At 44.5% G+C, this 144,179-nt stretch overlaps 1 protein-coding gene across 1 annotated transcript; it reads right to left on the bottom strand.

Annotated features, from left to right (window-relative positions):
* Positions 1-9,290: 9,290 nt before the first annotated feature.
* LOC149443054 (uncharacterized) lies at positions 9,291-73,310 on the bottom strand. Its single transcript, XM_089655980.1, has 4 exons — positions 73,262-73,310; positions 54,044-55,118; positions 24,709-25,765; positions 9,291-10,605 (listed from the first exon to the last, which is right to left on the bottom strand). Exons 1-4 carry the CDS (start codon positions 73,308-73,310, stop codon positions 9,703-9,705), a joined length of 3,084 nt encoding a protein of 1,027 aa, XP_089512106.1. The 3' UTR covers positions 9,291-9,702.
* Positions 73,311-144,179: the final 70,869 nt, after the last annotated feature.

Here is a 144,179-nt window from a genome sequence, read left to right on the forward strand (position 1 = left end):
CTAGTCAGTCTCCAGACCTTAATCCCATTGAAAAATCCGTGGAGGGAGCTGAAAGTTTGAGTTGCCAAACGTCAGCCACCAAACCTTAATGACTTGGAGAGGATCTGCCAAGAGGAGTGGGCCAAAATCCCTTCTGAGATGTGTGCGAACCTGGGGGCCAACTCCAGGATACATCTGACCTGATTGCCAACAAGGGATTGGCCACCAAGTACTAAGTCATGTTTTGTGAAGGGGATCAAATCCTTCTTTCCCTCATGAACATGCAGATCAGTCATCATTTGTTAGACGCATTTCTGCTGAATTTGTTGTTGTATTCTGTCTCTCAGTGTTACACCGAACATTCCATTGTTAGACCGATCATTTCTGTGTGAGGGGCGAACATTCCATTGTTAGACCGATCATTTCTGTGTGAGGGGCGAACATTCAACATCAGCCGGGGAGCAAATACACATTTCCTTCACTGTATATGCTAGAGATGGTCTGCACATAAATGGAAGGGGGTCTGCTGTGCTGGGGGAGGGGTTTATGGGAAGGCTGGAGGAGTATATAAACTAGGATGGAGGGGGGAGGGAGAATTCAGTTTTAACAGGGTAGACCGATCAGACAGGGGTCAGTACTTGTTGGTGTTACAACCAGTGGAATTGGTACCATTTGTATGAAAATAAAAAATACACAAAATCCGTGTGAACAAGGTGTCAGTGAATGAAGGAGGTGTCGGTGAATGTACAAAGGTGTAAGTGAATGGACAAGGTGTCGGTGAATGAACAAGGTGTCAATGAATGGACAAGGTGTCAGTGAATGAAAGTGTTTGTTCCCCAATGCCAGAAGTGTGCCCAGCACAATAGGTGAGTTGGAAGGTTTGGTGCATGAAGAGAACTAGGATTGAATTGGTATTGCTGAATCTTGGCTTCATTCCTCACATGACTAGGCCATTCATATTCCTGGCTAGGTTCTCTTTCGGAGAGACGGGGGAAATAGGAAAGGTGGTGGAGTCTTTCTCTATGTGAGAAGTGATCTCAGAGCGAGTGTGAAAGAGGATCTAGTTGATGGAGAGTGTGATGAGGCTGAAGGATTATGGGTGGAACTGCACATGGGGGGCGGTACTACAAAGGTCATCATTGGAGTTTGTTATAGGCCTCCCAGTGTTAATGAGGAGGTGGAGACTCAGCTCCTCGCACAGATGGAAAGGGCTGGGACAGTGATAATAATGGGGGATGGTAACGACCCGGAAAGTGACTGGAGTAATGGTACTGCGGGTGTAAACACAAAACAACCCCTCCTGCCCTCTATGGCCCAGAACAAGGGTGGATAGATGGACCCGGAACTTGAAGAACTTCCCCACCAAGGCATCAAAGGTTGTGCGGCTCTAAACAAGGCTGGGGAAGCCCCACCAATACTGTAAAGCGAAACAAAAAGCGCACCAACCTTGCGCATTACCTCAGTAAAATGTGATTTTATTGGATGTGAAAATATCCTCACAAACAGAGAAGTATAAGAAGCGTGTAAAGTCCTTAGTGAGACTTGACCAATCAGAGACCAGCCGAGTCTAAACACAAGGGAAGGTTCTCAGACTCAGGCTGACGCGTTTCGAAGGCAGTCCCTTCTTCATCAGAGCTGACTTGGCAATGACAGCCCTCTTCAATATATACCCTGGGACAGAGGTTGGACCCTCCCACTTGGGTTGGGCAGTCCCGGGAAAGGAGGCGGGACAAAGGTGACATCACAACATGCTCACACAAGCAACAATACATTACACATCAAGAGGTATAGTAAGAGACATTAGAAACATTCACCGGCATTAAAGCTGTAAGAAACGCAGGGCAGTGTAATATATACATGAGGAGGTCATATAGTCTGTGTATATATATATATCCCCATATAATAAATAATGACATATTGGGAATGCTGCATTGGGGTTCATGGGGATAATATTGTTGGATCAGCAGAATGTATAAAAAGTAAAAATGAATGAATTGAATCCATAATTCCTTTGGATAAAGCCTGCTGGTCCTCAATTGTTGGCTTCTTTCCATGGAGATAAATGTGAACACAAAGTAGGTATACACATACATTTCAATGGCAGCCAGAATGTCCTTGCTTTGTGTGGGCTGTCAGTGGGGTCATTGGGCAGATCTTTGTCTTTAGATGTATGGAGTATTCATGAGTAGTGTTACTATACTGGCAGCAGAGGGAGATCAAGTGCTGCCATTGCCAAATATAGCTTCTGGAGGTGAATTGGAATGCACGCCAAAAGGTGCGTGGCTGTGGGGGCGCATGTGCAATGAGGCGGTGGCACGCTGGAGTAGTCATGGAGATGGGCCTCCAATGGGCTGTCGCACATGCGCAGTGAGGCGACGGCACACTGGAGTAGTCATGGAGATGGGCCTCCGACGGGCTATCGCACATGCGCAGTGAGGAGGAAGCGCACTGGAGTAGTCATGGAGATGGGCCTCCGACGGGCTATCGCACATGCGCAGTGAGGCGACGGCACGCTGGAGTAGTCATGGAGATGGGCCTCCGACGGGCTATCACACATGCGCAGTGAGGCGGCGGCACGCTGGAGTACTCATGGAGATGGGCCTCCGACAGGCTATCGCACATGCGCAGTGAGGCGGCGGCACGCTGGAGTACTCATGGAGATGGGCCTCCGACGGGCTATCGCACATGCGCAGTGAGGCGACGGCACGCTGGAGTAGTCATGGAGATGGGCCTCCGACGGGCTATCGCACATGCGCAGTGAGGCGACGGCACGCTGGAGTAGTCATGGAGATGGGCCTCCGACGGGCTATCGCACATGCAAGCCAAAGTCAGCTTATCATTTACCTAGTGGAGCGCACTCCGGACATCCCGGAAGGATGGCTGTGAGATGTGTTCCAGCCGTGGCTGTAAAGTTGGACATCTCCCTACAACTTGGGACAATTAGCCTGCATGTGACCCCGCTGTCCCCATCTACAGCATCAAGTCTGGGGTGTTCTTCCATAAATGTCTCCACCTGTTTTCCAAACCAAGAGATCCTCCCCTAAATCTTGAGGTGTTGGTGGGATTGACCTGAACCTTTACATAGTTAACAGGGTAGATCCTTGATGAATTTGCATCTTGCATCACGCCTGTCCCAGACTTGTGTTCTACTCCTAGCGCTCTGGGTCACACTCCTTAGAAACAGACTATTAAATTCTCACAGGTCATTCCCTTGGAGAATGTCAACAGAAAGTCCTGCCATTACCCCAACTGAAGTAATTCCCTGTAGAATTCACCTCACAGGGATCAATGATGGTCAGGAAAGCACCTGTATCACAGAATCCAATGACTTTTTGTACATCTATGCAGACCTCCTGTAACAGCTGCTGCCTTATCTTGGGGTAAGTGGCTGGACTCCATAAACTCCTAGAAGGGCACCAGTTGTTGTTGGAAGCATCAATTCACTTTAAGATGGTGAAAGGCTCTTTCCTTCTGGCACCAGCACTACACTGGGATCAGGGCAGGTGTTTTGATTCCGGGGAGGGTGAAGTTCCTTGGGCATCTAGCCTGGAGATGCCTGGGTTGTCCACATCTGTAGCATGGGTGGTCCAAGGGTGACCAGAGGGCTGGGGTTGGAGTGGCATTTCTTCAGAAGCTTGGTACATATCCACATAGTGCACCAGCTTGGGAGAGGTGGACCTCAGAGTCTTTTTCTAACAGGGCAGCTGGCCTGGCAGTGACCGGTTTGTCCGCAGCCAAAGCAGAGTCTCTCTGTAGAGATAATGTTAGTGGATCAAATTATCCTCCCAGCACTTCAAGTGTGTCCCTAAGCCAACCGCTTCCATACCCCAAAGTGATGTCCTGCTGGAAAGAGCTTTAATAACCATGTGGACCTCAGATGAAAAGCCATCACATGGATACTTTTGTAGTTTTGCTGCTGAACTGGGACATGTACCTTGCAGAGGCATGTTGAGGCCTCTTGCTGGTACATGTTTGGAAGGGGCAGGGGTTGTAACAAAGGGCAGAAGTATTTTTTTGTGTTGTTTGTTGAAGCACAGACAGCATTGTGTCCTGTAGCTGGATAAAGCCAGATGGGCCGGCAGCAGGTTTGGATGCTTAAGGCTTGGCTGAACTCAAAGGACAATATAATAACCCTATGCTGGCAGAAAGGGTCAGACGTTTCTGAGTTTACTTCTGTGATGGACACACAGGACTGAGGGCTGCATGTCTTCCTAGAAAGAGGTTACCTGGTGCACAGAATTGCTGAGACAGATAGCTTCCTGGACACTGGGACTCTGCTCTACTCTCTGATCTTCTGGCAACTTCTGTCTGTGTGGTCTGGATACTGCAGGCAGGACACATAGCCTTCTGAGGACCCGTGATGTGCATATGAAGAACCTCTGCCCACTAGACCTCCTGTTCCCTGCCAAGCTGCCTGGACTTCTGTTGACTGGTGAGTCCCTGAACCTATGTTGTGTCTATTGCTGCTCATCCCTCATAGTGCCTGGACTCTGGACTAAGTGGATGCTGGATCTGATTGCTGCAGTTTGCCAGTCTGTACCCTTGATGTCCCATACCATGCTGCCCTGGTCTCTGCCCTGTGCTTGAAACACCCCACTTGTCTGTCCAGTTCCCTATACTGTGCTGACTTAGCCCCTTGTCTGTCCAAATCCCTGCCCTGTGCTGGACTCAACCACTTGTCTGTCCAGTTCCCTATACTGTGCTGACTTAGCCCCTTGTCTGCCCAGATCCCTGCCCTGTGCTGGACTCAACCACTTGTCTGCCCAGATCCCTGCCCTGTGCTGGACTCAACCACTTGTCTGCCCAGATTCCTGCCCTGTGCTGGACTCAACCACTTGTCTGCCCAGATCTCTGCCCTGTGCTGGACTCAACCACTTGTCTGCCCAGATCCCTGCCCTGTGCTGGACTCAACCACTTGTCTGCCCAGATCCCTGCCCTGTGCTGGACTCAACCACTTGTCTGCCCAGATCCCTGCCCTGTGCTGGACTCAACCACTTGTCTGCCCAGATCCCTGCCCTGTGCTGGACTCAACCACTTGTCTGCCCGGATCCCTGCCCTGTGCTGGACTCAACCACTTGTCTGCCCAGATCCCTGCTGTATCAGCTGGATTTGACCCTTGCTATATCCTACCCTGGTCCGCGTAGATCCCTGCCTAGTGTGCTGGACTTAACCACTGCTATGCTGTATTCACCCTGTGGGCTGGGTACATTCCCCTTGCCATACTGTCTGGTGGCCTGGTGTACTGGTTCTCCATTTTGCTTGGCCATCCTACATGGACTATCTATGTGGTATTACATTGCTACCTGGTGGACTATTTTGTTGTGCTGTGTCTTGTTATCCGTACTGTGTCCTCACATTCCCCAATACACTCCCGTATGTCAGGTTTTGTGTTTTCTGCTCTGTGTGCTCTCTCTCTGCACTTCTAGTTTATCACTAGTGATGGGCTGAACACCCCCCGGTTCAGTTCATGGTAGAACATTCGAACAGACCAAATGTTTGCAGCCAACATCGAACCTATGGGACTCAAACTTGAAAATTCAAAAGTGCCCATTTTGAAGGATTATATGCTAGGTGTTAGCAGTAAAATTGGTATGGGGACTCGGGTACTGCCCTGATGGACATGAATCAGTGGAAAAAAATTCTAATAGTACAGTTTTTAAAGGGGCAGTCATTTCTCATTGCTTAAAGTAAAAAAAAAATATTAATTTAAATATCATGCCTGGGAGTCCCTTGAACTACCTGCAAAGTTGCACATCTGTACAATGTATAGAACCTGCTGCAGCAGGACTGACACCGTAACCCTTCAGAGTTATTCTTGATGAGTGCAGGATTGGACCCGGCTCTAAAAATTCTAATTATATGTAATGCACATATCATACAGGTATAGAAAAATGTAGCCTTCAGTGTTGATGGTGCCTGAACACTGTGTCCCCTCACAGTTACTATTGCTGGGTGCAGTTATTGGCCCTGCAGTTGAGAACTGTTAAAAATTATCCAGGATTGATTCATGTTGATAAATGTCAGTTGGTCAGCGGAGTCTGTGGACAGACGCACTCTTATCCATCACAAAACCTCCATCAGCACTGAATGTCCATTCAGAAAGCACGCTGGATGCAGGACAGGCCAGTACCTCGATGGCATATTGAGCAAGTTCTGGCCAGTGATCCATCCTCAAGACCCAGTAACCCAGTGGATGCTCAGTTGGAAAGGTCTCCAAGTCTGTTCTTGCCCCTAGATAATAACAGTAGGGAGCCATTCTGAGCAGATATCATCTGAGGGATCATGTGAATCTGCTAAAGTTAAAGGCTTCCTGAAAGACCTGAAACAGATGACGTTTGTGAAACTTTTGCATTTCCTATTCGATTTTTCTAGCAAGCTGAAACCTTTGTCAGAGAGTCTTCAGAACAAGGAACATATGATCTGTCAGGTAAAAAACAAACTAGAACAAGCAGTTAAAACTCTTCAGAATCTTTCTGATGGGAAAGGAAAAAATGAACTTGAATTTCTTAGTAAGTTTACAGAAGATGGAAAACGACATGGACTGCAGCTGACCAACCTTCAAGCTGGTGACAGAATTTCAGTCTATAGGCCAATCTGTATTGGCCAAAGTAGAAAGAGATTTCATTTTGAGGCTTTCCTCGTTCTCCTCAGATATTGTACAATCTGTCCATATATTGAACAGCGTGTCTTGGCCAGACAAAGCTCACATCCCCAACTTTGGATGGACTGAGTTGCACAGAATTGCAAAACATGTTTTTGATAATCAGTTTGAAGACAAAATTGAGCTGTTAGAAGCAGAGTGGGCTGACCTCAAACTCTCCATTCAAAATGGACTCTTTTAATGAGACTCTGAAAAGACTGAATCAGCAGAAAGATTCAGCAACATACTCCCTCTGTTCAATTTCTGTGCCGTACTTCCCCAACAACCGCCTCATGTGAACGTGGCTATAGCTACCAAATCAGAATAAAGACGGTCTATCGCTCATCACTGACACGGGAGACTTTGGATGATCTTCTGATGATTGCTGTTAATGGACCACCACTAAAAGATTACAATCCACACACAGCCATTGGAGTGGTATTTTGTATCAGAAAGGGGACGTTACACAAGTCTTGGTCCTGCTGTACAATGAAAACCATAGCAAATCTTGATGTGAAAACAGGCTTCCTACTGCTTTTTGGCATCCAAAAAAATCATTTTTTGGTGTTTTATTTTCTTAATTGAATAGAATGCAATCTGCACACAGCCATTGAAGTGGTATTTTGTATCAGAAAAAGGGTATTACACAAGTCTTGGTCCTGCTGTACAACAAAAACCATAGCACATCTTGATGTGAAACTGGCTTCCTACTGCTTTTTGGCATCCTAAAAAAATCATTTTGTGGTGTGTTTTTTCTTCATGAAATAGATTGCAATCCACACACAGCCATTAAAGTGGTATTTTGCATCAGAAAAAGGGTATTACACAAGTCTTGGTCCTGCTGTACAACAAAAACCATAGCACATCTTGATGTGAAACTGGCTTCCTACTGCTTTTTGGCATCCAAAAAATTATTTTTTGTTTTATTTTCTTAATTGAATAGAATGCAATCCACACACAGCCATTGAAGTGGTATTTTGCATCAGAAAAAGAGTATTACACAAGTCTTGGTCCTGCTGTACAACACAAACCATGGCTGCTCTATGTTACAATGGTTACTATTGTTATGCCATGTTTTTTGGCATCTAAATAAGCACTTCTTTGTTTTTTCTTAATGCACTACCTCTCTAAGCTCTCTTTTAATAAGATGCTGGAGATAAAAAATGCAAAATGTTTACTATTGTTATTTATGTTTTTTGGCCATCAAAAGAGGCACTTTTTTCTTTTTTCTTAATGCCGCACTTCTCTAAGGTCTCTGCTGGAGATAAGAAATACAACATGTTTACAGTAATTATTATTCCATGTTTTTGGCATCAAAATAAGCACTTTATCTTATGCTATACTTCTGTAAACTAAACTTACATCCTTTAAAAGAGACTTTACTGCAGTTACTAAAGATGCAGGAGATAAACAAAAGAAATACAAAATGTTCACTGCAGGTTTAAAGCTGTAAAACTTGATGTTTTGATTGCACCCGATTGCTATTAAGCTATTGCTGTGATGTTTAAATTGACATAATAAAGTTATAATTGCAGTTTTTTTTATATTTTGGACTCTTTATTCTAAAGAAAAATGTAATTTCATAAGCTTTAAGGGGGTGTGGTTGGGGGCAGGGCTAGGGACAGCATTGGGGGATGGGCTGGGGGTGGGGTTGGAGGTGGACCTGGGCAAGGTTGGGTGGGGCAGCTGGTGGAGAGTAAGGATTGTGCCTGGCTAGTAGGTCTAGACTCAAAATGGTTTATCCGGATGTATACAGTATATATATGACAAGGTAGACTACTTCATGTAACATTACATCTTCATCTCAGATTGTAAGCGGATTGGATTGGCCTGTGTATGGGATTCCAGATCAAGTCATGGCAAGGTACACGTTGAGCGTTGAATATCTGGTTGTAGAGAGATCACGGGGGGATTTGTATATCTGTTGTCACATGTTGCTGAGTTACTGATTTCTTACACGACATTTCCAGACAGTTGGATGTAATTCATTAATATTTGGAAGTAATTGCTGGCTTGTATTTCTCCCCATTATTGTGGATTAGATCATTGTACTGTTATCTTGTATTGTTTATTATTTATCATCACCTATTATATTTCATCCCCATTTTGTACTGATTTATATTATTAATAAATATATATTTTTGCACATTATTGCGTTTTATTTCATCTTCCAATTATCACAAATACAGAACTGGGATGTCGGTTACTTTGTGAGAATTAGTAGGGAATCTCCTTCATTCCAGATCCCGCCTGTTTCCATGAATTGTATACGGATTATTTCCTCACAGATAAAGTTCTGACAATTTGTACCGTTCTGGTGTTTTTGATCCTCAGAAATGAGATCTGCCGTCATCAGACATGATGGATTTTCAGACATCTATCCCATAGTTTGTAGACTCTATAACTCTCCTACACACTGAATCATAGACACTGATTGGGGTTATTGTACCCAAGAAATGGCGCAGAATACACCTTTGTCTACATTTATAAGGAAAGATGATTTATTTGTAAAAACAAGAAACAAGCAAAAATGGTAAAAAGTGGTGTTTAATACCACCAAAATAAATATCTATTTGTGTGAAAAAATTACAAAAATATAATTTGGGTACAATGTTGCATGACTGTGTAATTGTCATTCAAAGTGTGAGAGCGCTGATAGATACCAGTCGGCCTGGGCAGGAAGGGGGGGAAGTGTCCGGTATACAGGAGGTAGAAATATTTATTTTTAAAACAAACCTCTAAGTGTTTGTGAAATCTCCCACCACAAAATGTACTCAGCCAATCACAGGTCAGGACTCCATTTTTATTCTTCTCCTGCCATCAATGGTCAACCCAGTCCCACACTTCATCCATGTCTTTGGTGACCTCTGATCTCCTTATGAACTGTTTCTTCCAAGATGAAGATCAGCCATGCAGTATATCTGAGGTGTATATCAGGGTGTGCTTCTTCCCCACGAGAGCTGGGATGTCCAGCAACATTCATCTAGAAGACATTTCCCGCACTCAAGGCACTAATACACCTCCAGGGTTGTGTGGGATCCCTGATGTACAGGAAGAAAGGACTTCAGTGAGGAACATTTCCCTCACTCAGGACAGGAAACTTGCTTCTCTCCCATGTGAGATCTTTGATGTTTATGAAGACTGGACTTCTGTGAAAAACATTTCCCGCACTCAGGACAGCAATACGGCTTCTCCCCTGTGTGAGATCGCAGGTGTGTGTAAAGATTGGAAGTCTTTGTAAAACATTTCCCACACTCAGGACAGGAATAAGGCTTCTCTCCTGTGTGAGATCTCTGATGTGTGTAAAGATGGGACTTCACTGAAAAACATTTCCCGCACTCAGGACAAGAATACGGCTTCTCTCCTGTGTGAGATCTCTGATGTCTGTAAAGATTAGACTTATGTGAAAAACATTTTCCACACTCAGGACAGGAATATGGCTTCTCCCCCGTGTGAGATCTCTGATGTGTGTAAAGACTGGGCTTCTCTGAAAAACATTTCCCACACACATGACAGGAATGTGGCTTCTCCCCCGTGTGAGATCTCTGATGTGTGTAAAGACTGGACTTCTGTGAAAAACTTTTCCCACACTCAGGACAGGAATACGGCTTATCTCCCGTGTGAGATCTCTGATGTGTGTAAAGACTGGACTTCTGTGAAAAACTTTTCCCACACTCAGGACAGGAATGCAGCTTTTCTCCTGTGTGAGATCTCTGATGTGTGTAAAGATGGGACTTCCTTGAAAAACATTTCCCGCACTCAGGACAGGAATACGGCTTCTTCCCCGTGTGAGTTCTCTGATGTGTGTAAAAACTGGACTTCTGTGAAAAACATTTCCCGCACTCAGGACAGGAATACGGCTTCTCTCCCGTGTGAGATCTCTGATGTGTGTAAAGAAGGGACTTCCTTGAAAAACATTTCCCACACTCAGGACAGGAATACGGCTTCTCCCCCGTGTGAGATCTCTGATGTCTGTAAAGATGGGACTTCCTTGAAAAACATTTCCCGCACTCAGGACAGGAATACGGCTTCTCCCCCGTGTGAGATCTTTTATGCACATTAAGTTTGGATTTAGAACAGAAACCCTTCCCACACTCAGTACAGGAGAACCTCTTCTCTGTTGGAAGGCCGGCCCGGTCCCGCACAGTTTGAGGTTCCCCAGGATACGAGGAATCCGATGGTCCATCTACACTGGGTGGTGCTGGATGGACATTGGAGGGAGCCGGGTTTTCTCCTGGACTATACTGTGTGATGTCCTCATCTTCTACTTTCCAGTCTGGAGACAAAGTGAGACAATCCTCGGAGGTTTTCCTCATCTCCCGGCCATGGACTAAAATACAAAGACAAAGAGGATTACTAGACAGGAGCTGATTGGTTCCCCCAAACCAGGACTCCGCCCACATCAGGCAGCTTGGTCTCTGAGGAGCTTACAATTCCACCCTCAAGGGAACTAGGAAATGGCTCCTCTGATCTCCTACCAGGTCATTTCTTTATTCATGGACCTTAGTCAGAGAGTGAGGAAACAACCAGAACTGTCTTTTATAGGAGGGACAGTGATGAGGGGATTATAGGACGAGGGTCCCCACCCCCTCTATCACTCATCATGACAGAGGCATGCCTGTGTTAGCAACATCACGGGAACATAAGCCCAGCAATCGTCTTTGCAGTCATGGATTTTCTCCTGTTGCCCCTTTACTACACTTTCCAGTTTGGAACATTTTTCTTGGTAGGCTATAGCGGCCTCCATGTTTGGGTCAGATTTTTCTGTGCTGGTCAGAGCTCAGGCTCAGAGACCAGTATTTATAGCAGAAGACCAACCAACAGGATAGGTATACAGGCAGGTCACCATGACAGATGACGTAGGCTCACCTGAGGTGCGGGGTCTAAGCACTAACCATTATCACCAGAGCTCCAGATGGTGGGGATGGGTTTTGCTGCATGTTAGTACCAGGTCACAGTAGTAGTAGTCAATAAACAAGCCAAGGGTCAGTAACAAGTGGTTCCAGGTCAGTAGTGAAGGTACAGAAGGTAGCAGGAGAGACAAGGGCAAGATATTGGATGGAGGAGGCACAATAATCTGCCAACCAGGAAGTGCAGAGAAATGGCTTAAATCAGGAAGTTCATGGGAGGAGCAAAGAGTTCAAGGTTCAGCAGAAAACAAAGCAATGGATTAAGCAAAGTGCCGTCCATTATATCAGGTAGCTCAGTGAGAAGAGTTACTACCACACACAGTAGAGGTCCTGGGTTCAAGTCTAGGCTCTGACAGGTGTCTACGTTGAGCAGAGGCAATGAATTAATATTTAGCTTCCAGCTGAACCCCAGAACCTCCATAAATCCAGTCTAGATACATAAATTGTGTCTGCAGCACAGAGAAGGAAGATTATCCGAGAGAAATCCAGGAATACAGGACGGGGAACACAGCTCAGGAAAGTGACCAGGGGATTACAGGCTGATATCACCCAGTCCCCGCCCTACTCTGGACCAATCAGTGAGCAGTATGGGTGGAGGAATGGATTTAGTGTTCATGACCCACCTGTGCTGATCTCTGTAGGAGTGTCCTCCTCTATAAATGTCCCCGTTATTCCATCCTCCTCCATAGACTGCTGATCATCCCTCACATACGCCTCTTCTTCTTCTGATTTCACCTCAACTTTTATATCTATCAGATCTTCACTCTAAATCAAGAGAATGAGAAATTTCACCAAATATATATAAATATAAGATTACATGAAAAATCCCCACATCATCTTTACAAGTCCATATTCTAGATGCTCAGTCCAACCAACCATGTAACAGTGAGGGATGGTAGAATCATCCTGTGGGGAATCCCAGGAATACAGAGGACGGGGACATCTCTCTGGTGGGTTCCTGGTATTAGGTGGCTCCATCATATCCTTGTGTCCTTTTGAAAACTCCTCCATCACTCCATACTCCTCATCCTCCTCTTTATACTCTTCTTTAACATCAATATTATCATCCCCGAGGATTCCACTCTGAAAGATATAATACAAATGACATCAATGGTAACAATGCAGATAATGTACAGATCCTAATGATACTATCAGTGATTGTTCCTCATCTACCTGATGATGGTGAGGGATGGTGTGACCTTCCTGTGTGGAATCCCGGGAATACAGAGGACGGGGACATCTCTCTGGTGGGTTCCCATGACTGGATCCATCTGTAGGAAACACACACACTGACTGAATCCATTGTTTCTATGTGTTTATCAGATGATGGGGGATCTAGGTGGATCCTCCGTACTGCTCTCTCCTTTACAATAAAGTCTCCTCTTACCCGGTGATGTGAGGGGCGGCTGATTGTCCATCATGACGTCCTTGTAGAGATCCTTGTGTCCTTCTAAATACTCCCACTCCTCCATGGAGAAATAGACAGTGACACCCTGACACCTTATAGGAACCTGACACACACAATGATACAGTCACCATCCAGACACATCCCTTGTCTGTTACTGGAGAATGTCCCAGAATTCCCGGCACCGCTCACCTCTCCTGTCAGCAGCTCCATCATCTTCTTGGTGACTTCTAGAATCTTCTGCATGTTGTGTCTCTCAGGGTTTAGGGAGTCACATGGAGGCACTGTGATGGTCATATGATCACCTGACTTCAGAAGAGGAAATCTCTGTATTGAGGAACCAATAGGAATATCATGTTAGGCTCCCAGAATCCTCCTCACCTCTCCGGTCAGGTCTGTGTGATGTCATGTGACCTCCCAGAATCCTCCTCACCTCTCCAGTCAGGTCTGTGTTTTATTAATAGAGATGAGAGTGTTGTCATGTGACCTCCCAGAATCCTCCTCACCTCTCTGGTCAGGTCTGTGTTTTATTAATAGAGATGAGTGATGTCATGTGACCTCCCAGAATCCTCCTCACCTCTCCGGTCAGCAGGTAGATGATCTCCAGGGTGAGGTTTAGTATCTTCTCAGTCATGTGACTCCGGTCCTCCTCCATCCTCATTGGTGCCATCATGTGATCTATACAGGTCTCCTTGTAGACGGATAACTTTGGGAAATGAAAGTAAGAATGATTTGGATGGTATTGGTCACACAATAATAGGATGTGGATGTGAGGGGGGAATAGGAGGGTTGCTGGACATTGAAGAACTACTCCCCCCATGGGAACACATTTAGTCAGGACTGTTTAGGGTTTACTAAATCTTCAAGGTCCCGGGACCCTCTTGACTTGCTGCATCAGAAATCCCCTTTTCTCTGTTGGGTTTGTTTGGTCTCTGAACTGGTTTTGATGAGTTTTAGATCTGCAGACAAGGAATGATAAATATGATCCTTCCTATGACCTGTTTCCTCTGAGGCAGTGCTGTGAGGTCAATGTCGGATCATCAAGATGTCCAGGAAGGGGAACTTGCTGATTTTTGGCTGGAGTTGCTTGATAATCAGGATAATTGGCAGAACTACGGCTGCAAGGCTCCAATCTCCGGCACCCTGCTGACAGGAGTGATGTCACTGTCACTCTCTTCAGTAAGAGAAGGGATTGGGTAGCAGGAGGATGCTACTAGTGGAGTAGAGAGCTGTGGGGGAGGAGTCTGTTCTCATCTCTTCTATGTGTGGGTAGGAGGAGGACAGCAGGGGGAAGGGTTTGATCTCTTAGTTGCCAAGTATTCTGAAATTTCCAGGACATTGTACAGAGGGGCAGTGGATTTTTGAGGTTCTGAATTCTAGTACCGGGCACTGCCAGATTCTGTGGTATGGGAAGGTATTGGACTGTCTGCCCATTAAGCATTAATGCTATGAAAACAGACCTCCCCAAGGACCAAGTGTCCTTCTTTGTTCTATTTTGTGTCTTGCAATATAATTCTTGACCAGTGAGATGGAGAGGTGAAGACTTCCTACACATGCTGGCAGGAGATCTTTAAGGAGGTCAGGAAAGTAAGTGAAGGTGGAGTGGGAGGACCATCAGAGACCAAGAGTTCCTATGAGTCTTCTCTTACCTCAGAGCCTTGCAGCCTGAATACCCCCTCAGAGGCCCCCACAGTCCTTCAGCCCCACTAACCTCTCAGAGTTGTTCAGCCCTATTACTTCCTAACAGGCTCCCAAAGTTCTTCAGCTACTCCTCCACCTCAGAGGTCCCAGAGTCCTTCAGATGCAGGAAACCCTCAGAGGATCCAGAGTTCTTTAGTCCCACTACCTCCTCAGAGACCCCTCAGCTCCTCTTCTTCCCTCAGTATTATCCTCCCCCTGACACCAATGATGGAACATATTCTTCATGGCCGGCTGGGGAATGTTTCCTTCCTCCTGAGCAGCAATGTAAGGGGCTCTATGCTCCATACTCCTGACCCCGGCACTCCATCATTGTGTTGGCTGCATAGTGTAATGATTGCCCATTGGCTGCCTGTGTAGTGTCATCATTGCCCTTTGTAGGCCATGTATGGTCAGGATGGTCCTTGTCTTGTCTATTTATTGTCAGTGCTGTTTGTTTAGAGGACCATATTACTAGAATTTATCTCCACAATGAGGAGAATGTTCCGGCCCCGGAAGTGGGGAATGTTCTGCCCCTGAAGGGGTTCATCTGGGTTCCCACACTATATATATGTGTATCATCATCTGCTGGAGATAAAAGACGTCACAGTGACTATGGAGGAAGAGGACGGACATGACTATGGAGGAAGAGGACGGACGTGACTATGGAGGAAGAGGACGGACGTGACTATGGAGGAAGAGAACGGATGTGACTATGGGGGAAGAGGACGGACGTGACTATGGGGGAAGAGGACGGACGTGACTATGGAGGAAGAGGACAGACATGACTATGGAGGAAGAGGACAGACATGACTATGGAGGAAGAGGACAGACATGACTATGGAGGAAGAGAACGGACGTGACTATGGAGGAAGAGGACGGATGTGACTATGGAGGAAGAGGACAGATGTGACTATGGAGGAAGAGGACGGATGTGACTATGGAGGAAGAGGACGGACATGATGGGGGTTACTGGGTGTAAATAGAAAATAATGTCTTATTACCTCCTCTGCTACCACTTCTGGTAACGTCTCTTCTCTACTTCAAAACCACTTGGAACTTCCTGCCTGACATCACTTCCTGTCTGTACCTGACATCACTTCCTGTCTGTCTTCCATAGAGACTTCCTGTCTGGGTAGAAGTGAGATCACCACCTTGAGGAGCTCAGAGGAACTGCAGCCCCGAGAAACATCTGTAAGGCTCTGTTCACATCTTTGCAGTTTGCTTTTCGCAGGTCATTTTGCATTTTTTATGTGTTTTTGATATGTTTGTAAGGGAGAATTTCACCAGCACACTGAGGATCACCAATATGGGTCCAAACGTTTTAATAAATGATCACATAGTTACAGCAAGGCAGCGTTTTGGAGTCTCACAGGACCCCTTCATCAGGCATGTGACGGAGGAGTCCTGCGAGTCTCCAAAATATTGCCTTGCTGTAACTATGTGATCGTTCATTAAAACTTTTGGCCCCATATTGGTGATCCTCGGTGTGCTGGTGACATTCTCCCTCGCTGATTCTGTTTGGTTCCAACCGAACCATTTTTAATGCGTTAACAATGCGTTTGGATTGTACACTTGCCTGTTGATACGTTTGTGATACCTTTGTGGTGCATTTTGTGTTTTGTTCAGTTTTTTTTTTCCAAAGTCGAATTTTTTTATTTGCTGGGCAGAATAAAAATGCACAACCATGCATTTCAGCAAATTCTCCATTGAACTCTGTTGTAGCAAAAATGCTTCATTTTGCTTTTTAAAAAGTCCCTGACCCTTTCCAAAAACACAGCAGCTCAAAAAAGCTTAGATGTGAATGTGTCCCATAGGAAACCATATTTAATGGACTGGAGTGCGTTTCTGAAAACAAAAAGTACTAAAAAATGCATTGGTGTGAACAGCCTGAATAATCACTCCTGTAAAATATCTGCCTTACACGGCTACCAGGGAAACTCAAATATAACACAAGATAAGGAAGAAAATATAATTCTAGCTCTTATGTAGCCAATGATTTAACAAAGATATTTTATTACATATAGAAAATACATTAAAACAGATTCCCTCTGAAATCAATCTTTTTGGGAAAGAAAATGTAAAATTATTCTTTAAAGCAGGGCTTGAAAAAGCCGCTCGCCCGCTCGCCAAATACGAAGGGAAATCCTTGTGTGGCGAGCACAGATGGAGCTCCAAGCCTCATTGTGAAGCCGAGTTCCGGTTTCCGACTTCTTCTTCAGCACCGCCATTACACTGGCAGCGCCACTGAGGGGACAGGTGCAGGAGATGTCTGCTCTCCTCCACTGAGAGGAGACACCTGCTCTCCACCACCACAGGGGACTTGAGGAGAGGTCCGCTCTCCCCCGCCATGGGGGACACGAGGAGAGGCCCGCTCTGCACTGCCTTGGGGGACACGAGGCCCACTCTCCACCACATTTGGGGACACGAGGCCCACTCTCCACCACGTTTGGGGACATGAGGCCCACTCTCCACCGCCTTAAGAGACACGAGGCCCGCTCTCCACCACCTTGGGGGACACAAGGCCCGCTCTACACCACCTTGGGGAACACGAGGCCCACTCTACACTGCCTTGGGGGACACGAGGCCCGCTCTCCACCGCCTTGGGGGACACAAGGCCCGCTCTACACCACCTTGGGGAACACGAGGCCCACTCTACACTGCCTTGGGGGACACAAGGCCTGCTCTACACCGACTTGGGGGACATGAGGCCCACTCTACACCACCTTGGGGGACATGAGGCCTGCTCTACACCGCCTTGGGGGACACGAGGAGAGGCCCGCTCTACACTGCCTTGGGGGACACGTGAAGGAGAGACCCGCCAACACTGCACATCACTACACCCACCAGCTTAAGGTAAATTACTTTAAATAAATTTACATCTTTTATAAGAGACTTTAGTTACTAAAGCTGCAAGAGATAAACAAAAAAATACAAAATGTTCACTGCAGGTTTAAAGCTGTAAAACTTGATATTTTGATTGCACCCGATTGCCATTAAGCTATTGCTGTGATATTTAAATTGACATAATAAAGCTATGTTATAATTGCAGTTTTTTATATTTTGGACTCTTTATTCTAAAGAAAAATGTAATTTAAGCTTTAAGGGGGTGTGGTTGGGGGCAGGGCTAGGAGCAGGGTTTGGGGACAGGCCAGAGGTGGGGTTGGAGGCAGACCTGGACAAGGTTGGGTGGGGCAACTGGTGGAGAGTAAGGTTTTTTCCTGGCTAGTAGGTCTAGACTCAAAATTTTAAGCCCTGCTTTAAAGTATAAAAATATATATCAATCCTCTCATAATGAAAATGTTAAACATAAAGTACAGGGATAGAACAATCCTCAGAAGGGAACATGTAGGATGACAGGAAAGGCTCCTGACTGGTGAGATCCTCCAAACATAATGATGACATCCATGAACTGGAGCGAGCTCGTTGGGGTGATAAAGCCAATCTGGAAACACTGTGTAGACGTTCTCCAAGAACTCAGCACACTCCAGGTGTGGAGAAAGTCTCCAGGTGGGTTTAGCCTGTCATTTATCATAGATACAAACACACTGTAACCAGGATGGATCACTCTGCCATTTGCTCTTTTTTTTAGTCTGCTGGCATAGCTGTGTCCAAATTCGATAGATCTGTACCTATGATCCGCTGTGCTTTATTTCTCCTCCCGAGACCGACACTTCCTATCCTCCACCCTACAGCCATCATACTACACTGCAGTGTGGATGGGAAGAATACTCTCCATGGTGCAATGATAGAAACTGACCAGAATTCCTGGACACCAAAACACCAATCATATGAATGTGGAACTCTTTGGCGTAATCCTCTTTGGACATACTGCAAAAAGTTCTGCAATGTCTTCTCTTCTCACCTTGGAACTCCTATCTGAAGATATCCACCTGTAAACTTGTACACAAAGGGCATTTACTCTGTCAAAGATCTGCTGAACAACACTTACATAAGAACGTTTCAGGATCCCAGCCTCACTTATTTTCTGGACCAGAAAGACTTCTACAAATTCCTCAGAATTAGACATATGCTACCTCACCTGCACTGGTGTGAGAACACTCAGCCCATGGGCCTCATAACACTCTTCAACAGCTCTACACCTTCCAGCTCCCATCTCTCTACCTTCTACCACCCACTCCAAAAACAAACTCATACAACCAAACTCCCAACGATGGGATTCTGAAGCTCTAATTCTCTATCTTTTAAAAAAAAAAAAACAATATTTTCTCATTTCTGTTATAAAAAATATCCAATTAAGTCAAATTTCATCATAAATTTAGGTCAAAATGTATTTTGCTATATGTCTTTGGTAAAAAAAAATCTCAATAACTGCATAATAATTTGTTTGTGTGAAAGTTATAGAACTACAAACTATGGGATAGATAATGGAATTTACACAGCTTTTACTTTCTGACTGCTCATCACATTTATTGAGGTGCTAAAATACCAGGACAGTACAAACACCCCCAAATGAGCCCTTTTCAGAAAGAAGACACCCTAAGCTATCTGCTGAGAGGCATGTTGAGTCCATGGAAGATTTTTTTTTTCCTTTTTTTTTCTCTTACACAAAATTGTCACTTAAGTGATATATTTCTCACACAAGCCATGGGTATATGTGGAATTACACCCCAAAATACATTCTGCTACTTCTACCAAGTATGGGGGTACCACATGTGAGACTTTTTGGGAGCCTAGCCACATACAGGAGTCTGAAATCCAATGACCACTTTGAAAGCCTTAAAGTGCACAACTTCCTCATTTCACTTCCTCACTACCTATCACAGTTTTGGAGGCCCTGAAATACCAGGATAGCGCCAACCCTGACCCCATATCTGGCACGCTTGCTGGGGAAAAATTGTTTGAATGCAAGGTGGCCATAAAAATTAATGAGGGATTCATCATCGCAGATTTTTTGCTGGGGAGTATAGACATCTGCACATTTTTGGTTGAGGTGATTTATGAAGGGCCTAATTTTGTGGAGTCAGTAAAATTCAGGGTCACCCCGAGGAGATGTCGTTGAAGTGCATAAAATGCAATATCTTCTCATATCTATGCCTGGCCATGGCAGCAGAGAACACGGCATATGATGAGTCGGGTCTGTGGACCAATACGACCGCAATTAATTTTTCTTAGTAATGCCCATGTTGAGGTTTAGGTCCAAAAAAACCTTAAATTGGGAAACCGTAATAGATTTCCATGCAAATAGTCTGGCAAGGTTTGAATTTGGGTTGGTGGCGATAAACTGTTGTGCATATAAATTGCTTTGATCCACAATTAATGCATACAGATCTGTGAAAAACAGCTCCAAAAAATCAAGGGGAGGAGTTAAATTTGCTGTTTCCACCTGAATTCCGGGTTGGGCAGTGAATGGGGGAAGTACGGGTGCTGCAGAATGTGTGGGCTGCCAATCAGGATTTGCAAGCACATCCGGAAGGACACTAGGAGCTCTATGGGCCTGTGTGCAAATTCTTGGTGGCTGCGAGACAATACTTGTGCTCACCACTGCACCAGCTTGTACTGCACTTATGGGACTCACCATGTCACCAAGTCATACTGCAGTGCTGGTATGTGAAAGACCAGGATGTACTAGGCTGCTGGTGATCGCCAGTTCACCAAAAGGTAGTGTGGCACTAGTACTGGCACTCTGCTGCATATGAGAGTAATCATGCAATTGTACCACCTCAGCAACCTGGGAATGGGGTCGGGTATGCCTGACCTTGGCAGGGACCTCTTCTCCATCGTCTGAGCTATCTGTCAGGGTGCCGCTGCTGTCTACAGGTTCATATTCTGATGTGGATTGTGTCAGGGAGGCTTCCCCTTCACTCTCACCTGACATGCTCAGAATTCTGTGGCCTCTTCACTAGTGTAGCTTTCGTTGGACATTTTGGCCACTAAATTTATAGGTACCTAGCGTGACTCCCGGGAAAATAGAGCACCTGGATGTCAGGTGAACCGCTACAAAAAAATTTATTTGCAAGTGCAAGCAGAGATCAGGTCTGATTCTGCAAACACTACGGTTTTGTGTGCAATGTATGAAGTGACAGTTACTGACACTGCACTTGCTGGGGGAGAATGGGGGTTAAGCATAGGGGATAAACGCAGGTACTGGCAGGTGCCGGGGCTGATCCCGCAAACGCTGCATTTTTGGGGACACTATACTATTGAGAATGCTGGTATAGTGCTGATCTGATCAAAGATATTGATCCATTCAGACACTATACTAGCAATGGAGGTTTATTGTGTATGAGTGTGTTCTTGGCAATCAAGGGGTTAAATGTGATGACTGGTGTAGTGACGGGCAATCTGACACTATCTGGGAGGGATGCTAACTGACACTAACGCTATGTGAAGTCGCTGGTGACACTAATACAGTGATCAGCAAAAAATCTGTACACTGTACTAATGACACTGGTGACAGGGCAGTGAAGGGGTTAACTGGGGGGGGATCAAGGGGTTAAATTTGTCCTAAATGAGATTTTACTGTGTGTGTGCAGTGTGTGGATCTGCTTTCTTCTCTCTCTGGGACGGAATGTGCTCAGAGAGGGAAGATTTCATCATTTCCTGTACCTGTGTAATGTAAACAAAGGTACATGAATATCTCTGATAGGGCAGGGATCGATCATCAGATCCGAACATCACTGGCCTGAACATGATGATTGATCGGTCAGGAACTGAATCACGGCAACAGCAGGTTGGTGCATGCATGCATGCCTCTGGTCACCGCGGGAGCATGAACCATATATATATACATGATTTTGCACAGGGGGTCCGCCCTGTGGCAGTATTTCTATTATAGGGTGAACTTAAAGCGGTTAAGGAAAGCACAGTGCTGTATTTCTATTTATTGACATTTTTGCACATTTATATGAGTATGTTTAGGTGTGGGCAGAGTTGTTTTAGTTGAATTCACTGTTAAGTTGGTTTATTGATTGTTGATCACCTTTTTTAGCTGTTTATAAATATGGACACAGGATGATCTCTGATTCTGTACAGGTGATCAGCAGGTCCAGGCCAGAAATCATGGGCCTGGACCTGATAATCGGCTTGTGTTGTACTGAGTGACAGCACAGTCAGGGCGGTGGGCTCACACGTGTACATGTACTGTATGTGATCTGGAACAGAGGGGCTGCCCTGCCGCAGTATAAGTGTGGTGGTCGGTCCTGAACTGGGTAAAGTCAGATTGTTTGCCGATGATCTTTTACTTACTTTGGTCCAGCCCAACACCTCCCTGCCAGTCCTATTCTCTGTACTCCATCCTTTCCAATGCAGCGCTCGCCTCTTTAAAACAGAATGATAGTTTCCTTGGCCCACCTCCTACCTGGATTATTTGGGCATTCATCTCCCTCGCTCGTACAACACACTCCATGAGGCCAACTACATCCCCACTTTCAAATACTTGAGAGTCCTACTTCTGTCCTGGACTCATCTTCACCTCTCCTGGATAGGGAGGATCACTGATGGAAAAATGACAATTTGATCAAAACTCCTTTACTTATTCTGTACTCTTCCCCATCCCCACCCCCACCGTTCCCCATCTCCTCCTATACTCTGAAATCTTTTTAAAATCAGGTCTTGTGATTCAACTGAGCAGACAAAGGGCCACGAATCCCAAGACATGCTATGTATATACATAAGGAACAAGGAGGTTTGGGTGTTCCAAATGTTACTAAATATTTCTTGGTGCCCAGATTACCCCACTAACCCCCCTTTACACCACAATACATGGCTCCTTATGGGCTGACTTAGAAGCATTGCTCTGTTCTCAAACTTCTCACCATTCACTCCCATGGAGTCCTCCTAAATCCAGACCTACGTCTATCAGCCTCTTGATGGGTCACACACTCTGCACTGGGGACTCTAATAAATATTCCAGCAACTTCATATCCCCTCACTTACCTCTCTGTCCTCTTTTGGGTGATCCTACAAAGCTCCTCAAACGGTTACAAACATTACTAACCTTCCACCTTCCCAGGAACCCTTGGTACATCTTATGGCATTTAAACCCCCCAGACCTCACAAGTTACCAATTTAAAATTGTCTATAAATGTTCTACTAGCAGCAAAACAAAGACTTGGAAACAAGAGCTTGGCCCCCTCGTGGAAGTCCATCTTAGCAAAGATGTCGTCTAAGAAAGATGCCTAATAAGAAATTCTTAGAAACCTGGGCCCCGTGGATACATTACACCCCTCCATGGCCCCTGACACCTACACACTGCTATAGGCATTGAGGCCCCAGGTTTCTGGTAAGGGGGTCCCCAATGTCCTCCATCTGTTCTTCATCTTACCATCTTGTTCTATTTCCTTCCCTCTTCCTTTTCTCTCGGCCCCCTGACCTGGGAGGCCTTGGTTACTGGGTATCTTGCCTATCCTCTGTGCAGGACCCGACTCTCACACCCAGTCCAAGAGTGTCTCCCAAATTATGGATAACTCAAGATTTCCCCTCCCCCTCATTTTATTCTCTTCTCCTTCCCTAATTATCCTCTTGTTGCCATTCTTACAATGTGTATGGTTACTGTAAACCCGATCTTGTAACACGCCGCGCTCATTGATCTTTATATCCATCACTTGTATTCTCTTGTATGATTTACGGATGCACGCTGGAATTGTTTTCATGGGTTGGTTACTTCTGAACATTTGTACGAGTTGCACAATGTATCCTACAAAACTTCAATAATAAAAACTTACTGCAAGTGAAAGTTAGTTGGACAAATGTGAGGAGCATTTCCCCCGCCGAGATACATTGTGGCCATCATTTATTTTACACAATGATTTCCTATGATGGTGAGCTCCATCTAGTGGCCTCAATGCAGTATTTTCCTGAAATCCCTCTGTGATATGGGGGTTTGTTAGCTCCTGTGGTAGATGTTTGTAAGTGAGTCCACGTCAGTCAAGACTTGCGGTTTATCGGCACGGCAGCCCACTTTTATTAAGAAGGAAAATGAAAGTCTTTACACCATAAGGTTTCCCACGCAGGGGATTGTCCAGCTTTGTCAATACATCAGATAACTGAAAATGCTAGCTCACCTGGCTACACTTCAGCAGCACCACTGATCTTTACACTGGTCCCCCAGACTAGGACTTCTTCAGGATTACTCAGCCTTGGTTACAGCACCTCGCTACACAGGTCCACTCCTGGCCTCTACATCGGGTTCCCCACCCCCCTCAAGCTTGATCACTCCTCCATTGACTTCTGGACTCCCTCCAGCCCCCTGGACTCACAAGCCACTTCAGGTCCCCCAGACTCTTGGAGCTGTCCTGACTTTCCCAGTCCTTGGGCAAGGAATCCCACCTCACAAGGGATGCAGTCTCCATCAGGAACCCCCAGCTCTCCTGACAGGGTCCTGTCTCCAAATGGCAGAAGACCTGGCCTATAACAATCCTGCCCACCTATGTACTCACACAGGCTGCAGGCATCTAGCAAAGCCTGGACATGGGACAGACGGTCTTGTCCCAACCAAGAATCTCTGGAACCTTCAAGCTCCAGGTCCCGACCCGGAACTACCAAATCCATTGACAACCTAGAACACAGTTTTCTCTGCTCACAAAATACATGTTGGAGATTCTCAAACAGCAGCCAGAAGGACTCTGTGTCATTGTCACAGTGGCAGGACCTCACACTTCCACACCTCCATCAGACCTCCAAGTGTTTGTGAGAGCTTCTGCTAGAACATTGACTCCATTTTTATTCTTCTCCTGCCATCAATGGCCGACCCAGTCCCACACTTCATCCATGTCTTTGGGGGCCTCTGATCTCCTTTCAAACTGTTTCTTCCATGATGAAGATCAGCCATGGAGTATATCTGAGGTGTATAACAGGGTGTGCTTCTTCCCCACATGGGATGTCCAGCAACATTCATCTAGAAGACATTTCCCGCACTCTAGGCACTAATACACCTCCAGGGTTGTGTGGGATCCCTGATGTACAGGAAGACAGGACTTCAGAGAGGAACATTTCCCTCACTCAGGACAGGAAAGTGGCTTCTCCCCCGTGTGAGATCTCTGATGTCTGGAAAGATGGGACTTCTGTGAATAACATTTCCCGCACTCAGGACAAGAATATGGCTTCTCCCCCGTGTGATATCTCTGATGTATAACAAGTTCTGATTTGTATACAAAACATTTCCCGCACTCAGAACAGGAATATGTCTGCTCCCCTGTGTGGGATCTCTGGTGTGTATAAAGATGGGACTTCAGTGAATAACATTTCCCACACTCAGGACAGCAATAAGGCTTCTCCCCCGTGTGAGATCTCTGATGTTTGTGAAGATTAGAGTTATCTGAAAAACATTTTCCGCATTCAGAACAGGAATACGGCTTCTCCCCTGTGTGAGATCTCTGATGACTGGAAAGATAGGACTTCTCTGAAAAACATTTCCCACACTCAGGGCAGGAATATGGCTTCTCCACCATGTGAGATCTCTGATGTCTGTGAAGATTGGACTTCTGTGAAAAACATGTCCCGCACTCAGGACAGGAATATGGCTTCTCCCTCGTGTGTGATCTCTCATGTCTGTGAAGACAGGACATATTTGAAAAACATTTTCCACACTCAGGACAGGAAAGTGGCTTCTCCCCTGTGTGAGATCTCTGATGTTTGAAAAGATTGGACTTCACTGAAAAACGTTTCCCGCACTCAGGGCAGGAATACGGCTTCTCCCCTGTGTGACATCGCTGATGTGTGTAAAGATCAAACTTCTGTGAAAAACATTTCCCGCACTCAGGACAGGAATATGGCTTCTCCCCTGTGTGAGATCTCTCATGTGTGGAAAGATCAGACTTCTGCAAAAAACATTTCCCGCACACAGAACAGGAATACGGCTTCTCCCCCGTGTGAGATCTCTGATGTCTGTGAAGACTGGACTTCTTTGAAAAACATTTCCCACAATCAGGACAGGAATACGGCTTCTCTCCTGTGTGAGTTCTCTGATGTGTGTAAAGATCGGACTTCTGCAAAAAACATTTCCCACACTCAACGCAGGAATGTGGCTTCTCCCCTGTGTGAGATCTTTGATGTGTGTAAAGATTGGACTTGACTGAAAAACATTTCCCGCACTCAGGACAGGAATACGGCTTCTCCCCCGTGTGAGATCTTTTATGCCTATTAAGATTGGATTTACACTGGAACCCCTTCCCACACTCAGTACAGGAGAAGCTCTTCCCTGTTGGAAGGCCGGCCCGGTCCCGCAGAGTCTGAGGTTCCTCAGGATACGAGGAATCCGATGGTCCATCTACACTGGGTGGTGCCGGATGGACATTGGAGGGAGCCGGGTTTTCTCCTGGACTATACTGTGTGATGTCCTCATCTTCTACTTTCCAGTCTGGAGACAAAGTGAGACAATCCTCGGAGGTTTTCCTCATCTCCCGGCCATGGACTAAAATACAAAGACAAAGAGGATTACTAGACAGGAGCTGACTGATTCCCCCAAACTTGGATGTGGTATACTTGGACAGAGGGGTGGAGGTGAACGTGGTATACTTGGACAGAGGGGTGGTGGTGGACGTGGTATACTTGGACAGAGGGGTGGTGGTGGACGTGGTATACTTGGACAGAGCGGTGGTGGTGGACGTGGTATACTTGGACAGAGGGGTGGTGGTGGACGTGGTATACTTGGACAGAGGGGTGGCGGTGGACGTGGTATACTTGGACAGAGGGGTGGCGGTGGACGTGGTATACTTGGACAGAGCGGTGGCGGTGGACGTGGTATACTTGGACAGAGGGGTGGCGGTGGACGTGGTATACTTGGACAGAGGGGTGGCGGTGGACGTGGTATACTTGGACAGAGGGGTGGCGGTGGACGTGGTACATTTGGACAGAGGGGTGGCGGTGGACGTGGTACACTTGGACAGAGGGGTGGCGGTGGACGTGGTACACTTGGACAGAGGGGTGGCGGTGGACGTGGTACACTTGGACAGAGGGGTGGCGGTGGACGTGGTATACTTGGACAGAGGGGTGGTGGTGGACGTGGTATACTTGGACACAGTTCCCCACACATGGCTAATGTGTAAGGTAAAGTCTATGGGCTGGAAAATCTGAATGTAAATGGATAGAAAACTGGCTAAAAGATGGTATTCAGAGAGTAGTGGTTAATGATTCATAATCTGAATGGTCTGGGGGTGTCAGTGGTGTACCCCAAGGCTCAGTGTTGTTAGTGGGGTACCCCAGGGTTCAGTGTTATTAGTGGGGTATCCCAAGGGTCAATGTTGTTAGTGGGGTACCCCAAGGTTCAATGTTGTTAGTGGGGTACCCCAAGGTTCAGTGTTATTAGTGGGGTACCCCAAGGTTCAGTGTTGGGACCCTCACTCTGTAATCTATATATACGATATGGTGTCGGGGATCTCAGTCTTTGCAGATGACACCAAGCTGTGCCGGGGAATAACGTCCTTACAGGATGTCTCCAACTTACAAGCCGACCTCAATGCTCTGTGTAATTGGGGGACTATGGGGCCAATGAGGTTTCATGTTGATAAATGTAAGGTTCTGCACTTGGGTGGGGCTAAGAATATGCATCATACATACTAGGGGGGTACAACTGGAGGGGGTCAATGATGGAGAAGGATCTGAAGAGGACAATGGTGGAGAATGATCTGTGGGGGTCAATGGTGAAGGATCTGGGGGACAATGGTGGAGAAGGATCTGGGGGACAATGGTGGAGAAGGATCTGGGAGGGTCAATGGTGGAGAAGGATCTGGGGGGCAATTGTGCAGAAGGGTCTGGAGGGGTAGGGGTCAGTGGTGAAGAATCTGGGGTGGTCAATGAAGGAAAAGAATCTGGGGTTTCTAGTAGATCACAAGCTCAATAATGGCATGCAATGCAAAACTATGTGTTCTAAAGTGAGCAAAATCCTCTCGTATTAGGAGAGGTATAGACTGCAGAGAGAGATATCACCCCTCCCCTCCCCCCCCCCCCCCGGTACATATCATTAGTAAGACCTCATGTGGAATATGCAGTTCAGTTTTGGGCTCCAAATCACAAAAAGAACACAAATATAATACATAAGGGGGATATGATCACCATGTATAATACATAAGGGGGGATATGATCTCCATGTATAATACATAAGGGGGGGATATGATCTCTATGTATAATACATAAGGGGGGATATGATCTCCATGTATAATACATAAGGGGGGATATGATCACCATGTATAATACATAAGGGGGATATGATATCCATGTATAATACATAAGGGGGGATATGATCTCCATGTATAATACATAAGGGGGGATATGATCTCCATGTATAATACATAAGGGGGATATGATCTCCATGTATAATACATAAGGGGGGATATGATCTCCATGTATAATACATAAGGGGGGATATGACCTCCATGTATAATACATAAGGGGGGATATGATCTCCATGTATAATACATAAGGGGGATATGATCTCCATGTATAATACATAAGGGGGATATGATCTCCATGTATAATACATAAGGGGGGATATGATCTCCATGTATAATACATAAAGGGGGATATGATCTCCATGTATAATACATAAGGGGGGATATGATCTCCATGTATAATACATAAGGGGGATATGATCACCATGTATAATACATAAGGGGGGATATGATCTCCATGTATAATACATAAGGGGGGATATGATCACCATGTATAATACATAAGGGGGATATGATCTCCATGTATAATACATAAGGGGGATATGATCTCCATGTATAATACATAAGGGGGGGATATGGTCTCCATGTATAATACATAAGGGGGGGATATGATCACCATGTATAATACATAAGGGGGGATATGATCACCATGTATAATACATAAGGGGGGATATGATCACCATGTATAATACATAAGGGGGATATGATCTCCATGTATAATACATAAGGGGGATATGATCTCCATGTATAATACATGAGGGGGGATATGATCACCATGTATAATACATAAGGGGGGATATGATCTCCATGTATAATACATAAGGGGGGATATGATCTCCATGTATAATACATAAGGGAGGGATGTGATCTCCATGTATAATACATAAGGGGGATATGATCTCCATGTATAATACATAAGGGGGATATGATCTCCATGTATAATAAATAAGGGGGGATATGATCTCCATTTATAATACATAAGGGAGGGATGTGATCTCCATGTATAATACATAAGGGAGGGATGTGATCTCCATGTATAATACATAAGGGGGGGGGTTGCTGTAGGAAGGTCCTGGATTCTTTCTTGGATCCACAGAATATAACTGGATATAACATTTATAGGGAAAGTTGATCCAGGGAATATCCGATTGCCTCTCGGGGGGTCAGGAAGGAATTTTATCCCAGCAGGAGCAGATTGGATCGTGCTTTGCTTGGATTTTGCCTTCTGGTGGATCAGCTGTGGGTGTCGGATTATAACTTTTATTTTTAATGGTTCAACTAGATGGAATGTCTTTTTTCAGCCAGACTAACTATGTAACTATGTAGGTCCCACACCGCTGCCTCCCATCTCCTGAGACTGCACTCAGTGACTTGGGTCTGAGACACTACAGACATATCCCTCCACCCGGCACAGCCAGCAGACCACAGAGCAAGGAACCCTGGGAGAATTGTTCTGTCAGAGATCTTACTAGAACCAGACATGGGGCAGAATATCAAAAGCACACACCCCAGGTGCCTAGGTCTAGAAACACTTATGGTGAAAATGAACATTTTTCTGCCAGCTGAACCCCAGAACCTCCATAAATCCAGTCTAGATACATAAATTGTGTCTGCAGCACAGAGAAGGAAGATTATCCGAGAGAAATCCAGGAATACAGGATGGGGAACACAGCTCAGGAAAGTGACCAGGGGATTACAGGCTGATATCACCCAGTCCCCGCCCTACTCTGGACCAATCAGTGAGCAGTATGGGTGGAGGAATGGATTTAGTGTTCATGACCCACCTGTGCTGATCTCTGTAGGAGTGTCCTCCTCTATAAATGTCCCCGTTATTCCATCCTCCTCCATAGACTGCTGATCATCCCTCACATACGCCTCTTCTTCTTCTGCTTTCACCTCAAATTCTATATCGATTGGATCTCCACTCTAAATCAAGGAAATGAGAGAAAATATCATCTGTAAAATGTAAGGTCACATAAAAATATCCACACATTGTCTCTATGAGTTCATGTTCTAGATTCTCCATCCCACCAACCTTGTAATACTGAGGGATGGTGTGATCTTTCTTTGTGGAATCCCGGGAATACAGAGGACGGGGACATCTCTGTGGTGGGTTCCTGGTATTAGGTGGCTCCATCATATCCTTGTGTCCTTCTGAAAACTCCTCCATCACTCCATACTCCTCATCCTCCTCTTTATACTCTTCTTTAACATCAATATTATCATCCCCGAGGATTCCACTCTGAAAGATATAATAAAACATTCATTGTAACAAACATGCTGTGTATAAATCACAACTACCAATAATTGTCAATCATCTACCTGATGATGGTGAGGGATGGTGTGACCTTCCTGTGTGGAATCCTGGGAATACAGAGGACGGGGACATCTCTCTGGTGGGTTCCCATGACTGGATCCATCTGTAGGAAACACACACACTGACTGAATCCATTGTTTCTATGTGTTTATCAGATGATGGGGGATCTAGGTGGATCTTCCGTACTGCTCTCTCCTTTACAATAAAGTCTCCTCTTACCCGGTGATGTGAGGGGCGGCTGATTGTCCATCATGACGTCCTTGTAGAGATCCTTGTGTCCTTCTAAATATTGATTTGTATCATCAACATGTGTGTATTATTATCTGCTGGAGATAAAAGACGTCACAGTGAATATGGAGGAAGAGGACGGACACGATGGGGGGTTACTGGGTATAAATAGAACATAACATCTTAATACCCCCTCTGCTGCCATGTCCACCAATGTCTCCGATATCCTTCACACCGCATGGCACAGCCTGTCTTTTTTCCAGATGACTTCCTGTGTGTTCCTGACATCACTTCCTGTCTGTACCTGACATCACTTCCTGTCTGTATTCCATAGAGAAGTCCTGTCTGGGTAAAAATGAGATCACCATCTTGTGGAGTTCAGAGGAACTGCAGCCCCGAGAAATGTCCCCTAATACCCATTCCAGCATTGTATCTACCTTACAGAGATATCAGGGAAGTGCCAAAATAACTAAAAAAAAGTAAGAAACAATAAACCTAACTCTTATGCAACCAACTGTTTAAAAAAGTTATTTTACTACAGATAGAAAAGTCTTAAATAAACAGAGATAACAACAAAGGTATACATAATAAAACAGAAACCTCCAAAATCAGACAGACTACCTCTTATATCAGAGAGAGACAGACTACCCGGAATGTCCCATCCTTCATATCAGAGAGAGAAAGATTACCCAGAATGTCCCATCCTTCATATCAGAGACCGAGACAGACTACCCGGAATGTCCCATCCTTCATATCAGAGAGAGACAGACTACCCAGAATGTCCCATCCTTCATATCAGAGAGAGACAGACTACCCAGAATGTCCCATCCTTCTTATCAGAGACCGAGACAGACTACCCAGAATGTCCCGTCCTTCATATCAGAGACAGAGAGACAGACTACCCAGAATGTCCCATCCTTCATATCAGAGACCAAGATAGACTACCCAGAATCTCCCATCCTTCCTATCAGAGAGAGACAGACTACCCAGAATGTCCCGTCCTTCCTATCAGAGAGAGACAGACTACCCAGAATGTCCTATCCTTCCTATCAGAGAGAGACAGACTACCCAGAATGTCATGTCCTTCCTATCAGAGAGAGACAGACTACCCAGAATGTCCCGTCTTTCCTATCAGAGAGAGAGAGAGAGAGGGACATCCCTGAATGTCCCATCCTTCCTATCAGAGAGAGACAGACTACCCAGAAAGTCCCATCCTTCCTATCAGAGAGAGACAGACTACCCAGAATGTCCCGTACTTCCTATCAGAGAGAGACAGACTATCCAGAATCTCCCATCGTTCCTATTAGAGAGAGACAGACTACCCAGAATGTCCCGTCCTTCATATCAGAGAGAGACAGACTACCCAGAATGTCCCGTCCTTCATATTAGAGACCGAGACAGACTACCCAGAATCTCCCATCCTTCCTGTCAGAGAGAGACAGACTACCCAGAATGTCCCGTCCTTCATATCAAAGAGAGAGAGACAGACTATCCAGAATGTCCCATTCTTCATATTAGGCAGCCAGCCAGCTCTTGAAGGCTGGTAGGAAAGAACCATAAGGGTACCTAAGGGCTTGATTGGAAGTGGAGAAAGTGCCAAGACACCTCCACAGGGGTAAGCAGAGAGAAGAAATGGAGAGCAACTCATATGGAGCACAAAACACCAGCAGGTCATAAGGATGCACAGGGACCCATGTGCCTAAACACCCATCGGTGCCTCTAAGCAAAACTGCCTACATCTAATCATGGAGCATGGTCCAACAAAGCATCCTCAGCTGAGGAGAGGGGAAGGGGGAAGGGATCTTAGATTGCCTACCTGATTAGGAACAGGAGCAAGGGAAGGAGTCTGGAGGAAGTGCACATCGGTCATCAAATGAGAACTTAACCTCCAGTGACCAGGTCCCACAAAGGTCTCCAGGCAGACTCCCTACCTGCTGGGGGAACTAGCAGCAATAATGCTGACAATGTGGAGAGCACAGGGCCATCCAGCAATTAAATCTTCCCGCCAGGTGGGAAATCAACAGCTTTCAGGTACTTAATCAGAAGGGAAGCAGACGGCAAATTCTTATCTCCAAGGAGGACAGCATAGTGAAACGTAACACTCTCAGTGCAGTACAGCATAGGGACTAGGCCACTAGACCTGCCACAGGGAAAACTCCTAGACCATTCCATAGGGGAAGACTCTTCAACACGTGAGGGATTTCCAGTGGAGCTCAGGTCAGAGTACCAAGTCATGGAGGGGATGCTTGATGAGACGGGAACTGTTCTCAGGAAATAGATTGGAGCCCCAAGACTTCATGGTGAAGGGAAGAAAATACCCCTTTCAGACAAAAAGGCAGACAGGTAATATCTGGAAGTACTTGGTCTAGAGGGACCATTTGGATGTTTCACCCCATGTTCAGGCTCCCAGGCATGAGGGGTTGATGACAAGGCCTGAGTTCCAATTGAAAAAGGGAGTCTAAATTATGAGAGTAATCCCTTGGCACCCTACACACCCTGAAAGATGATGAAGGGAGAATGATTCTGACTTATAAAGGGAGGAATTAAAACCCTAAAGCACAGGTGTCAAACTGGTGACCCTCCAACTGTTGCCAAACATCAAGTCACATGAGGCATTGCAAGATTGACAGTTACAAGCATGACTCCCAAAGGCAGAAGCATGATGGGACTTGTAGTTTTGCAACAGCTGGAGGGCCGCCAGTTTGACACCCCTGCCCTAAAGGAAATGAGCAACCTTGCCCAACAGTGACCTTTAAAAAGCCCAAGGCCTGGAACAAGAGGCTGATTCTCCAGGTGACGGGTAGTACATCTATAATGTTTGAAACATCCCCAGTAAATCTGTGTCCACTTCAGGAGACTGCAATGACCCCAACCAGAGATAGACTGTTGGAATTCTCAGAGAGAGTGACAAGGTCAACATGGCCAGCATGAATAGAAGTGTTAGGCCAATCACAGACATTATCTGCAGGGGACCATTTAGAGCCTTTGAGGGCAGAGTGCATCGATATCTGAACAAAAACAGCCAGAAAGTCCAAAGTGGAGACTGAGGTCTCTGAGAACATGGGGGATACCTTGGCCACACACCAGAGAGCTTTGGTAGACTGCAATAAAGATGATCCAGTGACAATAGGGGTCCAAGGTTCTGAATTACAGGTGTCAATTCCTTCTGGGAAGGAAGCACTCTAGGACTATAAGCTGAGTTCATCCTTGGCAGTGGGACAGTCCTGGCTGTCTTAGTGAAGACATGTTGTGTTTGTACAGTGGTAATTCAACTAGGCCCAATGTGAGGCAATGTTTTAAGTCTCATAAACCCAGGCAGCTCGGGCTGAGGGTTTCAGGTGGCCGGGGGTGACCAAGTAAGTGTAGGCAGGGAGATCCAGATGATGCTTCAAGAGCAATGGCAGAATTATACTTTCTCCAAGTTGAATAGAGAGAAAGAGAAGTCAAAGCTCCACCCAGTGAATGCCATCAACACTCAATTCCTCGGCCTTAACTCTTACCCTGTTAAAAAGTGGCAGGAAATTTAAAATGGTGGCCATCAATGAGGTAGCTCCCAATGCTTCATCACAACTGGCTCTGCTCACTAACTGAGTCTTCAAAGACAGGGTCGCACCTGTGACTGCAGGACAGCTCTGGACCCAAAAGCACTCCTCAGCTAACTAACACAGTACACCCTGTCCTGGAGAGCACCACAATGAAAAGCCCAGTTCCCAAAGGTTACATTCCAGGCTAGTCTTACATGTACAGTCCAGGAGGGTCCAGCTTCAAAAGCTAGTGCTGAGAAAAAAACTGATCAGTATAGCTGATCGAGATCATCTGAGTTCACCAAAGAACCTTGATAGATTGATTGATGTCACCAAGAAACCTTGATTGACTGATGTCACCAAGGAAACTTGATTGAGGTCACCAAGGAAACTTGACTGATGTCACCAAGAAACCTTGATTGATGCCACCAAGGAACCTTGATTGGTATCACCAAGAATACTTGATTGATTGATGTCACCAAGGAACCTTGATTGAGCTAACCAAGGAACCTTGATTGTTGTCAACAAGAAAGAAAACTCCATTAGTGTAGCGTCACTGATGTCACCAAGAAGAAAAGTCCACAAAGTTAGAAAGCTAGCAAAAAAAAAGTAGACTTTTTTCTTCAGAGCTGAAGCATCCAACCACTTAAGATAATAACAAATAACTGAAGCTTGCTGTGAGCAGAAGGGGTTACACAAGGACTGGCTTATAGGTTTTCTGTTTGCTTGTGTCCAATCCTATTGTAACTCAGTTCCTGGGTATTTGGTACAAGCCCCGCAGCACATTGAAGACACTGGGACTTTTGGAGACATCAAGCCATGAACAATGCCATGGACTCTTGCCTCACAGAGGTATGCCTGGGCAGCCACACTACTATAGTTATAGCTAGGGGAAAGATGTTGTTCATATTGAACTGTACACTGCAACCCATTCAGTGAAGGATCTTGGTCTGAAGGTATTCAAAGGGGTGAATAATGTTGGTTCTGGTGCATCTAAAGAAGACGGGTGTGTATCGCACTGTGGATTATAAAGTAACATTGTTATAAAAGGGTTAACTCAGCAAGACCAGGAGAGGAGTATAGTTGCTATGGGTAACTAAGTGAAGGAACAAGCTACAAGCAGCCAATTGTTAGGTGTGGTACCTGGTAAGATACAGTTGTGGCCAAAATTATTCAACCCCCAATGCTGTAAAGGGGTTTAGGGACTATAGTGTACATTTGGAATTGTATTCAGAATCAAATCCTACAAGGACGTTGTAACTACCCAAATGCAACTAAAATGACATCAATTGTTTATGTAATACAGTAGTAAATGGTTCTTATGTGGTTTCTTCATTGCCACAATTATTCAACCCCTTAAAGACTACCACTCTGAAGAACAGAGGTTCATACAGGTGCTTTCCATCAGGTATTGAAAACACCTGTGGATGTCACCGAGCAGCAATCAAGCATAATAAGCACCAATTAGGCAGCTTTAAAATGACTGTGATACTCAGCTCCTTCTAGACATTTACTGGTGTGGTTACAAACATGGTGAAGGCAAGAGAATGGTCCAGGAAGACAAGAGAAGAGGTGATTTCTCTTCACAGGAAGGGCAATGGCTATAAGAAGATTGCAAAGATGTTAAACATACCAAGAGACACCTTAGGAAGCATCATTCGCAAATTCAAGGCAAAGGGCACTGTTGAAACGCTACCTGGTCGTGGCAGAAAGAAGATGCTGACTTCGACTGCTGTGCGCTACCTGAAGCGTAGAGTGGAGAGAAGTCCCCGTGTGACTGCTGAGGAACTGAGAAAAGATTTGTCAGATGTGGGTACAGAAGTTTCAGCCCAGACAATAAGACGCACACTGCGTAATGAAGGCCTCCGTGCCAGAACTCCCAGGCGTACCCCCTTGCTGTCTCCAAAGAATAAGAAGAGTCGACTGCAGTATGCCAAAAGCCATGTGGACAAACCACAAAAGTTGTGGGATAGTGTTCTGTGGACTGATGAAACAAAATTAGAACTGTTTGGGCCCATGGATCAACGCTATGTTTGGAGGAGGAAGAACAAGGCCTATGATGAAAAGAACACCTTGCCTACTGTGAAGCATGGTGGAGGGTCAATCATGCTTTGGGGCTGTTTTGCTTCTGCAGGTACAGGGAAGCTTCAGCGTGTGCAAGGTACCATGAATTCTCTTCAGTACCAGGAGATATTGGATGGAAACGTGATGCAGTCCGTCACACACCTGAGGCTTGGGAGACGTTGGACCTTTCAACAGGACAATGATCCCAAGCATACCTCCAAGTCCACTAGAGCATGGTTGCAGAGGAAAGGCTGGAACATTTTGGAGTGGCCATCGCAGTCACCAGACTTAAATCCGATTGAGAACCTCTGGTGGGACTTAAAGAAAGCAGTTGCAGTGCGCAAGCCTAAGAATGTGACTGAACTGGAGGCCTTTGCCCATGAAGAATGGGCGAAGATACCCGTAGATCGCTGCAAGACACTTGTGTCAAGCTATGCTTCACGTTTAAAAGCTGTTATAACTGTAAAAGGATGCTGTACTAAGTACTAAGATTGAATGTCACTTGGGGGTTGAATAAAACTGATAATGCTGTGAGCACAGAAAAGACATTTGTGGTTATTTCATTATAACTGTTATGTTATATTTGTCTGACCTACAAGTGCCTCTTTAATGTAAATGTAAGCAAGATGACTGAATGATCAAAAGCAATGTCAAACTGGCCAAAACACTCAATTTCAGTGGGGGTTGAATAATTTTGGCCACAACTGTAGCATGTCCTCTGGTAGCGAGGGGCTCATTGTCTGGCTCCCTCTCTAGTGGTCAGCATCCAATGGAAAGAAGATCCAAACCCACATTACAGAGATCTATGGCCTGGTCATGAGGTACGGGAAGGAAGGAGCATGCATGAGGTCCATGCTAGGTGCTTGGTGGAACTCCATTCTGTTACTGGGAGTGAGGTAACAGAGGTACACTGGGCTGGTGGAGTGGGCACAGGCTCAGCACGTCCCTCCTAATACAACATACAAGATACAGCATGTAGTGTCATGAGACAAGTCGCTTTTCAGAGGAACTCTGTGCCTTAATTACCTCACTCAGTGAAGGTTCATCTCCAAGTTGGGGAACTGCCTTAGTGTTTGACTTTTCACATGACTGCAAACTCCACCTGGTCTCCGGACATCAATGAGCATGCTCCACCTGAAAGCATGCGTGGCGAACATGACCCTGCCCATATGCGGCAGTATAACCTGCCTCCTGTGTCCCTCAATGGACAAGAAAGGAAAATACCTTAGTAGGTTAGAAGAAAACTAGACCCCTGTCAGATTTTTATTCCTTGTAGAGTTCCCCTGACTTCCTGATTGGTAAATTGTTGTCAAGAGGACAGGAAGTGTAGGGAAATCTCTCAAAGGAGCCCCAGATAGTAAAAACCTGACAGGAGTTCTAATCCTTCACCACTCCATCCAAAATTAATTTTTGGTCTCCATTTGTAATTTAAATCTGCTTGGCCCAGCCTACCTCTATGGTTACACCCTGAGAAGTAAGCTGGCCACAACCCCGGACACCCCCCCACACACATACACCCATTCACCAGGATACAAATCATTGTCATGTATTGTGTGTTAGAAGGAACAGACAACTCTGATTGTGGATGGAGGTCTGATCTGACCTCATTTAATAAACACAACACAACACAACTGACTCCATGTAACTCGTCTGTCCAGTCACATCACTGATATATCTTGTCTTATACAATAAAGATTGTTTATTTGTGCCGGTGATTTTGTGCTGGGATAGCCTTGGTACTGTTGAAAAGCTAAGTGGTTTTATAATGGGGATAGCTGGATCTGTGAGGTGCATTCATAGGCTTGCTGAGCGGATGTTTATACAAGATGGCTGCCAAGCCCCTCATCTAGGAAGATGTCCCTTGGTGGGTAAATATTTTCTTATCTTCCAAGATTGTCCTCAGACACTCACTCATTACTCTTCTGGCCCTAGATAATATTAACAACAGAAAAATGACTCAAAATTCACCATAGAGAGGTTTCACCCTTCTTATTGTACAAAAAAATCAACAGGTTGAGTAGTTTAAGTCCCCCTAGAAGTCCACTTCCCCCTCGTAAAGGAAGATGCCACTGAACACTGTCAGAGACTCATCAGAATGGGCCAACTTTCCGGTCACCAGGTCAATGCAGATGGTGTCACCCGCACTCAGCTGTAGAATAATATTGAAGACCCCAAGTGAGCTGCTGGTGGTCTTGTTTTCTATGAGGGGCTTCTTTTCCAGGCCTTCTGGTTGGTAGCCCTCAAAGTCCACCCTGGCAATGCCCAAGTTGGATTTGGAGAGCACAGCTTCAATCTTTTCATCTTTGTAGCCAGTCAAGATGGCACTAAAGAAGTACCTGCCTTCTATTGGGGCAGTGAAGATACCTGGGAAGAAAACAAACATGGCTAGTTTGAGAGGGGAGACCTAAGACCTAAAACCTTTGTTAGAGACAGGTGACCTGAGACCTAAAACCTTTGTTAGATACTGGAGACCTAAGACCTATAACCTGTGTTAGAGACAGGAGACCTAAGACCTAAAACCTTTGTTAGATACAGGAGACCTAAGACCTATAACCTTTGTTAGAGACAGGAGACCTAAGACCTAAAACCTTTGTTAGAGACAGGAGACCTGAGACCTAAAACCTTTGTTAGAGACAGGAGACCTAAGACCTAAAACCTTTGTTAGAGACAGGAGACCTGAGACCTAAAACCTTTGTTAGAGACAGGAGACCTAAGACCTATAACCTGTGTTAGAGACAGGAGACCTAAGACCTAAAACCTTTGTTAGATACAGGAGACCTAAGACCTATAACCTGTGTTAGAGACGGGAGATCTAAGACCTAAAACCTTTGTTAGAGACAGGAGACCTGAGACCTAAAACCTTTGTTAGAGACAGGAGACCTAAGACCTAAAACCTTTGTTAGAGACAGGAGACCTATGACCTATAACATGTGTCGGAGAAAGGAGAACTGAGACCTAAAACCTTTGTTAGAAACAGGAGACTTAAGACCTAAAACCTTTGTTAGAGACAGGAGACCTAAGACCTAAATCCTTTGTTAGAGACGGGAGGCCTTCTGGTTGGTAGCCCTCAAAGTCCACCCTGGCAATGCCCAAGTTGGATTTGGAGAGCACAGCTTCAATCTTTTCATCTTTGTAGCCAGTCAAGATGGCACTAAAGAAGTACCTGCCTTCTATTGGGGCAGTGAAGATACCTGGGAAGAAAACAAACATGGCTAGTTTGAGAGGGGAGACCTAAGACCTAAAACCTTTGTTAGAGACAGGTGACCTGAGACCTAAAACCTTTGTTAGAGACAGGTGACCTGAGACCTAAAACCTTTGTTAGATACAGGAAACCTAAGACCTATAACCTGTGTTAGAGACGGGAGACCTAAGACCTAAAACCTTTGTTAGAGACAGGAGACCTGAGACCAAAAACCTTTGTTAGAGATGGGAGACCTAAGACCTATAACCTATAACCTTTGTTAGAGACAGGAGACTTAAGACCTAAAACCTTTATTAGAGACAGGAGACCTAAGACCTAAAACCTTTGTTAGAGACAGGAGACCTAAGACCTAAAACCTTTGTTAGAGATGGGAGACCTAAGACCTAAAACCTTTGTTAGAGACAGAAGACCTGAGACCTAAAACCTTTGTTAGAGATGGAAGACCTAACACCTAAAACCTTTGTAAGAGACAGGAGACCTGAGACCTAAAACCTTTGTTAGAGATGGGAGACCTAAGACTTATAACCTATAACCTTTGTTAGAGACAGGAGACCTAAGACCTAAAACCTTTGTTAGAGACAGGAGACCTAAGACCTAAAACCTTTGTTAGAGACAGGAGACCTGAGACCAAAAACCTTTGTTAGAGATGGGAGACCTAAGACCTATAACCTATAACCTTTGTTAGAGACAGGAGACTTAAGACCTAAAACCTTTATTAGAGACAGGAGACCTAAGACCTAAAACCTTTGTTAGAGACAGGAGACCTAAGACCTAAAACCTTTGTTAGAGATGGGAGACCTAAGACCTAAAACCTTTGTTAGAGACAGAAGACCTGAGACCTAAAACCTTTGTTAGAGATGGAAGACCTAACACCTAAAACCTTTGTAAGAGACAGGAGACCTGAGACCTAAAACCTTTGTTAGAGATGGGAGACCTAAGACTTATAACCTATAACCTTTGTTAGAGACAGGAGACCTAAGACCTAAAACCTTTGTTAGAGACAGGAGACCTAAGACCTAAAACCTTTGTTAGAGACAGGAGACCTGAGACCAAAAACCTTTGTTAGAGATGGGAGACCTAAGACCTATAACCTATAACCTTTGTTAGAGACAGGAGACTTAAGACCTAAAACCTTTATTAGAGACAGGAGACCTAAGACCTAAAACCTTTGTTAGAGACAGGAGACCTGAGACCTAAAACCTTTGTTAGAGACAGAAGACCTGAGACCTAAAACCTTTGTTAGAGATGGAAGACCTAACACCTAAAACCTTTGTAAGAGACAGGAGACCTGAGACCTAAAACCTTTGTTAGAGATGGGAGACCTAAGACTTATAACCTATAACCTTTGTTAGAGACAGGAGACCTGAGACCTAAAACCTTTGTTAGAGATGGAAGACCTAAGACCTACAGTTGCAAGAAAAAGTATGTGAACCCCGTGGGATTACATGGAGTTTAGCATGAATTGGGCATAAAATGTGCTCTGAATGTCATCTAAGTCACAACAATAGAAGAACACAGTCTGCTGAACATAATACTACACAAACATTAGATGTTGCCATGGTTTAATTGCACATAACATGTAAACATTCACAGTGCAGGGAGGAAAAAGTATGTGAAGCCCTAGCTTAATGACTTCTCCCAGAGCTAATTGGAGCCAGGAGTGAGCCAACCTTGACTCCAATCAGTGTGATGATATTGGATGTGTTGCTGACAGCTGTCCTGCCCTTAAAAAACACACACCTGTTTTGGGTTTACTGGTTTCAAGAAGCACTGTCTGATGTGGACCATGCCACGCAGAAAAGAGCTATCAGAAGACCTACGATCAAGAATTGTTGACTTGCATGAAGCTGGAAAGGGTTACAAAAGTATCTCCAAAAGCCTTGATGTTCATGTGTCCATGGTAAGACAGACTGTCTACAAATGGAGAAAGTTTAGCACTGTTGCTACTCTCCCTAGGCATGGTCGTCCTGTAAAAATGACTGCAAGAGCACAGCGCAGAATGCTGCATGAGGTAAAGAAGAATCCCAGAGTATCAGCTAAAGACCTACAGAAATCTCTGGCACATGCTAACATTTTTGTTGACACATCTACAATAAGGAAAACATTAAACAAGAATGGAGTACATGGGAGGACACCACGGAGGAAGCCATTGCTGTCCAAAAAGAATATTGCAGCACGTTTGAAGTTTGCAAAAGAGCACCTGGATGTTCCACAGCACTACTGGCAAAATATACTGTGGACAGATGAAACCAAGATTGAGTTGTTTGGGAAGAATACACAACACTATGTGTGGAGAAAAAAAGGCACAGCACACCAACATCAAAACCTCATCCCCACTGTGAAACATGGCGGAGGGAGCATCATGGTTTGGGGCTGCTTTGCTGCCTCAGGGCCTGGATGGATTGTTGTCATTGATGGGAAAATGAATTCCAGAGTGTATCAAGACATTTTGCAGGAAAACGTACGACCATCTGTCCGCCAACTGAAGCTCTGCAGAGGATGGGTGATGCAACAGGACAATGACCCAAAGCATACAAGTAATTCAACAAAACAATGGCTGCAACAGCACAGAATACGCCTTCTGGAGTGGCCCAGTCAGAGTCCTGACCTCAACCCGATTGAAATGCTGTGGCATGACCTAAAGAGAGCGATTCACACCAAACATCCCAAGAATATTGCTACACTGAAACAGTTTTGTGAAGAGGAGTGGTCCAAAATTACTCCAGATCGTTGTGCAGGTCTGATCTGCAACTACAGGAAACGTTTGGTTGAGGTTATTGCTGCCGAAGGAGCGTCAACCAGTTATTAAGTCCAAAGGTTCACATACTTTTTCCTCCCTGCACTGTGAATGTTTACATGTTATGTGCAATTAAACCATGGCAACATCTAATGTTTGTGTAGTATTATGTTCAGCAGACTGTGTTCTTCTATTGTTGTGACTTAGATGACGTTCAGAGCACATTTTATGCCCAATTCATGCAAAACTCCACGTAATCCAAAGGGGTTCACATACTTTTTCTTGCAACTGTATAACCTATAACCTTTGTTAGAGACAGGAGACCTGAGACCTAAAACCTTTATTAGAGACAGGAGACCTGAGACCTAAAACCTTTGTTAGAGACAGGAGACCTGAGCTCCTGCGTTTAGCCCCTACGCTTCCCCCCCTTCTCCTCCAGCAAGTGCAGTGTCAGTAGGTCACTATCACTTAATACATTGCACACAAAACCGCAGTGTTTGCAGAATCAGGCCTGATCTCTGTTAGCACTTGCTGGCAAATTTTGATGATTCTCATATGCAGCAGAGTGCCAGTACTAGTGCCACGCTACCTTTTGGTGAACTGGCGAGCACTAGTGGTCTAGTACCACCATCATCCTTGGGGATTTCAACATCCCTGTCAACCTCGACAACCCAGACACAGCCCGTCTCCTCCACCTAACCTCCTCCTTTGCACTTGCACAGTGCATACAATCCACCACCCACTCCGACGGAAACATCCTGGACCTTGTCTTCTCCAACCGCTGCGCTCCCCACAACCTCACTAACACACCCTTCCCTCTCTCTGACCACAACCTGATCACCTTCTCTATCTCCTCGTCCTCCAACGCCTACCCCTCCAAATGTCACACTACTACCAGCCGTAACCTCCGCAACCTTAACCCTGCCTCCCTCCACTCTGCAGCTGATCAACTCCACGACCGCATCCTCCCCCTGTCCTGCCCCGACTTGGCTTTGACCGCCTACAACAATGCGCTCTCAACAGCCCTTGACTCACTAGCGCCTTTAACCACACGCAACATCAGACCCCGACTGCTCCAGCCCTGGCAGACTGATCACACCAAAACCCTCAAACAACAAAGTCGTGCCCTGGAGCGACTATGGCGCAAAACCAAATCCCAACAAGCCTTCACCCGCTATAAATCTGCCTTCCGCACCTACACCTCCTCCCTCCATGCTGCCAAACAGGCCTACTTCTTGACCCTCATCAAGGCCTTCTCCTCCAATCCTCGCCGACTCTTCTCTGCCTTCAACTCTCTACTCTCTCCACCCCCACCTCCACCCAGCACCTCACTCACTGCCCTTGAGATTGCCAATCACTTCAAAAACAAGATTGACACAATTCGCAAGGACATTGCCGCAACTCACACACCCTCTCAACCCGTCCCCTCTCACACAGCTACCCCCTTATCCCCCCTCCCCCTCGACATAACCCGCAGGGACTTCATCGCTGCTCAAACTCTCTCCAATCCCCTTCACCCTCACTCAGCTACCCCCTCATCACCCCTCTCCCACGGCCCCACCACTGCTCTGACCTCCACTTCCACCCCACCCTACATTCCTCATACTGAAGCTCCCCCCACACTCCGCACCTTTGACCTTACTACCATCGAGGAAGTCTCCAAGATCCTCTCTGATGCCCACCTCACCACCTGCCCCCTCACAACTCCTACGACCTCCCTCCATCCTACGCTCCCTCACCCACATCTTCAATCTCTCCCTCTCCTCAGGCACTTTCCCCTCCCCTCTGAAACATGCACACATCACCCCCATACTTAAAAAGCCCTCCCTGGACCCCAATGACCCGAACAACCTCAGACCCATCTCCCTGCTCCCATTTACATCTAAACTCCTCGAGCGCCTAGTCTACACCCGCCTATGCTCTCACCTCAACGACAACAACCTCCTCGATCCCCTACAGTCTGGCTTCCGTCCCCTACACTCCACCGAAACTGCCTTACTCAAGCTCTCCAATGACCTGCTAACCGCCAAAGCTAATGGCCACTATTCAGTGCTCCTACTCCTGGACCTCTCTGCGGCCTTCGACACAGTCGACCACCCCCTCCTCCTCAAAAAACTACACTCCCTCGGCCTCAGAGATTCTGCTCTCTCCTGGCTCTCATCCTACCTGTCACAACGCTCCTTCAGCGTTACCTATAATGCTACCACCTCCCCCTCACTCCCCCTCTCTGTTGGGGTCCCTCAAGGCTCTGTCCTTGGGCCCCTTCTCTTCTCCATCTATACCTCCTCCCTTGGCCAACTCATACACTCTCACGGCTTCAACTACCACCTCTATACCGACGACACACAAATCTATCTCTCAACCCCCCACCTCACCCCCTTGGTCTCAGCCCGAATCACACACCTACTGAGCGACATATCAGACTGGATGTCGATCCACTTCCTTAAATTGAACCTCTCCAAAACCAAGTTTCTTGTCTTCCCCCCAGCCCGGACACGACCCCCCATTGATTTCTCTGTCACATCCAATAACGCTACCATCAAACCCACCCTGCAGGCCAGAGTACTGGGTGTCATTCTGGACTCCAACCTATCCTTCCAGCCCCAAGTCCAATCTTTAACAAACTCATGCAGACTCCACCTCCGCAACATCGCCAAAATCCGCACGTTCCTAACCCCAGAAACCACTAAACAGCTCATCCACTCCCTCATCATATCAAGACTCGACTACTGCAACTCCCTCCTCACTGGCCTGCCTCGCCGCTGGCTATCCCCGCTTCAGTCCATCCTGAATACGGCTGCCAGACTCATTCACCTTTCCAACCGCTCTGTCTCCGCCACCCCCCTCTGCCAATCCCTCCACTGGCTTCCGATTGCACAACGGATCAAATTCAAAATCCTAACGCTGACGTACAAAGCCGTCCACCATACTGCCCCGAACTACATCACCGACCTAATATCCAAGTACCGCCCAACATGCACACTCCGCTCCTCACAAGACCTCCTTCTCTCTAGTTCCCTGGTCTCCTCCTCCCATGCCCGCCTCCAGGACTTCTCCAGGGTGTCACCCATCCTCTGGAACTCCCTGCCCCAACCCATCAGATTATCACCTACTCTCCTCTCCTTTAGGCGCACCCTGAAAACCCATCTCTTCAGGGAAGCCTACCCCACCCCCTGCTAACCTGCCGACCTCCTCCACTCTTCCTACCACTCCATCCCCCACAGCTATCTCCTCCTGTACCACTATCCCCTCCCTCCTAGATTGTAAGCTCCAAAGAGCAGGGCCCTCGATCCCCTCATGTTTTGCATTGTATTGGTATTGTTCTGTCACATGTTCTGTCCCCCTTTGTAATGTACAGCGCTGAGCGAACTATTGGCGCTTTATAAATACTGTATAATAATAATAATAATAGTACATCCTGATCTTTCACATACCTCTTAGATTGTAAGCTCCCAGGATCAGGGCCCTCCTAACCCTCTTGTATTGAACTGTATTGTTGCTGTATTGTCTCCTGTTATATTGTAAAGCGCTGAGCAAGCTGTTTGCTCTATAAATCCTGTATAATAATAATAATACCAGCACTGCAGTATGACTTGGTGACGTGGTGAGTCCCATAAGTCCAGTACAAGCCGGTGTGGTGGTGAGCACAAGTATTGTCCCGCTGCCACCAAGAATTCGCACACAGGCCCATAGAGCTAGTATACTTCCAGATGTGCTTGCAAATCCTGATTGACAGCCCACAAATTCTGCAGCACCCGTACTTCCCCCATTCACTGCCCAACCCGGAATTCAGGTGGAAATAGCAAATTTAACTACTCCCCTTGATTTTTGGAGCTGTTTTTCATGGAATATCTGTATGCGTTGATTGTGGATCAAAGCAATTTATATGCAGAACAATTTATCGCCACCAACCAAAATTCAAACCTTGCCAGACCATTCGCATGGAAACTCATTACGGTTTCCAAATTTACATTTTTTTGGGCCTAACCCTCAACATGGGCATTACTAAAAGAAATGAATTGCGGTTGTATTGGTCCGCAGACCCGATTCATCATATGCCGTGTTCTCTGCTGCTATGGCCAGGCATAGATATGAGAGTATAATGTGTTTTATGCATTTCAAAAACAATACACTCTGTCATCCTCAGGGTGACGATGAATTTGACCGGCTCCACAAAATTCAGCCCCTCGCAAATCACCTTAACCTAAAATTTGCAGATGTCTATACTCCCCAGCAAAACATCTGCGTTGATGAGTCCCTCATTCATTTTTCTGGCCGCCTTGCATTCAAACAATTCTCCCCAGCAAGCGTGCCAGATATGGGGTCAAGATGTAGAAGACCTGTGAGAGGACAACAGGCTATACTTATAAGTTTCAGATTTATGAGGGAAAAGATAGTCACGTGGAGCCCCCTGGATGTCCAGACTACATGGGGAACAGTGGCAAGATAGTTTGGGACTTGGTGTCATCATTTCTCCATATGGGGTACCACTTATACGTGGACAATTTTTATTCAAGTGTACCACTATTTAGACATTTGTACAATCTTGGAACTGGCACATGTGACATTGTGTGACCTAATGTGTGCCCACCATTAGAAGTGGGTGGATGCAGGGCGGTACATTCTAATGGTGGGCATACAACACACTTTTACTGGCAGAGATTTCTTCTCTTTTTTAATTCAGTCCACAGGCTGCATACAAAAAAAAGAATATAGTATATATACCCAACAAGGACCAGAGACGTACTGGTACATCACTGGACTTTGAATGGTTATACCAGGATGATGCCTACAGCTGCAGGCATCATCCTGTTATTGTTTTTTTCAGCCGGCGATCAACTTTCATGTAAAAGCAATCCTAATGGCTAATTAGCTTCAGGATTGCTTTTACAAGCAGCAGGATATGATGTCCCCCCTCCCCCGCTGCCTTCCATGGCCTTTTCGGGCAGTCCCGTGCTATCAGGGCAACCTGAGAATGCAGCCGGTGTTTCTGCCAGCTGACCATAGAGCTGATTGGAGACCAGAATGGTGCCAATCATCTCTATAGTCTAAGAATTCGGAAGCTACAAGCATTTCATCACTTCAGTTTCGCAGGATATAAACAGCGCCATTTGTAAATTGGGAAAGCATCTGATCACACCGATCTTGGTTTGATTAGATAATGTACGGGCAGAGGAGATATCCAGAGTCTGATAGACCCCAGATTTCTCAAAAAAGAATATATGACAATGCCCATTGAAGTTATCGGGGATATTTGTATTCCCTGTTATAGCATTAAAAGTGATAAAAAAAATTAAAGGGACAGTGTAAAAATAATTGAAAAAATCAAAATAACAAAATAATGAAAAAAAACCTTGCCCCCCCACGCACGTGCACACCGGTGTGCAGGAGTGTTGACCCTGTACTGGTATGTAAACAGCGGTTGCACCATGCATGTGAGGTATCACCACAAACGTCAGATGAAGGGCAGTAATTCTAACACCAGACCTCCTCTGTAGATCTAAAATGGTAGCTTGTAAAGGCTTTTAAAACGTTGCCTATGGATGTTAAAAATGTTTGCAGTTTGTCACCATTGCATGGGGCATGTACAGTTTTAAATCATGTCATGTTTGGTATCTATTTACTCGGCATACCATCATCTTTTATATTTTACCAAATAATTGGCCAACATATTGTGTTTTTGTGCATTAAAAGTAAAAAAAGTGCATTTTTTAAATTTGCATTTGAATAATCATTGTGACATGAGAAATTGTAGCACCCACCATTTTATTCACTAGGGTGTCTACTTTAAACAAATATATAATGTTTGGGGTTTAAATTAATTTTCTAGCAAAAAATACTGATTTTTTTCATGTGACCAAAAAGTGTCAGAAAAGGCTTGATCTTCAGGTGGTTAGAAGAGTGAATGATGTGTGGCATAAACTTCTAATGCTGGGCATAAAACTCCCCCACCCCCCAAAATGACCTCTTTTTGGAAAGTAGACACCCCAAGCTATTTGCTGAGTGGAATGTTGAATCAATAGACACAATAATTTTTTATCACAAGTTTTTGAAAAATTACAAACTTTTTTTTTTCTTACACAAAAATGTCACTTAAATGATTTATTGCTCACACATGCCATGGATATATGTGGAATTAGTCCCCAAAATACATTCTGCTTTTTCTCCTGAGTATGGGGGTACCACATATGAGAGACATTTTGGCAGTCTAGCCAAGTACAGGACCCCAAAATCCAATAAGCACCTTCAGGCTTTTAAAGGGCTTTATTTGCTCATTACACTTCCTGACTCCCTATCACAGTTTCAGAGGCCCTGAAATGCCAGGATAGCACCAAACCCCCCAAATGACCCCTTTTTGGAAAGTAGACACCCCAAGGAATTTGATAATAAGCATGGTAAGTATTTTGCAGATCTCGTTTGTTGCCACATGTTTTTGGAAAATGAATAAAAAAAACAAAAACATTTTTTCTTTTCTTTTTTTATATTTCAAAACCTTGTAGGAAAAAATGAGATCTGCAAAATACTCACCATGCCTCTTTTTAAATTCCTTGGGGTGTCTACTTTCCAGAAAGGGGTCATTTGGGGGGGTCTGGTGCTATCCTGACATTTAAGGGCCTTCAAAACTGTGATAGGTAGTGAGGAAGTGAAATGAGGAGGTTCCACACCTTTGGGATTTCAAAGCAGTCATTGGATTTCAGGCTCCTGTATGTGGCTAGGCTCCCAAAAAGTCTCACACATGTGGTATTCCCATACTTGGTAGAAGTAGCAGAATGTATTTCGGAGTGTAATTCCACATATAACCATGGCTTGTGTGACAAATATATAATTTAAGTTACAACTTTGTGGAAAAAAAACAAATTTCCAAAAACTTGTGGAAAAAAATAAATCTTCCATGGTCTCAATATGCCTCTCAGCAGACAGCTTAGGGTGTCTACTTTCTGAAAAGGGGTCATTTGGGGGTGTTTGTACTATCCTGGTATTTTAGCACCTCAAGAAATGTGATGGGCAGTCAGAAAGTAAAAGCTGTGTAAATTCCATTATCTATCCCATAGTTTGTAGACGATATAACTATCACAAAGCAATCAATATACACTTATTGGGAATTTTTTTTAACACAAACATGTAGTAGAATACATTTTGGCCTAAATTTATGATGAAATTTAATTTTTTTTGATATTTGTTATGATATAAATGAGAAAATATTGTTTTTATTAAAAAATTCCGGTCTTTTTTTGTTTATAGAGCAGAAAATAAGAAGTGCACAGGTGATCAATGACCACTAAGGGAAAACTATTTGTGTGAAAAAAAGGATGCAAATTTCATTTACGTACACAATAATCAATAAACAGAATTCCGCACCCTATCACCTACAAAAATATCTACTATACCCAAAGGAAAGTAAACTTTCACCCTTGAAAGTATGTGTACATGTAACTAAACTCTTCTTTAAACATAGATGAATCCATCCCAATATACAATAAAATAATACATAAATACAATTTACAATAAAATAAATTGTAAAATAAAATAAAAATTCCAAACAATATTATTATATATCAAACTAAATGTCCCAAAAAATAAATGTCCAAAATGTCTCTGTAAAGATGTCTTTTCAAATTCCAAAGCAAACTCGTATCACTCTGTAATCATCCAGTATGGAAATTCCAAAATTCTTTGTGAACCTCAAAAAAATAAACTTCTGATAGTGTATTACCTTTATACTGAACATACATGTAAAATAGTGAAACCGTTTGTGTATTTGGTAGATTTTATATTAACTTTTAGTGTTTTTAGGGGTTGATTTTATTTATATATTATATTTTAGTTAATTTATTTTATTATATATCATATTTATCCTCATTTTTATGAGATAGTTAGGGGGATATGGATCAGGTTTAGTTTGTGTGTGAGTAGATGTAGAATGTATTGATCTGGGAATGCATAGATTGACCAGTAGAGGGAGTCATCACCATAGGGGGTATAAGATTGTCATTGTATAGAATATTGGTCTGTTATATATTTATATATTATATAAGAAGGGTGTATATACATTGCTACTATTTAGTTGGATTCACAGTATATGTTTCTAGTATAGATGCTGTGTGATTTCAGTGTTCGTATAGGGATTGCAGTGTTTGTATAGGGATTGCAGTGTTCGTACAGGGATTGCAGTGTTCGTATAGGGATTGCAGTGCTCGTATAGGGATTGCAGTGTTTGTATAGGGATTGCAGTGCTCGTATAGGGATTGCAGTGCTCGTATAGGGATTGCAGTGTTCGTATAGGGATTGCAGTGCTCGTATAGGGATTGCAGTGTTTGTACAGGGATTGCAGTGCTCGTATAGGGATTGTAGTGTTCGTATAGGGATTGCAGTGCTCGTACAGGGATTGCAGTGTTCGTATAGGGATTGCAGTGCTTGTACAGGGATTTCAGTGTTCATATAGGGATTGTAGTGCTCATATAGGGATTGCAGTGCTCGTATAGGGATTGCAGTGCTTGTATAGGGATTGCAGTGTTCATATAGGGATTGCAGTGCTTGTATAGGGAATGGGAATAAAGATATACATGCCACCGTTTTTCCATATAGTAAGATGGCGGTTTCGATTTCCTGCCCTTGATGTGGGACAGAATATAAGGAACCACCTCTCAGACATCTTGATCTCTTGTGAAAAATTCCAGGAAGTGATGAAACGCGTCAGCAAACGCAACGTCTGAAGAACTCACGCAAAACCAGAAGTGCAATTGCAGCCATTTTGGAAGTGGGAACATGCGGTTCTCTATACATAGGACTACACCTGAGCTGTTCTGAATGCTGGAAGCTGATATTCTTCAATTGTAATGTAAGATATTCAATAAATATTGACTTCTGTTACTATATAGCGCTGATTGTCTCCTATCTCACCTGATGAGGAATATGGAAGAGTGCCAACAGGAACATTAGGAAGCCTGGAGAGTGCGACTATCCCCTGAAAGCCTGGGATTTATTTCCAGAGGGGAATGATCCATTGTTGCACCAGTTGGAGGAGAGCACTTTATTGTTCACTATTATTGAGTTTGTAGAGCTCACTATTAGAGATTTGGGTTATTCTCCATCCTCACTATTTGGAGGTGATCACGTTTCATGGTTTGGACTTGGAATGGTCACTCTTCTGATTCTTGTCACGAGTGTATTTACATATTCAGAGATTGATATATTGGTAGAGGAATTGTTTTTCACGTGTGAGCTCACGGTATGCAGTTGGCATGATACACGGTTCTTTCACTATTTTACATGTATGTTCAGTATAAAGGTAATACACTATCAGAAGTTTATTTTTTTGAGGTTCATGAAGAATTTTGGAATTTCCATACTGGATGATTAAAGATGATACGAGTTTGCTCTGGAATTTGGAAAGACATCTTTACAGAGACATTTTGGACTTTTATATTTTGGGACATTTAGTTTGATATATAATTTTTTGGGATTTTTATTTTACAATTTATTTTATTTTATTGTATATTGGGATAGATTCATCTATGTTTAAAGAAGAGTTTAGTTACATGTTCATTTATGTACCGTATTGCATGACCGCGCAATTGTCAGTAACACTAGTGCAGTGCTGTATAGTAAAAAATGGTGTAAATTCCATTATCTCTCCCATAGTTTGTAGACGCTATAACTATCACACAAAGCAATCAATATACACTCATTGGGATTTTTTACCAAAAACATGGAGCAGAATACATTTTGGCCTAAATTTATAACTAACTTTGAGTTTACTATATATTTTTTATAGCCAAAAGTAAAAAAATATTGTTTTTTTTTCAAAATTTTTTGTCTTTTTTTGTTTATAGTGCAAAAAATAAAAAGTGCACAGGTGATCAAATACCTCTGAAAGAAAGTTCTATTTATGTGAAAAAAAGGACATAAATTTCATTTGGGTGCAGCATTGCATGACCGCGCAATTATCAGTTGAACTAGTGCAGCACCGAAAGCAAAAAGAGGCGTGGTCATTAAGGGGGGTAAATCCTCAGTAGGGGGAGGGGTTAAACTCTCCAGTATCTTCCCAACAATAGAAGTTACACTAACAGCTCTATAATTACTTGGGAAAGATTTTGTCCCCTTTATAAATATTGGCCCCACATTGGCCTTACACCAATCCAGTGGTACTATGCCAGTCATTAAAGAGTCCCTAACAATGAGAAACAATGGCTGTGAGATGACAGAGCTGAATTCTTTAAGGCCCCCGTGGGTGTCTGCCATCCGGTCCAGGGGCTTTATTCACCTTTATTCTGTACAAATATTTCTGGATCATATCAATTGTGAGCCAATGTGGATCATCTGGGGGGTGTCAGTACCACCCCCCATTATGGACAAGAGCCCCCCCATGCTCCTTTGTATACAGAGCTGAAGAAGGGATTTCATACATTGTCCTTCTCTTTGTCCCCCCCCCTCTAGATGGTTCTGTAAAGGGCCTACATGCTGGGACCGGACCTTTCTACTATTCATAGATTGGAGGAATGTTTTGGGGTCGTCCTGATATCTTTCTGTCGTTTGTTTTCAGTTTTTGCGCCTTTATTTCCTTTTTGCATATTCTGTTCTATTCTTTGTAATGTGTAAACGATGATCGCGTTCCTTCATTGTTATATTTAATAAAAGCTCTTTTCTTATTATCTATCGCTTTTGTAACTTTGGCCGTAAGCCACATAGGTTGGATTTGTAGCCTTTTATACTTGTTGCTCATGGGAATATATTTTGCAGTGTGGTCACATACAGTCTTTTTGAAGAACTCCCATTTCTGTGTTGTGTTCATCGATGCCAATATTCCCTCCCAGTCTAAGTCTTGGAGAGCATCTCTCAGCCTTGGAAAATTAGCTCTCTTAAAGTTGAGCATTTTTATTTTTCCCGTATGTGCTCGCTGTTTACAGCTAACAATAAATGAAATCATGTTATGGTCACTGCTACCCAGATGTTCTTTTATATGGACATTCGTAATAAGCTCTTCATGGTTGGAGATGACCAGGTCCAGCAGAGCATCATTCCTAGTTGGGGCCTCTATGAACTGGACCATAAAATTGTCCTGTAGTAGGTTTAAAAATGTTTGCCCTTTAACTGTTCCTGCAGTCCCATTACTCCAGTCACTATCCGGGTAGTTACCATCCCCCATTATTATCACTGTCCCAGCCCTTTCCGTCTGTGGGAGGAGCGGAGTCTCCACCTCCTCATTAACACTGGGAGGCCTATAACAAACTCCAATGATGACCTTTGTAGTACCGCCCCCCCATGTGCAGTTCCACCCATAATACTTCAGCCTCATCACACTCTCCATCAACTAGGTCCTCTTTCACACTCGCTCTGAGATCACTTCTCACACAGAGACAGACACCACCACCTTTCCTATTTCCCCCGTCTCTCCGAAAGAGAACCTAGCCAGGAATATGAATGGCCCAGTCATGTGAGGAATGAAGCCAAGATTCAGCAATACCAATTCAATCCTAGTTCTCTTCATGCACCAAACCTTCCAACTCACCTATTGTGCTGGGCACACTTCTGGTATTGGGGAACAAACACTTTCATTCACTGACACCTTGTCCATTCACCGACACCTTGTTCATTCACCGACACCTTGTTCACATGGATTTTGTGTATTTTTTATTTTCATACAAATGGTACCAATTCCACTGGTTATTTGTAACATGGGAACCTTCTTACCATCTGTCATAGCCCTCCCCCCATCTTTCCCCATTCCACCCCCCAATAAGTACTGACCCGTCTGATCTGTCTTCCTCATTATAAATCGAATTCTCCCTCCCCCTCCATCCTAGTTTATATATTCCTCCAGCCTTCCCATAAACCCCTCCCCCAGCACAGCAGACCCCCTTCCAATTAGGTGCAAACCATCGCTAGCATATAGGCTGCACCCCAATGAAAAGTTAGCCCAGTGCTCTTGGTCAGGCCTCCATTTTTATTCTTACCCTGCTATCAATGGCCAACCCAGTCCCACACTTCATCCATGTCTTTGGGGACCTCTGATCTCCTTATGAACTGTTTCTTCCATGATGAAGATCAGCCATGGAGTATATCTGAGGTGTATATCAGGGTGTGCTTCTTCCCCACATGAGAGCTGGGATGTCCAGCAACATTCATCTAGAAGACATTTCCCGCACTCAAGGCACTAATACACCTCCAGGGTTGTGTGGGACCCCTGATGTACAGGAAGACAGGACTTCAGTGAGGAACATTTCCCTCACTCAGGAAAGGAAAGTGGCTTCACCCCCGTGTGAAGTCTCTGATGTCTGTGAAGACTGGACTTATCTGAAAAACATTTCCTGCACTCAAGACAAGAATACGGCTTCTCCCCTGTGTGAGATCTCTGATGTGTGTAAAGATGGGACTTCCTTGAAAAACATTTCCCGCACTCAGGACAAGAATACGGCTTCTCCCCTGTGTGAGATCTCTGATGTGTTTGAAGAATGGACTTCTCTGAAAAACATTTCCTGCACTCAAGACAAGAATACGGCTTCTCCCCCGTGTGAGATCTCTGATGTGTGTAAAGATGGGACTTCCTTGAAAAACATTTCCCACACGCAGGACAGGAATATGGCTTCTCTCCCGTGTGAGATCTCTGATGTCTGTAAAGATTGGACTTCATTGAAAAACATTTCCCGCACTCAGGACAAGAATACGGCTTCTCCCCTGTGTGAGATCTCTGATGTGTTTGAAGAATGCACTTCTCTGAAAAACATTTCCCACACTCAGGACAAGAATACAGCTTCTTCCCCGTGTGAGATCTCTGATGTGCGTAAAGATTAGACTTCTTTGAAAAACATTTCCCACACTCAGGACAGGAATATGGCTTCTCTCCCGTGTGAGATCTCTGATGTTTATGAAGTATAGACATCTCTGAAAAACATTTCCAGCACTCAAGACAAGAATACGGCTTCTCCCCCGTGTGAGATCTCTGATGTGTGTAAAGAGTAGACTTCCTTGAAAAACATTTCCCGCACTCAGGACAAGAATACGGCTTCTCCCCTGTGTGAGATCTTTTATGCCTATTAAGTCTGGATTTATAACGGAATCCTTTCCCGCACTCAGTACAGGAGAAGCTCTTCCCTGTTGGAAGGCCGGCCCAGTCCCGCACAGTCTGAGGTTCCTCAGGATACGAGGAATCCGATGGTCCATCTACACTGGGTGGTGCCGGATGGACATTGGAGGGAGCCGGGTTTTCTCCTGGACTATACTGTGTGATGTCCTCATCTTCTACTTTCCAGTCTGGAGACAAAGTGAGACAATCCTCGGAGGTTTTCCTCATCTCCCGGCCATGGACTAAAATACAAAGACAAAGAGGATTACTAGACAGGAGCGGATTGGTTCCCCCAAACCAGGACTCCGCCCACATCAGGCAGCTTGGTCTCTGAGGAGCTTACAATTCCACCCTCAAGGGAACTAGGAAATGGCTCCTCTGATCTCCTACCAGGTCATTTCTTTATTCATGGACCTTAGTCAGAGAGTGAGGAAACAACCAGAACTGTCTTTTATAGGAGGGACAATGATGAGGGGATTATAGGACGAGGGTCCCCACCCCCTCTATCACTCATCGCCATCTTCCCAACACAAGAAGTACTGCACTTCCTTATTTAGTCCATGATTTAGTCATGAAGAACAGCGGGGCTGAGCCCCACCAGAGGTCAGAGAGTGAGGATGGGGGGAGAACAGCCAAGATGAAGACTGGACTGATCCTGAAGACCACCATCATTGGGGTATTGACTCCTCCCTCATTATCACTTTCTGTTTAAGGGTCCAAAGTTGGTGGATGTTATCACATTATTATCACCATATAAAAGTCTGTGCTCCAATCACATCATCCGATATAAAATGTCCAGCTGGGAGGAAATGGGGGAACAAAAGAGAATCCATATTATGTGTATATATAGCAGTGGGGGGAGGGGGGAGAGCAGAAGTCAGGAGTATGTAATGTACAACATAGAGTATATAGTGCAGGGGTCAGGACTATGGAATGTACAACATAGAGTATATAGTGCAGGGGTCAGGAGTATGTAATGTACAACACAGAGTATATAGTGCAGGGGTCAGGAGTATGTAATGTACAACATAAAGTATATAGTGCAGGGGTCAGGAGTATGTAATGTACAACATAGAGTATATAGTGCAGGGGTCAGGGGTATATAATGTACAACATAGAGTATATAGTGCAGGGGTCAGGAGTATGTAATGTACAACATAGAGTATATAGTGCAGGGGTCAGGAGTATGTAATGTACAACATAGAGTATATAGTGCAGGGGTCAGGGGTATATAATGTACAACATAGAGTATATAGTGCAGGGGTCAGGAGTATGTAATGTACAACATAGAGTATTTAGTGCAGGGGTCAGGAGTATGTAATGTACAACATAGAGTATATAGTGCAGGGGTCAGGGGTATATAATGTACAACATAGAGTATATAGTGCAGGGGTCAGGAGTATGTAATGTACAACATAGAGTATATAGTGCAGGGGTCAGGAGTATGTAATGTACAACATAGAGTATATAGTGCAGGGGTCAGGAGTATGTAATGTACAACATAGAGTATATAGTGCAGGGGTCAGGAGTATGTAATGTACAACATAGAGTATATAGTGCAGGGGTCAGGAGTATGTAATGTACTACATAGAGTATATAGTGCAGGGGTCAGGAGTAAGTAATGTACAACATAGAGTATATAGTGCAGGGGTCAGGAGTATGTAATGTACAACATAGAGTATATAGTGCAGGGGTCAGGAGTATGTAATGTACAACATAGAGTATATAGTGCAGGGGTCAGGAGTATGTAATGTACAACATAAAGTATATAGTGCAGGGGTCAGGAGTATGTAATGTACAACATAGAGTATATAGTGCAGGGGTCAGGAGTATGTAATGTACAACATAGAGTATATAGTGCAGGGGTCAGGAGTATGTAATGTACAACATAGAGTATATAGTGCAGGGGTCAGGAGTATGTAATGTACAACATAGAGTATATAGTGCAGGGGTCAGGAGTATGTAATGTACAACAGAGTATATAGTGCAGGGGTCAGGAGTACGTAATGTACAACATAGAGTATATAGTGTAGGGGTCAGGAGTACGTAATGTACAACATAGATTATATAGTGTAGGGGTCAGGAGTATGTAATGTACAACATAGAGTATATAGTGCAGGGTCAGGAGTATGTAATGTATAACATAGAGTATATAGTGCAGGGGTCAGGAGTATGTAATGTACAACACAGAGTATATAGTGCAGGGGTCAGGAGTATGTAATGTACAACATAGAGTATATAGTGCAGGGGTCAGGAGTATGTAATGTACAACATAGAGTATATAGTGCAGGGGTCAGGAGTATGTAATGTACAAGTTATATAGTATAAGGGTCAGGACTCTCAGTATTAGTATTCTGTAATCAGTGGAAGCTTAAATTTGTACTGTAGACAACATGTAGAGGTGAGATGGGATTAAACCCATCATGAAACAGGTTAGATTGGAGGTTAACAAATCCTTGGCCAGAGGGGTGGCGGTGGACGTGGTATACTTGGACAGAGGGGTGGCGGTGGACGTGGTATACTTGGACAGAGCGGTGGTGGGGGACGTGGTATACTTGGACAGAGAGGTGGCGCTGGATGTGGTATACTTGGACAGAGGGGTGGTGGTGGTTGTGGTATACTTGGAGAGAGGGGTGGCGGTGGACGTGGTATCCTTGGACAGAGGGGTGGCTGTGGATGTGGTATACTTGGACAGAGGGGTGACGGTGGACGTGGTATCTTTGGACAGAGGGGTGGCGGTGGACGTGGTACACTTGGACAGAGGGGTGGCGGTGGACGTGGTATACTTGGACAGAGCGGTGGCGGTGGACGTGGTACACTTGGACAGAGGGGTGGCGGTGGACGTGGTATACTTGGACAGAGCGGTGGTGGGGGACGTGGTATACTTGGACAGAGCGATGGTGGGGGACGTGGTATACTTGGACAGAGGGGTGGCGGTGGACGTGGTATACTTGGACACAGTTACCCACACACGGCTAATGTGTAAGGTAAAGTCTACGTGCTGGAAAAATCTGAATGTAAATGGATAGAAAACTGGCTTAAAGATCGTATTCAGAGAGTAGTGGTTAATGATTCATACTCTGAATGGTCTGGGGGTGTCAGTGGTGTACCCCAAGGTTCAGTGTTATTAGTGGTGTACCCCAAGGTTCAGTGTTATTAGTGGGGTACCCCAAGGTTCAGTGTTATTAGTGGGGTACCCCAAGGTTCAGTGTTATTAGTGGGGTACCCCAAGGTTCAGTGTTATTAGTGGGGTACCCCTAGGTTCAGTGTTATTAGTGGGGTACCCCTAGGTTCAGTGTTATTAGTGGGGTACCCCAAGGTTCAGTGTTATTAGTGGGGTACCCCAAGGGTCAGTGTTATTAGTGGGGTACCCCAGGGTTCAGTGTTATTAGTGGGGTACCCCAAGGTTCAGTGTTATTAGTGGGGTACCCCAAGGGTCAGTGTTATTAGTGGTGTACTCCAGGGGTCAGTGTTATTAGTGGGGTACCCCAAGGTTCAGTGTTATTAGTGGGGTACCCCAAGGTTCAGTGTTGGGACCCTTATTAATATATATATAAACAATATGGGGTGTGAGATTATAAATCCCATTCCAGTCTTTGCAGATGACACCAAGCTGTGCCGGGGAATAACGTCCTTACAGGATGTCTCCAACTTACAAGCCGACCTCAATGCTCTGTGTAATTGGGGGACTATGGGGCCAATGGGGGCTAATGGTGATAAATGTAAGGCTCTGCACTTGGGGGGGCTAAGAATATGCATCATACATACTAGGGGGGTACAACTGGGGGGATTAATGGTGGAGAAGGGTCTGGGGGGGTCAATGGTGGAGAAGGATTTGGGGGGACAATGGTGAAGGATTTGGGGGGACAATGGTGGAGAAGGATCTGGGGGCAATTGTGGAGAAGGATCTGGATGGGTCAATGGTAAAGGATCTGGGGGGGGGTCAATGGTGGAGAAGGATCTGGGGTTCTGGTAAATTACCAGCCTAATAATGGCAGCAATGAAAAGCTGCGGGTTCTAAAGTGAGCAAAATCCTCTCTTGTATTAGGAGAGGTATAGACTCCAGAGAGAGAGATATCCCCCCCCTCCCCCCGGGTACAAATCATTAGTAATACCTCATCTCGAATATGCAGTTCAGTTTTGGGCTCTAATTCACAAAAAGAACATTGGGGAACTGGAGAAAGTACAGAGAAGGGCAACCAAACTGATACGAGGCATGGAGGAGATCAGCTATGAGGAAAGATTAGAGGAACTGAATGTATTCTCTACTGAGAAGAGGAGATTAAGGGGGATATGATCTCCATGTATAATACATAAGGGGGGATATGATCTCCATGTATAATACATAAGGGGGGATATGATCTCCATGTATAATACATAAGGGGGGATATGATCTCCATGTATAATACATAAGAGGGGGATATGATCTCCATGTATAATACATAAGGGGGATATGATCTCCATGTATAATACATAAGGGGGGATATGATCTCCATATATAATACATAAGGGGGATATGATCTCCATGTATAATACATAAGGGGGGATATGATCACCATGTATAATACATAAGGGGGATATGATCTCCATGTATAATACATAAGGGGGATATGATCTCCATGTATAATACATAAGGGGGGGGATATGATCTCCATGTATAATACATAAGGGGGATATGATCTCCATGTATAATACATAAGGGGGGATATGATCTCCATGTATAATACATAAGGGGGGGATATGATCTCCATGTATAATACATAAGGGGGGATATGATCTCCATGTATAATACATAAGGGGGGGATATGATCTCCATGTATAATACATAAGGGGGGGGATATGATCTCCATGTATAATACATAAGGGGGATATGATCTCCATGTATAATACATAAGGGGGGATATGATCTCCATGTATAATACATAAGGGGGGGATATGATCTCCATGTATAATACATAAGGGGGATATGATCTCCATGTATAATACATAAGGGGGGATATGATCTCCATGTATAATACATAAGGGGGGATATGATCACCATGTATAATACATAAGGGGGGATATGATCTCCATGTATAATACATAAGGGGGGATGTGATCTCCATGTATAATACATAAGAGGGGATGTGATCTCCATGTATAATACATAAGGGGGGATATGATCTCCATGTATAATACATAAGGGGGATATGATCTCCGTGAATAATACATAAGGGGGGATATGATCTCCATGTATAATACATAAGGGGGGATATGATCTCCATGTATAATACATAAGGGGGGATATGATCTCCATGTATAATACATAAGGGGGGATATGATCTCCATGTATAATACATAAGGGGGGATATGATCTCCATGTATAATACATAAGGGGGGGATATGATCTCCATGTATAATACATAAGGGGGGATATGATCTCCATGTATAATACATAAGGGGGGATATGATCTCCATGTATAATACATAAGGTGGATATGATCTCCATGTATAATACATAAGGGGGGATATGATCTCCATGTACAATACATAAGGGGGATGTGATCTCCATGTATAATACATAAGGGGGGATGTGATCTCCATGTATAATACATAAGAGGGGATATGATCTCCATGTATAATACATAAGGGGGGATATGATCTCCATGTATAATACATAAGGGGGGGATATGATCTCCATGTATAATACATAAGGGGGAGATATGATCTCCATGTATAATACATAAGGGGGAGATATGATCTCCATGTATAATACATAAGGGGGGATATGATCTCCATGTATAATACATAGGGGGGATATGATCTCCATGTATAATACATAAGGGGGATATGATCTCCATGTATAATACATAAGGGGGGATATGATCTCCATGTATAATACATAAGGGAGGATATGATCACCATGTATAATACATAAGGGGGATATGATCTCCATGTATAATACATAAGGAGGGATATGATCTCCATGTATAATACATAAGGGGGGGATATGATCTCCATGTATAATACATAAGGGGGATATGATCTCCATGTATAATACATAAGGGGGGATATGATCTCCATGTATAATACATAAGGGGGGATATGATCTCCATGTATAATACATAAGGGGGATATGATCTCCATGTATAATACATAAGGGGGGGATATGATCTCCATGTATAATACATAAGGGGGATATGATCTCCATGTATAATACATAAGGGGGGGATATGATCTCCATGTATAATACATAAGGGGGATATGATCTCCATGTATAATACATAAGGGGGGATATGATCTCCATGTATAATACATAAGGGGGGATATGATCTCCATGTATAATACATAAGGGGGGATATGATCTCCATGTATAATACATAAGGGGGGATATGATCTCCATGTATAATACATAAGGGGGGGATATGATCTCCATGTATAATACATAAGGGGGATATGATCTCCATGTATAATACATAAGGGGGGGATATGATCTCCATGTATAATACATAAGGGGGATATGATCTCCATGTATAATACATAAGGGGGGATATGATCTCCATGTATAATACATAAGGGGGGATATGATCTCCATGTATAATACATAAGGGGGGATATGATCTCCATGTATAATACATAAGGGGGGATATGATCTCCATGTATAATACATAAGGGGGGATATGATCTCCATGTATAATACATAAGGTGGATATGATCTCCATGTATAATACATAAGGGGGGATATGATCTCCATGTATAATACATAAGGTGGATATGATCTCCATGTATAATACATAAGGGGGGATATGATCTCCATGTACAATACATAAGGGGGGATATGATCTCCATGTATAATACATAAGGGGGGGATATGATCTCCATGTATAATACATAAGGGGGGATATGATCTCCATGTATAATACATAAGGGGGGATATGATCTCCATGTATAATACATAAGGGGGGATATGATCTCCATGTATAATACATAAGGGGGGATATGATCTCCATGTATAATACATAAGGTGGATATGATCTCCATGTATAATACATAAGGGGGGATATGATCTCCATGTATAATACATAAGGTGGATATGATCTCCATGTATAATACATAAGGGGGGATATGATCTCCATGTACAATACATAAGGGGGATGTGATCTCCATGTATAATACATAAGGGGGGATATGATCTCCATGTATAATACATAAGAGGGGATATGATCTCCATGTATAATACATAAGGGGGGATATGATCTCCATGTATAATACATAAGGGGGGGATATGATCTCCATGTATAATACATAAGGGGGAGATATGATCTCCATGTATAATACATAAGGGGGAGATATGATCTCCATGTATAATACATAAGGGGGAGATATGATCTCCATGTATAATACATAAGGGGGGATATGATCTCCATGTATAATACATAGGGGGGATATGATCTCCATGTATAATACATAAGGGGGATATGATCTCCATGTATAATACATAAGGGGGGATATGATCTCCATGTATAATACATAAGGGGGATATGATCTCCATGTATAATACATAAGGGGGGATATGATCTCCATGTATAATACATAAGGGGGGATATGATCTCCATGTATAATACATAAGGGAGGATATGATCACCATGTATAATACATAAGGGGGGATATGATCTCCATGTATAATACATAAGGGGGGATATGATCTCCATGTATAATACATAAGGGGGGATATGATCTCCATGTATAATACATAAGGGGGGGATATGATCTCCATGTATAATACATAAGGGGGGGATATGATCTCCATGTATAATACATAAGGGGGATATGATCTCCATGTATAATACATAAGGGGGGATATGATCTCCATGTATAATACATAAGGGGGATATGATCTCCATGTATAATACATAAGGGGGATATGATCTCCATGTATAATACATAAGGGGGATATGATCTCCATGTATAATACATAAGGGGGGGATATGATCACCATGTATAATAAATAAGGGGGGATATGATCTCCATGTATAATACATAAGGGGGAATATGATCTCCATGTATAATACATAAGGGGGGATATGATCTCCATGTATAATACATAAGGGGGGATATGATCTCCATGTATAATACATAAGGGGGGATATGATCTCCATGTATAATACATAAGGGAGGATATGATCACCATGTATAATACATAAGGGGGGATATGATCTCCATGTATAATACATAAGGGGGGATATGATCTCCATGTATAATACATAAGGGGGGGATATGATCTCCATGTATAATACATAAGGGGGGGATATGATCTCCATGTATAATACATAAGGGGGATATGATCTCCATGTATAATACATAAGGGGGGATATGATCTCCATGTATAATACATAAGGGGGGATATGATCTCCATGTATAATACATAAGGGGGATATGATCTCCATGTATAATACATAAGGGGGAATATGATCTCCATGTATAATACATAAGGGGGATATGATCTCCATGTATAATACATAAGGGGGATATGATCTCCATGTATAATACATAAGGGGGGGATATGATCACCATGTATAATAAATAAGGGGGGATATGATCTCCATGTATAATACATAAGGGGGAATATGATCTCCATGTATAATACATAAGGGGGGATATGATCTCCATGTATAATACATAAGGGGGGATATGATCTCCATGTATAATACATAAGGGGGGATATGATCTCCATGTATAATACATAAGGGGGGGGGATATGATCTCCATATATAATACATAAGGGGGATATGATCTCCATGTATAATACATAAGGGGGGATATGATCTCCATGTATAATACATAAGGGGGGATATGATCTCCATGTATAATACATAAGGGGGGATATGATCTCCATGTATAATACATAAGGGGGATATGATCTCCATGTATAATACATAAGGGGGGGATATGATCTCCATGTATAATACATAAGGGGGATATGATCTCCATGTATAATACATAAGGGGGGATATGATCTCCATGTATAATACATAAGGGGGGATATGATCTCCATGTATAATACATAAGGGGGGATATGATCTCCATGTATAATACATAAGGGGGGATATGATCTCCATGTATAATACATAAGGGGGGATATGATCTCCATGTATAATACATAAGGGGGGATATGATCTCCATGTATAATACATAAGGGGGGATATGATCTCCATGTATAATACATAAGGGGGGATATGATCTCCATGTATAATACATAAGGGGGGATATGATCTCCATGTATAATACATAAGGGGGGATATGATCTCCATGTATAATACATAAGGGGGGATATGATCTCCATGTATAATACATAAGGGGGGATATGATCTCCATGTATAATACATAAGGGGGGGATATGATCTCCATGTATAATACATAAGGGGGGGATATGATCTCCATGTATAATACATAAGGGGGGATATGATCCCCATGTATAATACATAAGGGGGATATGATCACCATGTATAATACATAAGGGGGGATATGATCTCCATGTATAATACATAAGGGGGATATGATCTCCATGTATAATACATAAGGGGGGGATATGATCTCCATGTATAATACATAAGGGGGGGATATGATCTCCATGTATAATACATAAGGGGGGGATATGATCTCCATGTATAATACATAAGGGGGGGATATGATCTCCATGTATAATACATAAGGGGGGATATGATCTCCATGTATAATACATAAGGTGGATATGATCTCCATGTATAATACATAAGGGGGGATATGATCTCCATGTATAATACATAAGGTGGATATGATCTCCATGTATAATACATAAGGGGGGATATGATCTCCATGTATAATACATAAGGTGGATATGATCTCCATGTATAATACATAAGGGGGGATATGATCTCCATGTACAATACATAAGGGGGATGTGATCTCCATGTATAATACATAAGGGGGGATGTGATCTCCATGTATAATACATAAGAGGGGATATGATCTCCATGTATAATACATAAGGGGGGATATGATCTCCATGTATAATACATAAGGGGGGATATGATCTCCATGTATAATACATAAGGGGGAGATATGATCTCCATGTATAATACATAAGGGGGAGATATGATCTCCATGTATAATACATAAGGGGGAGATATGATCTCCATGTATAATACATAAGGGGGGATATGATCTCCATGTATAATACATAGGGGGGATATGATCTCCATGTATAATACATAAGGGGGATATGATCTCCATGTATAATACATAAGGGGGATATGATCACCATGTATAATACATAAGGGAGGATATGATCACCATGTATAATACATAAGGGGGGATATGATCTCCATGTATAATACATAAGGGGGGATATGATCTCCATGTATAATACATAAGGGGGGGATATGATCTCCATGTATAATACATAAGGGGGGGATATGATCTCCATGTATAATACATAAGGGGGATATGATCACCATGTATAATAAATAAGGGGGGATATGATCTCCATGTATAATACATAAGGGGGAATATGATCTCCATGTATAATACATAAGGGGGGATATGATCTCCATGTATAATACATAAGGGGGGATATGATCTCCATGTATAATACATAAGGGGGGATATGATCTCCATGTATAATACATAAGGGGGGGGATATGATCTCCATATATAATACATAAGGGGGATATGATCTCCATGTATAATACATAAGGGGGGATATGATCTCCATGTATAATACATAAGGGGGGATATGATCTCCATGTATAATACATAAGGGGGGATATGATCTCCATGTATAATACATAAGGGGGGATATGATCTCCATGTATAATACATAAGGGGGGATATGATCTCCATGTATAATACATAAGGGGGGATATGATCTCCATGTATAATACATAAGGTGGATATGATCTCCATGTATAATACATAAGGGGGGATATGATCTCCATGTATAATACATAAGGTGGATATGATCTCCATGTATAATACATAAGGGGGGATATGATCTCCATGTACAATACATAAGGGGGATGTGATCTCCATGTATAATACATAAGGGGGGATGTGATCTCCATGTATAATACATAAGAGGGGATATGATCTCCATGTATAATACATAAGGGGGGATATGATCTCCATGTATAATACATAAGGGGGAGATATGATCTCCATGTATAATACATAAGGGGGAGATATGATCTCCATGTATAATACATAAGGGGGGATATGATCTCCATGTATAATACATAGGGGGGATATGATCTCCATGTATAATACATAAGGGGGATATGATCTCCATGTATAATACATAAGGGGGATATGATCTCCATGTATAATACATAAGGGAGGATATGATCACCATGTATAATACATAAGGGGGGATATGATCTCCATGTATAATACATAAGGGGGGATATGATCTCCATGTATAATACATAAGGGGGGGATATGATCTCCATGTATAATACATAAGGGGGGGATATGATCTCCATGTATAATACATAAGGGGGATATGATCTCCATGTATAATACATAAGGGGGGATATGATCTCCATGTATAATACATAAGGGGGATATGATCTCCATGTATAATACATAAGGGGGGATATGATCTCCATGTATAATACATAAGGGGGATATGATCTCCATGTATAATACATAAGGGGGATATGATCTCCATGTATAATACATAAGGGGGAATATGATCTCCATGTATAATACATAAGGGGGGATATGATCTCCATGTATAATACATAAGGGGGGATATGATCTCCATGTATAATACATAAGGGGGGATATGATCTCCATGTATAATACATAAGGGGGATATGATCTCCATGTATAATACATAAGGGGGGATATGATCTCCATGTATAATACATAAGGGGGAAATGATCACCATGTATAATAAATAAGGGGGGATATGATCTCCATGTATAATACATAAGGGGGAATATGATCTCCATGTATAATACATAAGGGGGGATATGATCTCCATGTATAATACATAAGGGGGGATATGATCTCCATGTATAATACATAAGGGGGGATATGATCTCCATGTATAATACATAAGGGGGGGGGGATATGATCTCCATATATAATACATAAGGGGGATATGATCTCCATGTATAATACATAAGGGGGGATATGATCTCCATGTATAATACATAAGGGGGGATATGATCTCCATGTATAATACATAAGGGGGGATATGATCTCCATGTATAATACATAAGGGGGGATATGATCTCCATGTATAATACATAAGGGGGATATGATCTCCATGTATAATACATAAGGGGGGGATATGATCTCCATGTATAATACATAAGGGGGATATGATCTCCATGTATAATACATAAGGGGGGATATGATCTCCATGTATAATACATAAGGGGGGATATGATCTCCATGTATAATACATAAGGGGGGATATGATCTCCATGTATAATACATAAGGGGGGATATGATCTCCATGTATAATACATAAGGGGGGATATGATCTCCATGTATAATACATAAGGGGGGATATGATCTCCATGTATAATACATAAGGGGGGATATGATCTCCATGTATAATACATAAGGGGGGATATGATCTCCATGTATAATACATAAGGGGGGATATGATCTCCATGTATAATACATAAGGGGGGATATGATCTCCATGTATAATACATATGGGGGGGATATGATCTCCATGTATAATACATAAGGGGGGGATATGATCTCCATGTATAATACATAAGGGGGGATATGATCCCCATGTATAATACATAAGGGGGATATGATCACCATGTATAATACATAAGGGGGGATATGATCTCCATGTATAATACATAAGGGGGATATGATCTCCATGTATAATACATAAGGGGGATATGATCTCCATGTATAATACATAAGGGGGATATGATCACCATGTATAATACATAAGGGGGGATATGATCCCCATGTATAATACATAAGGGGGATATGATCACCATGTATAATACATAAGGGGGGATATGATCTCCATGTATAATACATAAGGGGGATATGATCTCCATGTATAATACATAAGGGGGGATATGATATCCATGTATAATACATAAGGGGGATATGATCTCCATGTATAATACATAAGGGGGATATGATCTCCATGTATAATACATAAGGGGGGATATGATCTCCATGTATAATACATAAGGGGGGTATGATCTCCATGTATAATACATAAGGGGGATATGATCTCCATGTATAATACATAAGGGGGGATATGATCTCCATGTATAATACATAAGGGGGGTATGATCTCCATGTATAATACATAAGGGGGATATGATCTCCATGTATAATACATAAGGGGGGATATGATATCCATGTATAATACATAAGGGGGATATGATCTCCATGTATAATACATAAGGGGGGATATGATCTCCATGTATAATACATAAGGGGGGTATGATCTCCATGTATAATACATAAGGGGGATATGATCTCCATGTATAATACATAAGGGGGGATATGATCTCCATGTATAATACATAAGGGGGGATATGATCTCCATATATAATACATAAGGGGGATATGATCTCCATGTATAATACATAAGGGGGGATATGATCTCCATGTATAATACATAAGGGGGGATATGATCTCCATGTATAATACATAAGGGGGGATATGATCTCCATGTATAATACATAAGGGGGGATATGATCTCCATGTATAATACATAAGGGGGGATATGATCTCCATGTATAATACATAAGGGGGGATATGATCTCCATGTATAATACATAAGGTGGATATGATCTCCATGTATAATACATAAGGGGGGATATGATCTCCATGTATAATACATAAGGTGGATATGATCTCCATGTATAATACATAAGGGGGGATATGATCTCCATGTACAATACATAAGGGGGATGTGATCTCCATGTATAATACATAAGGGGGGATGTGATCTCCATGTATAATACATAAGAGGGGATATGATCTCCATGTATAATACATAAGGGGGGATATGATCTCCATGTATAATACATAAGGGGGAGATATGATCTCCATGTATAATACATAAGGGGGAGATATGATCTCCATGTATAATACATAAGGGGGGATATGATCTCCATGTATAATACATAGGGGGGATATGATCTCCATGTATAATACATAAGGGGGATATGATCTCCATGTATAATACATAAGGGGGGATATGATCTCCATGTATAATACATAAGGGAGGATATGATCACCATGTATAATACATAAGGGGGGATATGATCTCCATGTATAATACATAAGGGGGGATATGATCTCCATGTATAATACATAAGGGGGGGATATGATCTCCATGTATAATACATAAGGGGGGGATATGATCTCCATGTATAATACATAAGGGGGATATGATCTCCATGTATAATACATAAGGGGGGATATGATCTCCATGTATAATACATAAGGGGGATATGATCTCCATGTATAATACATAAGGGGGGATATGATCTCCATGTATAATACATAAGGGGGATATGATCTCCATGTATAATACATAAGGGGGATATGATCTCCATGTATAATACATAAGGGGGAATATGATCTCCATGTATAATACATAAGGGGGGATATGATCTCCATGTATAATACATAAGGGGGGATATGATCTCCATGTATAATACATAAGGGGGGATATGATCTCCATGTATAATACATAAGGGGGATATGATCTCCATGTATAATACATAAGGGGGGATATGATCTCCATGTATAATACATAAGGGGGAAATGATCACCATGTATAATAAATAAGGGGGGATATGATCTCCATGTATAATACATAAGGGGGAATATGATCTCCATGTATAATACATAAGGGGGGATATGATCTCCATGTATAATACATAAGGGGGGATATGATCTCCATGTATAATACATAAGGGGGGATATGATCTCCATGTATAATACATAAGGGGGGGGGGATATGATCTCCATATATAATACATAAGGGGGATATGATCTCCATGTATAATACATAAGGGGGGATATGATCTCCATGTATAATACATAAGGGGGGATATGATCTCCATGTATAATACATAAGGGGGGATATGATCTCCATGTATAATACATAAGGGGGGATATGATCTCCATGTATAATACATAAGGGGGATATGATCTCCATGTATAATACATAAGGGGGGGATATGATCTCCATGTATAATACATAAGGGGGATATGATCTCCATGTATAATACATAAGGGGGGATATGATCTCCATGTATAATACATAAGGGGGGATATGATCTCCATGTATAATACATAAGGGGGGATATGATCTCCATGTATAATACATAAGGGGGGATATGATCTCCATGTATAATACATAAGGGGGGATATGATCTCCATGTATAATACATAAGGGGGGATATGATCTCCATGTATAATACATAAGGGGGGATATGATCTCCATGTATAATACATAAGGGGGGATATGATCTCCATGTATAATACATAAGGGGGGATATGATCTCCATGTATAATACATAAGGGGGGATATGATCTCCATGTATAATACATATGGGGGGGATATGATCTCCATGTATAATACATAAGGGGGGGATATGATCTCCATGTATAATACATAAGGGGGGATATGATCCCCATGTATAATACATAAGGGGGATATGATCACCATGTATAATACATAAGGGGGGATATGATCTCCATGTATAATACATAAGGGGGATATGATCTCCATGTATAATACATAAGGGGGATATGATCTCCATGTATAATACATAAGGGGGATATGATCACCATGTATAATACATAAGGGGGGATATGATCCCCATGTATAATACATAAGGGGGATATGATCACCATGTATAATACATAAGGGGGGATATGATCTCCATGTATAATACATAAGGGGGATATGATCTCCATGTATAATACATAAGGGGGGATATGATATCCATGTATAATACATAAGGGGGATATGATCTCCATGTATAATACATAAGGGGGATATGATCTCCATGTATAATACATAAGGGGGGATATGATCTCCATGTATAATACATAAGGGGGGTATGATCTCCATGTATAATACATAAGGGGGATATGATCTCCATGTATAATACATAAGGGGGGATATGATCTCCATGTATAATACATAAGGGGGGTATGATCTCCATGTATAATACATAAGGGGGATATGATCTCCATGTATAATACATAAGGGGGGATATGATATCCATGTATAATACATAAGGGGGATATGATCTCCATGTATAATACATAAGGGGGGATATGATCTCCATGTATAATACATAAGGGGGGTATGATCTCCATGTATAATACATAAGGGGGATATGATCTCCATGTATAATACATAAGGGGGGATATGATCTCCATGTATAATACATAAGGGGGGTATGATCTCCATGTATAATACATAAGGGGGATATGATCTCCATGTATAATACATAAGGGGGGATATGATCTCCATGTATAATACATAAGGGGGGGTTGCTGTAGGAAAGTCCTGGATTCTTTCTTGGATACACAGAATATAACTGGATATAACATTTATAGGGAAAGTTGATCCAGGGAATATCCGATTGCCTCTCGGGGGATCAGGAAGGAATTTTTCCCCTGCAGGAGCAGATTGGATCGTGCTTTGCTGGGTTTTTGCCTTCTGGTGGATCAGCTGTGGGTGTCGGATTATAACTTTTATTTTTATTGGTACAACTAGATGGATGTCTTTTTTCAGCCAGACTAACTATGTAACTATGTAGGTCCCACACCGCTGCCTCCCATCTCCTGAGACTGCACTCAGTGACTTGGGTCTGAGACACTACAGACATATCCCTCCACCCGGCACAGCCAGCAGATAACAGAGAAGGTCCCCTGGAGGAGTCAGGCACAAGGCAGGAGACCCCAGTCACATGTCCTGGGTGCCTACATTATGCAATGCTTAGAGTAACAATCAACATTTTGCTGCCAGCTGAACCCCAGAACCTCCATAAATCCAGTCTAGATACATAAATTGTGTCTGCAGCACAGAGATGGAAGATTATCCGAGAGAAATCCAGGAATACAGGACGGGGAACACAGCTCAGGAAAGTGACCAGGGGATTACAGGCTGATATCACCTAGTCACCGCCCTACTCTGGACCAATCAGTGAGCAGTATGGGTGGAGGAATGGATTTAGTGTTCATGACCCACCTGTGCTGATCTCTGTAGGAGTGTCCTCCTCTATAAATGTCCCCGTTATTCCATCCTCCTCCATAGATTGCTGATCATCCCTCACATACGCCTCTTCTTCTTCTGATTTCACCTCAAATTCTATATCGATTGGATCTCCACTCTAAATCAAGGAAATGAGAGAAAATGTCATCTGTAAAATATAAGGTCACATAAAAAATCCACAATTCATCTTTACAAGTCCATGTTCTAGATGCTCCACCCCACCAACCTTGTAATAGTGAGGGATGGTGTGACCTTCCTGTGTGGAATCCCGGGAATCCAGAGGACGGGGACATCTCTCTGGTGGGTTCCCATGACTGGATCCATCTGTAGGAAACACACACACTGACTGAATCCATTGTTTCTATGTGTTTATCAGATGATGGGGGATCTAGGTGGATCCTCCGTACTGCTCTCTCCTTTACAATAAAGTCTCCTCTTACCCGGTGATGTGAGGGGCGGCTGATTGTCCATCATGACGTCCTTGTAGAGATCCTTGTGTCCTTCTAAATACTCCCACTCCTCCATGGAGAAATAGACAGTGACACCCTGACACCTTATAGGAACCTGACACACACAATGATACAGTCACCATCCAGACACATCCCTTGTCTGTTACTGGAGAATGTCCCAGAATTCCCGGCACCGCTCACCTCTCCTGTCAGCAGCTCCATCATCTTCTTGGTGACTTCTAGAATCTTCTGTGTCTTCTGTCTTGTAGGGATCAGGGATGGAGGTGGGGGGATGGTGATGGGATTCTGGATTCTCGAGGATCTTGTGGTCATACGATGAGATCTCCTTCTGGTGTCATTGTCGGTAGATTTCTTCATGACTCCTGTACAGTTCTGTGTGATACAAAGATAAATCTCACTCTCCCATAATCCCTCACTTCTATGGTCAGCTCTAGATTTATTCTCCAGGGATTGGCCACAATGTGCCGACTCAGCAAAGGACAGACATCTCCATCCAATGATATGATGACAATGGGGTCAGATTTATAGCTCCTTCTAGAAGTCATATAATAGAGTCACTAATGGTTTACTAGTAAGGCTCACTGACCCACCAGGAAATGTCACCCATGGATTTAGTGGTCAGTGGGCGTGGCATGCTGGTAATCATGGGTCTCACTGATTGGACGAAAGCTGAGATTGTTCTCTTCTATAACCAATGCCGCCATCTTGTGCTATAACCAAATCTCATAGAGTCCGGACACTTTATGTATTCATAGTACTTGTGTGGATGTCGTTATTGATTACAGAACATCAGAAGACTTCAAGTGACTCTGAATACCCCCCAGTGTACAGCCCAGTCAGATTTAACCCCTTCATTACACTCACCTCTCCAGTCAGCAGGCTGAGGATCTCCAGGGTGAGCTTCAATATCGTCTCATTCCGGGGAAATTCCTTCCTTACAATCTTCACAAAACCCAAAGTCTGCTGATTGTCCATCATGACGTCCTTGTAGAGGTCCTTGTGTCCTTCTAAATACTCCCACTCCTCCATGGAGAAATAGACAGTGACACCCTGACACCTTATAGGAACCTGACACACACAATGATACAGTCACCATCCAGACACATCCCTTGTCTGTTACTGGAGAATGTCCCAGAATTCCCGGCACCGCTCACCTCTCCTGTCAGCTGATGGACCATCATGGTGGTCAGTTCCAGAATCTTCTGCTCTTTCTCCCTCTCAGGTATCAGAGAATGAGATGGAGGCACCATGGTGAGGCTCCGGGTTCTGCTCCATCCTCCTGAGATTGGCTCCCCACTAGACTTCTTCTTTACAACATAATCCTACAGATCAGGAGACAAATAAAACAATATCAACCACCTGACATCATCTAAATGTGTGCAAAAATAAAATGGTCTATTGACCAGAATAGACAAGAGTGATGTCATGTGACCTCCCATAATCCTCCTCACCTCTCTGGTCAGGTCTGTGTTTTATTAATAGAGATGAGAGTGATGTCATGTGACCTCCCAGAATCCTCCTCACCTCTCCGGTCAGGTCTGTGTTTTATTAATAGAGATAAGAGTGATGTCATGTGACCTCCCAGAATCCTCCTCACCTCTCCGGTCAGCAGGTAGATGATCTCCAGGGTGAGGTTTAGTATCTTCTCAGTCATGTGACTCCGGTCCTCCTCCATCCTCATTGGTGCCATCATGTGATCTATACAGGTCTCCTTGTAGACGGATAACTTTGGGAAATGAAAGTAAGAATGATTTGGATGGTATTGGTCACACAATAATAGGATGTGGATGTGAGGGGGGAATAGGAGGGTTGCTGGACATTGAAGAACTACTCCCCCCATGGGAAGACATTTTGTTTGGACTGTTTAGTGTTACTACAATTTTGAGGTCCGGGGCCCCTTTTCTCTGTTGGGTTTGTTTGGTCTCTGAACTGGTTTTGATGAGTATTAGATCTGCAGACAAGGAATGATAAATCTGATCCTTCCTATGACTAGTTTGCTCTGAGGCAGTGCTGTGAGGTCAATGTCGGCTCATCATGCAGGGATGGTCACTTTACATCACCCGACGCCCGGGATATGTAGTTCTGGGGGCCGGGCAAGTATTGTGTTTATTCTTTATCCCTGCTGAGGGCAAGCCGCAGGGCTCTCCTTTCAGGTGCCAGCCTCTGCCACCCCGTCTGTGTGAACCTCTCCTGTACCTACTATGCTTCCCCAGCTCTGCTTGCCCATCTGTGGGCCCGGGTCAGCGGGTGTCGGAGGGTAGAGGGGATGGAGGAGAGCGGACATGTTCACTCCCTTCTTGTCCTGACCCAGAAGTGACGTTATGACAGATTTCCCGACCATCGAGGCCGGCAAAGAATGTAATGCGGTGCGATGTGCACTACATTACATCCAATGGAGTACAGGGGAGACATTGGGGGTCTTTTAGACCCTGGATGTCTCAATAAAGAGAACCTGTCATCAAAAGTCATCTCATAGAGGACATTGTCCCTTTAAGTAAAAATGCTTTTTTTTAATTGTAAACAAATAAAGTTACACCCAAGTACATAACTCCTCCCCTTAAAAAATTTTTAGGCTCCCCACCCCCACATATATGCGCACCCAAATGTAAGAGCACACGCTGGAGCTCCTACACGTGATAACATTGATTGCGATACACGTTACATATCGCCGGTCACACCAGAATGAGAGGATAATTCTAGGAGCAGACCTCCTCCGTACTCTATACTGATGACCTAGAAGGGGCTATAAATGTGTCCCCTATAGATAATACCGGGGACTAAAGGTTGTCACCATTTCAGCACACACAACTTAAGGTTTGACATGTTGGATATCTATTTACTCGCTGCAACCTCGGCTTTTATATTGTTACACATAAATGGGTCATTTATTGCTTTTTTGTGCCCTGAAATCAGCTTAAGTGAATTTTTTAATGAAATTTGGCATTTCCTAGACTTTGTGATAATATTTTGTGACATAAAAATTAGAACTGCCGCTATTTTATTCTCTAAAGTCTCTACTTTCAGAAAATCGATATTTTGGGGGTTTTATGTCATCTTCAGGCCTAAAATGATTTTTTAAACGTGTGCAAAAAATGCAAAAACGGCTCTGGGAGTGAACAGAAGGATAAGCCAGACACTCCCCTTTCCTGAGGAGCAGCCAATCAGTTCTCAGTACACTGCAAGGTCTCTCCCCTCCCTGCTAGTCCCTGGGTGCGGTGCTGGAGACAGGCGGGGGAGGGGAGGAGGAGATAAACAGAACAATGTTACACATATTACACATTTAAGTTGCTATAAAACCCCTTTAATTTTTTTAAAGCCACAAACATTCCTAAAAGAGCCTCAGATTTATATACATTTGTTGTAAATAGGAAATAACATCTTATTACCTCCTCTGCTGCCACTTCCACCAACGTCTCTGATATACTTCTTCCTGCCTCACCTCTCATCTGGAACTTCCTGTCTGTGCCTGACATCACTTCCTGTCTGTACCTGACATCACTTCCTGTCTGTATTCCATAGAGACTTCCTGTGTGAGTATAGGTGAGATCCCCACCTTGTGGAGTTCAGAGGAACTGCAGCCCCGAGATCCATCCCATAATCCCCCTTCCTGTATAATATGTACCTTACAGGGATACTACGGGAGATGAAACATTACTGAATAAAGGAAGAAGAAATAAATGTAACTCTTATGTAACCAACTGTTCAACAAACATCTCTTATTACATATAGAAAAGTCTTACAAACACAGAACACAAAATACAAATATATAGCTAATGAGAGCGATCCCGCCAAACCTGATCATTCTGGGGGGGACAATGCAAAAATATATATCCACTCATAATGACATCATCTTCTGGGAGTGTCTGCACATCCATCCATTTCATACACATTTCATTGTCTCAGCGGATCTCCTGCAGCCTATTAGCACCCATTTCCCTCTCTATGTCTCAGCAGATCTCCTGCAGCCTATTAGCTCCCATTTCCCTTTCTATGTCTCAGCAGATCTCCTGCAGCCTGTTAGCACCCATTTCCCTCTCTATGTCTCAGCGGATCTCCTGCAGCCTATTAGCTCCCATTTCCCTCTCTATGTCTCGGCAGATTTCCGGCAGCCTATTAGCACCCATTTCCCTTTCTATGTCTCGGCAGATCTCCTGCAGCCTATTAGCACCCATTTCCCTCTCTATGTCTCGGCAGATCTCCTGCAGCCTATTAGCTCCCATTTCCCTTTCTATGTCTCAGCGGATCTCCTGCAGCCTATTAGCACCCATTTCCATCTCTATGTCTCAGCAGATCTCCTGCAGCCTATTAGCTCCCATTTCCCTCTCTATGTCTCAGCAGATCTCCTGCAGCCTATTAGCTCCCATTTCCCTCTCTATGTCTCAGCAGATCTCCTGCAGCCTATTAGCACCCATTTCCATCTCTATGTCACATATTACAACAAGCAGCCACAGAGGTAAATGTAAAATAAAAGCAGAGAGGGAGAGAAGGCTGATAAAGCAGCTCATCGATGAGAGGTACATAAGAACATACAATGTCAATACAAAACAGTGACATGGCCATCAATCACAAACGATCGGAGCAGACAGATCGGTGTCATAGGTGTCCCGTGGGTCCTGAACTGCCTCCAGCACAGGGACAGTAGCAGGGTGTAAAGCAGGTAGGTACTCCAACTTTCTCATTTCTGCTCTGACCTTCATCAGTGCCGGTAACATGGGGGACATAGAAGACAGCCAATGCATGGGAATGGTTCTCCTGGCTGCCCTCATGTAGGTGGAAAGTTTCCTCGCACATTTAGAGAGACCTGAAAAAAGTAGACCCAACAGAAAGTAAATGGGCTCAAAAGGGACAGGAGCCCGCAGAAGTAACCACAATGGGGTAAGGACCTCCTCCAAAAGGGCGCAATGGACCGGCAATCCCAAAAAATGTGGAAAAGAGTGTCAGTTTCCGTCCCACAACACCAGCAAACAGAAGAAACATTCAGGTTATGATCATGGAGAACCTCATGGGTCCGATACCAAAACATCAGGGTCTTAGACTGCATGTGTCCTAATATGAGAGGAGAGGTAGTGCGGGCTGTGACAAAATAAGTCCCCCTCATTCCCTCTTTACACCAAGTCATGGCCAGACATGCACGCCTCTGTTAGCTAGTGGCTGTGGGTGTGTGCATGTGGGTGGGATCTGTGACAACCTCTGATGACTCCTCTGTCATCCAATAAAGCTGATGGACCTCAGATGTCTTCCTTGTCCTACGATGAAGCTGATGGACCTCTGATGTCTCCCCTGTCTTCTGATGAAGTTGATGGACCTCTGATGTCTCCCCTATCCTCTGATGAAGTTGATGGACCTCTGATGACTCCCCTGTCCTCCAGTAAAGCTGATGGAACTCTGATGTCTCCCTTGTCCTACGATGAAGCTGATGGACCTCTGATGTCTCCCCTGTTCTCTGATGAAGCTGATAGACCTCTGATTTCTCCTCTGTCCTCTGATAAAGCTAATGGAACTCTGATGTCTCCCTTGTGCTACGATGAAGCTGATGGACCTCTGATGTCTCCCCTGTCCTCTGATGAAGCTGATGGACCTCTGATGTCTCCCCTGTCCTCTGATGAAGCTGATAGACCTCTGATTTCTCCTCTACTCTGATGAAGCTGATGGAACTCTGATGTCTCCCCTGTCTCCAATGAGGCTGATGGACCTCTGATGTCTCCCCTGTCCTCTGATGAAGCTGATAGACCTTTGATTTCTCCTCTGTCCTCTGATGAAGCTAATGGACCTCTGATGTCTCCCATCTCCAATGAGGCTGATGGACCTCTGATGTGTGCCTATCCTCTGATGAAGCTGATGGACCTCTGATGACTCCCTTGTTCTACAATGAAGCTGATGGACATTTTGATGTCTCCCCATTCTCAGATAAAGCTGATGGACTTCTGATGTCTCTCCTGTCATCTGATGAAGCTGATGGACCTCTGACATCTCCCCATCCTCTGATATCCACCAGTCAATGTTCACTGAAGAAAGGGGGATCCAGGAGCGAACATTCACTAAAGGAAGGGGAGATCCATGAATGAATGCTCACTCCAGGAGGGAGAAATCCAGGAGTGAATGTTCACCATGGGAAGTGGAAATCCCACCCCTCTAACTGGCATCACCCCCTGTGTCAATCCTAGGTGTGCTAATGGGCCCATGGCAGGGGTGTGTGGGGGGACCTACCTTTACCAGGGTGTGTGGGGAAAAACCCCATTGCTGGGCTATGTAGGGGGATCTACTATTACTTATATGTATTGAGGAATCCACCATAACCTGGGTGTGTGCGGGAGGGCTCACCATTACCAGGGTGTGTGCGCGGGGGGGCACCATTGCTGGGGTGTGTGGGGGAACCCACCATTACAATGGAGTTCGGGGGAGCCAACCATTACTGGGGTATATGGGGGACCCACCATTTGTCAATAAGATAACACCGTGTTATCATTAGTTCATTTTTAAAGTGGAGTTCCCCTTCATCTTCATACTTCTCCTAATGTTGGATGAGGGTCTGGTATGGATATTAAAGGGGAACCCCACACTTGTTTAGTTTTGAAGCAGAGTTTTCCTTTATATTGTTAGCCCTCACAGTTGAGCTGAACTTTTACTGCCCCCTATATCTGCAGAGGCAGTGGGCAGTGTCTACACATATCCCAGTAGTGATGGTTGTCTTCGCAGTCACAGCAGGAATTTTCCCAAGATGTCACTTTTGATGGGTGTATCTCCTGCTGAATGTGACCCATTGAAGTGAATGAGGCTGTTCTTTGACCCCAACAAGTGCACTCAATGCATGTGACTCACAAACTGCACCAAAAACACAAGGCAGGTGCATTTTTGATGTGGTTTGCCATGTTTTCCATTGATTTCAATGGGGAGGTGCATTTTTTGTGTGGCTTTTTTTTTACCACACCAAACCTGCACTAAAAATGTGACAAGCAGGGCTTTGAAAAATGCAGCGGCCCCGCATCGGCTGAGTGTAAAAAGGAATCTGGGAGGGAAATGTAATTTGTTGGCAATTTAAAACTCTTCTCTAGATTTGTAAATGTCAGCGACGTGCGATGATTGACACCCCCTTACCCAGGTAATGGGGACTTGTAATCTGACAGATTCACACAGGGATTGTTCATTGCTGAAGGAACCCCGAGAAACCTTTGGAGGAACCCTGACTGAGGAAGGCTGGACTAGGCAGTAATATATTTCTGTCCCCCTTGGTGGGAGTGGAGGTGACCCCTCTATAAGTGTAGCGATCCCCCCAAAGGGGGTAAGTTTGTTCACTCCACCACTCTGCCTCCCAACCCCAAGAACTGTCTCAGCCCCAACTGACACCCCTGACAATAGTGAAGTACAAGGACCAATGAAAAGCACACATGGTATAATAAACACAGAGATCAGCTTTACTGTAGACCTCTATGGGAAGTAATAAACATGAACAACAGGTATACGTTCGGTGAATCCAGAGAACAGCAAATCCTGAGACCGGAAGCAATATAACTCACTTTTACACTCAGGCTGCTTTCAGGGGATTCCAACCGTGAATAACCCCAAGAGCAGAGGAAACACTTACATGGCGCCCTCAAAGTGGGTCTAAACCCCTTTACATAAACTCAGCTCTATGATGCAACCTGATCACCTTCTCTGTCTCCTCGTCCTCCAACGCCTACCCCTCCAAATGTCACACTACTACCAGCCGTAACCTCCGCAACCTTAACCCTGCCCCCCTCCACTGCGCAGCTGATCAACTCCACGACCGCATCCTCCCCCTGTCCTGCCCCAACTTGGCTATGACTGCCTACAACAACGCGCTGTCAGCAGCCCTTGATTCACTAGCGCCTTTAACCACACGCAACATCAGACCCCGACCGCTCCAGCCCTGGCAGACTGATCACACCAAAACCCTCAAACGACACAGTCGTGCCCTGGAGCGACTATGGTGCAAAACCAAATCCCAACAAGCCTTCACCTGCTACAAATCTGCCTTCCACACCTACACCTCCTCCCTCCACGCAGCCAAACAAGCCTACTTCCTGACCCTCATCAAGACCCTCTCCTCCAATCCTCGCCGACTCTTCTCCACCTTCAACTCTCTACTCTCTCCACCCCCACCTCCACCCAGCACATCACTCACCGCCCTTGAGATTGCCAATCACTTCAAAAACAAGAGTGACACAATTCGCAAGGACATTGCCGCAACTCAAACGCCCTCTCAACCCGTCCCCTCTCACACAGCTACCCCCTTATCCCCCCTCCCCCTCGACATAACCCGCAGGGACTTCGTCGCTGCTCAAACTCCCTCCAACCCCGTTCCCCCTCACTCAGCTACCCCCTCATCACCCCTCTCCCACGGCCCCACCACTGCTCTGACCTCCACTCCCACCCCACCCTACATTCCTCATACTGAAGCTCCCCCAACACTCTGCACCTTTGACCTTACTACCATCGAGGAAGTCTCCAAGATCCTCTCTGATGCCCGCCTCACCACCTGCCCCCTCGACCCTATCCCCTCACAACTCCTACGACCTCCCTCCCCCTCCATCCTACGCTCCCTCACCCACATCTTTAATCTCTCCCTCTCCTCCGGCACTTTCCCCTCCCCACTGAAGCATGCACACATCACCCCCATACTTAAAAAGCCCTCCCTGGACCCCAATGACCTGAACAACCTCAGACCCATCTCCCTGCTCCCACTTACATCTAAACTCCTCGAGCGCCTCGTCTACACCCGCCTATGCTCTCACCTCAACGACAACAACCTCCTCGATCTCCTACAGTCTGGCTTCTGTCCCCTACACTCCACCGAAACCGCCTTACTCACCTCACCAACGACCTGCTAACCGCCAAAGCTAATGGCCACTATTCAGTGCTCCTACTCCTTGACCTCTCTGCGGCCTTCGACACAGTCGACCACCCCCTCCTCCTCAAAAAACTACACTCCCTCGGCCTCAGGGATTCTGCTCTCTCCTGGCTCTCATCCTACCTGTCACAACACTCTTTCAGCGTTACCTATAATGCTACCACCTCCCCCTCACTCCCCCTCTCTGTTGGGGTCCCTCAAGGCTCTGTCCTCGGGCCCCTTCTCTTCTCCATCTATACCTCCTCCCTTGGCCAACTGATACACTCTCACGGCTTCAACTACCACCTCTATGCCGACGACACACAAATCTATCTCTCAACCCCCCCACCTCACCCCCTTGGTCTCCGCCCGAATCACACATCTACTGAGCGACATATCAGACTGGATGTCGCTCCACTTCCTTAAACTGAACCTCTCCAAAACCGAGTTTCTTGTCTTCCCCCCAGCCTGGACCCCACCCCCATCGACTTCTCCATCACATCCAACAACGCCACCATCAAACCCGCCCCACAGGCCAGAGTACTTGGTGTCATTCTGGACTCCAACCTATCCTTCCAGCCCCAAGTCCAATCTTTAACAAACTCGTGCAGACTCCACCTCCGCAACATGCAGACTCCACCTCCGCAACATGCAGACTCCACCTCCGCAACATCGCCAAAATCCGCACGTTCCTAACCCCAGAAACCACTAAACAGCTCATCCACTCCCTCATCATATCACGACTCGACTACTGCAACTCCCTCCTCACTGGCCTGCCTCACCGCTGGCTATCCCCGCTTCAGTCCATCCTGAATACGGCTGCCAGACTCATTCACCTTTCCAACCGCTCCATTTCTGCCACCCCCCCTCTGCCAATCCCTCCACTGGCCTCCACTCAGTGTCCTCCACCCCCCTCTGCCAATCCCTCCACTGGCCTACGCTCAGTGTCCTCCACCCCCCTCTGCCAATCCCTCCCCTGGCCTCCATTCAGTGTCCTCCACCCCCCTCTGCCAATCCCTCCACTGGCCTCCACTCAGTATCCTCCACCCCCCTCTGCCAATCCCTCCACTGGCCTCCATTCAGTGTCCTCCACCCCCCTCTGCCAATCCCTCCACTGGCCTCCACTCAGTATCCTCCACCCCCCTCTGCCAATCCCTCCACTGGCTTCTGATTGCGCAACGGATCAAATTCAAAATCCTAACACTGACGTACAAAGCCGTCCACCATACTGCCCCGAACTACATCACTGACCTAATATCCAAGTACCACCCAACACGCACACTCCGCTCCTCACAAGACCTCCTTCTCTCTAGTTCCCTGGTCTCCTCCTCCCATGCCCGCCTCCAGGACTTCTCCAGGGTGTCACCCATCCTCTGGAACTCCCTGCCCCAACCCATCAGATTATCACCTACTCTCCTCTCCTTTAGGCGCACCCTGAAAACCCATCTCTTCAGGGAAGCCTACCCCACCCCCTGCTAACTTGCTGACCTCCTCCACTCTTCCTACCACTCCATCCTCCACAGCTATCTCCTCCTGTGCCACCATCCCCTCCCTCCTAGATTGTAAGCTCCAAGGAGTAGGGCCCTCGATCCCCTCATGTATTGCATTGTATTGGTATTGTTCTGTCACATGTTCTGTCCCCCTTTGTAATATACAGCGCTGAGCCAACTATTGGCGCTTTATAAATACTGTATAATAATAATAATAATAATAATAATGTAGGCCAGCTTTGTGAGTAAGATATATTGTCAACTCCTCCCCCTGAAGGGGTTCATCTATATATTACCTCCTCTGCCGCCACATCCAGGAATGTCAACTCTCTGCTTCCTCCTGATTTACCTCTCCCCTAAAATGTCCTGTCTGTATCTGACATCACTTCCTGTCTGTACCTGACATCACTTCCTGTCTGTACTTGACATCACTTCCTGTCTGTACCTGACATCACTTCCTGTCTGTACCTGACATCACTTCCTGTTTTCCATAGAGACTTCCTGTCTGGGTAGAAGTGAGATCACCACCTTGTGGACCTCAGAGGAACTGCAGCCCCGAGAAGCGTCTGGTAGTGTGACCCCGGCCTTGTGCTGGGTGTGTATGGACTGTAGATCCTTATAGAGGGGTCACCTCCACTCCCACCAAGGGGGACAGAAATATATGACTCCTCGGGGGAGGGGTTTTGGCCCCTTTGATTTTGCAGTAACATTGATTGCAGATTTAGTCCTGTAGAACATCTGGTATATGGATACAAAGCCCCCCAGCTGGGAGTAAAGGGTGGAAATGGCTGGTGACCCCCAGATTTGGGCAATGATGTCATCACTATAAATGGATAAAACCCGCGCTATGTGTAACAACTCCAAACCTACAAAAACCTTCTAGCGGACTGCTGCTGTAACAAAGGGAAGGATTCCCTGTCATCTAGAAGAGCATTATGTGTCACAGCGCTGTCCTATTGTGTGTGCACAGAAATCATCACAAATACACTACAAATATGTGGAGACATTCAGAGATAACGAGCTCGGGGCTCCAAATCCTATTCTCTGCACATCCACTGCTTCCACTTTACACCCACTTCATTGGTCTTATGGGATTTATCAATAAATGAAGGAAACTGAACCGTGTGCAAATCCATCCACAACATAAAGTGCTTTGTGCTCAAGGTGCTGTTCCCTGCACATCCACTGCTTCCACTTTACACCCACTTCATTCATCTCATCAGATTTGCTGCTATAGGAAATCATCTCAAATCCATGGAGACAGACAATATTGTGTGCTCAGTATAGTGTTCTCTGCAAGTCCACCGCTTCCACTTTGCATCTACTTCAATCCACTTATTTTACTCCAAAAGTCCACCAATCAGTGAAAAGTTGATAAGGTGTGAAAGTGCTCCGCCCTCCAAACTGTGTCAGCTGTAGTGTAGCCACGCCTTCTTCCACCTCTTGTACACGGGATGGTGAGGGCGCCCCCTAGTAGTGCTTCCCCCTCACCACACCAATAGGACTCCCAGCTTTTCAGCTCCCAGAGTCACAAACATCCTTCACACTCTCCTCATCTCCGATGGTAAAGGAACCGGATCCTCCTCGCTCACTCCTGCAAGTCTGCTGCGGGTTCTGTCAGTCTCCCTCCTAGACTCCGCCTCCGACTGCCATTCCAGCAGGAGCTCCGCCTCTAAATACACACTCATGGAGGAGAGAAAGGGGAACCCGACATCATGTGACACCTTTTATTACATGGAAATACGAAAATCAACGGGACTAATGCAATCACATTTACTGCAAAATCAGAGGAGCCAAAATCCCTCCCCCGGGCAGTCAGGCTGCAGGAGATCCGCTGAGACATAGAGAGGGAAATGGGAGCTAATAGGCTGCAGGAGATCCGCTGAGACGTAGAGAGGGAAATGGGAGCTAATAGGCTGCAGGAGATCCGCTGAGACATAGAGAGGGAAATGGGTGCTAATAGGCTGCGGGAGATCCGCTGAGACATAGAGAGAGAAATGGGTGCTAATAGGCTGCAGGAGATCCGCTGAGACGTAGAGAGGGAAATGGGAGCTAATAGGCTGCAGGAGATCTGCTGAGACATAGAGAGGGAAATGGGAGCTAATAGGCTGCAGGAGATCCGCTGAGACATAGAGAGGGAAATGGGAGCTAATAGGCTGCAGGAGATCCGCTGAGACATAGAGAGGGAAATGGGAGCTAATAGGCTGCAGGAGATCCGCTGAGACGTAGAAAGGGAAATGGGAGCTAATAGGCTGCAGGAGATCTGCTGAGACATATAAAGGGAAATGGGTGCTAATAGGCTGCAGGAGATCCGCTGAGACGTAGAGAGGGAAATGGGAGCTAACAGGCTGCGGGAGATCTGCTGAGACATAGAGAGAGAAATGGGTGCTAATAGGCTGCAGGAGATCTGCTGAGACATAGAGAGAGAAATGGGAGCTAATAGGCTGCAGGAGATCCGCTGAGACATAGAAAGGGAAATGGGCGCTAATAGGCTGCGGGAGATCTGCTGAGACATAGAAAGGGAAATGGGAGCTAATAGGCTGCAGGAGATCCGCTGAGACATAGAGAGGGAAATGGGCGCTAATAGGCTGCAGGAGATCTGCCGAGACATAGAGAGGGAAATGGGTGCTAATAGGCTGCAGGAGATCTGCTGAGACATAGAGAGGGAAATGGGTGCTAATAGGCTGCAGGAGATCTGCCGAGACATAGGAAGGGAAATGGGTGCTAATAGGCTGCAGGAGATCTGCTGAGACATATAAAGAGAAATGGGTGCTAATAGGCTGCAGGAGATCTGCTGAGACATAGAGAAGGAAATGGGAGCTAATAGGCTGCAGGAGATCTGCTGAGACATAGAGAGGGAAATGGGAGCTAATAGGCTGCAGGAGATCCGCTGAGACATAGAAAGGGAAATGGGAGCTAATAGGCTGCAGGAGATCTGCTGAGACATAGAGAGGGAAATGGGAGCTAATAGGCTGCAGGAGATCTGCTGAGACATAGAAAGGGAAATGGGAGCTAATAGGCTGCAGGAGATCCGCTGAGACATAGAGAGGGAAATGGGAGCTAATAGGCTGCGGGAGATCCGCTGAGACGTAGAGAGGGAAATGGGAGCTAATAGGCTGCGGGAGATCCGCTGAGACGTAGAGAGGGAAATGGGAGCTAATAGGCTGCGGGAGAATCGCTGAGACATAGAGAGGCAAATGGGTGCTAATAGGCTGCAGGAGATCTGCCGAGACATAGAGAGGGAAATGGGTGCTAATAGGCTGCAGGAGATCCGCTGAGATATAGAGAGGGAAATGGGTGCTAATAGGCTGCAGGAGATCTGCTGAGACATAGAGAGGGAAATGGGAGCTAATAGGCTGCAGGAGATCTGCCGAGACATAGAGAGGGAAATGGGAGCTAATAGGCTGCAGGAGATCTGCTGCGACATAGAGAGGGAAATGGGTGCTAATAGGCTGCAGGAGATCTGCTGAGACATAGAGAGGGAAATGGGAGCTAATAGGCTGCAGGAGATCTGCTGAGACAGAGGGAAATGGGAGCTAATAGGCTGCAGGAGATCTGCTGACACATAGAGAGGGAAATGGGTGCTAATAGGCTGCAGGAGATATGCTGAGACATAGAGAGGGAAATGGGAGCTAATAGGCTGCAGGAGATCTGCTGAGACAATGAAATGTGTATGAAATGGATGGATGTCCAGACACTCCCAGAAGATGATGTCATTATGAGTGGATTGATATATATTTTGCATTGTCCCCCCCAGAAGGATCAGGTTTGGCGGGATCGCTCTCATTAGCTATACATTTGTATTTTGTGTTCTGTGTTTGTAAGACTTTTCTATATGTAATAAGAGATGTTTGTTGAACAGTTGGTTACATAAGAGTTACATTTATTTCTTCTTCCTTTATTCAGTAATGTTTCATCTCCCGTAGTATCCCTGTAAGGTACATATTATACAGGAAGGGGGATTATGGGATGGATCTCGGGGCTGCAGTTCCTCTGATCTCCACAAGGTGGGGATCTCACCTATACTCACACAGGAAGTCTCTATGGAAGACAGACAGGAAGTGATGTCAGCTACAGACAGGAAGTGATGTCAGGCCAGACAGGAAGTTCCAGATGAGAGGCGAGGCGGGAAGAAGTACAGAGGAGACGTTGGTGGAAGTGGCAGCAGAGGAGGTAATAAGATGTTATTTCCTATTTACAACAAATGTATATAAATCTGAGGCTCTTTTAGGAATGTTGGGGCTTTAAAAAACTAAAGGCACTTTATAGCAACTTAAATGTGTAATATGTGTAACATTGTTCTGTTTATCTCCTCCTCCCCTCCCCCGCCTGTCTCCAGCACTGCACCCGGGGACTAGCAGGGAGGGGAGAGACCTTGCAGTGTAATGAGAACCGATTGGCTGCTCCTCAGGAAAGGGGAGTGTCCGGCTTATTTTTCTCCCTTTCACTCCCAGAGACGTTTTGGCATTTTTTGCACATTTAAAAAATCATTTTATCCTGAAGATGACACAAAACCCCCAAAATATCAATTTTCTGAAAGTAGAGACTTTAGAGAATAAAATAGTGGCAGTTCTAATTTTTATGTCACAAAATATTATCACAAAGTCTAGGAAATGCCAAATTTCAGTAAAAAATTATTATTACATGGAGTTTATATAGCACCAAAGGGTTTGCTCAGCGCTGTACAATAGAGGGGGGACAATACATGAAACAGTACAGCAACTACAAACGGCACACGAGGGGTTAGAGGGCCCTACTCTTAGGAGCTTACAATCTAGGAGGGAGGGGGTAGTGGTACAGGAGGAAGTGGCTGTGGGGGATGGAGTGGTAGGAGGAATGAAGGAGAGTGGCAGTTAGGTGAGGGTGGGGTAGGCTTCCATGAAGAGGTGGGATTTCAGGGAGCGCCTGAAGGAGAGGAGGGAAGGTGACAGTCTGATGGATTGGGGTAGTGAGTTCCAGAGGAAGGGGGAGGACCTGGAGAAGTCTTGCAGTCGTGCGTGGGAGGAGGAGACTAGGGAGCAGGATAGAAGGAGGTCCTGTGAGGAGCGAAGGGTACGGGTAGGGCGGTACTTGGGAATCAGGTCGGTGAGGTAGTTAGGGGCAGTGTTATGAATGGCTTTGTAGGTCAGAGTGAGTAGTTTGAATTTGATGCGTTGGGCAATCGGGAGCCAGTGGAGGGAGAGGCAGAGGGGGGTGGAGCCAGTGGAGGGATTGGCAGAGGGGGGTGGAGCCAGTGGAGGGATTGGCAGAGGGGGGTGGAGCCAGTGGAGGGAGAGGCAGAGGGGGGTGGCAGAGGTAGAGCGGCTGGTGAGGTGGATGAGTCTGGCCACTGAGTTCAGGATAGTCTGAAGCGGGAAGAGCCTGCACTGGGGTAGGCCGGTGAGGAGGGAGTTGCAGTAGTCCAGACGTGAGATAATCAGGGAGTGTACAAGTAGTTTAGTGGTGTCTGGGGTAAGGAAGGAGCGTATCTTGGTGATGTTGTGGAGGTGGAGCCTGCATGTGTTTGTAAGTGATTTGACATAAGGGAGGAAGGAGAGATTTGAGTCCAGAATGACGCCAAGGACTTTGGCTTGCGGGGCGGGAATGATGGTGGTGTTGGTGGTGGTGATGGATAGGATGGGGGGGGGGGTGTGGGCAGAGGGAAAGACGAGGAGCTCGGTTTTGGAGAGGTTAATCTTGAGGAAATGGAGCGACATCCAGTCTGAGATGTCGTTTAGGAGGTGAGTGATGCGGGCGGAGAATGTGGGGGTGAGGAGAGGGGTGGAGAGGTAAATTTGAATGTCATCAGCGTAGAGGTGATAGTTGAAGCCGTGAGAGTGTATGTGTTTGCCGCGGGAGGAGGTGTAGATGGAGAAGAGAAGGGGTCCAAGGACAGAGCCCTGGGGGACCCCAACAGAGAGGGAGGGGGAGGTGGCACCGTTGTAGGAAACGCTGAAGGAGCGTCGGGATAGGTAAGAGGAAAACCAGGAGAGAGCAGTGTCTCTGATGCCAAGGGAGAGTAGTTTATTAAGGAGGAGGGGGTGGTCAACTGTGTCGAAGGCCGCAGAGAGGTCCAGGAGAAGGAGGACAGAGCAGTTGGCTTTGGCGGTTAGTAGGTCGTTAGTGATTTTGAGGAGGGCGGTTTTGGTGGAGTGTAGGGGACGGAAGCCAGACTGTAGTGGATCAAGGAGGTTGTTGTCAGTAGACTAGGCGCTCAAGGAGCTTGGAGGTGAGTGGCAGCAGGGAGATGGGTCTGAGGTTGTTTGGGTCAGTGGGGTCCAGGGAGGGCTTTTTGAGTATGGGGGTGATGTGCGCATGCTTTAGGGGGGAGGGGAATGTGCCAGTAGAGAGGGAGAGATTGAAGATGTGGGTAAGGGAGCGGATGAGGGAAGAGGGGGGTGACCGGAGGAGTTGAGAGGGGATAGGGTCCAGGGGGCAGGTAGTGAGGTGGGCTTCTGAGAAGACCCTGGTGACTTCCTCAGTGGTAGCAGGGCTGTAGGAGTGCAGTGCTGGGGGGGTTACGGTAAGCGGGGCCTTGGGTGTGGTGGGGGGCAGTGTGGTTGCGAGGTCAGGGGAGGGGAGAGAAGAGGGGGTGATGGGGGGGAGGCTAGGTGGGGAGGTAGGTTGCGAGTTGACTATGTCCTTACGGATTGCGTCAATCTTGTTGTGGAAATGAGTGGCAATCTCGTTGGCGGTGAGTGAGGTACTGAGTGGAGGAGGGGGGGAGAAAGTAGGGAGTTGAAGGTGGAGAAGAGTCAGCGAGGACAGGAGGAGAGAGTGTTGATCAGGTTTACGAAGTAGGCCTCCTTGGCGGCGTGGAGGGAGGAGGTGTAAGTGAGGAAGGCAGATTTGTAGAGGGAGAATGCATGAGGGGACCTGGTTTTGCGCCATAGTCTCTCCAGCACACGACTGCGACATTTGAGGCGTTTAGTGTGGTCATTCTGCCATGGTTGGAGCGGTCTGGGTTTGATGTTGCGTGTGGTTAGGGGTGCCAGAGAGTCTAGGGCAGCTGACAGTGAGTCGTTGTATGTGGTGGTGGCTAGGTCAGTACATGACAGTGGAAAGATGCTGCCGTGTAGGTGGTCGGCAGCCAAGTGGAGGGGGGCCGGGTTCAGGTTGCGGCTGGTGATGGTTTGCCGCTTTTGGGGGGGAGTTGGGGGAAGGGGAGACGGAGAACATGAGGAGGTGGTAGTCGGAGAGAGGGAAGGGGGTGTTAGGGAACTGGTTGAGGGTACAGAGGTGGGAGAAGATGAGGACCAGGGTCTTCCCATCGATGTGGGTGGAGGATTGAGTGTATTGTGTGAGTGCGAAGGAGGATACACTTAAGCTGATTTCAGGGCACAAAAAAGCAATAAATGACCCATTTATTTGTAAAAATATAAAAGCCGAGGTTGCAGCGAGTAAATAGATATCCAACATGTCAAACCTTAAGTTGACATGTTGGATACCTTTTGCCATGCATATATGTGGGGGTGGGGGGTCTTAAAATTTTTCAAGGGGAGGAGTTATGTACTTGGGTGTAACTTTAATTCTTTACAATTAAAGAAAAACATTTTACTTAAGAGGACAAAGTCATCTATGTGATGACTTTTGATGAGAGGTTCTCTTTATTGAGACATCCAGGGTCTAAAAGACCCCCAATGTTTCCCCTGTACTCCATTGGATGTAATGTAGTGCACATCGCATCGCATTACATACTTTGCCATCCTCGGTGGTCGGGAAATCTGTCATAACATCACTTCTGGGTCAGGACAAGAAGGGAGTGAACATCTCCTCCGTCCCCTCTACCCTCCGGGACCCACTGAACCGGGTCCACAAATGGGCAAGCAGAGTCAGGGAAGCATAGTAGGTACAGGGGAGGTTCACACACACGGGGTGGCAGAGGCTGGCACCTGAAAGGAGAGCCCTGCAGCTTGCCCACAGCAGGGGTAAAGATTAAAAACAATACTTGCCAGGTGGGGCTACAATACCTCTGGTGGGGCTCAGCCTCGCTGTTCTTCATGACTAAATCATGGACTAAATAAGGAAGTGCAGTACTTCTTGTGTTGGGAAGATGGCGATGAGTGATAGAGGGGGTGGGGACCCTCATCCTATAATTCCCTCATCACTGTCCCTCCTATAAAAGACAGTTCTGGTTGTTTCCTCACTCTCTGACCTCTGGTGGGGCTCAGCCCCGCTGTTCTTCATGACTAAATCATGGAGTAAATAAGGAAGTGCAGTACTTCTTGTGTTGGGTAGATGGCGATGAGTGATAAAGGGGGTGGCAGCTCCCTCAGGCCTCTGCAATGCCTCCTCCGTCCTCCGGCACAGTGAGTACCTGCTCTCCTATTCCCCACTCTGACAGCCATGCAGAGGTTCCTGAACCCCCAGAACCATCGCTGAAAGAAATATTAACAGCAGTCCACACTCATGGCACATCGCTCACACAGCTTACTGTGGAATATAAACGCATAAAAGAGGACATTTTATTTATCCGCCATGATATGCACAAGATGACAGAGAGGGCGACCACCATTGAAGGCAGGGTGAGCACATTGGAGGATGAACTTCCTCCATTGTAACAAGATGTACATTCTAACACCATGAAAACATCTGAGCACCTGGTCAGATCAGAGGACATGGAGAATCACCTACGTAGGAGCAACCTTCACCTGGTAGGCTTGCCTGAGAAAGCTGAGGGAAAGAATCCTGTGGAATTTATTGAGACTTGGTTACTGAATACATTCGGCAAAGATGACCTAACACCTTTTTTCTCAGTGGAAAGAGCCCATAGGGTCCCACCCCGTCCTCCACCAGGGGCCTCTGACAGACCTTGTCTACTGAAACATTTACATTACAAGGATAGAGATGTCATCCTCCATCTTGCTAGACAACAACCTGCCATGGAAATACAAGGTGCAAAAATATCTATATTTCCAGATTTCTCAGCTGAAATCCAGCGTAAGTGAGCCAGATCTACTGATGTTAAATGCCGCCTACGTGTGATCCAAGTGTCTTACTCCATGATTTATCCTGAGAAGCTACGAGTCATAACAGATGGCTCCGTACAATTCTATGACTCCCCTGCAGCAGCAGCTACCTGGCTGGATAGGAATGAAAGGTGCTTATGTCCAGCTCCAGTATGACTTATCCATTGCCCGGCGTTCCCAACTCAAATTTCTCCTTGTCTCTCCCTTAGTATGAAAGCGGAGTTCAGGGATGAGTAGATTGCCTGTTTTGCTTTAGTAACAGATGAATAACATGGCTACACCCTTTGGAATGTCACATATAGTCCCTTTGCTTACCCCTTCTGCTACCCTGCGGGGTGTTTTTGAGTTGACTTAGGTTTGCCCATGGTTTGGCTTAAGCTGGTGTTTTTTATATTTTTTTCACTTGCTATGCTGTCTCTGGACCGGAAAACATCCTACGCCAATTATCGCCTACTGGAGTGTGAGAGGAGATCCATCGTCTCTGGGTGTTCCCTATAATTGTATATATTGTGCTGACGATATCCCACCGAACACTTCCTTGGGACACGGAACACTACCCCGGAGGAATCACACTCCTAGTCTTCATAACCTCCTTCATAACTATGAGTAATCAAAAGGATATTGTCCTTTCTTGGAATGTCCGTGGCCTGCATGACCCAAAGAAGAGAACGTCTGTCTTCACATTCCTCAGCCATCAAAACCCTTCCATTGTACGCCTTCAGGAGACTCACATGACTTTGGATACTCTTCACCTTTTGAAACGCTCTGAGTTCCCCCTTCAGTTCCATGCTACACACTCTCAGTACTCTAGGGGCATGAGTATAATGGTTGTCAGAGGAGTACCTTTCATGGTTATCTCATCCAAAATAGATCCATTGGGTCGTTATATATTTCTGTTATACAGTTGGGACTCTCATTTATGTGTTCTTGCAAATATGTACAGTATGTACCTCCACCATTTCATATGGAGACGGTGAGATGCCTGTTTCAATTTATAGCCACCCATCCACAAACACCATTATTGGTAATGGGGGACATTAACACAGTTTTGGATACTTCCTTAGATCTCTTAAAAAAATTCTCCCCACTTGGCCCTAGAAAATCTCTCCTTTTGTCCACCACATGAAGGAAATTGGATTCTGGGACTTATGGCAATCCCTCCACCCACTAGATGCTCAATTTGCATGTCACTCAAGCTCCCACTCCTCTCTATCCCGTATAGATTTGGCATTGGGTTCCAATCTGATTCTACCATATACACCTCAGGTGACATCTTTAGCCAGGAGCCTATCTGATCATTCCCAATGCGTATATCCTTGTCCCTGAAAAGGTCCTCTACATTTACATTGTGGAAGCTCAACCCATTCTGGATAACTCTCTTCACTGACTTAATGCATAAACAATTACAGGGCTTTCTACTTGGATACAGACACTCAACGATTCCTATGATTGTTTGGGATGCTTTGAAAGCATATATTAGAGGCACGTGTATCAAAGACATTTCCAGAATGAAGACTAACTCCAGACAATGGGAGGTTGAGGCCGGCCAATCTGTAACTAAGGCAGGACAAGCCTATCTTAGCAATACCAACCCTGATACAGAGAGGTGGTGCTTGCGGCACAACAGGTTTTGCGCACTGTCCAACTTCAGCATGCTGAAAATAAACATTTTTTCTTCTCAAACCTTGAGGAGGGGGAAAAGACGGGTCATATTCTCGCAATCATTGCAAAAGCTCAGTAACCATCTTCTCATATCTCTTCTTCAAAACTGTCCGACTCAATTGGTCACAGATACCCCCTCCATCTTACAAGGCTTTAGATCTTTTCATGAAATGCTCTACTCTACCAAAGTGTCTTCGGATGACTCTACCATGTGGGAGTTTTTAACACTTCCTCAACTTACTATTCAACAAAGGCAAAAGCTTAATGCACCACTCACTCCTGAAGACTTGCAGATGGCTGGAGCTTCATACCCCAATTCCAAGGCTCCCGGTGTAGATGGGCTGCTGATGGAAATTTACAAATCTTTTGGGGGAATACTTCTACCTGAACTACTTAAAATACTCCAGGTGGCATTGGAACAGAACTCCCTCCCCATGTATGAGGCAATAATAGTCGTACTTGAAGGCGGGGAGGGACCCAACCTTAGCAGAATCCTACCGGCCCATATCGCTATTGACCTCAGACCTCATAATTATTACTGAAGTACTGGTGACCAGACTGACTAGGGTTATCTCTACGCTTATTCACCCGGATCAGTCGGGTTTCATTCAGATCTACAGCAATCAATAGTCATAGGCTTTATCTTAACCTTCAAATCCCTTCTGATAATATGGGTGATGGCGATTTTGTCTCCCGATGCTGCTAAGGTGTTTGGCAGTGTAGAATGGAGATACCTTTGGCAAGTCCTTGTGAAATTTAACCCTGGGGGACACTTTCATTTTGTGGATTTAATTATTCTATTGTGCCCATTCGGGTTAACAATGCCCTGTCCATCTCATTCACACTAGGCAGAGGGACACGGCAGGGCTGTCCTCTCTCCCCGCTGTTATTCGCTATAGTGATAGAACCTCTGGTGGCTGCCATTGGAGAGGATCCGGGTTTATGGTTTTTGTAGAGGAGAGCAGATGGAGAAAGTAGCGTTCTATGCTGATGACACCCTTCTGTTTTTGGGTGATACATTTGCCTCATTGACACACCTAATGACATTAATCAGTGAATTTGGCTCCTTCTCCGGCTTCTCAATAAATTGGGATAAGTCCACCCTTCTCCCACTGGACACCCTTACACATCCCATACCACCTGAAGCTGCGCAGATGGAAATAGTGGCCTCCTTTATATATCTGGGTATTATCATTCACCCCACTCTATCGAATATACAGATCTAAACTGACTTCCATTAATTAAAACATTTCAAAAGAAAACAACTAGCTGGACTAAACTCCCTCGATCCGTGGTAGGGAGGTGTAACTTCATCAGAATGATCTGGGCCCCTCAATGACTTTATATTCTGCACAACGTCCCTGTTTGGATTCCTATACTGATCTTTAGAAGATTTGATATGGTGTTTGGCTCCTTAATCTGGTGGATACCACGCCTCAGATTGAACTAGAAACTCTACAGGAGGCTAAAGATATGGGAGGCCCTGAGGTTCCCAATCCTTTTCTTTATCATATTGTGGCCCAGTCACAACACTTTCCAGCCTGGCGGGACAATCCACACCCAGACCCGGTCAGTTCACTTCTTCTAGGAATTGTGTCCACAGATCATTTAGTGGAATGCCTGAAAGCAGGTGAGTTCAAAGCCCTAGCACAGTTCCCCACTTTAGCACTGATTGACAGAATGTGGAGCAAGGACAAATATTATTTCCAATCTCAAGGTTTTACCACATTCACACGTATCCTTAATAACCAGAACTACCTGGAGCTTCTTAAACTGGAGGGGTTGATCTCAGTGGAAAGAGTGTCTTGAGTGGGGGAGGGGTGACAACACTAAGGGAGAAAGTGTCCTCAGAAGGGGAAGGTTGTCCCCAGTGCAGGAAAGGAGGGGAAGCGGTGTCTTCAGAGGAGGAAAAGAGAGGAATGGAGTATCTTCAGTGGAGAGGGTGTCTTTAGTGGGGGAGGGGTGTCCTCTATGGGGGAGAAAGGGGGTGTTCTTAGTGGAGGACGGGAAGGGTTTTTTGGGTAAATGACACCAGATCAAAGTCCTCCTGAGAAGTTCCTAAAAAGACAACTGTCTTGTTTATGTAAAAAGATAGCTTTAGCTGAATCTTAGAAAGCACAGCGTATTCTGAGGGGGGGGGGGGGGGGCTAGGAGGTAAACTGGCCCCAGCTTTGTTTGTGGACAGGGAGGAGTTCAATGGTCTGTTTGTGGACAGGGAGGAGTCCAGTGGTCTGGTTACACAAGTCCTAAACAAAAGCTCCATTGTTCTCCAGTTTCCTTTCTCCAGAAGGAAGAAGCTGGTCTGGCTGTACAGATCACACAGGTGGAGTCTACACTGCAGTCTGCATTGTCAGCCGAGCAGCTGAAGGAGTCCAACATCTAACCGTCTACTAATCAGGCGTACTCTTGGAGCACCACCTACACAAGACTCACCTCGTCCATCTAGACTGCTCACTAGAGCTTCTTCTACAGCCTCTGACCCATCACTTCCCTCCTCTGCTGGAGGCACTTTATTAGGATCTATAGAGGGACAACATCGGCCTCATTTTGTACATCAGAATCAAGGAAACAGCAGAGATCTGGCCACAGGGGAGGTAGGAAACATCAACGCTGCAACAAGGGATCTCCCACTCATCCAACCATCCCAACAGACGATTCATCATCAACAGAAATAGATGGAATTGTCACCTTCTCCTCAGCTGGACTGACATCGGGTAAGATGGACCTTCTGGGGAAAGGTTTGGGCTTCAGCCCTAAAGGTATCAGGAAGACGTTGTTGTTGGCACAGGACTTGTATAGATGTCTCAGGAATATTACATTGAAGGGACATTATTCTTGGAGAGGTGATATTGAGGGATCATCTGTAGTCACACCACTGAGTAGGTCTGTCTGAGGTTTACAGGCAAAATGGAAGTTTCCACCACCCACTACATATGCAGCAGCAGAAATGTTTCTTCATTTGGATGATAAAGATGGTAAAGTATGACAGTCTATAATCAGGAACTCTGGGGTCATATCTTAATAATGGGACCATTGAGGAGAAAGGTGCATTGCCATCATTAGCAGCAAGGTGAGGTATAACATTGAAGCCAGCTGATAAGGGGGGATGGGTGGTCATTATGGACACAGCATGTGATGACAATGAGACACTGGAGAGTGCAAAGTCTGGTGCAGCTCTGCATGGGAACCAATCAGCTTCCAGGTTTATGGTCAAAGCTTAATTGAACAAGCTGAAGTCAGAACCTGATTGGCTCCCATGCACAGCTGCCCCAGATTTTGCACACTCCAGTTTTAGTAAATCAGCCCCATTGTGTCCATCTGAGATGGTTTGTGGCAGATCCCGGGTTGTGAGTTCCATTCAGTACAATGTCTTTGGGTTCTCTTGCTAGTTGACTGCCCCCTTGTTAGTTGAGGTGTTTGTAGTCATAGAGGTGGTGGGTCATGATGGAATGATGTTGTGTCAGGTGAATGGTAGGCTCTGACCTGGTTTTATCTGTCAGCTCTGTGTTGATTCGCTGAGTTTTCTATTGTTTGTTATGTCCATCCTTGGAATTAGGGAGGACAGTATGATGTTGGAGTGAGGACATTTTTGTTGTGCGGTCTCTGTTAGTTGTAATAGTTTATTCTCAGAGGCTTCCTTTTGTCCCTGGAGGATGTTTGGGTCTGTGTGTATGATGATATGTTTGGGTCGGTGTGTATGATGATACGTTTGGGTCGGTGTGTATGATGATATGTTTGGGTCGGTGTGTATGATGATATGTTTGGGTCGGTGTGTATGATGATATGTTTGGGTCGGTGTGTATGATGATACGTTTGGGTCTGTGTGTATGATGATATGTTTGGGTCGGTGTGTATGATGATACGTTTGGGTCTGTGTGTATGATGATATGTTTGGGTCGGTGTGTATGATGATATGTTTGGGTCGGTGTGTATGATGATATGTTTGGGTCGGTGTGTATGATGATATGTTTGGGTCTGTGTGTATGATGATATGTTTGGGTCGGTGTGTATGATGATACGTTTGGGTCGGTGTGTATGATGATACGTTTGGGTCGGTGTGTATGATGATACGTTTGGGTCGGTGTGTATGATGATACGTTTGGGTCGGTGTGTATGATGATATGTTTGGGTCGGTGTGTATGATGATACGTTTGGGTCGGTGTGTATGATGATACGTTTGGGTCGGTGTGTATGATGATATGTTTGGGTCGGTGTGTATGATGATATGTTTGGGTCGGTGTGTATGATGATACGTTTGGGTCTGTGTGTATGATGATACGTTTGGGTCGGTGTGTATGATGATACGTTTGGGTCGGTGTGTATGATGACACGTTTGGGTCGGTGTGTATGATGATATGTTTGGGTCGGTGTGTATGATGATATGTTTGGGTCGGTGTGTATGATGACATGTTTGGGTCGGTGTGTATGATGATATGTTTGGGTCGGTGTGTATGATGACACGTTTGGGTCGGTGTGTATGATGATATGTTTGGGTCGGTGTGTATGATGATATGTTTGGGTCGGTGTGTATGATGATATGTTTGGGTCGGTGTGTATGATGATATGTTTGGGTCGGTGTGTATGATGATATGTTTGGGTCGGTGTGTATGATGATACGTTTGGGTCGGTGTGTATGATGATATGTTGTGGTCGGTGTGTATGATGATATGTTTGGGTCGGTGTGTATGATGATATGTTTGGGTCGGTGTGTATGATGATATGTTTGGGTCTGTGTGTATGATGATACGTTTGGGTCGGTGTGTATGATGATATGTTTGGGTCGGTGTGTATGATGATATGTTTGGGTCGGTGTGTATGATGATATGTTTGGGTCGGTGTGTATGATGATATGTTTGGGTCGGTGTGTATGATGATATGTTTGGGTCGGTGTGTATGATGATATGTTTGGGTCGGTGTGTATGATGATATGTTTGGGTCGGTGTGTATGATGATATGTTTGGGTCGGTGTGTATGATGATATGTTTGGGTCGGTGTGTATGATGATATGTTTGGGTCAGTGTGTATGATGATATGTTTGGGTCGGTGTGTATGATGATATGTTTGGGTCGGTGTGTATGATGATATGTTTGGGTCGGTGTGTATGATGATATGTTTGGGTCGGTGTGTATGATGATATGTTTGGGTCGGTGTGTATGATGATATGTTTGGGTCGGTGTGTATGATGATATGTTTGGGTCTGTGTGTATGATGATATGTTTGGGTCGGTGTGTATGATGATATGTTTGGGTCGGTGTGTATGATGATATGTTTGGGTCGGTGTGTATGATGATATGTTTGGGTCAGTGTGTATGATGATACGTTTGGGTCGGTGTGTATGATATGTTTGGGTCGGTGTGTATGATGATATGTTTGGGTCGGTGTGTATGATGATATGTTTGGGGTTGGTGAAATACGGATCATTGATGACTCCTGTCGTTTGTTCAGTTGTTGGACTTGAATTTTGTTGTCTCTTGTTCCTGGGAAGAGCCGTTTGGTGTTTAGATATTTCCCATTGGAGTCTATTATTAACAATAAGAATCCGGAGTTTGTTGGCTGTTCTTGTGGTTTGATGATTGTTTGTAGGGATGGGCTTCATGTTCCAGTTGAACTAAGTTTGATTTGAACATGGGCCGTTCATGTGTTCAGCAAACACAAACAGTACGGGTGTTCAGTGGGCTGTTTGCTCACCATGCCCCACAATGCACTGTGCCCTGACAGTGCATTGTGATTGGACAAAGCAATGCACCTAACCACAAGTCAAGTGTAATACTTTGACCAATCACAGTGTGTGGTGATGTCACAGGGGAGCGGGGTATATAATGTTGGATCTACTTTGGGGGACATTTTTTAAAATGTTTATTTTTAATAAAGGACTGGTCAAAGACTGACTCCTATCACTTTTTACACTACACATTTTTTTGTGAATGGGTAGCAATACCATATACCGCCTACTCATTCACATAGGTGGGGGGCCAGGATCTTGGGGCCCCCTTGTTAAAGGGGGCTTCCAGATTCCAATAAGCCCCCCAGGCTACAGACCCCCACAACCAAAAGCTATGGATGTGGGAAAGAGGCCCTTGTCCCCATCAATATTTGGACAAAGTGCTTTGGGGGGCTCCTGGCCTAAGGCACCCCCCCATGTTGAGGACATGTTCCCTGGTATGGTTCAGGAGAGGGGGTGCTCTCCCTCCTTCATTTCCTGACCTGCCGGGCTGCATGCTAGGATAAGGGTCTGATATGGATTTTTAGGGGACCCCCATGCCATTTTTAAAAAAATAATTGGCATGGAGGGTTCCTCTCAAAATCCATACCAGTCTTGCATGTCTCACTACTAAAATACGGCGTGATTTCATCATATAACTCATGCCGGATGTTAGTAACTGAGCGGGATCTTCATACTCAGATGCGGTAAGACATCTCTCAGTCCTTCGTGTTCGACATTCACTGTAGAACATTCTGTAGGTTCGGATGTTTGACCGCGACCTGAACAGGGGGGTGTTCGGCCATCACTATTTGTGGTCTCAGGGTTAGTAGAGTTGTCTTGGCTATTGCTGGTCTTTGTTACATTTCGGAAGCTGATTGGTCTCACCGGTCTGTTGTTCCTTGATGGGTACTTTGTATAAATCATCCTCTTTGATTCTCTTTCCTGATTGTTGAGCTCCATTTGTATCTTTGGTGTCATTATCTCTTCCCTCAGTTGAGGGTTTTCTTGGTGTAATTGTTACATTTTAGACTGAATTTCTAGGATAGATCTGTGGGGGTAGTTTTAGTGTTTTTTTAGCTCTTCTCTCAGCTTCTCATTTACATTTTCTCACTTGTCTTTGAAGTTTTTTTTTAATTGAACAAAGTCTCTCCCTAGCTGAGATTAAGCTTGTAATTTTTGGATCCTTAGATGTACTTTCTGAACGAACCTGCAAATCGAATCCAAGCATTCTGGTTATCAACTCATACTCCCACCAGGCATGGATTGAGCAGGTGAACCCCATAATAATACATGAAAACCTAACTTCTCCTAGGAGACTTATGGCTCTCTGGCAGAACTGTCTGGATACTCCGGTACTCACTCCCCATACTTCATTTGTCATAGCTTTTTATAGGTTTACCTTTTTTAGGCCCCTAAAAATGGACCCGGCCAACTGTACCCTACTAAATGGTGACTACATTGGAGGCCGATACTTGGTGTATGATCCTGTAGACACAGGCCTACTTGAACGGAGTCAGCTATCTATGTATGTACTGGAGAGAGTTACTTGCCATGTACAGGTAAATTGTTCTACGTTGCTTCTTTTTTCTCTTTTCATTTGTTTATAGAAGGTAAAAGTGACACCAGAGACAAAGCAAGTTATTGTTCTGTATGATCTGTAACATTGCCACAACTGCTTATACATTAGAATGTATGACTCCATTGTCTGGGCTGAATGTTGGATATACTGTGTGCACTAAAACTGTCTTAAATACAATTTAATGTAATAAAAAAATATATTTTATATATATACAGTGGGGATTGAAAGTTTGGGCACCCCAACTAAAAATTGGTATTAATGTGCATAAAGAAGCCAAGGAAAGATGGAAAAATCTCCAAAAGGCATCAAATTACAGATTAGACATTCTTATAATATGTCAACAAAAGTTAGATTTTATTTCCATCATTTACACTTTCAAAATAACAGAAAACAAAAAAATGGCATCTGCAAAAGTTTGGGCCCCCTGCAGAATTTATAGCATGTACTGCCCCCTTTGCAAAGCTGAGACCTGCCAGTGTCATGGATTGTTCTCAATCATCGTCTGGGAAGACCAGGTGATGTCAATCTCAAAGGTTTTAAATGCCCAGACTCATCTCACCTTGCCCCAACAATCAGCACCATGGGTTCTTCTAAGCAGTTGTCTAGAAAACTGAAACTGAAAATAGTTGACGCTCACAAGCTGGAGAAGGCTATAAGAAGATAGCAAAGCGTTTTCAGATGTCAATATCCTCTGTTCAGAATGTCATTAAGAAATGGCAGTCATCAGGAACAGTGGAAGTTAAAGCAACATCTGGAAGACCAAGAAAAATATCAGACAGAATAGCTCGCAGGATTGTGAGAAAAACAATTGAAAACCCACGTTTGACTGCACCATCCCTCCAGAAAGATCTGGCAGACACTGGAGTTGTGGTCACTATTCCACTATAAAGAGATACTTGTACAAATATGGTCTTCATGGAAGAGTCATCAGAAGGAAACCTCTTCTACGTCCTCACCACAAAAATCATCGTCTGAACTTTGCAAATGAACATATAGACAAGCCTGATGCATTTTGGAAACAAGTTCTGTGGACCGATGAGGTTAAAATTGAACTTTTTGGCCGGAATGAGCAAAGGTACGTTTGGAGAAGAAGGGGCACAGAATTGAATGAAAAGAACCTCTGTCCAACTGTTAAGCATGGGGTTGGATCAATCATGCTTTGGGGTTGTGTTGCAGCCAGTGGCACAGGGAACATCTCACGAGTAGAAGGAAAAATGGATTCAATACAATTTCAGCACATGGTAACTTGATGCCATCTGTGAAAAAGCTGAAGTTAAAGAGAGGATGGCTTCTACAAATGGGTAATGATCCTAAACACACCTCGAAATCCACGGGGGATTAAATCAAGAGGCGTAAACTGAAGGTTTTGCCATGGCCTTCACAATCTCCTGACCTCAACATAATTGAAGATCTATGGATAGACCTTAAAAGAGAAGTGCGTGACAGACAGCCCAGAAATCTCAAAGAACTGGAAGACTTTTGTAAGGAAGAATGGGCAAAGATACCTCAAACAAGAATTGAAAGACTCTTGGCTGGCTACAAAAAGTGTTTACAAGCCGTGATACTTGCCAAAGGGGGCAGTACAAGATATTAACTCTGCAGGGTGCCCAAACTTTTGCGGACGCCATTTTTTTGTTTTTTGTTATTTTGAAAGTGTAAATGATGGAAATAAAATCTAACTTTTGTTGACATATTATAAGAATGTCTAATCTGTAATTTGATGCCTTTTGGAGATTTCTCCATCTTTCCTTGGCTTCTTTATGCACATTAATACACATTTTTAGCTGGGGTGCCCAAACTTTCCATCCCCTCTGTATATACTCATATATATATATATATATATATATATATATATATATATATATATATACATACATACAGTGAGGAACAGAAGTATTTGAACACCCTGCGATTTTGCAAGTTCTCCCACTTAGAAATCATGGAGGGGTCTGACATTCACATTGTAGGTGCATTCCCACTCTGAGAGACAGAATTTTAAAAAGAATTCAGGAAATCCCATTGTATGATTTGTAAAGAATGTATTTGTCTCGCACTGCTGAACATAAGTATTTGAACACCTAAGAAACAGCAAGAATTCTGGCTCTCAGAGACCTGTTACTGTGCCTTTAAAAAGCCCCCCTCTACTCCACTCATTAATCTAACTTAGTAGCACCTGTCTGAGCTCTTTAAAGACACCTGTCCACCCCACAGTCAGTCAGACGCCAACTACTACCATGGGCAAGACCAAAAAGCTGTCAAAAGACACCAGAGACAAAACTGTGGACCTCCACAAGGCTGGAAAGGGCTACGGGGCAATTGTCAAGCAGCTTGGTGAAAATAGATCAACTGTTGGAGCAATTGTTAGAAAATGGAAGAGGCTAAAGATGACTGTCAGTCTCCCTCGGACTGGGGCTCCATGCAAGATGTCACCTCGTGGGGTATCACTGATGAGAAGAAAGGTGAGGAATCAGCCCAGAACTACAAGGGAGGAGCTGGTCAATGACATGAAGAGAGCTGGAACCACAGTTTCAAAGGTCGCTGTCAATAGAACACTACGCCGTCATGGTTTCAAATCATGCATTGCACGGAAGGTTCTCCTGCTCAAGTCATCACATGTCCAGGCCCGTCTGAAGGTTCCCCTGCTCAAGTCATCACATGTCCAGGCCCGTCTGAAGGTTGCCAATGACCATCTGGATGATGCAGAGGAGGCATGGGAGAAAGTCATGTGGTCAGATGAGACCAAAGTAGAACTTTTTGGTCTAAACTTCACTCGTTGTGTTTTGAGGAAAAAGGATGATTTGCATCCCAAGAACACCATCCCTATTGTGAAGCATGGGGGTGGTAACATCATGCTTTGGGGGTCCTTTTCTGCGAAGGGGACAGGGACGACTTCACTGTATTAAGGAGAGGATGAATGGGGCCATTTATTGTGAGATTTTCAGCAACAACCTCCTTCCCTCAGTCAGAGCATTGAAGATGGGTCGTGGCTGGGTCTTCCAACATGACAACGACCCGAAGCACACAGCCAGGATAACCAAGGAGTGGCTCTGTAAGAAGCATATCAAGGTTCTGGAGTGGCCTAGCCAGTCTCCACACCTAAATCCAATAGAACATCTTTGGAGGGAGCTGAAACTCCGTGTTGCTCAGCGACAGCCCCGAAACCTGACAGATCTAGAGGAGATCTGTGTGGAGGAGTCGGCTAAAATCCCTGTTGCAGTGCAAACCTGGCCAAGGACTACAGGAACCGTCTGACCTCTGTAATTGCAGACAAAGGCTTCTGCACCAAATATTAACATTGATTTTCTCAGGTGTTCAAATACTTCTGTTCAGCAGTGCAAGACAAATACATTCTTTAAAAATCATACAATGGGATTTCCTAATTTTTTTAAAAAAAATTCTGTCTCTCAAAGTGGGAATGCACCTAAAATGTGAATTTTAGACCCCTCCATGATTTCTAAGTGGGAGAACTTGCAAAATCGCAGGGTGTTCAAATACTTCTGTTCCTCACTGTATATATACATAATGATGTACATTGTACATATGCTTTCAATATATATCATACGTGTCAAACATCTATATCAGCTCTCTAGGTTATTTCATGTGGCCCTTGCACCTCTCCTGCAGGTACCCCCTTGTTTCCTCCCCCACCTTGTCTCAGCAGTTGGCAGCAGTGAAGAGAATAGAACTCCTCTGCCAAATCCTGCACCTCTCAGTGCAGCTGCAGCACCCCCTCATCCTCGTCTCCATTGGTCTCAGCATTCAGCAGACTCTGGTAATTGACTCCACTCCTCCTCTGGACCTCCTCCAGACCCTTCACTTTCTGCTTTCCAGCTCTGCCCCCAAAGGAGGTGCACGGTGATGTTAGGGTGGGTGTGGGGTTCTTGGCATCTGATGTAATGGGGGTGAGGTGCTCTGGACATCTAGTCTTACAGTTACAACTGGCCCTTTGAGGACAACCATAATGCTGACACAGCCTGCGATGATATATAAGATATATTTATTAATGATCATTAAAAATAAAAACCAACTTTAGCCCTTTATATAGAATTCTGATTTTTTTATTTTTTTTTGTACAGGTGGATTGATGAGCCACGTTTTCGGTCATGCTGGTCTTCGTGAATACAACTCAGTCACATGGGAAACCAAACATCTGGGTGTCTTAATTGATGGAAAGTTTTTATTGCAGTTCACTGGAGGAGTCACACAGGACACAAGTCATATCCGTGTTCTAAGTGTCATAAGTGCTTTGGGTCCTCTTCAACACTGATCCAACCTCAGAGGACAACATGAGAAAAGTCATTTCAGTGTTCTGGAAGTGACAATTGCTTTACAGTAAAGTCCAACCCATGTATACATAAGAGGAGTCATTTCAAGCTATTTCTTGTTTGGAACGTGACAAAGATTTTACAATGGAGGCAAAACATATCGCACACCAGAAGGTTCACACTGGAGAGATGCCATATCAGTGTTCTGAATGTGACAAAGCTTTTACATGGAAGTCACAGCTTATCACACACCAGAGGATGCACACTGGAGAGAAGACATATCAGTGTTCTGAATGTAACAAAGCTTTTACATGGAAGTCACAGCTTATCACACACCAGAGGATTCACACTGGAGAGATGCCATATCAGTGTTCTGAATGTGACAAAGCTTTTCCACGGAAGTCGTATCTTATATCACACCAGAGGATCCACACTGGAGAGAAGTCATATCAATGTTCTGAATGTAACAAACCTTTTACATGGAAGTCACAACTTATCACACACAAGAGGATCCACACTGGAGAGAAGCCATATCAATGTTCAGAATGTGACAAAGCTTTTACACAGAAGTCAGATGTTATAGCACACCAGAGGGTCCACACTGGAGAAAAGCCATATCAGTGTTCTGAATGTGGCAAAGCTTTTACAATGAAGTTACATCTTATCAGGCACCAGAGGATCCACACTGGAGAGAAGCCATATCAATGTTCTGAATGTGACAAAGCTTTTACACAGAAGTCAGATCTTATAGTACACCACGGGGTCCACACTGGATGGAAGCAATATCAATGTTCTGAATGTGACAAAGGTTTTACACAGAAGTCAGATATTATAGCACACCAGAGGATTCACACTGGAGAAAAACCATATCAATGTTCTGAATGTGGCAAAGCTTTTACAGTGAAGTCATATCTTATTAGGCACCAGAGGATCCACACTGGAGAGAAGTCATATCAATGTTTTGAATGTCACAAAGCTTTTACACAGAAGTCATATCTTATAGCACACCAGAGGGTCCACACTGGAGAGATGACATATCAGTGTTCTGAGTGTGATAAAACTTTTAAACGGAGGGGAAACCTTGTCATACATGAGAGGGTTCACACTGGAGAGAAGCCATATCAATGTTCAGAATGTGACAAAGCTTTTACAAGTAATTCCGGGCTAATCTATCACCAGAGGATTCACAAGCTTGAGCTGCATAGAGGAAACTCCAGAAGAAGGGACAATATTAAAGAAGTCACAGCTGTCCCATTAGGCTCACAGGCCCAACGTCTTCCCACAAACTAGGGAAGACATGATGCTACTTGAAAAAAAACTTTGACCAAACAGGACTCTAATGATCGGATTCATTGGGTTTAGTGCTTATGTCCATCAGAAACACACCTAAAAGGTCTGTGAATATTTTACCTTTGGACATTTCTTCAGACAAGCAGCAATGACTGAACTGTATTCCTCATCATTCTCATCTTTATCCTTTTTTAAGGAGCATTGACTGAACATGTAATGCATTTTCATCATTCATTAACTGAGCTATGTTCCCATGTATTTTCTTCATTGCCAGAATCTGACCAACCAATACATGACCAACAATGCCTCAGTACCAGAGTCTAGGATGGGGTCCAATGGCTTCTTGCCAAGCCTCTGAAACCTCATTAGGAGAGTCCATTCCAGGTTTTTTTGAGAACTGATACACCATAAGCTAGGCTTGAGGGTTCCAGCTAAGCCCACCTTGTCCACACCTCCCATTACATGTTCCACCTCCTCTCCCATGATCAATGCCTCCTTTCCATGTTCCATCTCCTCTCATGGATGACAGCTTTGCAGGCAGGTCTGTAGCTGAGATACCAGCCAGATAGAGGTCTCTGTTTGGTTAGAGAGTAACTTCTTAAGCTGGTGTAGGCCTTCCAACACGGAGTTAATGCTGTTTTAGGGGACATATTCAACAGTACCACCTAATCCCAGCTGGCCACTTATGTTTCATCTGGTTTTCTCAAAAGGGATTCTATCAGGTGAAGATTGGATGTCCTTGTTATCTTTTTTTTTTCTGTCCAGCTATTGCTCATCTCCATAAACTATTCACACGGTACAACTGCAAGAGATCTGAACTTACAAAGTGCTAAGTGTGCGGTCATATTCCTACCACTTCTTCTGGGAGACTGAAATTCCTCTTATTGGGGTTCACCTTAATGACTCTGAATGAACGGGTCCCTTTTTGGGACAAAGTTAGCAAAGAGCACTAATTATTCCTGGAAATGCTAAGACATCGGCACTAAAGTGTAACAATGGGCAAAATCAATAATTACATAAATGGTGCAATCTGTCATTAGCATAAACGTTTTATGTTTTTCCAAGTCTCCCCTTGTAACATTTTTATTACCTGTTGACCCTCCCAGTAGATCTGTTTTTTTCTGCTTCATGTAGAAGGCCAAGCTATTTGGCAAAAATAAAAGTTGGGGGGGGTAGGAAACACCATATAACACTGCTGGGGGTGCTTACAACTGTCATCTTCCATTCATATGGGGGGTTGAACCTTATAGAAATCCTGTTGCTGTAACTGCTGTAGAAGAGTTAGCTGGAGTTGGACTTTACTTGTTGTGTGTCTTACTTATAATCTATCTAAGACGTCCCTGTACAGGGTGACAACGCTGCTGTGTAATGTTCCTGCAGAATGATCAGGGTTGTCACCCTGTTACAGAAGGTGGGGAAATAACAGATCTACAGACAGGACCAACAGCTGATACAACTATGTTGCAGAGGGAACTCTGGGAATGCTAATGACAGATTGCATTACACATTCAGTTAGCAGACTTCCTGCTGTTGGTCTGATGTTTGAATTGTGTTCTGATATTTACTGTCCTGCTGTAAAAGGTGTAAATGATTGCCCACATGTTTCCTGTATAGCAGGACTACAAACTCATATCAGGAATAGTAGGATGGGTACTTACCCAAGGGGGTCACCTTTTTGGGTTTGGAAGAACCATTTAATTCCATTAATGGCACCGACAAGGGGAGTCTCATTTACTTCACTAACAATAGGAGAGCCAATCACAGGCCAGTAACATTTCATGGTTTCTCAATGTAATTGCAGAATGTTTAATCCCCATTGGTCCAATGGATTCCTAGTCCTTCCAGATAACATTTGCTTCTTGTGTGGAAGGAGCACCCTAAAATGGCTTCCCTTCAATTCCACCCATAGCTGTACTTTAGGTTATGTTGCCCCTCCCCCGATATCTGTAAGGGAAAGCCTCAATTTCTCCCAATACTCCCCTGGCCTTCCAGTGAGAAGAAACATTTTCTATGGATTGGAGCTGCTTTATGCAGTGAGCCCTTCATAGACGGGATGGGGAATCTAAGATACGTAAGATGTACTGGAGTCATGGATCAGATAACCAATGACACCATTGATGTTATAGCAGAGCTGACAGCAGAAGTGGCTCCACCACCTAAGGTGGTGTCACAGAACTGCTTGGCAGCTGACTATCTCTTGGAAGACCAAGGTGGAGTCTACAAATGGTGTCAGATGGAGAGTGTTGTACATTTATATTAGATCATTAGGATCTCAGAAGGGGATATCTACACAAGGTAAAGGAGTTCCAACAGGAACCTGGGTGGGGGGAGGTGGGATCCAATGTTTTGGATGGGTTAGAACCTGGTTGAGTAATATGGTGGGTTTGCTTCTTAAGCCATTAGTTGCTACCATAGTTTTGATTTTGAAATGTTATATATTGTTGTATTTTCTTTTACTGCCAGAGTTTATTTTGCTTTTGTTTTTAGTTAAATTCACATTTTAGGCCATATGATTAGTTAAACCCCAAACATTTCTTTTATTATCTGAAAGCAGAGACTCTGGAGAATATAATGGTGGTAGTTGCCATTTTTCATGTCACAGAATATTAGTACAGCTGTTTATCAAATACATATTTTCTGTAAAAAAAGATAATGTTAGTGCACAAAGAACACAATATATGACCCAATTTGTTTGGTGAAATATAAAATATGGGGTTGTCATCAAGTATATAGATCCCAAACATGTCAAACTTTACAAATTGTGCGTACTTGTGAAATGGTGACAAACTTCAGTACCAAAAATTGTTCAAAGTTGACGCTTTAAGAGCCTTTATAGGTTATCAGTTCAGATAGTTATCCGTGAACGATGGCCTCAGAATGATTGTTCTCACTCTCACTTGTGCAATGATATATAAAATGTGTCGTGTGATTTGTTTTGTGTTTTTTTTTATTTTTATAGTGTTACTTAAATTTTTTTCAACTCTTTTTTTACTTAACATGGCTTCTATCAGATAGGGGGTTGATACATATTTCTGGTCACAGGTCCTCTTTAAAGAGACGTCTGAACATTATTAGAACCCTAATGTCACCTCTGTACCCCAAAAAAGATGGTCAAGAACAGATCATGCCTAATCAGCTCCTTCCCAAACCATAGTGACTGGAGAATGACAGCGATGAACCCAGAAATGACATAATCTCCCACCTCCCACATTCATTCACTGAAGAAGAGATCAGATGTTTGCTGATCTCCTGCTCTCATCGCTGACACCCACCATGTCTGTCTTGGGCTTGCAGGAGGGACAGCTGAGCCCAGTATACCTGGTGGGGGGAGGACCTTCAGTGCGGCTGAACCACTTCTACCAGAAATCTGACGGTTGGCCTAACAAATGTAGACAACCCCCGGGTGCTATAGCTATAAGGCCGTGCTGCTGCTGATGGAAACCTTACGTTGGCCGGAGTGAAAGGGTTCCACTAATGTACATCTGCTAAATCTGTATGTGAGGAGACCATAGAAGCAGCATTAGAAAGAAATGTGAGCATGGCTTCAGTCAGGCGATGGTCCTGGTGGTCATGGTCTTGTTCTCCTTCAGGTCCTCTTACCTTGTAGATGGTGACATGGACTTGTTGTGTGGGAATGAGTAGGAGGGGCTCGGGGTTCTCTTGTACCTAATCAGCTTGTTATGGATAAAAGATGAAAGTGTCTTCTGGGAATTTCCAGGGATTTGGATGTTTAGAGGGTCACATAAGTGGGCGGGGCTGATATTAATGAAGGGCATGTCATATGTTAATCAGTTTATTAGCATAGCTGAGATCCTTGAAATGTAAACAATCTATCTCTTTTCTTCTGTTGTTAAAGTGTCACATATATTGACACTTTAAGTTGAATTATAATTTCATCACACAATACCGTGGTCTGGGTTCTTCTACAACACATCCCCCCAAAAATGTCCTCTTCCAGTTATAGGGGTCTGGTGGAATGGGACACCAGCTGATTGTGTCTCTTAGGCCCCTTGTACATGGGGGGGTCCAGCCCCTGTGGGTTCAATGCTGGCATTATAATACACCTGGTAGGCACAGGTACAGCGTCCAGCCCCGCTGCCTGCAGCCTGTCAAAATCCACACTACAGCTGGACGGGGCTCAATGCTGCACCACGTTTACCTCGTGTTTAGGGGGCTCCGTGTTCAGGGAGAAATGACCGCCATCCTGATCAGACAAAGCATAAAGAATAATGCTACCACCTCCCCCTCACTCCCCCTCTCTGTTGGGGTCCCTTAAGGCTCCATCCTCGGCCAAGGGAGGAGGTGTAGATGGAGAAGAGAAGGGGTCCAACTCATACACTCTCACGGCTCCAACTACCACCTCTATGCCGACGACACACAAATCTATCTCTCTACCCCTCACCTCACCCCCTCAGTCTCCGCCCGAATCACACACCTACTGAGCGACATATCAGACTGGATGTCGCTCCACTTCCTTAAACTGAACCTCTCCAAAACCATGTTTCCCAGCCCGGACACCACCCCCCATTGACTTCTCTATCACATCTAACAACTCCACCATCAAACCCACCCCGCAGGCCAGAGTACTTGGTGTCATTCTGGACTCCAACCTATCCTTCCAGCCCCAAGTCCAATCTTTAACAAACTCGTGCAGACTCCACCTCCGCAACATGCAGACTCCACCTCCGCAACATGCAGACTCCACCTCCGCAACATCGCCAAAATCCGCACGTTCCTAACCCCAGAAACCACTAAACAGCTCATCCACTCCCTCATCATATCACGACTCGACTACTGCAACTCCCTCCTCACTGGCCTGCCTTGCCACTGGCTATCCCTGCTTCAGTCCATCCTGAATACGGCAGCCAGACTCATTCACCTTTCCAACGGCTCCATTTACGCCACCCCCCTCTGCCAATCCCTCCACTGGCTTCTGATTGCACAACGGATGAAATTCAAAATTCTTACACTGACATACAAAGCTGTCCACCATACTGCCCCGAATGACATCACTGACCTAATATCCAAGTACCGCCCAACACGCACACTCCGCTCCTCACAAGACCTCCTTCTCTCTAGTTCCCTGGTCTCCTCCTCCCATGCCAGCCTCCAGGACTTCTCTATACACACTAGAGGATAAATTGTTAGCAGTTCTGATGTTTTATGAGTTTTATTATTTTACACAATATTAGTGCAATGATTTATGAAAGGTACAATTTCAGTTAAAAACACAGTAAAGTTAATTTCTGGGACATAAATGTAATTTATTATCTAAGGTTTCAGTAAAATATAAAAGATACATTTCCCCGCTCTGAATATAATGGGATCCCACATAACAGTCGCTGTTCATATTCAGAATTCCTTTCTTACAATGGGATCTTGTGTCCGGATAAAATCTTTTATAGATCCCTTGTGACATTGTGTTCTCATTGTAAAATCCTAGATTTGTAAATCTGTCGCTGATATTTATAATGGTTTTGTCCAGAAAAAGAATGGAGTGATGTGGAGAGATAGAAACATACGTATAGATGAAAGATTGGTCTGTTGACTCCCCAGAGCTCCTTTCCATGAGAGATGTTTGTTTCCCCCCCAGAACTGAACAATGGTACGTTCCTGAATGGCCAGGCTGCTGGTTTGTTGAATCCAGAGTCTACATACAAGATGCCTCCACAGTGTACATTGATGGGGCTGGGAAGGCTGGTACATGTTGTTCATTTGCTCCGGGTGCAGGAGATAGGACAGAATCCCATTGTTGCCGGGTGTCCTCGCTTTCCTCAATTCTGTACTCACTTCATTTACAAAAGCAAACTATGTGAGTGGAGAAGGTGATTGTATCCGGCTGGAGCTCAGACCTGACAGGGACTCGGGATTTTGGGCCTCTTACGTCTAAGACAAATATAGTCTGAGTTGGAGAGAAGATAAAATATCATTTCTTCTCAGAGACATTCTGAGGGGTTTTCCACAATTTGTAATTGCTGACAATTCTTTTGTGGACATTCAGCTGTCAGTGGGGAAACCTGCCGACAGATGAGGAGTCATCGGTTAGGGGTGTGGCCACCTGATTTCCAGCCAATCATTAACAACCGGATATATTTCACACAGAATTCAGATCAGTCCATCAATTGTCAACAGATGAGAATTCAGAGAAAGCTCAACCCTCATTCCTTCTCCACCAATCAAGGATCTCACTCCAGTTAGCCAGTCACCATGGGCATGATTTCCTTGACATCCATCATTGGTGTCAGTGAGATAAAAATAAGCCCCATTGTTGGTGTCAGTGAGATAAAATAAGCCCCATTGTTGGTGTCAGTGAGAACAAAGTGTACCCCCAGCCCAGCATTGGTGGTCAGTGGTGGTACCACCCTCCCGCTGCCTCTCTGCTGATGTCAGAATTATACTTTCACTGTAGGAAAGGAGATGCCGGCTCCCAGCAGTCGGGTATAATTGCAGTGCCTGGTGATGGAACCCAGAGAGTGTTCCGGAGTCATCACCTCACTGCCACTCTGAAGAGTCCTGGAACCTGCCAGACATGGACATGAACATTGGAGAACACTTGGAAACAACAACAAGGTTCAAACTATGAGACATTTCTTAGAGCTGCAGTTCCTCTGAGTTCCACCAGGTGGTGATCTCCCTTCTATCCAGACAGGAAGTGATGTCAGGTACAGACAGGAAGTGATGTCAGGTACAGACGGGAAGGGATGTCAGGTATAGACAGGAAGTGATGTTGGGTACAGACAGGAAGTGATATCAGGTACAGATGGGAAGGGATGTCAGGTACAGACAGGAAGCTCTGGGTGAGAGGTGAGTTGGGAGGAAGTAGAGAGGAGACATTGCCACCTGATGCTGGCTGCTGGGAAGGTATATAATCCCCCCGTAGTTTTCATCAGTGCCTCAGTGGTCTGCCTGTGAGCCTCTTCCCTGCTGGATCCTGTATCTTGTATACTTTTCCCTGATTCTGGTTTCCTGCATCCTGTTCCCCCATCTCTGCTCCCCTGATTCCCAGTCCCAGTCCTGGGTCTGCCCGGTGTATGTCAGCTTCCCTCCATTTGTACACAGTGTATTATAGTCAGGTTGTTGGGTTGGATATTTGCTGTCACATTTATTTGTCACTTTTGCTTTGTCTACGGTCTGTGGGTGTCAGAGGGTGTCGTGTCCATTAGTAAATGAGACTTAAAGCTATTGTAAAGACAACATTGTGTTTCTTTTAAAACAAAAAATGGCCCCTGCTTCTGTCTCAGCCAATGAGGAGGGAGAATCCCCAGACTGCCAAGGATCTTGTGCACATCGCTGGATCAGGATGGGGCTCAAGGGAGTATCGGGGGGGTTGCTGCACAGAGGACTGTATATCACAAAATCCTGATCAATGTACTATGCATGCTGGGCAGTATATGACATACTCCTGACCACTGCGCTCTGTACACAGGCCTAAGATATAATCCTGACCACTGCACTCTGTACATAGGACTGTATATGATATACTCCTGAATACTGCACTCTGTACACAGGCCTAAGATATAAACCTGACCACTACACTCTGCACAGAAGCCTAAGATATAAACCTGACCACTACACTCTGTACACAGAGCTGTATATGATATACTCCTTACCACTGCACTCTACACAGAGCTGTATATGACCTGTTCCTGACCAGTGTACTCTGTACAAAGACCTAAGATATATTGCACTCTGTACACAGAGCTGTATATTAAATGCTCCTGCCCACTGCACTCTGCATGATGGGCTGTATGCGACATGTTCCTGACCAATGCACTCTTTTTGCTGAGGCTGTATAAGACATGATCTTACCCACTGTGCGCTGTACATCACATACTACATCTGACTACTTCACTCTGTATATCATATACTCCTGACCACTACATTCTGTATTCTGGGATGGAAATCACATACTCCTGACCACTACACTCTGTACTCTGGGATGGAAATCACATACTCCTGACCCCTGCACTCTGGGATGGAAATCACATACTCCTGACCACTACACTCTGTACTCTGGGATGGAAATCACATACTCCTGACCACTACACTCTGTACTCTGGGATGGAAATCACATACTCCTGACCACTACACTCTATACTCTGGGATGGAAATCACATACTCCTGACCACTACACTCTATACTCTGGGATGGAAATCACATACTCCTGACCACTGCACTCTGTACTCTGGGATGGAAATCACATACTCCTGACCACTGCACTCTGTACTCTGGGATGGAAATCACATACTCCTGACCACTACACTCTGTACTCTGGGATGGAAATCACATACTCCTGACCACTGCACTCTGTACTCTGGGATGGAAATCACATACTCCTGACCACTACACTCTGTACTATGGGATGTAAATCACATACTCCTGACCACTGCACTCTGTACGCTGGGATGGAAATCACATACTCCTGACCACTGCACTCTGTACTCTGGGATGGAAATCACATACTCCTGACCACTGCACTCTGGGATGTAAATCACATACTCCTGACCCCTACACTCTGTACTCGGGGATGTAAATCACATACTCCTGTACTCTGGGATGTAAATCACATACTCCTGACCACTACACTCTGTACTCTGGGATGGAAATCACATACTCCTGACCACTACACTCTGTACTCTGGGATATAAATCACATACTCCTGACCACCAGACTCTGTACTCTGGGATGTAAATCACATACTCCTGACCACTACACTCTGTACTCTGGGATGTAACACCTGACCACTGCACGTTGTTTGCAGGGCTGTATGAAGTAGTCTCCTGACCCCTGCACTCTGGGCCATTATTCATGGTGAACCAGAAACTGGATGACCTGTAAAGGCTTGTAAAGTGTCTCCTGTGAGAAATGTTTGGGCCCCAAAGATCCCCATCCTGGCCCCGACACACACAATTCTTTTCACTCAATAAATTCTTTGATAGTTTTACTTCTAACAAGATTGTAATAATAGAATCAGGAATTAACAAAGGAAGGAATCGGATTGGTCAGGAAGATCCCTTGTCTGGAATGTGGGGGCGGAGTCATTATTATTGGTGTACAATACAATACACAACGTGTTCCATTATTATAACAAAGTATTGTAGAAAAGATCCCAACATGTGACATGGCTGAATGAATGCTGGTCATATTAGTCCATCTATTCTCTAAGTGGGGTGGTATCTATTGGGCCAATCCTTTTTACAAACCACACATAATATCGCCCTTCAAAGTGAAAACAGAAACGATTTGCACAAAATCAAAGAGTAGAAATATTTTCCGGTGGATCCCCTCTACCCAGACCCCATATGTAGACATAGAACAACAAGCTGTGTTCCCTCTCGTGCCGCACTCCTCCAACCACCCAAACCCACACAGAAGCCAAGGGAAATAATGAGAGGAAAGTTCCCCCCTAGTTTGGGGCGGAGTTCTCCTTCCCTCCTGTTGGGGGATGGGAGAAGGATGGACTGAAGACAGAGAGACGCTTCGGGGTCACCACTGTTCTGTAGAGCCTTGAAATGAAGGACATCAACTTCAGAAGTTCTTGTTGTCTGTGTAAAGTTCCCCGATAACGAGATCTGGGCTCTCCCGGCTTCTAGCTCTGTAACCCGCTATATCATTATCAGGAAACGCAACTCCGACACCCAAGAAGGGCTGAAGTTGTGTCCTTCATTTCCAGGATCTACTGACCACTCTGCACCCCGACATTTACTGCACTTCATCCATGTCTTTGGGGGCCTCTCATCTCCTTATCAACTGTTTCTTCCATGATGAAGATCAGCCATGGAGTATATCTGAGGTGTATATCAGGGTGTGCTTCTTCCCCACATGAGAGCTGGGATGTCCAGCAACATTCATCTAGAAGACATTTCCCGCACTCAAGGCACTAATACACCTCCAGGGTTGTGTGGGACCCCTGATGTACAGGAAGACAGGACTTCAGTGAGGAACATTTCCCTCACTCAGGACAGGAAAGTGGCTTCTCCCGCATGTGAGATCTCTGATGTCTGTAAAGATTGGACTTCTGTGAAAAACATTTCCCGCATTCAGGACAGGAATACGGCTTCTCCCCAGTGTGAGATCTCTGATGTGTGTGAAGCCTGACCTTGTATAAAAACCTTTCTCGCACTCTGGACAGGAATACAGCTTCTCCGCTGTGTGAAATTTCTCATGTCTGCGAAGATCAGTCTTCTGTGAAAAACATTTCCCGCACTGAGGACAGGAATATGGCTTCTCCCTCATGTGAGATCTCTTGTGTCTATGAAGACTGGACGTATCTGAAAAACATTTCCGGCACTCAGGACAGGAATATGGCTTCTCCCCCGTGTGAGTTCTCTGATGTATATAATAATCGGACTTCAGTGAAAAACATTTCCCACACTAAGGACAGGAATAAGGCTTCTCACCTGTATGAGATCTCAGATGCTGGTAAAGACTGGACTTCATTGAAATAATATCCTGCACTCAAGACAGGAATATGGCTTCTCCCGCGTGAGATCTTTGATGTGTGTAAAGACTGGACTTCACTGAAAAACACTTTCCACACTCAGAACAGGAATATGGCTTCTCCCCTGTGTGAGATCTCTGATGTTTGTAAAGATTGGACTTCTGTGAAAAACATTTCCCGCACTCAGGACAGGAATGCGGCTTCTCACCTGTGTGAGACCTTTCATGTTTGACAAGGTCTGATTTTTGTGCAAAACATTTCCCACACTCAGGACAGGAATACGGCTTCTCCCCTGTGTGAGTACTTTTATGCACATTAAGATTTGATTTATAGGGGAAACATTTCCCACACTCAGGACAGGAATATGGCTTCTCCCCTGTGTGAGATCTTTCATGTCTGTAAAGATGAAACTTCACTGAAAAACATTTCCCACACTCTGGACAGGAATACGGCTTCTCCCCCGTGTGAGATCTATTATGCTCATTAAGACGGGATCTATAATGGAAACCCTTCCCGCACTTAGTACAGGAGAACTTCTTCCCTGTTGGAAGGCCGGCCCGGTCCCGCACAGTCTGAGGTTCCTCAGGATACAAGGAATCCGATGGTCCATCTACACTGGGTGGTGCCGGATGGACATTGGAGGGAGCCGGGTTTTCTCCTGGACTATACTGTGTGATGTCCTCATCTTCTACTTTCCAGTCTGGAGACAAAGTGAGACAATCCTCAGAGGTTTTCCTCATCTCCCGGCTATGGACTAAAATACAAAGACAAAGAGGATTACTAGACAGGAGCTGATTGGTTCCCCCAAACCAGGACTCCGCCCACATCAGGCAGCTTGGTCTCTGAGGAGCTTACAATTCCACCCTCAAGGGAACTAGGAAATGGCTCCTCTGATCTCCTACCAGGTCATTTCTTTATTCATGGACCTTAGTCAGAGTGAGGAAACAACCAGAACTGTCTTTTATAGGAGGGACAGTGATGAGGGGATTATAGGACGAGGGTCCCCACCCCCTCTATCACTCAACGCCATCTTCCCAACACAAGAAGTACTGCACTTCCTTATTTAGTCCATGATTTAGTCATGAAGAACAGCGGGGCTGAGCCCCACCAGAGGTCAGAGAGTGAGGATGGGGGAGAACAACCAAGATGAAGACTGGACTGATCCTGAAGACCACCATCATTGGGGTATTGACTCCTCCCTCATTATCACTTTCTGTTTAAGGGTCCAAAGTTGGAGGATGTTATCACATTATTATCACCATGTAAAAGTCTGTGCTCCAATCACATCATCCGATATAAAATGTCCAGCTGGTAGGAGATGGGTGTAACAAAAGAGAATCCATATTATGTGTATATATAGCAGTGGGGGGAGAGCAGATGTCAGGAGTATGTAATGCACAACATAGAGTATATAGTGCAGGGGTCAGGAGGATGTAATGTACAACATAGAGTATATAGTGCAGGGGTCAGGAGTATGTAATGTACAACATGGAGTATATAGTGCAGGGGTCAGGAGTATGTAATGTACAACATAGAGTATATAGTGCAGGGGTCAGGAGTATGTAATGTACAACATAGAGTATATAGTGCAGGGGTCAGGAGGATGTAATGTACAACATAGAGTATATAGTGCAGGGGTCAGGAGTATGTAATGTACAACACGGAGTATATAGTGCAGGGGTCAGGAGGATGTAATGTACAACATAGAGTATATAGTGCAGGGGTCAGGAGTATGTAATGTACAACATAGAGTATATAGTGCAGGGGTCAGGAGTATGTAATGTACAACATAGAGTATATAGTGTAATGGTCAGGAGTATGTAATGTACAACATAGAGTATATAGTGCAGGGGTCAGGAGTATGGAATGTACAACATACAGTGGATATAAAAAGTCTGCACACCCCTGTTAAAATGTCAGGTTTCTGTGATGTAAAAAAAAATGAGACAAAGATAAATAATTTAAGAACTTTTTCCACCTTTTATGTGACCTATAAACTGTACAACTCAGTTAAACAACAAACTGAAATCGCTTAGTTGGGGGAAGTAAAAATAAAAAACTAAAATAATCTGGTTGCATAAGTGTACACACCCTTACACTAATCCTTTGTTGAAGCCCCTTTTGATGTGATTCCAGCACTCAGTCTATTTGGGGAGGAGTCTGTCAGCACGGCACATCCTGACTTGGCAATATTTGCCCGCTTTTCCTTGAAAAAAACACTCCAAATCTGTCAGATTGCGTGTCATCTCCTGCGCACAGCCCTCTTCAGATCACCCCACAGATTGTCCATCGGATTCAGGTCTGGGCTCTGGCTGGGACATTCCAAATCTTTCATCTGCTTCTGGTGAAGCCATTCCTTTGTGGATTTGGATGGATGCTTTGGGTGGTCGCAATGCTGAAAGGTGAAGCTCCTCTTTGTTCAGCTTTCTAGCAGAAGCTGGAAGATTTTGTGCCGATATTGACTGGTATTTGGAACTGTTCATAATTCCCTCTACCTTGGCTAAGACCCCAGTTCCAGCTGAAGAAAAACAGCCCCAAAGCATGATGCTGCCACCACTATGCTTCACAGTGGGTATGGTGTTCCTTTGGTGATGTGCAGTGTTTTTGTGCCAAACATATCTTTTGGAATTATGGCCAAAAAGTTCAACCTTGGTTTCATCAGACCAGAATACATCTCCCCACATGCTTCTGGGAGACTTCAGATGTGTTTTTGTAGAATGTAGCCGGGCTTGGATGGTTTTCTTCCTAAGAAAAGGCTTCCATCTTCCACTCTACCCCATAGACCAGACATATGAAGAACACGGAGATTGTTGTCACATGGACCACACAGCCAGGACTTGCCACATATTCCTGCAGCTCATTTCATGTTGCTGTAGGCCTCTTGGCCGCCTCCCACACCAGTTTTCTTCTCGTCTTTTCATCCATTTTGGAGGGACGTCCAGTTCTTGGTGATGTCACTGTTGGTGATGTCACTGTTTCGCCATATTCTCTCCACATGATGATGACTGTCTTCACTGTGTTCCATTGTACATCTAATGCCTTGGGAATTCTTTTGTACCCTTCTCCTGACTGATACCTTTTAACAATGAGATCCCTATGATGCTTTGGAAGCTCCCTGCATACCGTGGCTTTTGCTGTAGGATGCTACTAAGAAAATGTCAGGAAAGACAGACTAGAAAAGCTGAACTTTATTTGGGGTTATTCAGAGGCACTTTAAATGATGGCCGGTGTGTACTGACTCCTATTTACCATGATTGTGATTGCTTAATTCTAAACACAGCTACATCCCCAGTTATAAAGAGGGTGTGCACACTTATGCAACCACATTATTTTAGTATTTTTTTGTTTACTTCCCCCCTAAAAGATTTCAATTTATATTTCATTTGAGTTGTACAGTTTATAGGTCACATTAAAGGTGGAAAAGTTCTGAAATCATTTTTCTTTGTCTAATTTTTTTACATCACAGAAACCTGACACAGGCGTGTGTAGACTTTTTTATATCCACTGTAGAGTATATACTGCAGGGGTCAGGAGTATGTAATGTACAACATGGAGTATATAGTGCAGGGGTCAGGAGTATGTAATGTACAACATGGAGTATATAGTGCAGGGGTCAGGAGTATGTAATGTACAACATGGAGTATATAGTGCAGGGGTCAGGAGTATGTAATGTACAACAGAGTATATATTGGTCTGTTGCTCAGTGGTCCAAAGTCCTCTTTTCTGATGAGAGCAACTTTTGCATCTCATTTGGAAACCAAGGACCCCGAGTATGGAGGAAGAGGCCCAAGGACCCCGAGTATGGAGGAAGAATGGAGGCCCAATGATCCCGAGTATAGAGGAAGAATGGAGAGGCCCAAGGACCCCAAGTATGGAGGAAGAATAGAGAGGCCCAAGGACCCCGAGTATGGAGGAAGAATGGAGAGGCCCAAGGACCCCCGAGTATGGAGGAAGAATGGAGAGGCCCAAGGACCCAAAGTATGGAAGAAGAATGGAGAGGCCCAAGGACCCCGAGTATGGAGGAGGAATGGAGAGGCCCAAGGACCCCGAGTATGGAGGAGGAATGGAGAGGCCCAAGGACCCAGAGTATGGAGGAAGAATAGAGAGGCCCAAGGACCCAGAGTATGGAGGAAGAATGGAGAGGCCCAAGGACCCCGAGTATGGAGGAAGAATGGAGAGGCCCAAGGACCCCGAGAATGGAGGAAGAATGGAGAGGCACACACTGCAAGATGCTTGAAGTCCAGTGTGAAGTTTCCACAGTCTGTGTTGATTTGGGGGGCCATGTCATCTGCTGGTGTTGGTCCACTGTGCTTCATTAGGTCCAAGGTCAACGCAGCTGTCTACCAGGAGATTTTGGAGCACTTCATGCTTCCTTCCGCAGACAAGCTTTATGGGGATGCTGACTTCATTTTCCAGCAGGACTTGGCACCGCCCACACTGCCAAAAGCACCAAAAACTGGTTCAATGACTGTGGGATTACTGTGCTTGATTGGCTAGCAAACTCGCCTGACCTGAACCCCATAGAGAATCTATGGGGCATTGCCAAGAGAAAGATGAGAGACATGAGACTGAACAATGCAGAAGAGCTGAAGGCCGCTATTGAAGCATCCTGGTCTTCCATAACACCTCAGCAGTGCCACAGGCTGATAGCTTCCATGCCACACCGCATTGAGGCAGTAATTGCTGCAAAAGGGGCCCAAACCAAGTCCTGAGTACATATGCAGCTTCTACTTTTCAGAGGTGCGATATTGTTCTATGTACAATCCGTGTTTTATTGATTGCATGGAATATTCTCATTTTCTGAGATTGTGGATTTGGGGTTTTCATGAGCTGTAAGCCATAATCATCACAATGATGACAAATCACGGCTTGAACTATCTTGCTTTGTATGGAATGAGTCTCATATATTAGTTTCACCTTTTAAGTTGCTGCACTGAAATAAATGAACTTTTGCACCATATTCTCATTGTTCGAGTTTCACCTGTATAGTATAATGGTCAGGAATTATAATATTGTTATTCAGTAATGAAAGGTCCTTAAACGGTTACTTGCCTCCCATCTCCTGAGACTGCACTCAGTGACTTGGGTCTGGGACACTACAGACATATCCCTCCACCCGGCACAGCCAGCAGATAACAGAGAAGGCCCCCTGGAAGAGTCAGGCACAAGGCAGGAGACCCCAGTCACATGTCCTGGGTGCCTACATTATGCAATGCTTATAGGAAAAATCAACATTTTGCTGCCAGCTGAACCCCAGAACCTCCATAAATCCAGTCTAGATACATAAATTGTGTCTGCAGCACAGAGAAGGAAGATTATCCGAGAGAAATCCAGGAATACAGGACGGGGAACACAGCTCAGGAAAGTGACCAGGGGATTACAGGCTGATATCACCCAGTCCCCGCCCTACTCTGGACCAATCAGTGAGCAGTATGGGTGGAGGAATGGATTTAGTGTTCATGACCCACCTGTGCTGATCTCTGTAGGAGTGTCCTCCTCTATAAATGTCCCCGTTATTCCATCCTCCTCCATAGACTGCTGATCATCCCTCACATACGCCTCTTCTTCTTCTGCTTTCACCTCAACTTTTATATCTATCAGATCTTCAACCTAAACCAAGAGACAGATCAGCAATATCATCTGTAAGACATAAGCGTTAATATTGTTACATCACATAAAAACTCCACACATTGTCTCTATGAAGCCATGCTCTAGATTCTCCATCCTGTTGTGGACCTTTTGAATTATGTCTCAAAAATATGACTTTATCAAGACATAATATTATATGGCAAACAGCTCAGTATAGCCGGATGCTAAGAGTTAATTTTGTCTTGGTTGAACCCTCAAGGATTCTAGTTAAGAAATGGAGAAGGGGGGAAGTGAGTCTTTTCCAAGACAATAGGACTGTTTGAACTGTCAACAAGGACTATTTGTATATTGAGGTTGAGAAGAATGCAGATACAGAAAGTCAAACAAATAGCCAGATAGGACTTCGACTTTCAAACATTTTAACAATAATGAGACGGGAACTCAACTGGTTGAAAGCTTAACCAAAACGTGCAGAGTGTGATAAACCAACAGACCTCTGAAATATACTATTGTTCACCAAGGGTGAAAGCATTAACAGTTGTTTACCATGAGTCCAACACAAGGGCCAGGCAAACAGAAAGTTTTTTTTTCTACACAGAGAAAATGTTGATTCTAAAACAAAGGGGTGAAATTTAGGACATTTAAGTCTAAAAGTTGACTGTATATAAAGTCTAAAAGTTGACTGTATATAATTACAAAAATATATTACAAAAACATATTATAAATGAGATGTTATGGATTTTACACACCACTAAATATTCAGAAATGGGAACTATATATCACTAACTTGAGTATTGAGATGATGGGAAGTAAGATGTATTATAAACTAGCATTAGTTACATGTCTTATCAGGAAACAAACAGGATGGTATTTCAAGAAGGAATAACTGAATATACACCTATATTCCATGGTCCCTATTTAGAATATTATAGGTATGATCACTTATATCTGGAAAAAGACGTATATTTGATTCCTGAAATTACCTTAAGATTCCACCCGAGGTATGAGTCATCTCAAATACTCAAATTGTTCTATGATACATGACCGCCACCTGGCGGGCAGGTGAGAAATAGCTTATGTACACACATTTCTCAACTAGCCAATCAGGAAGCCTGGTGGGAAGGTATCTTAGAACAATGGATTAGTGGATATAAAAGCCTTTGTACCTTTAACAAGAAAAAGCTGATCAAGAAAAAGCTCAAGAAGAGACCTCATCACAAGAAGACCCTGACATCTGAAGAAGATCTCTGCTGAATAACTACTCTTTCATACTTTCAAACCTCCTAAAACTTTAACTAAATTTCTAAACCTCTAATCTTATAACTTCCTACATTCTCCCCTACTGAATATCTATCACTTGCCCTATAATATCAGTCTAAAGGCGTTCCACTACCAGCTAAATCCACGGGAGAGTTGCCTAGTCTGAATTCCGGGTGCGGTGAGATGTTTATTTGATTTTGTATCACCTATTTTCTCCGTTGTGTGGAATCATAGAATTACCTTAGTGTATCACAACAATATTGGGTAGTTAGATATATGTAGAGAGATCCTGTTTTACTGTTAAAAATTGTTTGTTGCCATATTATAATTTTTTTCATATTTCATAATTTATTGAATATTAATAACCAGAGTATCATATATCAAGGGCTTGCTTCTTGCAATCCTATGGCCACGGCTTGTGAGAATATAACCTTTGAGATATTCGAAATTATTAATTATTAATAAATTTAATAAATAATCATATCATTTAAAAATTGTGATATTGATGTAATTAGTTAGAAACCTTATTATTGTGTCTTACATTGGTAGGATATATTTTTGATTGTGTGTACCAATATTCATTCATCACCAGTCTTTTACGTTTTGTGTTAATATATATATAATTTTTGTACATAAATAAATTCTTATATTTATCTATTACAAGGCAAATTTTGTGTGTATGGTACGAAATCATATTGGCTAAAAGAATTCAAGGTATAATAATAAGTGGTGATCAAATTATCAAGGTGTCCAATTTATTGGTTTACTAAATATTTGCCGTATTTTAACGGCTGGAGGCACTGTAATATTTCATCTAAGGGAAAGGGACACGCCCTTTATAAATAATATATATCCTTACATAAACCACCACAATCCCACCAACCTTGTAACAGTGAGGGATGGTGTGACCTTCCTGTGTGGAATCCCGGGAATACAGAGGACGGGGACATCTCTCTGGTGGGTTCCTGGTATTAGGTGGCTCCATCATATCCTTGTGTCCTTCTGAAAACTCCTCCATCACTCCATACTCCTCATCCTCCTCTTTATACTCTTCTTTAACATCAATATTATCATCCCCGAGGATTCCACTCTGAAAGATATAATAAAACATTCATTGTAACAAACATGCTGTGTATAAATCACAACTACCAATAATTGTCATCATCTACCTGATGATGGTGAGGGATGGTGTGACCTTCCTGTGTGGAATCCCGGGAATACAGAGGACGGGGACATCTCTCTGGTGGGTTCCTGTAGCTGGATGACTCCACCATGGTGTCCTGGTACAGATCTTTATGTTCCTTTAGAAGCTCTGACTCCTCCATCCCCCCATCCTCATCCTTCTTCTCTTTTATCTCTTCTTTAACCTCAACTTTAGGATCTCTCAGGTTTCCACTCTGAATATATAATAAAAATGACATCAATGGTAACAATGCAGATAATGTACAGATCCTAATGATACTATCAGTGATTGTTCCTCATCTACCTGATGATGGTGAGGGATGGTGTGACCTTCCTGTGTGGAATCCCGGGAATACAGAGGACGGGGACATCTCTCTGGTGGGTTCCCATGACTGGATCCATCTGTAGGAAACACACACACTGACTGAATCCATTGTTTCTATGTGTTTATCAGATGATGGGGGATCTAGGTGGATCCTCCGTACTGCTCTCTCCTTTACAATAAAGTCTCCTCTTACCCGGTGATGTGAGGGGCGGCTGATTGTCCATCATGACGTCCTTGTAGAGATCCTTGTGTCCTTCTAAATACTCCCACTCCTCCATGGAGAAATAGACAGTGACACCCTGACACCTTATAGGAACCTGACACACACAATGATACAGTCACCATCCAGACACATCCCTTGTCTGTTACTGGAGAATGTCCCAGAATTCCCGGCACCGCTCACCTCTCCTGTCAGCAGCTCAGTGATCTCTCTGGTGACTTCTAGAATCTTCTTCTTCTTTCTCTCTTCTATCAGGGAGGGAGGTGGAGGCAATGTGATGTCATATGATCTCCAGACTTCACAGGAGGAAAACTCTACATCTGAACACAAATAGTCACATCAAATGATATTCCCAGAATCCTCCTCACCTCTCCATTCAGGTCTCCATTTTATTAAAGACCCACTTCAGGCTGAGATATATAGCGCATCCAAGAGACCAAGCCGGGGTCACTACACAGAAAATCAATCCAAGGAAACAACAGGCAGGACGAGGAATAGCAAGAAGGAGCTGAGAGACAAATGAGAATATTGCTCAGCCAATGGGAGATGATCTCAGCATGACTTCCATCATGAAGGAGATGAGGGGGAGGGGAGGAAGTCACTGAAGGTGACCATAGATCCATGGAAATTCAGCTGGTTCAGCAGGGATCGCTCACATATCCATCCATGTGTGGCCACTGCCGGATAAAAGCCACTCCCCCAGCGGCTGCAGCCAATAGCGTCAGTGCTGATCCGTGTATTCTGAGAGCGGAGGAGTCCCCCCATTGTCAGAATACAAGAGTGCAGCAGGGAGGATTCCCCCATCTACCTACAATGTGTGGATGGAGGAATCACTTCAGTATGTTCACTCATCCTGCTGGCTGAATGATAAAACTGAACCATGTAGGCCAGCTTTGGGAGCAAGATATACAGTGAGGAACAGAAGTATTTGAACCCCCTGCCATTTTACAAGTTCTCCCACTTCTCCATCATGGAGGGGTCTGAAATTCACATTGTAGGACATTCTCACTCTGAGAGACAGAACTGAAAAAAAAAATTCAGGAAATCACATTGTATGATTTGTAAAGAATGTATTTGTCTCGCACTGCTGAACAGAAGTATTTGAACACCTAAGAAACAGCAAGAATTCTGGATCTCAAAGACCTGTTACTGCGCCTTTACAAAGTCCACCTCTACTCTACTCATTCATCTAACTTAGTAGCACCTGTCTGAGCTCTTTAAAGACACCTGTCCACCCCACAGTCAGTCAGACGCCAACTACTACCATGGGCAAGACCAAAGAGCTATCAAAAGACACCAGAAACAAAATTGTGGACCTCTACAAGGCTGGAAAGGGCTACGGGGCAATTGCCAAGCAGCTTGGTGAAAATAGATCAACTGTTGGAGCAATTGTTAGAAAGTGGAAGAGTCTAAAGACGACTGTCAGTCTCCTTCGGACTGGGGCTCCATGCAAGATGTCACCTCGTGGGGTATCACTGATAATAGGAAAGGTGAGGAATCAGCCCAGAACTACAAGGGAGGAGCTGGTCAATGACATGAAGAGAGCTGGGACCACAGTTTCACAGGTCACTGTCGGTAGAACACTACGCCGTCATGGTTTCCAATCATGCATTGCATGGAAGGTTCCCCTGCTCAAGTCATCACATGTCCAGGCCCGTCTGAAGTTTGCCAATGACCATCTGGATGATCCAGAGGAGGCATGGGAGAAAGTCATGTGGTCAGATGAGACCAAAGTAGAACTTTTTGGTCTAAACTTCACTCGTCGTGTTTGGAGGAAAAAGAAGGATGAGTTGCATCCCAAGAACACCATCCCTACTGTGAAGCATGGGGGTGGTAACATCATGCTTTGGGGGCGCTTTTCTGCGAAGGGGACAGGACGACTGCACTGTATTAAGGAGAGGATGAATGGGGCCATTTATTGTGAGATTTTGAGCAACAACCTCCTTCCCTCAGTCAGAGCATTGAAGATGGGTCGTGGCTGGGTCTTCCAACATGACAACGACCTGAAGCACACAGCCAGGAGAACCAAGGAGTGGCTCCGAAGAAGCATATCAAGGTTCTGGAGTGGCCTAGCCAGTCTCCACACCTAAATCCAATAGAACATCTTTGGAGGGAGCTGAAACTCTGTGTTGCTCAGCAACAGCCCCGAAACCTGACAGATCTAGAGGAGATCGGTGTGGGGGAGGGGGCCAAAATCCCTGTTGTAGTGCAAACCTGGTCAAGGACTACAGGAAACGTCTGACCTCTGTAATTGCAGACAAAGGATTATGTACCAAATATTAACAGAGATCTTCTCAGGGGTTCAAATACTTCTGTTCAGCCGTGCGAGACAAATACATTCTTTACAAATCATACAATGGGATTTCCTGAATTTTTTTAAATTCTGTCTCTCAGAGTGGGAATGCACCTACAATGTGAATTTCAGACCCCTCCATGATGGAGAAGTGGGAGAACTTGCAAAATCACAGGTTGTTCAAATACTTCTGTTCCTCACTGTATTAGAAATTATTATTTTATATTATTATACAGGATTTATGGCACCAACAGTTTGCTCAGCACTTTACAATATAACGGGAGACAATACAGCAACAATACAGATCAATACAAGAGGGTTAGGAGGGCCCTGCTTCCAGGAGCTTACAATCTAGGAGGGAGGGGCTAGTGATACAAAAGGTAATAACTGTGGGGGATGGACTGGTAGGAGGAATAGAAGATTCCATTATTAGCTGAGGGCAGGATAGGCTTCCCTGAAGAGATTGGTTTTCAGGGATCGCCTAAAAGTGAACAGACTAGGCGATAGTCAGATAGATTGGGGTAGAGAATTCCAGAGGATTGGGAAGGCTCTGGAGAAGTCCTGGGGACAAGCATGGGAGGAGAAGACAAGGGATCTAGACAGCAGGAGGTCGAGAGGACAGTTTGGGTGATATTTGGAGACAAGATCGGTGATGTAATTTGGGGCAGTTATAAATGGCTTTATATGTTATTGTTAATGTTTTGAATTTTATTTGTTGGCCAATGGGAAGCCAGTGGAGGGATTGGCAGAGAGGGGTGGAGGACAGTGAGTGGAGGCCAGTGGAGGGATTGGCAGAGAGGGGTGGAGGACACTGAATGGAGGCCAGTGGAGGGATTGGCAGAGAGGGGTGGAGGACACTGCGTGGAGGCCAGTGGAGGGATTGGTAGAGAGGGGTGGAAGACACTGAATGGAGGCCAGTGGAGGGATTGGCAGAGAGGGGTGGAGGACAGTGAATGGAGACCAGTGGAGGGATTGGAAGAGAGGGGTGGAGGACACTGAATGGAGGCCAGTGGAGGGATTGGCAGAGAGGAGTGGAGGACACTGAATGGAGGCCAGTGGAGGGATTGGTAGAGAGGGGTGGCAGATACAGAACGGTTAGTAAGGTGGATGAGTCTGGCAGCAGCGTTCATGATCGACTGAAGAGGGGATAGCCTGCGATGAGGTCGGCCACTGAGGAGGGAGTTACAATAGTCAAGGCGAGATATAACAAGGGAGTGAATAAGTTGCTTAGTGGTTTCCGAGGTTAGGAACGGCCGTATCTTGGAGATGTTGTGGAGGTGAAGTCTACAATATTTGGACAGTGATTGGAATTGGGGGTGAAAGGACAGATTGGAGTCTAGGATTACACCTAGTACCCTGGCATGATGGGAGGGACTGATGGTTGTATTATTGATCTTGATGGAGAAGTCGGGGGAGGGGGCACGGGCTGGAGGGAATACTAAGAGCTCAGTTTTGGAAAGATTGAGTTTGAGGAAGTGGAGTGACATCCATGCCGATATGTCTGATGAAAAACAATGGTGAACCATCTGCGCTACCCTGAATAAACTATTGTTCTAGGAATGGGTTGCTGACACCTGGCTATACACCTGGATAGAATGGGATCAAAATTATAACAAAATTGGTGCTGCTCTCCCACACTTGTACTTATATAAATAATTACATCAAAATGAGGTTTCAGTGACACCCCTAGTGACTCCTCCTGAGTGTAATTATCACAAACCCAATTCTTCATATTATTATACAATCTTATACAGTGATGTTTGATAAACCATATGAAATAAAATATAAATGTGCAAAACACATAAAAACACAATACAAAAACCCACTTGTGTCCCTAAACAGGGTGAAATCACAAACCGGTACTAAACCACACGTGATAAAACACTTGGCAGAAGTGAATGCCCAAAGGTGCAGTGGAATGACAAATGGCACTATTGTGCCTATAGAAACAACCAATAGGACGGTCAGGATAAATGGACCCTGTCTATAGGACAATCTACAAGGACTATAATGAATCCTTCAACATTAATGTGTGACCACCACTCAACAAGTGCCCACATGTACCAAAGTGTAAATTGCCGTGCTCCAGTCCCCAAACTTGGGACTATACTGCTATATAAATAGCAAAAAATAAAAAAAACACATAACTTAAATCAATTTATAAAAAAGTCCACAAAACACGTGCCACCAATTATATAAACAAAAACATAATTGTAAATGTGTGTAATCTTCAATAAGGCTGGATATATAGAAACCTCCAGCCATCAATAGAAATCTGGCAGGTGAACAAAAAGTGTAATCCTTCACCGGTAAGATTGCCCCCCTCACCTTCATGAAGTGACCCCACAGGGTCAAAGTGCTTTTCTGCTATTAAGCACAGCCAACCGCTCAATCCTCCACGTCAGATTCGGTATCACAAACAGTGATGGTGTCCCCCTTCAGAACTTACAGGTATCACCTCTCCTGATATCCGGATGGTTTTCATATGATCTACTTGTACCTCAGCTTCCTCATCGGTGTTTATAAAACAAGAAGAATCCTTCCATCATGTGATATTGTTTCATTTATTGATGTAAAAGAATTCTATAAATGCTCACTCACATGTGTTATGAGAAAACAATGCTCACAGATCCTCATATGAACTCCTGGGTGTACTCCTATGGGTGTATCAAAATGGCCCTTCTGCCGGAAGTGATGTCACCACGTCTCTATCTATTTATATAGCAGTATAGTCCCAAGTTTGGGGACTGGAGCACGGCAATTTACACTTTGGTACATGTGGGCACTTGTTGAGTGGTGGTCAAACATTTATGTTGAAGGATTCATTATAGTCCTTGTAGATTGTCCTATAGTCAGGGATAATTTATCCTGACTGACCTATTGGTTGTTTCTATAGGCACAATAGTGCCATTTGTCAGTCTATTTCCACTGCACCTTTGGGCATTCACTTCTGCCAAGTGTTTTATCATGTGTAGTTTAGTACATGTTTGTGATTTCATCCTGTTTAGGGACACAAGTGGGTTTATGTATTGAGTTATTATGTGTTTTGCACATTTATATTTTATTTCATATGGTTTATCAAACATCACTGTATAAGATTGTATAATAATATGAAGAATTGGGTTTGTGATAATTACACTCAGGAGGATTCACTAGGGGTGTCACTGAAACCTCATTTTGATGTAATTATTTATATAAGTACAAGTGTGGGAGAGCAGCACCAATTGTATTATAATTTTCATGCCGATATGTCACTTAGTAGGTTAGTAATGCGAGAGGAGACTGAAGGGGTGAGGTGAGGAGGAGACTGAAGGGGTGAGGTGAGGAGGAGACTGAAGGGGTGAGGAGACTGAAGGGGTGAGGTGAGGAGGAGACTGAAGGGGTGGGGTGAGGGGTAGAAAGATAAATTTGTGTGTCATCAGCATAGAGATGGTACTTAAAGTCATGGAGTTTTTCAAGTGACCAAGGGAGGAGGTGTAGATGGAGAAGAGAAGGGGTCCATGGACAGAACCTTGAGGGACTCCTACAGAGAGAGGGAGTAGAAAGGAGGATATATATATATATATATATATGAGGAGTTATAGGTAATGCTAAAGGAGCGCTGCAATAGGTAGGAGGAGAACAAGGAGAAAGCAGAGTCTTGGAGGCCAAAAGAGGAGTTTTTTGAGGAGGAGAGGATGGTCAACAGTATCAAAGGCCATGGAGAGGTCAAGTAGTAAGAGTATGGAGTAGTGGTCATTGGTTGGGATTAGTATGGAGTAGTGGCCATTGGTTGGGGTGAGTACAGAGTAGTGGCCATTGGTTGGGATCAGTACAGAGTAGTGGCCATTGGTTGGGATGAGTATGGAGTAGTGGCCATTGGTTTTAGCAGTTAGTAGATCATTAGTGAGGTTTAGTAGGGCGGTGTCAGTGGAGTGGAGTGAGTGAAAGCCAGACTGTAAAGGGTGAAGAAGGTTGTTGTCGGTGAGGTGGGAGCTCAGGCGATTGTAGACTAAGCGTTCTAGGAGTTTAGAGGTAAATGGCAGCAGGGAGATGAGTCTTATGTTGTTCAGGTTGGTGGGGTCCAGGGAGGGCTTTTTACATATGGGAGTGATGTGTGCATGCTTTATAGGGGAAGGGAAGGCACCAGTAGAGAGGGAAAGATTTAAGATGTGAGTGAGGGAGCATAGGATGGAAGAAGAGGGTGACCGTAGTAGTTGTGGGTGGACAGGATCCAGGGGACAGGTAGTGAGACGGGCTTCTGAGAAAACCTTAGTGACCTCTTCAGTAGTAGTGAGGTCAGAAGAGGAAAGTGTTGAGGGAGGTTTAGTATAAGGTATGCTAAGTGGGATGGATGTCTGTGCAGTGGAGATGCCCCTACGAATTGCATCAATCTTGTTTTTGAAATTATTTGCAATCTCATAAGCAGTGGGTGAGGTACTGGGTGGAGGTGGAGAAAGTAGAGAGTTATAAGTAGAGAAGAGACGACGAGGACTGGATGACAAGGTATTGATGAGAGTGACAAAGTCGTCTTGTTTGGCAGCATGGAGGGAGGAATTGTATGTGAAGAAAGCAGATTTATATCGGGTGAATGCTTGCTGGGATTTGGTTTTACACCACAATCGCTCCAGCGCACGACTATGTCACTTAAGATGTCCGGTGTGGTCAGTTTGCCAAGGTTGTAATGGTCGGGGCCTGATGCTTCGTGTGGTTAGAGGACCAAGTGAGTCTAATGCAGATGACAGTGAACTGTTATAGACAGCAGCGGCCAGGTCAGGGCAGGACAGGGGAGAGATTCTGTCATAGAGTTGGTCAGTTGCAGAGTGGAAAGGAGCCGGGTTCAAGTTGTGAAGGTTTCTGCGGGTAATTGTTGGCTGCTTGGAGGGATAGGTGTTTGAAGACGAGGAGACTGTGAAGGTGATGAGATTGTGATCAGAGAGAGGAAAGGGGGTGTTTGTGAGGTTGTAGGGAGTGCAAAGATGGGAGAAAACAAGGTCTAATGTATTCCCATCAGAGTGAGTGGAGGACGGTATACATTGTGTTAGGGCAAAGATCAACTCATCCCCCTGAAGGGATTCATATACAGATTACCTCCTCTGCTTCCACTTTGCATCTACTTCAATCACTCTCCACCCTTTACTCTCCGCTGGGGGGCTTTGTATCCATATACCAGATGTTCTAGAGGACTAAATCTGCAATCAATGTTACTGCAAAATCAAGCCTCTATGGAAGACAGGAAGTGATGTCAGGTATAGACAGGAAGTGATGTCAGGTAAAGGCAGGAAGTGATGTCAGGTACAGGCAGGGAGATCCATGAATGAGGAAGCGGAGAGTTGACATTCCTGGATCTGGCAGCAGAGGAGGTAATACGTAGATGAACCCCTTCAGGGGGAGGAGTTGATGATAATATATTTGCCCCCAAAGCTGGCCTACATGGTTCAGTTTTATCGTTCAGCCAGCGGGATGATCATAAAAACTGAAGTGATCCCCCCATCCACACATTGGAGGTAGATGGGGGAATCCTCCCCGCTGCACTCTTGTATTCTGACAATGGGGGGACTCCTCCGCTCTCAGAATACACAGATCAGCACTGAAGCTATTGGCTGCTGGGGGAGTGGCTTTTATCCGGCAGTGGCCACACATGGATGGAAATGTGAGTGATCCCTGCTGAACCAGCTGAATTTCCATGGATCTATGGTCACCTTCAGTGACTTCCTCCCCTCCCCCTCATCTCCTTCATGATGGAAGTCATGCTGAGATCATCTCCCATTGGCTGAGCAATATTCTCATTTGTCTCTCAGCTCCTTCTTGCTATTCCTCGTCCTGCCTGTTGTTTCCTTGGATTGATTTTCTGTGTAGTGACCCCGGCTTGGTCTCTTGGATGCGCTATATATCTCAGTCTGAAGTGGGGCTTCAATAAAATGGAGACCTGAATGGAGAGGTGAGGAGGATTCTGGGAATATCATTTGATGTGACTATTTGTGTTCAGATGTAGAGTTTTCCTCCTGTGAAGTCTGGAGATCATATGACATCACATTGCCTCCACCTCCCTCCCTGATAGAAGAGAGAAAGAAGAAGAAGATTCTAGAAGTCACCAGAGAGATCACTGAGCTGCTGACAGGAGAGGTGAGCGGTGCCGGGAATTCTGGGACATTCTCCAGTAACAGACAAGGGATGTGTCTGGATGGTGACTGTATCATTGTGTGTGTCAGGTTCCTATAAGGTGTCAGGGTGTCACTGTCTATTTCTCCATGGAGGAGTGGGAGTATTTAGAAGGACACAAGGATCTCTACAAGGACGTCATGATGGACAATCAGCCGCCCCTCACATCACCGGGTAAGAGGAGACTTTATTGTAAAGGAGAGAGCAGTACGGAGGATCCACCTAGATCCCCCATCATCTGATAAACACATAGAAACAATGGATTCAGTCAGTGTGTGTGTTTCCTACAGATGGATCCAGTCATGGGAACCCACCAGAGAGATGTCCCCGTCCTCTGTATTCCCGGGATTCCACACAGGAAGGTCACACCATCCCTCACCATCATCAGGTAGATGATGACAATTATTGGTAGTTGTGATTTATACACAGCATGTTTGTTACAATGAATGTTTTATTATATCTTTCAGAGTGGAATCCTCGGGGATGAGAATATTGATGTTAAAGAAGAGTATAAAGAGGAGGATGAGGAGTATGGAGTGATGGAGGAGTTTTCAGAAGGACACAAGGAGATGATGGAGCCACCTATTACCAGGAACCCACCAGAGAGATGTCCCCGTCCTCTGTATTCCCGGGATTCCACACAGGAAGGTCACACCATCCCTCCCCATTGCAAGGTTGGTGGGATGGAGCATCTAGAACATGGACTTGTAAAGACAATGTGTGGATATTTTATGTGACCTTATATTTTACAGATGATATTTTCTCTCATTTCCTTGATTTAGAGTGGAGATCCAATCGATATAGAATTTGAGGTGAAAGCAGAAGAAGAAGAGGCGTATGTGAGGGATGATCAGCAGTCTATGGAGGAGGATGGAATAACGGGGACATTTATAGAGGAGGACACTCCTACAGAGATCAGCACAGGTGGGTCATGAACACTAAATCCATTCCTCCACCCATACTGCTCACTGATTGGTCCAGAGTAGGGCGGGGACTGGGTGATATCAGCCTGTAATCCCCTGGTCACTTTCCTGAGCTGTGTTCCCCGTCCTGTATTCCTGGATTTCTCTCGGATAATCTTCCTTCTCTGTGCTGCAGACACAATTTATGTATCTAGACTGGATTTATGGAGGTTCTGGGGTTCAGCTGGCAGCAAAATGTTCATTTTCACCATAGATGTTACTAGACCTAGGCACCTGGGGTGTGTGCTTTGGGTCTTCTGCCCCATCACCGGGTCTAGTAAGATCTCTGACAGAACAATTCTCCCAGGGTTCCTTGCTCTGTGGTCTGCTGGCTGTGCCGGGTGGAGGGATATGTCTGTATAGTCTCAGACCCAAGTCACTGAGTGCAGTCTCAGGAGATGGGAGGCAGCGGTGTGGGATCTCTGCAACTTGTCTACAGTAAACATTTAATCTTCCACTGATTACTGGATACCAATATTATGAGTCCTGACCCTTACACTGTATAATTTATATTGTACATTACATACTCCTGACCCCTGCACTATATACTCTATGTTGTACATTACATACTCCTGACCCCTGCACTATATACTCTGTTGTGCATTACATACTCCTGACCCCTGCACTATATACTTTATGTTGTACATTACATACTCCTGACTCCTACATTATATACTCTGTTTTACATTACATACTCCTGACCCCTGCACTATATACTCCATGTTGTACATTACATACTCCTGACCAATGCACTATATACTTTATGTTGTACATTACATACTCCTGACCCCTGCACTATATACTCTATGTTGTACATTCCATACTCCTGACCCCTGCATTACATACTCTGTGTTGTATATTACATACTCCTGACCCCTGCACTATATACTCTATGGTGTACATTACATCCTCCTGACCCCTGCACTATATACTCTGTTGTACATTACATACTCCTGACCCCTGCACTATATACTCTGTTGTACATTACATACTCCTGACCCCTGCACTATATACTCTGTTGTACATTACATACTCCTGACCCCTGCACTATATACTCTATGTTGTACATTACATACTCCTGACCCCTGCACTATATACTCTGTTGTACATTACATACTCCTGAACCCTGCTCTATATACCCTATGTTGTACATTACATACTCCTGACCCCTGCACTATATACTCTATGTTGTACATTACATCCTCCTGACCCCTTCACTATATACTATATGTTGTACATTACATATTCCTGACCCCTGCACTATATACTCTATGTTGTACATTACATACTCCTGACCCCTGCACTATATACTCTATGTTGTACATTACATACTCCTGACCCCTGCACTATATCCTCTATGTTGTACATTACATACTCCTGACCCCTGCACTATATACTCTATGTTGTACATTACATACTCCTGACCCCTGCACTATATACTCTATGTTGTACATTCCATAGCCCTGACTTCTGCTCTCCCCCTTCCCCCACTGCTATATATACACATAATATGGTTTCTCTTTTGTTCCCCCCATTTCCTCCCAGCTGGACATTTTATATCGGATGATGTGATTGGAGCACAGACTTTTACATGGTGATAATAATGTGATAACATCCTCCAACTTTGAACCCTTAAACAGAAAGTGATAATGGGGGAGGAGTCAATACCCCAATGATGGTGGTCTTCAGGATCAGTCCAGTCTTCATCTTGGTTGTTCTCCCCCCATCCTCACTCTCTGACCTCTGGTGGGGCTCAGCCCCGCTGTTCTTCATGACTAAATCATGGAGTAAATAAGGAAGTGCAGTACTTCTTGTGTTGGGAAGATGGCGATGAGTGATAGAGGGGGTGGGGACCCTCGTCCTATAATCCCCTCATCACTGTCCCTCCTATAAAAGACAGTTCTGGTTGTTTCCTCACTCTCTGACTAAGGTCCATGAATAAAGAAATGACCTGGTAGGAGATCAGAGGAGCCATTTCCTAGTTCCCTTGAGGGTGGAATTGTAAGCTCCTCAGAGACCAAGCTGCCTGATGTGGGCGGAGTCCTGGTTTGGGGGAACCAATCAGCTCCTGTCTAGTAATCCTCTTTGTCTTTGTATTTTAGTCTATGGCCGGGAGATGAGGAAAACCTCCGAGGATTGTCTCACTTTGTCTCCAGACTGGAAAGTAGAAGATGAGGACATCACACAGTATAGTCCAGGAGAAAATCCGGTACCCTGCAATGTCCATCTGGCACCACCCAGTGTAGATGGACCATCGGATTCCTTGTATCCTGAGGAACCTCAGACTGTGCGGGACCGGGCCGGCCTTCCAACAGGGAAGAGGTTCTCCTGTACTGAGTGCGGGAAATGTTTCAGTTATAAATCCAGTCTTAATGTGCACAAAAGATCTCACACGGGGGAGAAGCCGTATTCCTGTCCTGAGTGCGGGAAATGTTTTTCAGTGAAGTCCTATCTTTACTCACATCAGATAACTCACACAGGTGAGAAACCATATTCCTGTCCTGAGTGTGGGAAATGTTTTTCAAGGAAGTTCATTCTTTACACCCATCAGAGATCTCACACAGGGGAGAAGCCGTATTTCTGTCTTGAGTGCGGGAAATGTTTTTCACAGAAGTCCAATCTTTATATACATCAGCGATATCATACAGGTGCGAAGCCATATTCCTGTCCTGAGTGCGGGAAGGATTTTTGTTCTAAATCTAGTCTTAATATGCATAAAAGATCTCACACGGGGGAGAAGCCGTATTCTTGTCCTGAGTGTGGGAAAAGTTTTTCACAGAAGTCCGATCTGCACATACATCAGAGATCTCACACGGGGGAGAAGCCATATTCTTGTCCGGAGTGTGGGAAATGTTTTTTAATGAAGTCCCATCTTTCCACACATCAGAAATCTCACACGGGGAAGAAGCCATATTCCTGTTCTGAGTGTGGGAAATGTTTTTCAGAGATGTTCAGACTTTATACACATCAGAGATCTCACCCGGGAGAAGCCACTTTCCTGTCCTGAGTGAGGGAAATGTTCCTCACTGAAGTCCAGTCTTCCTGTACATCAGGGATCCCACACAACCCTGGAGGTGTATTAGTGCCTTGAGTGCGGGAAATGTCTTCTAGATGAATGTTGCTGGACATCCCAGCTCTCATGTGGGGAAGAAGCACACCCTGATATACACCTCAGATATACTCCATGGCTGATCTTCATCATGGAAGAAACAGTTTATAAGGAGATCAGAGGCCCCCAAAGACATGGATGAAGTGTGGGACCGAGTTGGCCATTGATGGCAGGAGAAGAATAAAAATGGAGTCCAGCCCTGTGATTGGCTGAGTACATTTTGTGGTGGGAGATTTCACAAACACTTGGAGGTCTATGGAGAACAATGTTGAACGGATGTGACCGGCATTCTCCAGCTGGGAGGAGTTTTGGACATATTTTATTTCTTATGATCATTGGCTCCATCTAGTAGCCATAATATCATATTGGGCTAGTTTTACTGATAGAGATATTTCAGAAATATCACCTCATTGTGGCCACTAGATGGAGCCGGCGATCATAGGAAATCACTGTGTTACTTAACATAGGGCCGGATGTTGTCACAGCTGGAGGAATGATTGTCTCATTGGTCCAATGAATGTTCTATAAATAGAGCCCTTGGGGGGTGCATGCATGGTTGGCTCCTGGATGGACGCGCTTTGAGTTCAGCTCCATCCACCCGCCAGATACAGTGCGGCTCATCCTGACACCGAGTGCTCTAACCTGCACCAATCAGCAGATAAAGGGTGTACAACCCTCGGTAGCCATGCTTAGCTGCCGAAAAACCCCTGGACAGCCAGGGAAATGAACCCAATTCTTCCCTGCTGTCACAACAGGGATCCAAGATGGCGCCGGCTGCATGGACACAGGACACAGCAGCCATGAGGGGGACAGCAGATCCCAGCAGCTGGACATCAGACTCTGTTCTCCACTATAACCTGGGGACCCGGGTGAGTTATCTCCTCCCTGTCACCCACCACAAGCAGCCCAGCCAAATTTAGACCCGTCTAGATTCAAACTCACTATCTGCCTGTCAGCCTCTCATTCCTCCATCACCTCAGCACATCATAGAATCTTTCCCTACCTCAGACCAGCCTATCACAGAAATGTGTATGAAGAACATGCTTCTATCCCTGCGACAAACACTACATAACGATATGACAGGATCACTATCCCAGATCTCAAATGTGGTCCAGCAACAAGATCCCAGATTACGCCATATTGAGACGGGAATGGGAGGTATAAGTACAGCACACAACCATTTAATTGACGCACATGATGACCACGCTTCTGAAATCGAGCAAATAAACCTGAAACTAGCGGAGTTAGAAGATCGCTCAAGACGCAACAATATAAAATTCAGAGGTATCCCTGAAAATATCGCCAACGATACACCACTATCATCTATCCAACAATTCACGAAGCACCTCATTCCATCTCTCAGATATGGAGCTCGCCATAGATTGAGCACATAGAATACCCAAACCTGCATTCCTATCAGCGTCCATCCCCAGAGATGTCCTGGCTCACATTCACTTCTACCAGATCAAAGAGAAAGTAATGACAGCAGCCAGAACCCCCCCCCCCCCCCCCGCTCCCGCCATCACATACAAACATCAGATTATATACGGATTTGTCAAAGGCCACTCTCCTTAACTGCAAAAAGATGGTGAACATTACCAAAGCCTTACAAAATCACGGAATAGGCTATCAATGGGGATTCCCCACAAAACTGACCGTCAGACATCAGGGCAGAATACACACAATCAAAAACCTAGAGGCAGGCATCAACCTATTGAAGACATGGAACATAATACCCGTGGAACCCCACCAATACACCTCTACCAATCTGCAACAAATGGAGGCAGAGTGAACCTGACTTACTACACTCTATACAATCCAACCACACCACCTCGGACACTATACCTCAACCTATTATTCTCTGGCAATGGCCCCAACCACACCACCTCGGACGCTATACCTCAACCTATTATTCTCTGGTAATGGCCCCAACCACACCACCTCGGACGCTATACCTCCACCTATTATTCTCTGGCAATGGCCCCAACCACACCACCTCGGACGCTATACCTCAACCTATTATTCTCTGGCAATGGCCCCAACCACACCACCTCGGACGCTATACCTCAACCTATTATTCTCTGGCAATGGCCCCAACCACACCACCTCGGACGCTATACCTCAACCTATTATTCTCTGGCAATGGCCCCTTACAGAATATTCTTACATTACGAGACTCTGTTTGGCATAACCCTTTCTACGGTCTATGCTTGTTCACACCCCCCTGTTTTGAAGTAGCACTCCCTGCTACTCATGTTACTTGCATTTTCCGCAAGTCTTTTTTATTCCTGTTTACTTCCACCCCCCCCCTGCACCATCAGTCGATCATCCGAACCAACTGTTCACCTGAAACCAACCAAACAACATAGAAAATACCACACGCATCATCGAGCAAACCAATACCACTCTACCAAACACATAGAAATTTCTCTTGTCCTACCAAGTCTCTCCATTCTATGTCAATTCGCCCAGAAATGACTCCTCTACTCCACCAATCCAACAAACGAACTACAAAATGATTGACATAACATCACTTAATGTTCGGGGTCTAAACTCCCCCTTTAAGAGATGGATGCTCCAAAAGGAAGCCCGTACGCTTCATGCTGATATACTTTTCATACAAGAATCACATTTCACAACCACCAAGACCCCTAAACTACAACTGCACCGATTCTTCCATATTTATATGGCCACTAACTCTAAGAAGAAAAATGGGGTTATTATAGCCATAAAAGACTCTATACAATTCCACCACATCTCAGAAATAGCAGATCCTCGAGGTCGCTACCATATCCTAATCTACAAAGGTAACAATATACCATATACCCTAGTAAATGTTTATGGACCCAACAACAACCAAATGCAATTCTACCACAATCTCCATTCCAGCATCTCTTCTCACAAACAAGGCGGACTTCTCATTGGCGGAGACTTCAACCTCATCGGCAACCCACTCCTGGACTCTTCCACCAACAAACGCTCCCCAAAACATTAATTGTTTCTTACATGACCATGATCTATACGACATCTGGAGATGCCATCACAGCAATGACAGAGACTACACCTACTACTCCCCATCTCACCTATTCTACTCTAGAATCGACTTCTTTGTTACAGACAAATAGACCCTACAACATATAACGTCATCCAAAATTGGCACCATAACCTGGTCTGATCACGCTCCAATCAACATAACTCTTGACAACAAGGAACATTCCTCAAACCCCCGTAGCTGGAGACTGAATTCCTCGATATTGAAGAACCCAGACAACCAAAAACACTTGCTAGAAGCTCACAAAGTATTTTTTGAATTTAACCACTTCCTGTCCGGACACTTTCACCCCCTACCTGTCCAGGCCAATTTTCAGCTTTCAGCGCTATCACATTGTGAATGACAATTACTCAGGCATACAGCACTGTATCTAAATGAAATTATTATCATTTTTTTCAAACAAATAGAGCTTTAATTTGGTGGTATTTAATCATCACTGGGGTTTTTATTTTTTGCTAGAAAAATTAAAAAAGACTGAAAATTTTTAAAAATAACATGTTTTTCTTAGTATTTGATACTAAATTTTTCAAATAAATATACTGTCTTCATAAATTTAGGCCAAGATCCATTGTGCTACTTTTTTTGGTAGACATAACCCAAATCATTGTGTATTATTTAGTCTTTGTGAAAGTTATAGAGTCCACAGACCATGGTTTATATATTTAAAAATGTATCAATCCTGATGTACAGACTACCTATATAATTTCTTGGGGCCCTAAAATGCCAGGACAGTACAAATACCCCCCAAATGACCCCTTTTTGGAAAGTAGACAGTCTGAGGTATTTAATGAGAGGCATGGGGAGTTTTTGACGTTGTCATTTTTTTGCCAGTTTTTGAAGGAAATGATGAAAGTAAACACAATTTTTTTTTTCCACAAAGTTGTCATTTAACAAGTTCTTTCTCTCACACGGCATAGGCATACTTGCAATTACACCCCAAAACACATTCTGCTACTCATCCTGAGTATGGCGATACCACATGTGTAAAACTTTTTCACAGCCTAACCACATAGAAGGGCCCCACATCCAATAAGCACCCTTAGGCGTTCTAGGGGCAAAAATTTCACATCTAATTTCTTGACTGTCTATCACAGTTTTGGAGGTCCTGGGGCACCAGGACAATTGAATTACCCACAAAATGACCCCATTTTAGAAAGAAAACACCTCAAAGTATGTTTTAAGAGGCATGGGGAGTCCTCTGAAGACTTCATTTTTTGCCCTAAGTTTTTGGAAAATGTGAAAAAATTAAAATATATTTTTTTTTTATGCAAAGTTGTCAATCTATGAGATATTTCTATTACACAGCATAGGCATACTTAAAATTACACCTCAAAACGCATTCTTTAACTCCTGCTGAATATGGCAATACCAAATGTGTGAGACTTTTTCACAGTCTGGCCACATAGAGGGGCTCTGCATCCAATAAGCACCTGTTAGCGTTCTAAGGACAAAAATTACACATCTAATTTCTTGACTACCTATTGCCGTTTTAGAGGTCCTGGAGCATCAGGACAATGGAATTACCCACAAAATGACCCCATTTTGGAAAGCAAACACCCCAAGGTATGTTTTAGGAGGCATGGGGAGTCTTCTGAAGACTTCATTTTTTGCCAAAAGTTTTTGGAATATGTTAAAAGAAAATGAAAATGTATTTTTTTCTACGCAAAGTTGTCAATATAGAATATATTTCTAATACACAGCATAGGCATACTTAAAATTACACCCCAAAACACATTCTCTAACTCTTCCTGAGTATAGAGGGGCCCCACATCCAATAAGCACCGTTAGGCATACTAAGGGCAAAAATTACACATCTAATTTATTGACTACGTATCACAATTTTGGAGGTCCTGGAGCAGCAAAGTCTTCTGAAGACTTAATTATTTACACAGATTTTTATAAAATGTGAAAAAAAAGTAGTTTTTTTTTTTAATGCAATGTTACCAATAATAACATATTTCTAACACACTGCATAGGCATTCTTAGAATAACACATCAAAACACATTCTGCTACTTTTCCTGAGTATGGGGATACCACATGTGTAAGACATTTTCAGTGTTTGGACTGATTACTGGTCATTGCAACCTGTGTATCACAAAAATTAGCAAACATTATATATCAATAAAGCATAGTGTAGCTTCACCTACGGCCTGTTCCTAAAAGCTTAACCTACTAGTACGTGGCTGTCCACATAGCACTATGTTCATTCACCAAGAAGTTGAACAAAAGATAAACCAAAGAGTACCTGTGGTTTCAGTGCAGAGGATGGGTGGCACCAGTGTCTCGCAGGAAGGTAGTCAGTGGGATGTGCAGATGGATCAGTACCGGTGTCATGCATAGACGTGGTGAGCAAACAGGCAAAGCAGTGGTCCAGGAAGAAGACAGGAACATGGTCCATAAAAAGGCCACAGTCAATACAGACAGCAAGCAAAGACGTGGGAAAAGGATTGGTCCAGGCAGAAACATTAAGCTTAGGGCCTTGGTTAGGTAAGACTGGACAAAGGGGTAGAGGCTTCATCCCACCCAAATCTCTTTGAAGCCTCTGGTCTCCAGACCCTGATCCGGGAATTAAAAAACCCAAAGAAAACGAAAAGTTTTCTCTGCTCAGAAACACTACTCTGGATCCCCTCACATACATGAGACCCCTGTGTTGTCTTGAATCCCACTACTAAAGTGGGAGGGCAAAAGATCAGTCCAGGAGGCAGGCAGAGGCATGGTCGATTAACAGGCCGAGGTCAGTTCAGGCAGCAAGCAGAGGCATGGTCGATTAACAGGCTGAGGTCAGTTCAGGCAGCAGGCAGAGGCATGGTTGATTAACAGGCCGAGGTCAGTTCAGGCAGCAGGCAGAGGCATGGTTGATTAACAGGCCGAGGTCAGTTCAGGCAGCAGGCATAGGCATGATCGAGTAACAGGCCGAGGTCAGTTCAGGCAGCAAGCAGAGGCATGGTCGAGTAACAGGCCGAGGTCAGTTCAGGCAGCAGGCAGAGGCATGGTCGAGTAACAGGCCGAGGTCAGTTCAGGCAGCAGGCAGAGGCATGGCAAATAAACAGGCCAAGGTCAGTTCAGATGGAAGGCAGGAAAATGAATTCAGGCAACAGGCAGAAACGTGGCAGGGAAATAGCAAACAGAGGACAAAGAGATATATCTTCCCCGTACTTCACTAATAATGTAGTGCGGTATGGTAGATACGGAAGCACTCTTCTATACAAAGA

The sequence above is a fragment of the Staurois parvus genome, unplaced genomic scaffold (assembly GCF_062004578.1).
Source record: "Staurois parvus isolate SC_StPar_1 unplaced genomic scaffold, SC_StPar_1.0 ptg000879l, whole genome shotgun sequence".
NCBI lineage: Eukaryota > Metazoa > Chordata > Amphibia > Anura > Ranidae > Staurois > Staurois parvus.

What these genes read in the sequence shown, in the direction of transcription:
- LOC149443054 (XM_089655980.1), bottom strand. Translation starts at nt 73,310, where the DNA reads ATGGCGGCATTGGTTATAGAAGAGAACAATCTCAGCTTTCGTCCAATC. An exon ending in TCTCAGCTTTCGTCCAATCA is followed by an intron (nt 55,119 to 73,261) that starts GTGAGACCCATG and finishes TTTGTATTTTAG; the next exon opens with TCCATGGCCGGGAGATGAGG. An exon ending in AAGCCACTTTCCTTTCCTGA is followed by an intron (nt 25,766 to 54,043) that starts GTGAGGGAAATG and finishes AACAGGGAAGAG; the next exon opens with CTTCTCCTGTACTGAGTGTG.